General features: G+C 43.1%; 1 protein-coding gene across 1 annotated transcript; it reads right to left on the bottom strand.

Annotated features, from left to right (window-relative positions):
* Positions 1-37,822: 37,822 nt before the first annotated feature.
* On the bottom strand, positions 37,823-114,849 carry LOC144770636 (podocan-like). Its single transcript, XM_078655334.1, has 4 exons — positions 114,815-114,849; positions 114,652-114,725; positions 86,148-86,868; positions 37,823-38,909 (listed from the first exon to the last, which is right to left on the bottom strand). Exons 1-4 carry the CDS (start codon positions 114,847-114,849, stop codon positions 37,823-37,825), a joined length of 1,917 nt encoding a protein of 638 aa, XP_078511460.1.
* Positions 114,850-144,179: the final 29,330 nt, after the last annotated feature.

Raw genomic sequence — 144,179 nt, 5'->3', positions numbered from 1 at the left:
GGAAGGAACAAGGGTCCATGAGGCCTTTTTTTGCGAACTGAAAAGCCTTTTCGTTAAGCCTTGTATTAAAAAAGGCCCACGTATACCCGAGCCACCTCGTTGGTATTCGGGGGAATGCAGGCAGGCCCGTTTGGACCTGGGCAGAGCCATAAAAAGTGAGTCTAGCGAGAATATACGGATGGCCAGATCCATGTATAAAAACACTGTTTTTAGAGCTAAACGTAACTGGGACGAAACCAGGTGGAATGACTTAAAGGAGGCTGGTTCCAACAAAGACTCACAGAGATTTTGGAATGTGTATAGGTGGGGGGTCGAAGGAAACCCTGATAAGCCACAGAACTGGGTTTCCAAAGATAAATGGGTAGCCTATTTTCAGCCTGGGGTAAGGGCTCAGAATTAATCCTAGAGACTCCCCCCACTTTAATTGCTGAGGATATGTTTATGCTAAAAGATGTTAACTGTGCCTTAGATTTAGTGGTTCCTGGCAGAGCGCCAGGTATCGATGGCATCCCTGCGGACCTATTTTTACACGACAAAAACTCCGGGGTTCCTACATACTCCTTTTAGCTAACATGATTGCCAGGGGAGCCCCTATACCTTGCTCATGGGCCGAAATTATTCCTGTGTACAAAAAAGGGGACCAGTCGCAGCCAGGAAATTATCGTCCAATCAGCTTGATTGACACCTCCCCAAAATTTTTGGGCAGGCTGATTTTAAACAAAGTACTGGAGTGGGAGCGGGACAATAACATCTTGTCCCATCTACAGGCAGGCTTCAGGACCTCAGTTAGCACAGTCGACCAGGTGCTACATTTTACGATGTTGCACTGGAAGACCGTGCTGATCGGGCATGGTAGCCTGTACGTAGCGTTCATAGATTTAAGAGCGGCATTCGATCTGGTTCCGCGCGCTACCCTGTGGAAAGTCCTCAACGACATGGGTTTGCCTGGACCCCTTCTTATTCTTTTGAAAAAAACTCCATGAACAAAACTATGCACAGATTAGGTGGGGAGCTCCTGGTAGTGTTACGCCCTCGTTCCCACTGGAATCTGGAGTCCGCCAGGGCTGTGTCCTGGCGCCTATGTTATTCTCTTTATACATTAATGATGTGGCCAAAATGCTAATTGGTTCCAATATTGATGCCCATATCCTAGCTGGAGCAAAAGTTCCTATTTTAATGTTCGCCGATGATTGCCTTTTAGTAGCAAAAACGCCAAGCTGGTTGCAGAAGGCCTTGGTGCTTTTTGATGATTTCTGCTCAGCTCGGGGTTTAGAAGTTAATGTAGCAAAATCTAAATTTATGACTTTTAATGCCCCAAAATCCTATAAGGGTACTATGTCTATGAACAGGCGTCCCCTAGAAAGGGTTCAGGCTTTTAGCTATTTGGGCGTCTGTCTCCAGCATGACTTGAGATGGAAACAGCAGATTGAGTTGGCTACCCTGAAACACCAACAACTCTCTGGTGCCCTGAGACTGGAGCACTCCAGGTCCCTCACTAAACCGATAGCTCCCGTATTAGCGGTTTACAATGGAAAAGTGGTTAGTTCCACTCTATACGGGGTAGAACTTTGGGGACCTGAGAATCTACGGGGGATGACAGCTTCAGAAAATGTATTTCTTAGGAATTTGATAAAACTACCACAGAGTACCCCCCTGAATCCCCTTCTCTACGACCTGGGTTTGTCTCTAATAGCCCTTATTGCCTCTTTGCGTCCAATTTTATATCGGAGGCGGCTCTGGACAACCCCAGAATTAGAGACGTACAGAAGGGGAATGATAGATATAATTAGATGTGGTAATTCTCACAGAATTAAGTGGTTAGTACACATCAGGGATGTTCTGACTGATCTGGGTTTATGAGACCTGTGGGAAGACCCAACAAATGCAAGGTTCCCACCCAAGAAGTTTTTAAAGGCCCAGTATTGGAAACTTGTGGCTGTTAAGATCTTTAGGACCACAGCTCCTTGTTCATTGACCGGTGTGTTTATGGACTTTAAGGAGGGACCGTACCTGGAAGACTTCTGGGATGTTATCTCAAAACCCTTAGATCGCAAACTTTATTTCCAATTGAGGATTGGTAGCTTACCTGTGAGGGCTTTTACCAGCAAGTGGTCTAGGGGGGACAAAGCAGGCTGTCCAGCATGTCCGGCGCTTTCTGAAACTGTTGGTCACTTATTATTTGAATGCCCAGCGTATGCGGCCCCACGACGAACATGGCTACGCCCAATGTGCAGGTTGCTGGGCACGGACAGTGGTCTGGCTGCAGTGAGAATAATATGTACCTGTACAAATATGACTGTATATGTGGCTGTATTATTTAGGAGGGACAAGGGCACCCAAGGCGCAATAAGCTAAGGACCATGGGTAGGTACTATATTGTAAAGAACAGGGGTCCTTAGAGCAACAGAACAATGAAGAGAAAAATAAATATAGACCAAATGGAAATATATTGTTAGGGGAATTGTCCAGCCGGACGATTTATTTCCCTGATACAAAAGTAATTCTAAAACCAATAGAACACTGAGTGTGATAGAAGCGGGACACCGTCCGGAACCCAATAGTTGAGATTCAAAATTTAATTCGGCTAGTCACTAAGGAAGGCCTAGAGTTAGGCTTCTTGAGCAAAAAGGAATATCTTTTCCTCAATGCCAGATCTCCCCGTACTCCGGTTATTTACACACTACCGAAGGTTCACAAGAGTGTAGAACATCCTCCCGGCAGACCCATTGTCTCTGGTTGTGGGTCAGTTCTAGAGCCCTTGGGACTGTTTGTGGACTATTTTATCAAGGATTTAGTACCAGCTACTCAATGTTACATACGTGACAGTACCCATATGATCAATATGATAGAGGAACATCCATTTGACCCCACGTCCAATGTGCTCTGCACTCTGGACGTGGAGTCATTATACACAAATATTCCCCAAAATGACTCAATGTTAGTCATTGAAAAAGTTCTCAACAACCGCCCGAGACCACATTTCATACCTACACTTTTTATTCTCCAGCTTTTGGAAATCTGCCTCTCGAAGAATTATTTTTTGTTTGATGGCCAGTACTATGGCCAGATCAAAGGTACATCCATGGGGGCTGTCTTCGCACCGAACCTGGCAGTACTGTACATGGATAGCCTTGAATGCGAGCGCATATTGATCCCGTCTAACCCTTTCCATAGTGGCATTGCCCTATGGAAAAGGTATATAGATGATATTTTCATGATTTGGAATGAACAAATTTGTGCTCTTGTGGCTAATGGTGTCTGTTGACCAGGATCTACTCTGATTATCTTGTCTACCATGTCTATCAACTTACTCTCTCTGTGAATTTGGGCATTTTCTGTGTTGCCATGGTGTGTGATGTGCAAAGGGGATATAGGTGCAGGGGTGTAAGTGGTGGGGGTGGTGGTGATGTGTATGGTGTGTAATGTGCAGGGGGGTTAGTGGTGCAGATGTGGAAGTGGTGGTGCTGCTGTGTGTGGTGTGAGTAGTGATGGAGTGTTGATTTGCCTCTCCTTTGTGCTCTGATGATGGGCCCTTCTGTTGTGGAGTATTGCAAAGGATTCTGGTCAGGGATGGGGCTGGTTTTTTTACACAGCTTTGTGGGTCTGTCCAAATGGGATATTGCTGTCAGGTGTGTAGTGTGGGTTATCTTGGGCTTTATATTTTTGTAGTTGCCATGTGGGTGTGTCATTGGGGTGTGTTGGGTGTTTTTGGGGGCATGGCTAGTTTGCTGTGTGCACTTTGTGGCCTTTTTGTGAGTTTTTTCGGTCGACTGCCATATTTGTCACAGAGCGTCCGCAGAGGTGGCTATGCTACAGCTCTTCCGCCAGCTCTCCCATTCATCACTTTTTGCGACTGCGGCTGTCGGAAACATTGGAAGGTACCTCAGTCACATTAGGAACATCCGAATTTTCCATGCGGTGTCTCCGCTATGATGGCAGCGGATTGGCGATTTTCGCTGCGAATACGACCACCGCAGACGGATTTTGGCCTTCTCCGTCCGCTACGGGCAGGTTTTTGTTGCCTCGTTCCACTGCTGTCTGATTTTTTTGGTGGTTGATCATAATTGTACCTCTGGTTTTCCCGCGGTACCGGCTGGCGGTTGATTTCCGATACCATGGCGGTCGGGGTGGCTTTCCGACCGCCGTCCTAATGGGTCCCTAAGTGTCCCAAAGGTGGTTGTTACTCAGCACATATTTGCACATGTTTGCCACCTGTCCTAATTTCCAGGAATTCTGAGCAGGGGTAACCCAAAGCTTAACTTCTTATATTGGATATGATGAACAAGTTCTTTCCAAGGAGATTATGTTGGGTTAGAAAACAGAATTTTATATTGGCCTGAGATGTATGTTGTCCATAATAATTGTTTTGGCTAGGCTCTGTATTGCTTGAACATGGGTTTCCCCTCCACCCCTAGGGCAGATGAATAGGCTGTTATTTGGCAAATATATGAGTCAGAATTGACCTTGGCTAAAGTGATTTGAACAAATTTGGGCACAATTCAATTGGAATCCATAGACCAATGTTTATGTTTGAATTATTATTTTAGGATTTGATTGCCAATATTGTGTGGGTCTAATATCCAAATCTGTATAATTCATCCATCAGTTGTTTCAGCTCAATCAATCAATCAGGTTTTTTTTAAAGTGCACTACTCACCCTTGAGGGTCTCAAGGCGCTGGGGAAGGGGGTCAGCAGCTCTGTTTCAGTCGAATAGCCAGGACTTCATGAAGTTGTTCAGGGAGAGGACACGTCTAATGTCGGCGAAGAGCTCGTTCAAGGTCCACTGTGTGTCCGTGCCTGGAGCGCACGGTGAGGAGGATGCATCCTAGGGCATCGGGCGGTGTTGGCTGCCGGAGAGGTGGGGAAGGTCTGGCAGCAGTGGCTGCAGGAGAACCGATCATGGGTAGTGGTAGGCGTGGACAGCTGGCAGTTGTTGTGTCTTCCGGGCTTGAGTGCAAGGAGGGCGGTAGCGTCGTAGCAGTGGACAGTTGAGGATCTGGGGCCTCTGTCGCTGGTAGCGGTCGGGTCACGGACAGGTGCAGACGGGCTTGCCAGCGGCACACCCACAACGCGACCGCGCAGTGGCCGCCATTAAGTAGGGGAGGGACGATCAAGTGGGAGGCGGGAAACGTGCGTGTGCATCCGACCACAGGGGCAGCGCAGAGGAGAGCCATGTTATCTGCAATTTAATGTGCATCATTATTTTGGTTTTAGGTGTATCATACCTATGTTTTCCTTTTTATTTTTACTTCCTTATTTGTATATAATTATGTGTTTCCAGTTTGGGCGTTTTCCAGGTTGCTACATGTAAATTGTGTTTCTGTGTTGGTCATCTGACTTAAGAAAATAATAAAAGGAGTTAAAAAAAAGAATAATCCTAAAATACAACCCAGAAGACAATGTACACGTATAGTTTGCCATTTTTTAGGGCGAAATATAGTTTGGTACCTTTTCTAACGTGATAAATTATTAAAACATTTATACTACACGTCTTGTCCACCTCTTGTTTTAAAATGTTAAATGATTCACAAAATCAAACACAAGTTACAATAAAAAAACATACAAAATGATACAAATGAAATAGATGGAAATAAAATTTGATTTTCTAAATTGATACAAGTTAAGACTTCATACTAAGGAGCAACATATTTTATTATTCTTTAACACGTGCCATTTTAAAAGATCTTGTGCATTGAAGCTAGCAAAGGTCTTATAATAACTAATCCATCACGTAAATGGTACATTGCATCAGACCATAATTTGCGTTTTTCGTTAAAGGGGAACTGTCTGCCTGGCTTTTATTTGAAAGTCTAGAAGAAGCTTAATATTTTTTGTTGCAAGCATTCAATTATTATGTCCCACGTGTACAAAACTGTTAAAACATCTGTACTGAGACTAGTAAATGGCATGAAAACCCCGTCGACAGCAGAAATTGTAGCTTCCATCGAAACACATTTTGCAGGAAAACCGTCTGGGATTTATTTAAAAGCTATTGAACGCTTTACTTTTTTAGTTTTAATAAATCAATTATGATAGCCTACGTTATCAACTTTGTTGAAACATCTGCAAGTTTTCACGAGAGCTAACATGAATAACTCATCACTACCATCTGCTTTTACGAAGCTGTGTATTGTTTCTATACACATTATTTCTCCTTAAATGCTGAGAATGAGATTTTCAAATATTAAAATTAAGTCATTAATATAGAGAGACTGTTTCCTTACCCTCACAAAAACATATACACAGAAAGTGAAATATATGCTTTTCCAATGCTACAGAGTTTGGAAAATCTTGGTTTTAGTTAGAAACAATGACCTATCTTTTCTTTGAAACAGCAGCATCAGTTCGTCCGTTCATTTTGAAGTACTCCATGTAGTACTAAGCCATTCTATGTCAGATAAAAAACATAAAAAGGCCTGGATCTGAGCTGAGCTCTTCTGCTTAGATTCTAAATGAAGTCACACAAAGAATTAGAATACCAATTTAAAAGCATTGAAAATTTAAAAATTACTTCTCGAATTTTGCTTTATAAATGTTGTAAGCGACTGGAGTATTAGATGACGGGTTGAGTACCCAGTTCAAATAATAGTCACAATCATTGTCAGGGTGAACAACAAAAGTCACGAAATAAACTCGTGCTTATAACTCCAGTAGTCCGGTAACAAAGTAGTCAGGAGTAATTTAGAGGCAATGTGTAAAGTAATTAAGCAGAACTCAAATAGAAAAAAAAGTGCAAAACAAGAAAATCCCATGCCAATTTAGAAAAATAAAGTTAATTTTAATTAAATGGCAAAATTACGATACGTAGAACTAGAGTTATGAAGTTATGAAGTTTAGGGTTCCAAAAGTGTTACTCGCCAATTGCAGTCATCTGGTTGTACCTGACGAGGACAAGAGTGAGGTTTAAGGCCGACAATGATGAAGCTGGGGTCAGGTTCATCCAGCTGAAAAGTTTTACCTTCAATCTTAGGACTCGTCTAATAGCCGCTTGATGAGGTCTTAGTAAAGCAGTTGACTTTTTGGCAGAAAACCTTCGAGCAGAAGACATTTACATTTTGCGCCCAGAGAAAGTCCCTTGCCAGCCAGATACTTTTTGCGCCCTGTCGGTGAAGATTTCCACCTTCAGACGTTGTCACTTTTTTGGAGCTCACATTCCTCCAGTAGGGTCAAGGCTGCAGGCTCAACAAGTCTGGACACGTTCTCCATTAGATCCCACTGAATCGAGTTTGCTACTGCAGAGAAGAACGTGGCAGGAGTAACCTGAATCTTGGCCCAGCGCAATGCAGCTTGTCGGATCGACTTGGCAGGTTTGTGCAATCCCCTGTCGGTTCTCAGGGCAAAATGCTGGCAAAAAGTTTCTAAGTCCCAGGTTTCTGGAAACTTCAGGAGGAGTACACTTTGACACTAGCCAATGGTACATGACCTTGGGACAGCACTTGGGGGTCAAGTCTCACTGAAGCAAAGGCCTGCAGAAGGGTTTTGGGCAGGTCCAGGTGGAGGACTTGTCTGCTTGAAATGCGCAAAAAGGTCTTTTAGGGCCTTTTGTGTCTCTGTAGCCCATTTTTTTGTCTTGGTTACAAGAGGGATGCTGGGCCTGTCTTCAGGGTTCTTCTCAGGGTCACAGAAGTAGATCCAGACATTTTCTGTTCTTCCATAGGTCCTGAAGTGATCTAAAGAGAGGATATGGGATTCCCACTTTTATGCCCAGTACCAGTCCGTTACAAATTGGGTGTCTGGTTGGCAGAATCATGTAGCCTGTCCAAGCAGGAACAATAATCCTAGTCAATGTAAGTCAGATACACATCCTAAATAAACCTGTGCTCACCCTCTGGTAACTTGGCACAAATCAGTCAGGCTTAATTTAAGAAGAAATGCGTAAAGGATTTGTGCAATACTTCAACAGTAAAACAGTGAAAACCCCACACAAAAAGATAGCACACATGGTTAGAAAAATAGAGCTTCATTTATTGAACAACACAATACCAAAACAACACAAATTCAATAAGTATAACAGGAGTTATTCATTTTTTGAGAATAAACTGAAATGTAGTGCTTAAAAGCATAAAGCATCAACCTGGACTATCAGGCTGCGCTAAACCGTGTCAAATCCAAAAGTTCAGGCTGACCATAATGGATAGTGGGTCAGATACAGGGACCATCTTTGGCCCACTGAGACAGTACCTTGGTTTGCGGTTGTGTCGAGGATGAGATACATTGGCATCAATCATTAGGATCTAGGCAGTGCAACGGGTCCTGTTGAGAGTCTCTCACCTGAAAACTCCAGATGGTTCCCATTGGGCAAACATAGTCCCTGAATCCTTCTGAGGACTGCTGCAGGTAGCAGTAATATGGAAACACTGCACCAACAGTAGTTCCCAAAGGGAAGGGGGATTGGGTGAGAGAGACAAAAACAATACCGGAGATCCTACATCGGAGTCATAAAGAGCAATGTCCTGTATCACAGCTGGAATGATCAATGTCTCTGTACAAAGTTTGTGCGAGTAGCCACAAGCACTAAGGTTCCATTGGAAATACTGTGTATTTGCACGAGTGACTCAAGGAGTTGTTGTGCCTATGCACCTTGCCTTTGCAGTCTGTATCCTTAAATGAATTAGAACACCTTTACCCATTGTTTAGCTGTCTCTATATTGTACCACCATTTCTTAGTCCTTACTTACTGTTATTTTTCTCTCTTTCAAGAAGTCGTCATTACTGACATCACTGAAAGTTCAGGAGCAGGAAGCCAACATCGCAGGGAATGCAGGGATCTGTATGCCGATGTCACTGGGATACAGGAGAAAGGAAGTCATCAAAGTGTGAGGACACTGCAGCACCAGGTAAGTGTTGATTTGCAAGACTAAGCAGAAAGATGCAGTTCGGCATGGTTTAATTAGCCGCCGCTGCAAGTGGGGAACGCACATGACACTGTCCTGCAACAACAGTTTGAATCATGCAAGTTCTGAGGTTCTGACCATTTGCACGGATCCATGTGCAGCTTCTGTTCTGTGGATGGATTCACATGATGATTTACCTTATTTTACCATAACATCTGCTATTAAAAGCCATGTGAATGAGTTCTGATTGGCATCTACCACTGCTACCAGGTTTTTAACAACAAACAGATAGCAAAGAATAGAAAGACAGCGCTTACCACTGCCACCAGGGTTACAATTAGTATTTATACAGCTATTATGACACCTACTATTAAGCGCTATAACACCAGGGATCACAATATCTAAAGGCACCGGTACATGGGAAAAACAGTGATTACATGTTCATCATGAGACTTTGCACCTATTACCATCACCTGAAATTATGGTAACATGGCGCTGTTACACCAGTTTCAAATCGGCACACAAGTTTTAGAGATTTCATAAGTATGCTGCGGCACAGAGGATTTGGTGGGTTGTAGTGTTCATAATGTCTCAGAGCCGTGCAAAGTTGGAAATGCGTCAGGAATGGAGCCGATGCAATGTCCTCGATCCTTCCAGCAGTGTTGAGGCATCAATGGAGGTGCGCTGCACTCAATCCTCACAGCAGCGGCCTCATCATCGGAGCTTGCAGCAGCAGGGATGCATCTTTCTCAAAGGAGATGCACCAGTTCTGTACTGCACAATGACACAGATGCGTGGATTTTTACTGGCTCAGCCCTTTATACCCATTTCCAAAGATCCAGGACTGGATTGGCACCACTTGGCAGGGAAAGACTGTCAGATGGCAGAGTCCAGGTGCAGTAGCAGGTGAGTTGGAATTCTATTATGTCTCTGAGACTTCAATCAGGAGGCAAGCCAGAAAGCCCTTGGAGTCACTCTGGTTCTGGGTTGGCGAGATGCAGGTTCAGTCCTTCTCACTCACAGGCAAGGAGGGCAGTAGGCCAGCACAGCAGAGCTGGAGTTCAGCAGACTGGCAGTCCTTTCAGCAGCACAGCAGTCCTTCTTCTGGGCAGAGCACCCACAGGCCCAGAAGTGTCCTCATCAAAATATATTAATGTCTTGCATTCCTGGTGTGCTGAATCATTGTGGGTGTCTCTCTAAAATGTTTCAAGGTGAGTCCGTCCAAATGGTCGTCTCCCAAGTGAATCCAGGTCAGCCCCCACAAATAATCAATGGGCTTCTATCGTTCCTTTGTGTGCTCAGTCAATGCCCACATTGATCACATAATTTGCATATTGGGAAACTCCATATGTTTACAAAAATTCAACGCATTTCGGTCCTCCTACTTGGGGCTACCTCAGTACAATAGGCAAGATTGTATGCAGTACTGGAAATTCACTTTAAGATACAAACTTTATATAGATAGAGAAAACAAATGAATACACATTAAAAGTCCTCAAATCTTCACCAAAAGACTTATATGTGCGTGCGATCACATTGACATATTCAATACCACTGGGTGTTGCATACCACTGGGTGTTGTTTACAAGCAAAGTTTATCTCATGCAACAGGTTTGTTGTATAGGGTGCTTACAAAGAAAGGGGCTGTGAAGTCGACCGCTTGTAAATGATAGCGCTAGGCTGATTTGGTGTGTAAGTTATTTATTGGCAAAAAACAACAGGTTGCAGAGGAGCGCCGGCCGGCGCTTCCGATTCTCTCCGGGGCTTCGCGCGCACTGGGAGCTGCGCGCGCAGCTTCTAACATGGCCGTCGCACGTCACGGCTACGTGACGTGCAACAACTAGACTGCATACGCTACATATCTCCCCCTTTTTATTAAACAAGAAGAGTCACTTACAGTTCATTGTCCAATTCAAAATCCCGATATCTGGAAGGTCTTACCACCTGCCTTCCACTCCTTGTGACCCTGACTGGGTTCTCCATAGTCCCTTGACTCTGCGTCTCAGGGTTTACAGTCCCCTCATTCTCAACTCTTCCTTCATGCATGCTTCTCTCCAGCCTGTCCCATTCCACTCCTTGACTTCCACTTTCTCCTTCTTCTTCACTTTCCGTTCCAACTCTCACTCCAACTTGCTGTTCCTCAGCTGCTTGATTCCTCTCCACTTCCGAGCCTTCCTTGTCTTCCCAATCGGCGCTCTGTGGCTCCCAGTCCAAAACTTTATTACACCTGGCCATGCGGTCTTGGGACCACACGTTCCCGTCGCTTAGTAAGGCGGCCCGATCATACACTTCTACCACTTGCAACGGCTTGCTGTATTTGCTGTCTCCCTTCTTCTGCAGGGTGGCCAATCTTACTCTTACCCACTCTCCTTGCTCCAGGCCTGTGCCTTGGACATTCCTTCGTTTGTTGTAATGGTTGCTGTAAATTGTCTGTGCTTTTTTCCGGTTGGCCCGCACCACTGCAGGGGACCATTCACTGGTGATAAGCTTTTCTTTCCAAATCCTGTTGTCGTGGGTAAAAGGTTCACGTCCTCTCAGTATTTGAAATGGACTATACCCCGTACCAGTGGGGGTGATTCTGTAGGCCCATACCATGTTCTCTAGTGCCTTCTCCCAGTTTTGTTCACTTGATATGGCCGCTTGTATGGCTCCCATCACTACCCTGTTAAATCTCTCCACCAACCCGTTACCGGCCGGATGGTAGATTGCGGTGTGTTTGACAGTGATGCCATTCCTGTGCATGAACTTAGTCCATTTTTCTGACGTGAACTGGGGCCCATTATCACTCAAGATCGATTTAGGTATTCCTTCCCTCGTGAAAGTCTCAGACAGAAACTTAAGGATGTTCTCCGTGTCCATGGATTCATCTACTCTCAATTCTGGCCACTTTGAATAGCGGTCCATAAGCACACACACATATTTCTGTGTGCCTTGGTCGTCTAGGACCGGTCCTAAAATGTCTATGGAGAGTTCCTCCCACGGATTTGAAGGATGGTCAAACTTTCCTATCGCTGGCCTCAATGGTTTTAATGTCTTGTCTGCCCGTTGACATTGGGGACACTCTCTGACGTGCCTTTCAGCCTTTATGTCCATGCCTGGCCACCAGTAATTCTGTTTGGCACGTGCCTTGAGTTTCCCTATGCCCAGGTGTCCCTCGTGTAGCAAGTCCATCAGTTTTGAGGTGAGGGTCCTTGGGGGAATCACCTTCTCTCCTCTGTATATGAAGATCCCTCTGTCTCCTACCGACAATTCTTCCCGCACTTCGAAGTACGGCTTGAGGCCAGCTTTCATGCTTCTTTTGTCCGGCCATCCTTGTACGATGTACTCCTTCACTTCCTTTATGTCAGTGTCCTCTTCATATGACTTTGTCCATTCTTGCAGACTAATCAGTTTCTCTTGGTCCTCTATTAGAGCTACCAATTCCCCACTGCCAACAGGGTCTTCCTCTCCTGGCTCCATGGCAGCTGCCCTGCTCAGATAGTCCGCTACTCGGTTCCGGCTTCCGGGGATGTACTCAACATCATACCTGAACTCCAGCAACTTTAGAGACATCTTGGATATCCGAGGGGTGGCATTTGCATGTCCACTCGACGTCAGCACCTTCACCAACGGTTTGTGGTCTGTTCTGAGTAGGAAACGTGTTCCCCACAGAAATTGCCGGAATCTCATCATGGCCCACACGACCGCCAGCATTTCTTTCTCGATCACACTGTATTTGCTCTCCGTATCTGTCAGTGCTCTGGACGCAAAGCTGATGGTCTCCATCTCTCCTCTGCCTCTGTCTTGCATGAGTACCGCGCCCAGGCCTTTGTCGCTGGCATCTGTCGTCAGTACCGTGGTGCCTTGTGGGTCATACCCCTTGAGGGGAACAGCTCCAATGACATCCCTTTTGATCAATTCGAACTCTGCTTGGGCTTCTGGTGTCCACTGGAACACCGTGCTGTCTCTGGTCAATAGCCTCAAATTGTGTGTTTTGGAAGCGAAGTGTACTACAAACTTGCTGTAGTACTCCGCCATCCCCAGGAACGACCTGACCTCTTCCTTGTTCCTGGGCGGCGGTGCTTCAGCGATGGCTTTGACATTCTCCAATTTAGGGGTAACACCCTGTCGTCCGATCTCGTGACCTAGGTACGTCACTGACTGCAGTCCCAATTTACACTTCGACCACTCCGCCGTGAGGCCTTTGTTCTCTAGTGTTTTCAACACTTTTCCCAGCTTCTGATCGTGATCCTGCTGGTCTCGCCCCATCACCAAGATGTCATCCTGAAAATACTGGACATCCTTGCAGTCTCTGAACAGTTGATGCATCATTTTCTGGAAAACAGCAGCCGCTGAGGCCAACCCAAAAGGCATCCGACAAAATTGGTAACATCCAAACGGGGTGATGAAGGATGTGAGCCGTTTGCTGTCCGGGTGCAGTGCAATTTGGTGATAGGCCGAGGTCAAGTCGATAGTGGAGTACCACTGTACCCCTCTGGTCTTGGTCAACATTTCCTCAATTCTGGGGAGGGGAAATTTCTCCACAACGATATTCTTATTCAGTTCTCTCAGGTCCACGCAGAGCCGGACCTTCCCATTTGGCTTCATTACGACCACCAGGGGCGCCAACCATTCTGCACAGGTTATCGGCTCGATTATTCCTTTCTTTTCCAGCTCTTGGAGTTCCATTTGGACTGCCTCTCTCACCGCAATCGGTACATTCCTCACCTTGTGGGCCACCGGAATGGCCCCTTCCTTGAGTACAATCCTGTGTTGGAAGTTTTCCATCCGTCCCACTGTTCCACCAAATACTTTCGGGTAGTTCTCCTTCCATTTATTCAGGTCTGGCCATTCTTCCTGCTCAGTCAGTAATATTTGCTCTTTTCCTCCTGGATCCAGTTTGATCCCTAGGTCTCCCTGGTCTAGCCATCCCAGGACCGAGGGTCCCTTTTCTGCAATGTACAGCTTGCACCATGCTGACCGGCCCCTGAATTCGAACAGTAGGCGGCGGAACCCCAACATTGGAATGCGGTCCCCATTATAAGTGACCGGTCTGATGTCTAGCTTTTCCAACTCCGGTCCCAACTTGGGTCTGAATGTTTCTTCCCATACTGCCTGTTGGATGATGGTGAAGGGGGATCCTGTGTCCGCCACCACGGTGATGGTGATCCCTCCCATTGCCATGTCCAGGATGGGTTTTGTGGATTTCCTCCCCTCTATGCTCATTACCTGGTCGTATATGCACAGGACAGTGATCACCTCTTCTTCTGCTACTTCTTCCAAATCTTCTTCACTCTGCTCAACGCATTTCACCGTTTCCTTCGATTGTTTCTTCCTACACACCTTTTCGTAATGGCCCAGGATACCGCAGTGTAGGCACTTAGCTCTGAACGCGGGGCATCTTCTGTCACGGGCATCGTGGGACCAACTGCCACATCTGTAGCACGATTTCTTGCTGTCGCTCCCTGGTTGTCTCCCTTGCCACCTGCTAGTGCCTTTGGCTGCTGAGTCTTTTCCTCTCTGGTCCTTACGGTGGTCTCCTTCTTGTATCCTGTTCACCATTGTAGGGGTACCCACATCTTTCTTGGTTGCTGCCGCACACCTCCTAGCCAGCTCGGCCCTTTTTACGATGACCATTACTTCTTTGAGCGTGGTGTCGCCACTCGCCCACAACTTGTCTTGGACCTGTGTACTCGTGGTGTGCATCACGATCTGGTCCTTTATGAATTCATCCTCCCACAGTGCGTATTTACACGGGGCCGCTAGTTTTCTCAAGGCCCCTACATATTCCTCTATGGTTTCTCCAGCCCGTTGTTTCCTCTGCTGGAAGTTAAACCTATCCACAGACACACATATGGTAGGGCGGTACCTCTCATCTAGGTCTTCCACTGCATGGGCATAGACATCCGTGTCCGTGTCCTCTCTCTTCTTGGGCACCAGACTCTTGTAAATCCGGAGCCCTTCCGGTCCCAGGTTCAACAGCAGGATACGTTTTTTCCTTTGGGGGGTGAACTTCTCTTCATTTTCGTCCTCTAGGACCCCTATGAAATTATCGATATATTCCTTCCAATCCTCCCACTTCATCAGGGGTTCGCCCGGTTTTGGTAGGAACTGTACCGGCGCTATTGCATATCCTGCCGGTGTGCTCATCCTCACCTCCTTGACCTCTGTCGCCTTGCTGGTGGGGCTCCCTGGGGTACTGTCCTTCACTTCTGTAGGGGCGTCCTCCCGGGGACTCCTAGTTCTGGTCCCCTCTTCCTCCCCTTTAGTAGCCAGCGCTGTTCCTACCTTCCACGGTGTGCTGGGAAGGTATCTGCAGCAATATGTCTCCTGTTGTGTGCAGAGCCGCCTCTCTGGCCACTGCGCCGCCCCTCCGGTTGCTGTGGCACTGCCACGCTCCTCTGCCTGTCTTACTTGGTGGGCTCAGCTTTGCCCCCTTGTGCTCTCCACTCTCTCAGGCCCAGTAGCGCCGCTCTGCGCTATGTCTCGTGGTCAGGGGTCACCTGCTTTGCTGCAGCCCACGTGGTGGTGGGTTCGATTTTCCTTTTTTTTTTTCCCTTGGATCTGGTTGGTCTTCCCGTCCTCGTCGCCACTGTGAAGTCGACCGCTTGTAAATGATAGCGCTAGGCTGATTTGGTGTGTAAGTTATTTATTGGCAAAAAACAACAAGTTGCAGAGGAGCGCCGGCCGGCGCTTCCGATTCTCTCCGGGGCTTCGCGCGCACTGGGAGCTGCGCGCGCAGCTTCTAACATGGCCGTCGCACGTCACGGCTACGTGACGTGCAACAACTAGACTGCATACGCTACAGGGGCCAAGTATAACCTACACCTGTGTTCACCGATCGCTACAAAAAGGCTACGCTGGATGAAACATATAACAATTTGGAAAAAGGGGAAAGAGCACCCAGGAGCAAGTTATTTGCCGAGCCAGTTTACTAAATAAAATATTCATTGCCTTATTCAAAGGCGCACACTCAATTGAAGAAGTACAGTGAATTAGCCTGAGAGAATAATACCGGCCTCTACCCGAGCAGATGAAATCTCCCAGCACGGTGCTCTCCAATGCCCGACCACTGAGCCATGTCCCCCGCCAGATTTTAATACTGAAGTTCTGCGATGTGCAACCTGCTTCGGTTCCTTCCCCTCCCCACTACCTGTTTGGAAATGCATTAACTAAATTTACTGTAAATTAATGTGCTTTTATTGTTTTTACAATGAACTCGAATAAAGATGTTTATCTAGCCTACTGAATTCTGCTTCAGCAGCTCAGAAGAACGTTCACGATTGGACAGGCCACTCCAAACCTGATTAGGCTAGCAATTGCTGGTTTCTTACATATGTACAAGGATGATTGGCTGCACCATCTTGGATGTTTTAACTTAATTTCAAAGCACCCTTAATCCTTTGGGCAAGTCGAGTCAGTAACGACTAAATCATTTCTGGCCATATTGCAAACAACTCTAGAACATTCTGACTTTGCCTCATTGTGTAAATATTATGAGCCAACATTACATTGTTATTAAAATAAAATAATGACTCATCGAGCTAAACTGGAAAGTCTATCAATGATTAGACTTTTAGGCATCCAGGGATTAGATTCATACATCAACACAGAAGTATTTATTGGCAGCTCCTTAGGTTGCTTAACACTCATGTTGTTGCAATGGGCAGTCGTCTTCCAGGCCACCCGAGACTATCAGATCCCATGCTTGAGTCACATTAGGATTTTCCAATCCTCTTTCAGCATCTATATTTAAAACACACTCAAATTCAGCCCACGTCTGTGTATCTAGTTTCCATTTACTCAGTCATGGTCCCTTCTTCACCTTCCAGCTCATGCCTGTTTCGGCAAGGTTTGTAGGTCTATTAGTGGCCTTTTATGGAAACAGACCAAACAGGCAAGTCTATGGTAATCAATCATTCTATTTATTTGCAGCTTAGTTCAGGGTTTGGATTCAAACTTCGGTATGTTTCTAAACTGGGGTAGCCCCAGCTCATTTGGACCCCCCCTACATCCCAGTATCCAGAGCACCCCATGGCAGTACCTATATAGAGTATGTTAATTTTACTAGGTGCAATATATATCCTACCAGTGCTCTCTTTTAGCACTTGACTCTCTCATGGTCAGATAGCAGTGCAGTATAATTATGAAGGCAATGTAGGTTAGAGTACGTATAACACAAGTGTATCAATTTGAAAGGAGTACTCCTGGAAACCCCAGTGGTGGCACACATTATTCTGCCCCAGTCTCCATTCTCAGTGGGCTTACTAATATAAATTTCCCATTTGTCTCTTAGGACATCCAACGAGTATTTTGATTGGGCAAGAGTCTTCAGTATAATATTGTCACAGCTCTCGCTACTTCCCCACTGTACATATCAGCTACATTGCCTCTTGGATGAGAGGTTGTGTATTGTCTGCCCCCCCCCCCCCAAGTACCACTCATATTCCCTGCTAGGGATCCATGTAGGAACAGCTGTCCATCTGAGAGTTCATTGTCCTGCAAAAGTTCTCAAAAGCTTTTAAGACCCTCACTGTCATATAGGTCCCCCACTAAGGCTACACCTCTATACTTCCATATCTGTTGGTATCTAACCCCCCCTTTTGTGTAAGGACCTGGTATCCCCAGTAGTGGGATCTCTGGTGCATATGGTGTAAACATGCATGTGCATCTTAAGCACCATGTCCAGCAGTACCTGAGGACTCCTCCCTTTTGGAATATTGTGTCCTCCCCTCTCCTGGGTCTGATGAGGATTTGCGTTTCACCTTTAACTGTAGGTAGGATGTTCGCGCTGTTGTCAGTCATCTCCTTCTCCTGCAGCTAGTTGGCTGTTCAATGCAGGAGATCCAGAAAACAGTATAGCTGATAATCTGTCACACACAGACTTTCCTCTGTGAATAGCAGTCCGAGTTTACTCAGTGTCACCCTACATCTTCCTAAGTCATATATCAGGTCCAGTAGCACAGTATCCAGCTCTTGAAAGAACTACCATGCTGGCAAAATAGTACAGCATGCTTGGGAGAGTGACCATTTTTGACAAGGCCCATTTAACTTTCAAGCAAGATCAAAACAGTCCTGTTCAGATAGTTCAGACGTTGCAGTCTACCTGCTTTAATTTCCACAGTGTAAGAGGTCCTTGTTTGTGAGGAGGAGTTATTTTTGTTTATGGTTTCAACTTCTCTCTCTTTCTTAGGAGAAGTGGCTTTTCAATTAGAACATAGGAAAGTACTACTTTGTGGGCTTGTAGCCAGCTCAAGGGACATGTTAATTTTGAGGCCAGAGGATTCACCACGTGGCATCTTAACAAAGTTATAGCCCTTCCCAGGCAAAATCGGAGAAAGTATACTGAGGCCTTCCCAGACAGGTCCATCAATATGTGGCTACCACTATTTAATTCATATCCATTCAAAAATGTGATTTGTGCGTCAGAGTAAATTAAACTACATGCACATTACTCTGTTTAGTAATGTAAATCGTCAACTGATCTGCGTAGTAGGAGAGTTTGTAATTGCCCCCCCAAAGAGTAATCACGTCCTTTAATTATGCTTTCGTTGGTGGTTATGTACATGCTTCTTTAAGTGTACCTCCACAGCTTATGCTTGGAATGCTTGTGGTCTACAAGGAGAATGTTCCATTAGAGTCAGTTGGAGATTGAGACCTCACTGGCAGGCAGTATTGGTAGTGTTACTATAAGAAATAAAGAAGTGGCTGGAAAACCAGGATTTTGTCTTCTTTCAACACTGGCGACGAGCGAAGATGGCGTCGGGACGAGATAACTACCCCATCAATTCCCCTGTGGATATTCGACTATGCCCTTATCTGTTTTGCCTAAGGTTTCGATTTCAGACCATCAACTACTCCTGGGGTAACTTTATTTCATTTTTGACCTGGCTGAGTGATTTCTGATACATATGAATATATCCATATTCATAAAAAGGAAGAAGAGAGGAATCCAGGTTACCGCGATCTGGCTCGTACGCATCCCACTTCACGCACCGGGCTCACAAATATGAATAGTCTGAGCGTGCTCGGCTGTGAGCGAGACAGCTCCATAGCAACCGGAATCACAGGATTTTGTGGATCAGTGACGAACTGCGGTTGGGCTGTGTAGGGGAAAACCAACGACGGCAATGTTTGTGATGCACATGTCATTATGTCACGATGTGCAGACCCCAATTTCCAGCAGATCGCATCGGAAGCAAACCAGCGCACAAGTCATCACTAGAAGAAATCTACACTTTTTTCGAAGTGCAAGCGCATCTTCCAGTAAAATGGCATCGGAAGTAAATTGGATTCAGCTGTTGTAAAAGGTGAGCTGCAACACTGATTTATTGAGCTGCAATCGAGGGACAGCAGCCTGTGTGATCTGCCTTTTTCAGTATTCTATACTGTTCCTCACAGTATAGGTGTGTCGCGTTTCTTTGCTCACACAGTACACAACATGTTATAGTGCTGAATGCACCTATGTAATTTGATCAAGATATTCCAGGTATTTTCTTTTGTGCTTTTTGACATTTTCAACTATTCTTATTACTACCATTATATTAAGGTTTATATCTCACAACGTCAGAATCTAATATGTCACAGCCACCAGCCTTTCTCTCTGAAAAAGGGTGAACCATCGTTACATTGGAGGCATTGGAAGAAGATTTTTTAATCATATATTGTGGCTATTGGTGGAGAGAAGTTTTCAGCACACAGGACGCAGACAATTCTCTTACACAATCTTGGTATTGAAGGCAGACACATTTCTGAGATTTTAGACAAGTTACCTATTGGTAATGGTGCTGGTGAACCTTCTGATGCATTTGACATGCCTCTTCAAATGCTTGAACGGAATTTTGGACCTCGCATGAATTTACTATTAGAAAGGCACACATTTTTCATGAGAGCACAAGAACCAAATGAAAGAGTAGGTAACTACACTGTATCTTTAAAAGTGTTAGCATGCACCTGTGAATTTGGGGAGCTTACAGATTCCCTAATCCAGGGCCAACTAGTAAGAGATACGAACAGCAATAGAGTACAGGAAAAGCTGTTGGCCATGAATACCTCTCTCAACGAAGCAATTGCCATTGTAGAAGGAGTTAAAAATGCATCTGGCTGGGGGAAGGAGATGAGAAGTCATATTCTCACACCCAACAAGGAAGTGATTCCAGACAGGAAACCCGTGCAGAGTAGCATACATGACTTGATGAAGAGGGAGAAACAACAGGAAGCGGACAGTGTTTGCAAAGTTGCAGTGAAAGCCAAGTCTAAAACTTTTTCTGACAACAGCAAAGCCAAATGTTTTAGATGTGGGAGTTTCAATCATATGGCCAATAGTTCTAATTGTAATGCTAGACATTTAACATGTTGTAAATGTGATGTCAAAGGGCACTATGTCAAGGAGTGTAAAACCTCAAAGTAGGTGCGTCTAGTAGAGAAAGAGGGATTGCGTACTGTAGTACTAAATGTAAAAGGTGAAGATGAACAAGTGGATGCAGACGTGGTGATTATGCCCAAGTGTGTAGTTGAGACTGACCGACAAATCTTTATTGTACTGTTGAATTGTGGTTTGCCGTTCACCATGATTGGTAAACTGTGGGAAAGTAAGTTTCCTGAGGAACTGTTTCTTCTTCCATACATCAACCCAGTCAGCTATGGTGGCTCACGCATTGATGTGCTTGGCTTTATGGTGAAGAAAATTGAAATCAAAGGGAGAGAAACAATGTATAAAATGTACATAGCAAAAAGAGGAGACAATTTGCTCTGTTGGAGACACCAAAGAGATATGGTAATTATACGTAATCCAAATGCTAAGGACCAGGTAATATTGAGTGTGGTGATGGGAAAACATTTTTGAAGATTTCCCTGGTGTATTTCAGGAAGAGTTAGGTTCACTTAAAGGGTTTGACCACCGTGTTGATTTGAAAAGTAATGTTAATCTCAGTGTGCATAATATACGTAAAGTTCCTCACTTGATGCTCAAACCCATCAAAGAGGAATTAGACAGATTACTGGAAGCAAAGGTACGAGATTGAAGCATCAGAGTAGTTGTCTCCATCAGTATTAGCACCAAATGATGGGGTCAAGTTTGTTAGAATGTGTGTGGATTTGAGAAATCTCAACAAATGTATTTGGGTGGATAGCCAGCAACTCCCCAATATTTCAGAATCTCTCACCATGCTAAAGGGAGGGGAGTGTATTTTCTGTCCTTGATCTCTCCTCAGCATGCCATCAAATGCTACAGGGTATGCTCAGACGTGAGTCCCTTGCTCACTTTGCCACTGGATTCAAGCAAGCCTGGCTGAAGATGGCTGTAATGCCAGAAACCGGTCCTAGGAAGCTTGAATCCGGTCCAGGGAAGGCATGGCTTGGCAGTTCGGGCTGGACTGTTCCCATGAAGCACAGGGTCAGACTGATTTGCATATGGCCATGTCTAAACTGGGGTGGCAGAGTGGGCTAAAGAACGGTGATGGATTAAACCCAGATCTGTTGACTGGGTGTGAGTGTTTGATTGGTTCAGATGCTCTGTCCATCACCACCCCCTTTTGTACCGCTTTGTTCGTCATAAGTTGGCAGGGTATGCTCAGACGTGAGTCCCTTGCTCACTTTGCCACTGGATTCAAGCAAGCCTGGCTGAAGACGGCTGTAATGCCAGAAACCGGTCCTAGGAAGCTTGAATCCGGTCCAGGGAAGGCATGGCTTGGCAGTTCGGGCTGGACTGTTCCCATGAGGCACAGGGTTAGACTGATTTGCATATGGCCATGTCTGAACTGGGGTGGCAGAGTGGGCTAAAGAACGGTGATGAATTAAACCCAGATCTGTTGACTGGGTGTGAGTGTTTGATTGGTTCAGATGCTCCGTCCATCACCACCCCCTTTTGTACCGCGATCAAATGCTACTACATCAGGTCTCTGGGCATCGGACTTCCTCCTTTGTGACCCCATTGGGAGCCTATCGATTTGTTAGATTGCCATGTGGGTTGGCTTCCACTGCAGCCTGTTTCCAGAGAAAAATGAAGTTGGTTTTGAGGGAGATACCCAATATTTTGTTTTTTTCCAAGATACTATCCTTATATATGCCAAGGAGTGAGTGAGCATGCTATAACCTTGAGGAAAGTTTTGATGAGGCTAGAAGAGAAAGGCCTTATGTAAAAAAACAAAAGTCCAAGAATAGAGTGACATCAGTTACCTATTTAGGTCACGTTATATCTGGTGAAGGTATTCAGCCCAAATTGGAGTCAGCGGATAGCATTGTGGCTGCCCCTGTTGACAAAGAACTGGTTAGGGTCTTTTTAGAACCTGCTGAATTTTATTTATAAGAAACAAAAAAGAAGCTGGAAACTGGGATTTTGTCTTCTTTCAACAGCTCACTAATGGTAATAGGCAATTTGTACAGAAGAAATGGGAACACAGTGCGTCATTGTTAGTTGTCGGTTACCGTGAGGGAGGGATCATATAAATCACCTCATGTGTAAAAGTACTTCAACCCCATGAAGAGCCTGCACTGCTACGCAGGCGAATGTTGATCCTTTCTACATTAACCAACTCAATGCTTTAAGATGTAGTATTGAATGATTTGAACAAATGCACGTTCTGCTTTGTTGAAGTACACTTTGGGCCAGAATAGAGATACATTTAGCACTATGGTAATCATACACCATCCGTAGTTTATCACATTGATGACTTTTTATGAGGTTGGGTGTAAACACACTAAACATAATAGCTACAATTATGTGACTATTTAAGAATGTAGATTTCCTCAAAGATATCAGAGTGTGATTGTACTTGTTTATTTTTGTATCTTTTGCTGTTTTGTAAATGACCATGATAGCTGACATTTTACAGTACACTATGGTTAATATGCTGTGAATTATCAAATTGATACAGGTTTGAGGAAAAATACACTGAATAATTCTGTAGTGTTGTTTCTTGGAGGTTGATGAATTTGCCCAAATCTTCGTTCTTAGATTCAGTAACTTTTTCTATTTTGACTGACTAAACGTGTAAACTATACAATAGGGCATCACGATATGAGCACAACAGGGCACATTCTTCAGATGGAATAGCTTTTAAATGAAGAGAAAGATTTGATCCAAACCAATCCAGGGATCATTTGAGCCATTGCTCTTTCGATTTCTTTAAACAAAATGTGTTTAGGATAATGCCAAAGCAACAAAGATGTCTGCTGCAGTGCACACTAATGTTTGCTAAGGAAAGAAGCTTCATAGATGTATCGATAAATACTCTCTAGAGTTATTTATAAGCACTGATTTGATTACAGTTTAAGAAGCTCTTAATCAATCAAATATGAACGCTTGTGTTAGCATGCAGATGTAGTATTTATTCTATACAGTAGTTTATGCCTCATCTCACCCCTCCCCTTTAATCTCATGAGTTGAAATTGCCACCCATCTCTAATCTGTCCCCCAAACCATTAAACATGTCATACAGCTCTCGTTGCTCATCTGTCTCTAAAATTCAACTGTTTCTTGGTCAGTGTTTTTATTCTCTCTGTCAGGAGCAGGTTTGGAGCTCCCAAGGCTGCGTCCTTCTTCCAATGTTCCGCGTGGCAAGAAGCAATTTGTTGCGCCTGGGAAGCAAGGCTTCTGAGTCTAGTAGTTAGGACATCCTGGAAACCAAGGAAGCATGCATTGTAGAGAAAAGGCAGACACTCACAGCCAAACTCACAATGTTATGTTTTGTGAGGTGTTCCCACTGCTGTTATTGCTGCTGCAGACTGGTTGCCTCTACCTAAACATTTCATGAGTCTTTGCAGACGAGATAGGTCAGGCCATTGACGATTACTTTGAACTCAATGAGGGCACTGTGGACACTAAAGCCATGCTTCGAGAGGCATTTAAAGCATACATAAGGGGGATGTGTATCACGAAAGGGGCCGGAATTCTTAATGACCTGCCCAACACTCTATCCGGGATTGAGAGGCAATTAGTGGCTATTGACACAGAACAGGGAGCCGCCCAGATGACTTCCAGGTTGAGGCGATGGGCAGCCTTAGTTTGGGTGGATAACGCACATAGGGAATTTCTGGCAGAGCCATTCACAGTGGATGACATGGTTCAAGCTATAGAGGCAATGGATGGGTCCAAAGCTCCAGGTCTGTATGGCTTCTCCGGCAGTTTCTATAAAGTATAAACACATCTTATAGATGTTTATCTGGAAGCAACAGAAACAGGTGTGCTCCTCCCGACTCTCCACGACGCTGTCATTACACTAATACCCAAGGCAGGTAAAGACCCCAAGAGTTGTGGCTCATACAGGCCATTATCCCTATTGGATTCTGATTATAAGATTCTGACAAAAATGTTAGCTACCAGGTTGGCCCTGATAGTCGATCAGCGGATATCACCCGCACAGGCAGGGTTTATCCCACACAGATCCACTGCCTTGAACCTTCGTACTAAGTTTGCCACTTTGCAAAGGATTTCGCCCACACTACCAGCAGCTGCAGTACTTTGAGATGCCAAAAAGGCATTTGACTCTCTAGAGTTGCCCTTTCTTCGGGCTACACTGATAAGGTTTGGGATGCCACCCAGGTTCATAGCAGTGGTCTCGTTATTATATACGCTTCCATCGATACGAATCCAGGTGAACTGTTCATTGACGGCCTCCTTTACTCTGTCATGGGGAACACGCTAGGGGTGTCCACTTTCTCTGTTGTTATTTGTAACAGCGATGGACTCCCTGGTACGTCACCTCCAGGATAATCATTTTAATAGGGGCAGACCCGCTGTTGATTACACTATACGCTGATGATATCATTTTATATGTGCCGCACCCGGATGAAAACCTGGGGCCCCTTTTGCGGGAGATCAATCGCTTTAGTGCTCTATCTGAATTACATATTAACTGGGGTAAGTCTGAAATGTTTCCATTGATGGAGGCCCCTTGTAAGCGGGACACGGAATTGTCTTTAAGATGGTGCGATGACTCAGTAAAATATTTGGGGATATGTATACACAGGGAGCCGGCCCAAATACTTCAACTTAACTACGGTCTAGCCATGGAGAAACTGGATGGTAAAATCAAGAGGAGGCTTAAGCTTCCCCTTTGCCATGGCTGGCAGGATAGCATTGATTAAGATGGTTGTTTTGCTGCAGTTCCTGTACCTGTTCCAGAATATTCCGATAACACTATACAAGACCTTTTTTGCCACGCTTCACTCCTAATTAGTTCGATTGGTGTGGGCAGCAAACAGCCCAGGATTAGCTGGGACACCTTGACGCTCCCTTATGAGCGGAGGGGTTCAGAATTCCCAATTTTCGCAATTATTACCTGGTTGCGCAGTGCAGCTTTTCCAGGAATCAGTTTCATTTTGATTCATGGATTGCATATTTGCGCCCGAGACAGATTTATCTCACCCCACCCCTTTGTCTGAATTGGTCCCGACCGATTTAAAACTGGACCCGTTGGACATACAGACGCTGTCAACTACCAGCTGGGCCTGGATGCAATTAGCCCAAGCCACGGGAATACAGCTGTTGTACTCCCCGGAAATCCCTCTTTCTGGGAACATTTGGGTACCCATCACCAAGGAGGTCACGATGCAACAAACCTTAATCAAATTTAACTCGATCCCAATTGGGGATGTGTTTCCAGGTCGACACATTCTCTAGGGCAGAGGATGCAAGGTTCCAGGAAGCTAGGTTCCTCGACCAGTTTAATTTGTGTAGATTGCAGAGAGGTCCTTGGTTCCAAGCACCTCTTAGAACCACAGGAGTTTCCTCCACTGACATTGCTTATCAAGGATATAACCGGTGAATATCGCGTGGATAGGATGTATAGGGCGTTGATGGCAATGCTTCCAGTCAGGGATAGGGGATATGAGCAGCCTGAGAATGGGACCTTGATGCCCCTCTTACAGATGCACAGTAGCAGGCATGTTGCAAGAAAATACATAGGGGCAGATTTCCAAGTCCTGTGTGCCACTTTTGCGCCGATGTTGCGTCACTTCTATGACACAGCGGCGGCATAAAGCTAGCGCCATGCTGCGGGGGATTTACATTGTGGCGCATCTAGGGAGATGCGTCACATTGTAAAGCCCTGCGCCACATGATACCTGCGTCATGTGGGTGTTCCAGCGCAGGAACGCCTCGGAAAAGTGCCTGAGTGAAATCTACAAGATTTTACTCAAGCACTTTTCCGACCCGCTGCGTCAAAACCTTGCGCCTGCTTGAAGCAGGCGTAAGGTGTGACGCACAATGTGGAAGATAGGCCAGGTTGGCACAGTGCTGGAGTTGCGTCGCACCCCCGACACAACTCCAGCACTGCGCCAACCTTACGCCGGCAGATGCGACACGCATCTACCTATCCTTGTGCCATGGCGCGCAGCATTGTAAATGCGGCGTATCCGTGGTGGCGCAACAATGGCATTGCGCGTTGCACGTTTCTTGGCACATCCCTTCTGATTTGCAGGGATGCGCCAGGTAACGTAAATCTGCCCCATAAAGTTTCCTTTAACCACAAATAAAAGATATTACATTTTACATTTCAATTGCGAGCTTACGTTTCCCCTGCTAAGTTTCACCTATGGATCCATCTCGTCCGCACACCTGCTCCAGATGTCGTCCCCCAATGCCCAATTTTGCGCACATAGCTTGGACTTGTGTTAAAGTGGCACCATTTTGGTCCCAAGTATTTAATGAGCTGTTGAAAATGACTGGCTTGGGCCTTTCCCCGTCATCTATGCAGGCATTGCTAGGATATGTGCAAGAGATTGCTCAGCCATATACGTGTTTTAGTGCAATTGCATTATTATTAGCCAAAAGAGAGGTGACAATGCACCGGGGGAGTAAATACCCACCAACATTAAAGGGCTGGATGTTCAGCATGTCGAGCTGTAATACCACCAGTAAGCTGTACGGTCAATTTCAACACCTGGCGTCCAGGCCCCTTGATATCTGGCAAACCTACAGGTCCTTTTTTTTGGAGCAGACATCTGTCGGTTCTCAAATGGAACATGGTACCAGCACACAGAGTGGCCCGAGTAATTGAGCAATCCATTTGGAAAGGGGCAAATAGAGAGGAGTAATGAATGTGTCACTTTGTCACCAAACCGTGAACATGTAAATTGTATTACGCAGGAATACTATGTATAAAGATGGACCACTGACAGTTGCATGGGTCGAACATGTGTCTTGAAATTTACATTTTATATTTTAGGAAAACGTATAAATAAAGGTTTAAAAAAAAGAGGTGGGAGAAGGAGAAGGTGCGTCCTCCTAAGAGGCAGACGCAGATGCATGGACCAATTAAATAGTTACACACTTCTTTACCAATGTGTTTGATCCATGTGTTAACTATGTATGGATAGCTTTGATATGCTCTATTCCTAATTACTAGCATCCTTTTTGTTTCTGTCTGAATATTTTCCTTTTTTTGTTTAAATTGTTTATTTCCATTTCTGTTTTGTCTTTTATGTATTGGATACAGAGTGTATCCCACTGTATTCTTTGGCCCACAAAATTCCTTTATACCATTATACTAAATAAATACCGTGTCCGGCTGGACACCTTTCTTGCTCTATAGTACACATTATTGACTATACTTTACTAAATTGTTGTTCCTAAATGTGTTAAGGACCACTGTTATATTCATAAATTGCTACCCTTGGTCCTTAACTACCTAGAGGGTTCCCTTGTCTGATTATAACTCCACTCTACTCTATGCCACTGCACTCCATGCAATGCACTCTACAACTCTCTACTATACAGCACTGCACTCTACAACAATATACTCTGCAACACTGCACTCTCTGCCACTGTTTTCTGTGCCACTACGCTCTATGCCACTGCACTCTACTCTGCCCCACTCTACTCTGTGCCACTCTATGCCAATGCACTCTATGCCACTCCACTCAATGCCACTCCACTCTACTCTGCATCAGTCCACTCTAGGCCACTGCACTTTCCTCTGCTCCACTCAACTCTATGCCACTTTAATCTACAACACTGCACTTTCTGCCACTGAACAGTATGCCACTGTACTCCGCACAACTGTGCTCTATGCCACTGCACCCTACTCTGAGCCACTCTATACCAAAGTACTCTATGCCACTCCACTCTAAGCCACTCCACTCTACGCCAATCCACTCTACACTGTATCAGTACACTCTAGGCCACTGCACTCTACCCTGCACCACCACACTCTACACTGCACCACTCCACTCTATGCCACTTCACTCTACGCCATTCTACTCCACATAACTACACTCTATGCTACTGCACTCTACTCTGCAACACTCCACACTGATGCACTGTACATCACTAAGCTCTACACCAACCTACTCTGCAAGACTCCACTCTACGTCACTGCACTCCATGCCAGTCCATTCTAATCTACCCTGCACGACTGCACTCTATGACACTGTACTCTACATCACTGAACTGTATGCCACTTCAATCTATGGCACTCGATTCCACTAAACACCACTACATTCTATATTGGTCCACTCAACTCTACGCCTCTCTAGTCCGTGCCCTTGCACTCAATGTCAATGCACTCTACACCACTTTACTCAAAACCAATGCACTCTCTCACTGCACTCAATGCCAATCTAGTCTGCTCCACTGCCCTATATGCCACAAAAATCTAATCTAGGACACGTACGCTGCATGCATTTTCACTCTACTCTAGACCATTGCACTCTGTCGCTTTACAACATTGCACTCTACACCAATGCACACTAAGCCACTCTACACTGCACTCTATGACACAGTACTCTTCAGTATTGCACTTTCTGCCACTGAACTCTGTGCCGTTCTACTCTTCACCACTGCACTGTATGCTACTGCACTTTACTCTGCACCACTCTACTCTATGCCACTCTAAAACAATGCACTCTACACCACTACACTCTCCACCCCTACACTCTATGCAAATACACTCTGTCACTCTAATCTACTGGGTACCACAGCACTATAGAGCAGCAGTCCACACCACTTCACTCTACACCACACTACTCTGCTCTATGCCAATGCACTCTACCTCACTCCACTATGCAACCCTGCACTCTTCACCGCTACACTTTACACCACTCCAGTCAAAGCCACTCCACTCTGTGCTACTCCAATCTATGCCACTTGACTCTGCAACACAGCACTCATTACCACTGCACTGTACACCAATGCACCTTATGCCACTACTCTATGCCACTGCACTCTACCCTACACCACTCTACTCTGTCCTGCATCACTCCACTCTACGCCACTTCTCTCTACTAAAAAATAATCTACTCTTCTGTACTCTATACTACTCTACTCCACTCTATGCCTTTGCACTCCATGCTGCACCACTCTACTTTAGACCAGTGCAATCTACGCTTTACTCAAAACCAATGTACTCTACACAAACTACTCTACACCGCTGCACTCTACGCCACTATACTCTACTCTGCAACATTCTGCACCACTGTATTCTACTCCGCTGCACACTATGCCACTTTACACCATTGTGCTCTATACCACTGCACTCCATGCCACTCTATCATACCTGTCACCACTGTACTCCAAACTACTGCCCTTTACAACACTCTACTATGCACCAATCTACTTGGCATCAGTGTACTCTGCACCACTCAACTCTACTCCCATGCACCCTACGCAAACGCACTCTACACCAATGCTCTCTATGCAACTGCACTCTACAACATTGCACTACACAGCATTGCACTCTCTGACACTCTACTCTGCAAAAGGCAGTTTTGCTACTGAACACAACACCACTCTACATTGCACTACTGCACTCTATGCTCCTGCAGTCTACACCCACTCTGTCATTCCACTCTCCTACACTACTCTACTTTATGCTACTCCACTGTGTGGTAACCCACTCTGCTCTATGCCACTCTACTCTACAGCACTCAGCTCCACTCTATGTAATATCCTCTATGCCACTTCTCTGTTCTACACCACTCCACAACACTTTATGCCACTCCACGACACTCTACTCTACTCTGGCACTTTACTCTATGCCACTCAACTCTACACTACTCCATACCATTCTATGCCCTTCCACTCTATAGTATTCTACATCCTCCACCACAATTCACAACACTCTACACTACTCCACTCCACGCCACTCCATGGCACTTCACTCCACTTCACTTCACTCCACTCCATTCCACTCAACTCTTCTCCACTCTACACCGCTGCACGCCACTCCACATCACTCCATGATCCTGTATGACACTCCATATTATTCCACTGTACTCTATGATACTCCATTCCATGGCACTCTCATTTACCACACTAACGTTTAGCCATGCTGAACAGCACTCACACTGGTGTAAAACACCAGATGATGTGACAAATAACAGTAGTATCAAGTCAGTGTCTTTCAAAAGATACACTTCAAAGGGTAGAAGTTCTTTTTGCTGCACCTAGAGACAAAAATCGTTACTACATTTGACTTGCAGTGATTTGCTTTTATTTAATGGTAGAGGAATGTTGATAGGGTTTTGATGCACCTGCCAAGAAATCTTTCTGGGCACTACAAACTACTCTGCGATTTTCCCCTGCCCAAAGAATTACTCTGTCACCGCGGGGACTGATATCCCATCCGCCAAAATCTAAATCGCCTAGGATGTTATGGGATTTATATTTTGGCGGATGGAATATGCATCCCTGTTGTGATGGAGTAGACTGTCTGCCGATATTTAAATCACGCCCTCTGATCTACACATCCACAACAGTCCATTTACCTCCTTGTGATGCATTGGTGACCAAATGGTTACCGCAAAGGAATATTAAAATATTTTATTCAAAAAACATAAATTTGTACTGGTAAATGTATTTATTCACAAGCAAACTGAAACCAATCAAGTGTAACTTTAAGCTTTAGTAAATGTCCTCAAAGCCGGCAGGTTGAGGGAGAATCAGGGGGGATGCCTGTAAACATTGGTGTACACACACTAACTTGTATGCTTGTGGGTATTAACATACATTTTGCATGTAGATCGCCACCATGAAAACAGTAGAGATTTACTTCGGCTAAGAGCTATTTAAATCCATTTGCAGGGTAGAAAAGGTGGGATGTTGTGGAGGTCCTTTCTCCTTAAGGAATAATACTTTACCCATCGAAAAAATGTTAGCAATTGTATATAGACGTATGAACTCAATTTCCCAATTTCAAAGTGCGATGCATAAATGTTCACAAATGTGAATACTCCCAAGAAGTTGAAAGAGATACAGTTTCCGATAAATACTCTTTGAGCTCCTACTGAATTTCAAGAAAATCGGACATTTTCAAAGGAGTAAACATGTGGAACTCAAATTCCACATTTGTGAAATGAGAGTAAAAGGAGTATACATCTCACTTCATCCCCCCACTCAATTACTCCTGCCCAGTGATTGTCAGAAGTGTTGACTACACGGGGAACGGCGCACCACAGTGCACATTTTGGGCCCGATGTAGGTAATTCTAATTTACCGATTCATAAATACCGAATCATACCGATTCGGTATTTATGAATCTGTAAATTAGAAGGTGGGAGATGTAGGAAATTTTTCTTTTTGATTTACCGAATCGGTAATATTTGGTATTTACCAATTCGGTAAATACCGATTCGGTATTGCCCATTGATTCCTATGGGCCTTGAAGCCCATAGGAATCAATGGGCAATACCGAATCGGTATTTACCGATTTGGTAAATACCGAATATTGCAAGGGTGCAGGGGGTGTCACTTTGACACCCTCTAGCACCCCAAGTAAAGCCATGTGTGACATGTGGCACACATACATGCCCTTAGGGCATGTCTGTGTGTCACATTGCACAGTGTGCATGCACAGATGTGCATGCACACCTGGATTCGGTATTTGTCCACCCAATTGTATTGGGTGGTAAAATACCGAATTCTGAAGGCCTGTACCACTGTAAAGAGTGCTAAATACATCTGGGATTTACCGAATCGGTAAAATGACCGATTCGGTATTTTACAGAATCGGTAATTTTACCGATTTGGTAAATTTTCCAAATCTGTGTAATTATAGCCCCTACATCTCAATCACCAAATACCGGTCGGTAACGGCCGAATTCGGCCGTTACCGACCGGTATTTGGTGACTTACATCGGGCCCTATTTTATGTAACTTGCTCGACCCTCTTGTACTATCTCATTCGTCATTCTCTTACAATTTTTAAAGAAACGCTTAGCAAAAAGTAGATTATGGTTTGGCAACCACATTATTATTGGTAACATTTTTAAGTGTAAATACCTCGTTCTAAAAACAAATGGACTTTTGAGTTTTTGAGATTTAAGATAGGACCTTCACGAAGATAAATTAAAACATGAAAATATGTGCTCTATATCATCCAATGATTAATAGAGAAAATGAAAGATAGAAAACTTTGTAGCTTTTTAGGGAGGAATTAAACTATTGGGTGAAACCTATCAAATGATTGTGGGGGTTAAACTAGGACCATTCTCTTCCATGTGAACATTGTGTACACTCCCCTCAGACCGCATTCACACCTTTTTCTGGCTCTTAAATGTAAAAAATGTAACAGCTGTAACAGCTGTGCACACTCGTTTGCGAACATATTTGGAGATACGATTCCTTCAATACTTTTGGAAGAACACCACTCAGAACATTATAATTTTCATTTAGCTCTACTTATATTTGAAATTGAAGAATTAGCGAGCAGACGTTGCCATGAGTGATCTAAAATGGTGTTTTATTTGGACAGCATATTTGTTCTAATAAAGCAAGAACACCAAATCCTTTATTGAAAAAAACATCCAAAATGTCCAAGAGGAGGGATGTTTTAAGGATTTTGGGGGCTCTGGGCCAAATGGATTATAGGGGCCACTGTTCGGAACAGCTTTGAAATTATGATTCAATTTCAGCTCATTCATGCCCTCTATGGGCAGGTCACTGACAGTGAACTGGCACACCCGTCCAAATTCTAAATGTGTTTACATGTAATATTCAGAAATAGGGAGGGTGTTTTCAATATTGTTACACAGCAGCAGCTCACTGACATTACTCAAAATAATCTCTGTGACACCCTCCCATTATTCATATGTTAAGTGCTGTTTTGATCTAAAATAAACTTTTTTATGCATGTAACAGAAACACAACATTTCTCTGCAAAATGTCTATAATAGACTCACACATCACCTCGATTAAAATAAATGAGAGCAAAACGGTATTTGAAACACTCTTTTTGTTTAAGAATTATTCAAGGTCATCAGGGCAAGACTCTCAGTAGAAGCGATCTGGGTCTATCAGGGGCCCCTTGAAAGGCTGGGGCCCTGGGCCAGAGCCCACTTTGCCCATCCCTTAAATGTCTCTGTCCAAGAGCTGAAAGGCTTTGATGTTATTTAGCTTTTTAAAGTATCTTGGCACCTGTTAAGCGAATTTTAATTCACCTTTTGAAATTAAAATATTTCTCTCAACTGAGGATGTAATGTATGAAATAACAAAATAATAAATACCAATTTTAACTGGATGAGAAAGGTGCTAACCGTAGGCGTCATTTACGGGTGGCCAAGAATCACTGCGACCTCTAGCCTTTTCGACCCCTGGCCTCAGAGGCGGCAATCAGCCGCAAGAATACAGGAGCAGCTCAGCCTTACTTGTGTATTGCTAATTTTTTATTACAATAACAGTGAATAATTGTGTATTATTTACTAAGAGTAATAATAAAAGACTGGTGCATCAGGTGAGTACATTTTAAAAATATATATATTTTGTGTGTGCTTGCAGGTGAAAGTGTGTTTTTATGAGGGAGGAGGTGTTTATTTACAAGCGTGTGTGTATGTGAGCATGTGTATTTGAAAGTGGCAGTGTCAGTAAATGCTAGGAGCGGCAATAAATGCAAATAAATGTCAGCAGGTGAGTATGAGTGAGTCTGGGTGAGTAAGAGTATGAGTGAGTCTGGGTGAGTAAGAATAATGGAGTAAGGGAAAGAGTGAGTGCAAGTCAGTGTGAGTGAGTAGCTGTGAGTTAATCAGTGTGAGCAAGTATGGCAATGGTTGAGTGAGTGAAAGCGTTACTGCAAGAGAGTGAGAATGAATGAGTGCAAGTGGGTGACAATGGTTGAGTAAGAGTGAGTAGGTGAGAGTAAGTGAGAGTCAGTGAATCTAAATCAGCATGAGTGAGGATATGGTATTCTTGTGAGTCTGCTTTTGGCCCTAGCATACCAGAGATAGTACTTGATATATGGGACATCCAGGGTAAAATGCTGGTGGGCACATTCGGGAGGTGATTCTTGGCATAAAGGATGACAGCTGTGGCACATAGGAGGGGGCAAACATGACAAAATGATGCCCCTATCACACTAGAGGTAAAATTTGACTTGAGGGTCACCCTGGATACATGGATAACATTAAAAGCTAAATTCTAGAACTGGCACATAATACATAATTTTTGGCATAAGGGGCACCCGTAGCTAATGTGGGCACGCATGGCAAAATTCTGGCCCGGGCACAATGAAAGTTATTTTTGGCATATGATGACATCCTTAGCACATTTTGAAACAAATAGGGTGAACTCCTATAGTATGTCAGGTTTCATTGACTTGGCACACCGTGAAAGGCCTCATATATTTAACAAGTGCCCTTTCATAGCCCATGGCTTTTCAGCAGATTTATGTGAATATTTTACTTTAAAATGCACTATTTAAACCATTTTTTCAAACTTCACTTGTGAGATGAGCCCCCTGCTCCGCTATCCCCCAAACCAATTCAAAAGCGCTGTGGTTCATTTGGTTTGCTCAGTACAATTTAGGGCAAGTATTGTATTACATAAACCCCACCAGTTTCAAAGGTTACGTTAGCCCCAGGTTATGCTAGCACCCTAATATAGCTGTAGAAACATGTGTGTTATAGCTTTCTATTAATGACACAGATATACTGTAACTTCAGTGATGTCAATTATTGTGATGTCATCTGAGTTAAGGTCAAGTCAAATACCTTCCTATGAAGGTTCGCGATCAAAGGTCATATGATGTCACTACGTTTGATGTCAATAAGGTCAAAGGGTTTGTGATGTCACTTCCACTACCCTTGGCATTTTGGTGAATCAATGTCCATGGTGATAAGACAGGCACTACATTATTCAGTGTACGTTGACCGGAATGTAAGATTCATCTCTTAGGACAGATCTATTAGGAATAAACAAGTCTTCTCAGATAGAAACCTTTGGAACTGTAAATACTTTGTTTTCTGCAGGAAAACAATGTGTATCCTGTTTCTCAGTTCTACATAAAATAAATGTTGGGTCTGTTGAACAACAGGCATTTTATAGTTGAGCAATTTAGGTATCTTTAAATCAGATGTACAAAACAATATTGAGGCCGAAAACCCTTCCATTCACAAAAAATCCCTCATTCAATTAGGAAAAGCTTTCCAAATTCCAAAAGTGGTTATGCTTCTCAGAATGAGTCACCCTTAGGAGGGAGGGGGGAAGTGGAATCTCCTCCTATTTGCAATTCACAATGAGATGAATGAATAATTTCTGATCTGTTGAACAGCTCCCCTTTGAGAATGCTGCTAAAAGGCCTTAGGAGGGAGCAGGCAGTGGTCCCCTGTACCATTGTCTACTCCCAATATTTTCCCAAACAGGAAACCACCTTTTTTGAAGCAGTACCTGATTCTTTAAGGGCCATGAGCTTCTGCACATAAAAGGTTTCTCATTAGGGAATGCAAATATGTGGCTGGTGATCTGTTGTCCCTTGTAGCCACAATCTCTGTGTTTGTAGCCAATTACAGGGATTGCAGATAGTGGCCTACCTAATCAGTATTTATTAGGAAGGTCATTATTTTCTGCGATCCTTTGTGATTGCACAATTTCCAACACAACCTATAACAACATAGTTTCACTTCACAGAAAATAAAGGACGCTAGCAAAAAGTTTGCTCACAATTTGGACCCTCTATTTGCGACATGCCTGTTACTACATGTGGACCATAAAAAGTAACTTAAAGAATGTTCTTTTGAATAGGTGGGTTGAATCAAACCCTTGATATGGAAACATCCATAGTCCCTTCATTGTGCAGGTATGAGAGATACCAAGTTTTTTGATATGTTGATCGGGGGAGGGAATTTCAAAGAGTGTTTGCTTTTGAATTTCCAGAATTTGTGCCCATGTGATTTACTTCTTTAGCACAAAATGACCAAGACAGAGTTAAAAAACACTAAGACGATTTATTAAGTAACTTTGCACATAGCAAGTTATCCCTGGTGGGCTACAATAGGTTGTTTCTCAGACATAATGGTAATAGTTCAAAATAAATAATCTGCAATAAACCACATGCTTCTTCATAAACACTTACATGTACTCCTATTTTTGAGAAAGGATCCCTGTGAGTTAGATCATTAAACATTGCAACAGTAAACTAAAGTGTTGTTTTGTATTATCTGATTAAAGCAGCAGATGGGGAAAATGGGTTACAGATGTAAAACAGAATTAGATTTTGGTCCTTTGCTACCAAACAGCTCCCAGACATTCACCCTTAAAATCCTGAACACAAGTGTTTGTTGAAGAGAGAATGAGTACTCCCTCAGTTTCTCGAAGTCCTGCTTCAATGTGGATTTCACTTGCGGGGAGGCGTGCTTTCCCATTTCTTAATATGGTTTAGTGGGTCTCCACATCTTGGTCAGTGAGAAGACTCTATTATTACTCCCTGATAACATAAATACCATATCTGTAATTGATAGAAAAATATAGCTTGGCTATCTTATGACATCTATATGCAGGGACAGATAGTGTATCTTGAAACATCCGTCTTGAGAATGTTAGACTTCTGCTACATGGACAGCTGCATACCATGTGCCTTCAAATCAATCTGCACTAGTAAAGTGCCTCTCAAATGACTCTCATATGCCTAGGCTGACCATATGTGGAGTCCTCTTGAAAAAAATGAGAGGGATTGCCCTTTTAAACGTTACTCACACGTTTGGTAAAAGAAGATGTTGAGATATGTGGAGATCACTTGGTTCCAATGTTGAAGCATAGCTCTGAAAGCTCTTTTTGTCTCTCTCCATTAAATATCACCACAGACAAAAAAAACAAAAAGCCATTTTTATCACCCAGCCTTTGAATACTGCCTCAGTACAGGGCTTTAGTTTGCTTTATGCCTGTAGTTACTCTGCTCTGGAGAGATCCATAATATGGACCAGAAACTAATAAACAGGACTTTAATTCTGACCGACTCGCCTTATGCAGGCATGCATCGCTCCTTAATATCACATGTGTGCACGGTGTTCTAGTCTACCTGTCATGTTTACAGAGTCAATAATACACAATTAATAGTTCTAATATGCCAATTTGAAGACCTTCTTTATGACCATTAAGAGCATTATCTACATAATAATGCCCTTCTCCGTTTAATCCCTTATAAAACAACAGAGAGTCTTACACACTAATGTTCCCTCGTTGTTCTTTTCCTACCCAACCTGAAGTTCAGGCAAACGGTGACACATAAAATAGTCTGTGAGCTCAACTAATGTTGTTGCTTTCTAGAAAATAATATTCTGATGAAATTACCTCTGTCGAGGTCCTCACTCTTCATGCGTGCAATTCGGAACACACTCAGGAGAATAGGACACAAGAAAGCACTGTGTAAAACTCAGACACCTATCCCTCAGTGGTTAATACTATATCTCAGAAACAATAATTTGGTCAAGCACATGTTTCAAAGAAATGTTCTGAACTCCTGTTGAAAATCGTTCATGCCACATATCGAAGCAAGACATAGAACATCTGGTAGGAAGGGGGAATTGTGCAGAGAATATTGATTTTCACCTTTACGTTTTGGGGAACCTTTGGAAAAATGATAGACCTAGAAGGTATTTCTTTCTGAATCTAGGAATGGAAAATAGTGTTTAGCCTGCCTTGAATTGCATGGTCTTTTGGGCTATTGGCAATAGCCCAAATGGCCCTTATAGTTCCAGGATATTTGGCTGAACACTCGAAAGATGAACCAGATTGTACGATGAAACTTCACAGTGTCATGTGCAACCACCATTCAGTGAGAACTCATGCGAACGAATATGATGTTCAATAAAAGTGGACAATCTGAAAACCTCGCAGGCACCTGAGTGCATATGCATCAATATTGGTATGACTTATCTTGTTGTTCTCTAAACGCACAAGAATGAGACGACTTTCTAAATGCTGTCTGCCACAGAATGAATCTTTTGGGATACGTCGAATTTGATTATTGAACAAAAACAGAGTCAGGAGAGTAATTGGCAGTTTTCGAGGAACCTCCAATAGTTGATTGATGCTAACATCCAGATGCTCAAGACTTGACAGACCTTTAAAGGCACTAGCTTCGATTCTTAATATTTTGTTGCTTGAAAGAATTATTTGAGTTAAATTTTGTAATTTCAAGAAATCATCTTTCTTCACAGATGTTATGCTATTTCCACTGAGTATCAATTTTCTCAGTGATTTGGGTAAATGTTTGGGGACAGCCTTAAGTAAATTACTAGCCATGTTAAGTGTTTCGAGTTTAGTCATATTTCGAAAAGCCTTCTTCTTAATCCTCTTGTTTGTAATTTGATTGTTGTTCAGATGCATGCTTTCAAGCTCAGATGGTTCACTGAAAACATCATTTGGAATTGATGTTATTTTATTGTCTTCTAAATATAGTTCCTTTAGACTAGTAGTAAGATTGGAAGGAACAGCCTCCAGTTGGTTGAAATTCAGTCGCACAATTTGCAAATTCTTTAATGAATTAAATGTTCCACTTGGGATGGTTTGAGCCGTTATTCCATTTCTTTCAAGGCTGAGGATCTTAAGATTGGTGCAACTACTTATAGCACGGTCTGAAATGTGACTAATGTTATTGTCATTTAATCGAAGTTCCAGGAGAGATGGCGGAAGGTCTGCAGGGAAGCTGGAAAGATGATTTTCTTCCATGAAGAGACGTGTGAGCTTTGGCATACCTTCAAATGCTCCTTCTATGGCTCCATCCGTCAGTCTGTTGTTATTTAACACTAAGAACTCTAATGACAAATACTCCTCGAGCAAGTCCAACTGGATGAAATCTATCTTATTATTCATAAGCAATAAATATCTTGCATTAAATGGTGTTCCATATGGTATTTTAGATAATCCTTTGTCTGAACACTGTACTACTCTGAAAAAGAAACAGAAATTATGAGATTTCAACATTTAGTTATCCGTGTGCTATACAATCCTGCATCATTTAAAACAAATATTATAAGAGTTCTCATTCTAGGAGAGAGGCACGTTTTTAAAACTATGAGGAAACGTTTTCGAATAAAAGTGTTATTATATATTTATGCCTTCAATGAAAATGCATACCAATAAACCATGCAAAACTGCTCAGCTTTTACGTTCTTGATCATATAATGAACATCGCATAGCTCATAAAACTGTTAAATGCTTCATTTTGCTGCAAACTGAAAATATGAACATTTTTGCTCTATAATAAAACTGTAAATCGAGCACAGTTCTGCTCAGACAGTGTCTCATATGAGACAATCAAGTGAATGTTGCTTGCATGTGAATAGTCAGTGTGGTAGCAGCATTCTTTTTTTTTTACTAGACCGATTGTGGTGAGTGTACTTACCTATTGCGCTGAACAGTGCCTAATTGGAATGTTTTTCTGACATTCTTGCTGTTCTTCAGGTATGGAAAAGAGTTTCCAAATCTACATACTGTTCGTTCACCAGCCGCGGCCCGTGGATGGAGTTTCGGTGGGGCAGAGAGGCAGGATGGGGGAGGGGCAGGGTGGGGGGTGTTAAAAACCGGAGTATGGATAATTGAAGGTAAGTAAACAATTTAATAACAAAAATGAATTTCGTAGCGCGCCCTGCATCGCAAAATGTGATGCAGGGTGAACTACGAAATTCGTTTTATTTATTAAATTGTTTACTTACCTTCAATTATCCATACTCCGGTTTTTAGCACCCCCCACCCTCCCCCTCCCCCGCCCCGCCTCTCCTCCCCACCGAAACTCCCTCCACGGGCCGTGGCTGTCGTTCACATGCTGTCGTTCATGCATCATGACATAGACCATTATTCATACACTCCTACTCAGGCGATCCCAACATCTCCAGGTGTCAACTGAGCTCTTCCTCCTTCCAAATAGTATGCTTCAGGCCGTTGCCTAACAGACAATCTACAGGCATGGTAGGGCACGCAGCTACTATTCTTCTTTTAGAGAACTTGACACAACCCCTCGCCCACTCAAACGGGACCAGAGCTACGGGTAGATTACTCTCATGGCTGTCTGCGACTATGACTCGGTGGAATGTGTTAGGGAGGACCTGCTCTGACGACACCACTGACACCTTACAGAAGTCATGCTGGCTCCTGTTTCCCTAAGAGCCTTCAACCATTCACAGGGACTCACTGCCTATGATTGAAAGTACTTGCAGGCTTCTCGGATTTTGGCACTATGCCCTACCCTCCACCCCCCAGGGGCACTAGGATATTCCCTGTCTGCTCCTCAAAGCTAGCTGGGACCACCTCTTCCCCAAACGCTATGATCGCTAACTCAGGTGTCTGCCCACTGGTGGAGGGTTGTGCCTTCTTGGGACATTGAGTATCTCCCCTGGCGTGCCCATATGTGTACACTCAGTACATTAGGGGACAAACCGTCTTGTCTGTTTATCAAAGAACCCCTTCTTCTTTAGTACAGATTGTGACTGGCTACCACTGTTTCCATGGGATTTTTTTTTTTGTAGAACTTTTTGTTTTTAAGTTATTCTCCCCCCTCTTTCCTCCGGTGGGAAACCTGACTTCTCTTTTGGGAATCTCCCCCAGGTGACTTTTTTGGACACTCCGGTGCCATCCCAGAGGTCTGCATCCTCAGAAAGCTTCCTGGAGTCAGTGCTGGTGCAGCTCTGTAAAACAAATATTGACCATGTTATCCCTAGAGTAAAGTTGTACAGCCCATTGTTATCATTACCTTTGCTCTCCTTCACCCAGCCATTTAGTGCCTTTTTAGAGTAGTTCAAGACATCCACTCAAGACTGATTGGGGAGATTGTGGTTGTCCCTGAACCTGTTGTCATACTTTCATGGGTCAGCTAAAATGTAGCTAGAAGAATGGTTTTCATGGGGGTGTACCTGGTTTGGTCTTCTACTTCTAGGGTCAGAAGAGAGTCCCTCCCCACTGGAGGCATATGTTTCCACAGAACACCTGTTAGTCCTGGCATCCTTAGAATGATCTTCTCCCAATCTTTTTGCTTTGGACTTCCACATTTTGCTGCATCTTTTTGTTGGCCTTAGGACTCTGGGCACTTTACCAGTGCTAATCAATGCTAATGTGCATGTGTTTCTTCCCTAAACATGTGTGTAATTGGTGTATACCTGATTAGCATAGTTGATTTACTTGTAAGTCCCTTGTAAAGTGGTATACCATATACCCAGGACCTGAAAGTTAAATGCTGTTAGTGGGCTGCAGCACTGATTGTGCCATCGACAGAAGTAGCCTTTGAAACCTTGCTCAGGCCTGCCACTGCAGTGCAAATGTATGCAGTTTACTGTCACTTCGACCTATTTATTTATTTTTATTTAGAAAGTTTTATAAAGCGCGAACATGACCCTTGCAGGTATCAGAGCGCTGTACATACAGCGAAAACATAAATAAACTCCATACAATAGAAGTCAGTATAGTGACACCACAAGGAGTACACAAACAAGATCAGGGAACTGGTAGTGGGCCACACAAGATCCATTTCTCCTAGGGTGTAAAATATTTCATGTAACATTTAGTAAAACAAGCCACGTGAACTTAACACAACATAATACAATAATTGACACACCTGAAGGGTGAGGGCCCTCTGGTAAAATAACAATGAACAACCAAACCTAAAATAAATGCAGAACAAAAAGTTTGGAGAAATGTCAGGTCTGTCAGCAAGGGGACATGTAAAAGGTAACACGATGATGTAGTTAATGAACACTCAGGAAAATCGATTTGTCCTGTTTCTTAAAATAGGCAGTGGAAAGATTGGCTCTCTACTCTGAAGTAAGAGCGTTCCAAATTCTAGGTGCCAGACTGGAGAATTTGGGTGGTTTCAAGAGAAGTGTGGATGTACTTCTTAAGTTCCGATTAAAGCCAGAAAGAACGAGCTGGTTCGCAAGATAGGCCAGATTATTGTAATGCAAGGCTTTATGCATGAGGCAAGCTATTTTAAAGTGAATCCTCGCTTCAATAGATAGCCAATTAAGCTGCACAAGGTCAGGTGTAATGTGTTTGTGTTTTTTGGAGCCTGTGATGAGCCTGGCCGATGCGTTGAGAGTGGCTCTGAGAGGGGCCAAGCTGGATTTAGGAAGCCCCACAAGGGTCACCAGACCAAATTCAAGATGTGAGATCACCAAGGATTGTACTGCAGGTGGTAAGTCTTCGGTCTGAAGGGAAGGTTTGATTTTCTTGAGGGTGTTAAGATGAAAGTTGGCACCCCTAATAGTGGCATTGATGTGAGCTTGCATGTTAAGTAGCTTGTCTAAGGTAATGCCTCACGATTTAGGAGAATCAACCACGAGAGGGGTGCAGTTAAGGGCTGTGAGTTGCTTTAGCCAGTCCAGTGCAGAGTGATTGTGGGGGCAATCAGCAGGAATTCAGTGTTGAGGGTGTTCAACAACAGATGATTCTGGGCTAACCATTGTTCAGTTTGCGAAAGAGCTTCATTTAGAATGTTAATGTCATCTAGAGAGGAGATCTTCAAGTAAAGTTGTGTGTCATCCACATACATGTGGTAAAGAATGTTAGACTGGTTCAGAATGACAGTAAGAGGTTCCATAAAGAGGTTGAAGAGCAGGTGTGAGAGTGTGGATCCTTGCGGAACTCCAATCCTGACCTGGGTACTGGAAACAAGGGACTGGTTGAGCTTAATCCTTTGAGTGCAATTGTGTAAGAAAGAGGTAAACCACTATAGGACCGGTCCAGCTAAACCCATCCTCCGTTGTAGAAGATTAATCAAGGTTTTTTGTTTGATGGTGTCGAAAGCAGAAGACAGGTCCAAAAGGATTAGAAGACAAGGGACATTCTGAACCAGGGATTTCAGTGCGTCATCCACAATGTGGGTTAGAGCAGTTTCCATACTATGCCCTGCTCTGAAACCGGATTGATAGAGGTCCAGTAGGTGAAATTTCTCTATATAGTTGCAGAGCTGCCTGTTGACACATTTCTCGAGAAGTTTGGCTAACGTCATGATGCTAGTGATAGGTCTGAAGTTGTTGGGATCAGATAAATCTGAGTTAGGCTTCTTGGGGATGGGAGTGACTTGTCCAATTTTGAGGCAATCAGGGATGTTTCCCTGCAAAAGGGATTCATGAATAATCCGCGAACAAAGAGGTAGAATGGCCAAGTTGAGATCTTTAAATAATTTAGCAGGAAGTGGATCATTGAAGTGATTGGCGGTTTTAGAGTTGCCATCTCGTGGAGTAATTCTGTGTGATCTGACAGGATAAAGGAATTCCAAGAGGCGTAATTTTTGGGAGAACATCTGAAAGAACAGTAGACCACCTAGGGGACCACCCGCTTCTCTGGAGATGAGGTGAGGAGTAGGGGCGGCACCATGGGAATGCTACATAGGAGCTCCAGTTCGATTTTCCTACTTTTTTCTGAGAAGTGCACTGTGAATTCCTCCCCGCTAGGAAGTGGAGTTGCGGAGGACAGGTTTGGCTTGGAAATGTAGTTTGCTTGCTGTTTGATGATTTCAAAAAGCATCTTTGGTCTGTTTGTGGCGTAGTCCAGTTGTACTCTGAAATGGTCAGTTTTGGCAATGCAGATTTTTTTATTGTATGCACTTCTCATTTTCCTTAGCTGAGAGAGGCTGGTGGTAGAAGGTTCATTTCTCCAAGACCTCTCTAAAAGCCTAAGTTTACGTGGTTCATCATTTAGGGAACCATTAAACCAAGGCTTGGATTGTTTAAGGGGAATACTTTTAAGTTGTTTCGGCACAATAGAGTCAAAGTTATTAGTCATAATGCTAATAAAATGGTCAGAAAGATCATCCAGGTTAGTCATGTTAGGTGAAGGCCCACGACTATTCATGGTGATGGAAGTAAGAGCGTTGATGATTACGTCTCTCATGTTGTGAGTCAATTGTTTAGTTTAAGAGGTTGTCCCGTTCTGCTAGGTGACTTTTCCAGTATGTGGAAGGCAATTTGATGATGGTCCGACCAGTCACAATGTAGGATGTCCTTCATTTGAATGAGATTGTCTCTAGCAATAATGAGGTCCAGGGTGGCATCTTTGATGTGGGTGGGATCCTTACAGATCTGAGAGAAGTTGAGAGCAGAGAGGAAAGTCTTCAAGGAGCTGACTGAAAGATCATTGGTGTGATTTCAGTGGAGGTTAAAGTCTCCAAGGAAGAAATGGTATGGTTGATCAGAGCATGAGCTAATGAGCTTCATGATTTGCTCTAGGAAGATCAAATTGTCACCAGGAGGATTGTAAATTGTATGGAGTACACAGACAGTCTTGCCCTTATTCCAAATTTCTGTCATAAGTGGTTCACAGGAAGGTGGCGGAGCCTTCTGAGATTGCTTTACAGTCAGGCTGGAGTGATGAATGCAGGCAATGCCCCCCCCCCCCCCCGATTTTCCTGGGTGATCACCTCGGATAATGACATAATCAGGTGGTACTAAAATGTCCAGAACCGGGGAGGAGGTATTGTTGAGCCAAGTTTCGGTGAGAATCAATAAGTCCAAATCTTGTGCTAAGATGAGTGCTGAAATGTCGGCAGCATGTTTCACCGCAGAACTGCAGTTGAGCAGCAAAGCATTAATGTGGGGGAAGGTGTTAATCTCTTCAATATGAGTAGAATTTATTTGGAGTAGGTTTTCCTTATTAACTGATCTGGAGTTAACCCTGGGTTCCCTTTCAGGGATGATAGCGGGGATGTTAATAACGGAGTTAGAGGAGGCATCAGACCTCGAACTACTATATGAGAATACAAGAGCGTGGATGTCTTCCTACGACAGCTGAGGATGAAACCTACGAGGTCTGTAGTGATTGTTGGACAGAGGCCTAGAGATCCACCTTGAACTAATTGGTGATCGGGAAAAGGATTCTTCGTCCCCAACCCTGCATAGTCTAGGTGTGTTGCAATACACATTCGCAAGTGGAGGGTGTAGATTCCATATCTTCTCCATCTTCATGGAGAACTGTAGAACGGACTGAATGATCTCTTTGAAAATCAGGAGATCCTGCTTGAGGTCAGCGAACTTCTCCTCCGGGTAAGGCCCTTTTAAGTACTTCTCTGCAGCCCCAGTAAAAGACGAAGGGTGGAAACCTGAAGTTTGTAGGAAATTGGACGATAGAGTAGTACCCTTACAGCAGTTACTAGGTGGGCCAGAGTTCCGCTCAAGCGTGGATTTGTCAGCAACCAAGGATAGATTATCAGCAAGAGATGATGCCAGAGGGAGCTGCGCCAAAACTACTTGCCAAGACCTAGACCCCCTTTTATTACATATGTCATCCCTAAGGTAGGCCCTAGGTTGCCCTGAGGGCAGGGTGAAATGTAAGTAAAAGGAAGGACATGTACTGTTATGTTTTGCATGTCCTGGTAGTGACAAACAGCCTTTTTTGTTTTTTGCTACTGTGAGGCCTACCCTTCTCATAGGTTAGCATTGGGAATTCCCTTATATCTTTGTAAGTGGTCATTCCTCATCAGAGAGCAGTAGATTTTTGATGTTTCATATGTTTGGAATGGTGTTGATAAATCCTACTTACTGGTGATGTTGAATTTAACTTTAGTACTTTAGAAATCCCACCTTTAGAAAGTGGACAAATCTCTGCACTTACTGCTCTATAAGCAATACAAAAATAGGATGGACAGAATGCTGAACACTGTCAAACATTCACCCCCAGTCACAAATATGGGTTAAATCCATCTTTGTTTTGCTCACCATGCCACCCCAGTTTGGATCCAGCCATATGCAAACCAGTCTTGACCCTGCTCCCCATGGGAACAATCCAGCCCGAACTGCCAGGTTAGGTCCACTCTGAACCAGGTTACGGGTATCACCCCTCATCAGCCAGGCTAGCTTGAATCCAGTGGCATAGTGAGCACTGGACCCACGTCTGGGCATACACTTCCCACTTATAGTGACTATAGCAACACAATAAGAGGATGGACAGAATGCTGAACATTATCAAGCATTCACCCTCAGTCACAGATCTGGGTTAAATCCATTGCATATTTTGCTCACCATGCCACCTCACTTACTGTTCTATTTGCCTGATACACGTCTGGGATGGCCTGGGCTGGGTGACATTTGTGCATTCCCTCTAGACAGCCACAACACGGAGCACCCAACTGCATCTGTATTCATCTGCATTCTGATGAGTCTTCTTGTGCAGGGAGGAATGGGTGGGGTGGGCACGTACACTTCAATAGATTGAGTCCTTTCCACACACAAAGAGCGGATTACCCCACACCAGTAGTCTGGCAGACATAGCTGGATTAAAAAGGAGCTTTGTGAACTTTATATGGCTCCTTTAAAGTCTCCCCTATTTCAAAGACACTTTTGGGGATAAGTACTGGGGCTCTGACCCCTTGAAAACAGATACAGATTATTTCTAGACCTGTAACCAGACATTGTGGCTCTACATCTGCACATCCTAGCAGGACTGATGTGCCGCAAGGAGGGACTGCCACTCTACTAACTGCTTTGCTATGTTGGTCTGCTGCTTTCTGATTGCTGTGCTGTATTGCACTGGTTATACAGCTGTGTCTGCCCTTCCCAAGAAGACTGCAGCATTTTACATGCGCAAATGTCTGCGCTGGGTGCCAACTGAGATCGCCGTATTTCAAAGAGGTTTGCCATGTTTGCCGCTGTACGTTACACTCGCACACATCTGTGCTTTGTGCCAACTGAGATCGCAGTCTCAAGGAGGATTGCTGTGGGTGCTACTGTATTCTACATCTGCACACATCTGCACTGTGTGCCGATTGAGCCTGCTGAGTCTGTCCTGCCTGAATTAGAACGCTGTGGCTGCTGACTACACCACTGACAGGCCACTCATGGGCAGCCCAGTGTAGCTCATCCCCCCTTCCTTACAATTCCAAAAGGAGGGGCCAACAGCAGCACGCCTTTGGCCACACAACAGGCACTGTGAATTAGGGAGTGTAGGGCCAACCTGGGAATTCCGGTCTTGAATTGCGGGCCACAAGCTTGCTCAACACTAAGTGTTAAGGCACTACTTGATTAGCAATTCAATCATTACTTAGTCCCTATCGGGACGGTGAACATCCAATTAGGAGGAAAGCTGAGAGTATCTGCTATTTTTAAATGTGCACATCTTCAAGAGTATACATGTGATGTTTGTCGTTTTGGTCTTAATTTGGTCAGAATATGTTAAGCTATTTTTCTAAAACCTGTGTGGCGTCTTTTTGTGGTGTGTTCATTGTGTTACTATGTGTTGCACAAATATGTTAGACATTGACTCTCTTGATAAGCCTGCATGCTCTGCACCAAGCTGTCAGAGGGTGAGCACAGGTTATCTTAATTGTGTATCTTGCTTATCCTGACTACAGTGGTGGATTCTACCTGGGCTGGTTGTATACCTTAGCCAACCAGAAGCCGAATTTCTAGCCCCACCCTTCGCCCCATTGCTCCACTGCAGTTTTGTGCACTCTCACGGTCACCTCATAAGCTGTAACCCATTTATCAATGTTATTTCTCACCACATAACTGGGTATGGACCTTCTTGTATCCTTCAGAAACTGAGGGAATACTGCCACTAATGCTGCTGGAATCTGCTTGCTTTGCTTTCAGTTCCAGTCCTTAAGGCTCCCCTCATGTGCCAATCCTTTCTCTTCCAGAGCCAACTTCCTCTCCTCCATTTTGTGTAAGGCCATCTGTAATCTGAATTCCCTCTCTACCCTCTTGTACACCAGCTCCTCTGGGGACAAGCTATGCGAGAAGACACTGGTTCCTGCTCTGGTAGGGAGTTCTAACTCAGGCGTTGGTTTACCTCCTCCACTGAAGGTTGTGTTTCAGAGCTGATATCAGGATCCTGATCTTGTCCATCTAGATCATCCTCATCATCCTGCTCCTCTGTGGTTATTTGTGACTGGTGAATTTCCCACCAGACCCTCAGAGCTTTCTACATCTCCAACTTTTTGGTACAGTTTTGGGTTGGGAGTCCTCTTACCTTACAGAATTGCTTGAGCTCATCCACAGTCACACCTTTGAAGTAAATTAAGTTCCTGGGCACAGACCAAATTGTCATCCTGCCAGAGGAGCCAAAACACATCCCCACACCCAGGCTTTTAGGTCTGCTGTGGGAGCAGTTTTCACACCTCATTCAGGGCCATTCATTAGCTGGGTGAAATATGGAAGGCTCATATAAATTAGCCTTCAGGAATTTCAGGCAGGGAAAAGGTAATTTTCTAATAGTTACTTTTCCGTAATAGTTATAAAAAAATCTAAATTTACCATAGAGTTAAACTTTGAATAAATATTTAAAAGAGTTTTTAAATGATATCCTTAGCTGTTCCCTAACTAGAGATAGTAAAATTAATATTCCATATTGTTTCCCATTGTTGCTTTATGAGCCAGACAGACTGCCTGCAGCGAAAATAGCTTTTGGGTGCTAGTCACTACAGGGACATGTTTACATTAAAGTTATACATGTCCTATTGTTAAATAAAATGCATCACACCTTGTGGGCCTTCTTAGGGGTGACTTATTAATATATAAAAGGAAGGTTTAGACTTGTCCACAGGGTTTGTTTTAACCATTTGAAGTGCAATTTTTACACTGCTCCATTCAGGCTGCAATGATAGGGCTGAAGCCATGCTTGCACTGCCACTGTAGTGAATGGCACAATTGGTGCTGAAGTCCACTAGTACCATTTAATTTCCCACCTCTGGGCAAACATTGTACCATATACTGCATACTTAGAGCAAGATACATATGCCAAATAGGACTAAACTAATTGAACCATGTTAAAAGGAGAAGCACAGGCACTTAACTACTGGTTCTACAAACAGCAAAAACAGATAGTACAAACATCTGGGGTTACAGCACGCAAAGGACGATCATTTCCTGCACAAACATATTGTAAACCAAAACTTGACTTGCCATGTTCTCTGCCATGGTATTTGCTGTGCTTGTAATTTGGTGATAGTTACTGAACTTGTTGATATAAAGTGGTTCCACAAGGAAAGCACACTACCTGTCACAAGGATTTAGAAACTGGAATGTTTTCGTAACTTTCCTGAAAGATTAGTGACTGGGTAAAATATGGTGGGTATAGGGAAGGTATCAACTTGAGCAGAGAAGTATCTGACTCCTCTTCAATGTATTCAGTTGAAAGACAGAACGTTTTAAGAGAGTGACTGAGCAGATTGGCATTTTCATTCAGTTTGCAGGGATATTATTTTTAACCTTATGTGCGCTGTTTAGGCGTATTAGAACACATTTGAAATAATCCCTTTTTCTTAGGGCAGCTGCGAGTCTGATACATTCTTCATATTTCCAAAACGCCTAATAATGTGCAAGGCTGTTAAAAGATGGCTCTTTTTTTTTTTAGCATTGATTCTGAACAGGTAACCAATATCTCTTTTTTCTTTTAATTTTCTTCTCTCTATTATACCAGGAGACCCCACTAGGAATGTTAAAGAGATTGTCAAGGCACAAGGCAATTTGCACAATATAACTTACTGGTGGTGCTCCAACAAAGTTATGTTGGTGTGGGTAAGCTCACCTCTCCCTTCTTGAAACACTTTCACACAAACACAACTGTTCCTTCACAATCCACTAGTGTGATACAGAGCTTGGTAGTTGCCGCTGTGTACAAAATAGAAATGTTCACATTGAATCACATTGTATGGAGCAACAAATGTGAAACCTGGTATGATTAATTGCAACAAAGTCTTGGATTTAAAGGCAGGGTTCATACTTAAGGACCTGTGTGGCTCACTCAAAAAAGCCAAATAGCTTCTCACTGTGAGTAATCTCATGGGTCTCACAAATGTCAATATCTTATAGTTGCTGCTGGGCTATTAACTATCACTCAAGATTTCAGACCTGTAAAACTATCTTTTAAAGAACTTCCTTTTCTAACATAAGGGTAAATTTGACTAGAATTTAAAATGTCTCGGTTGGCTCTACGTCGGTATTTGCTTGTAGCATCTAGATTAAACAGCGGAAACGTTAGAACATAATTACCTTCTCAGATGTATATACCAAAACATACTCTCCCAAGCTGCATCAAATCAGCAGATGCTTTGGTGGCATTGGTGCATATTGGAATAAGGCACAATTTCCCTTCAAGAATTTCATGTCACAAGTATAACGTGAATTTCAGGAAATTACACGAATTAATCTTGCTTAATTTACATTATGCCCAGGCACACGAAACACCTGTCACTGCATGTAGTTATTCATTTAAATGTGGTAACCATAAAAAAAATATTTAAAATGTATATTTACCACCATTAAGTACCCAAAACTGTGCAAGTGACACCAAAGTCAATTTTATTCTGTAGGACACGGCAAGACCTTTGGAACCCACACGTGGGACTAAAATATAGGAAATGGACTAAAAAAGCTGACAAGGCACACTGTGTTCTGGGCATCTGTGTTGAAAGGTTAAACTAAAGTGCAGGTATTCAAAAGGTGCCTAACAAAATTAAAATGAACGTGTCCTCATGTAATGCAACTGGTGCTATGTAAAGCGCTCTGCTACCCGATACCGGTTCAAGTTCGCGCTATATACAACTTCGTGAAAAAAAATTACATTTTTTATGAAAAAAAATAAAAAAAGTTGTGCTGGGCAGATTCACACTCTTAGGCAATGGCATCTTTGGAGACTTGGTAAGCTCTGACAGAGGATCTCTCGCACTTTAGCAGTGGTATCTCTTACATGAGTCAGTCACCTAGGTAATAGACATAAAAGAGGGCATGCGGGGACAATGTCACAGGTGGTAAACATATTTTGGGAACCATTATGCCCAAGAGAGTGTGAACAGGAGGGTACCTTCTTCCACCTACTGTGGGAGTGCCCACCACTCCAACACTACTGGGCAACAATACAGACAACTATGAGGGACTTTTATAATGTGGAGGAGGATAAATCACAGAGATGGTGTCTATTAAACATTTCGGGAGACTCGAACCTTACAAACACTGAACGCCTATGGGTAACATTGAGATTCATAATTGCAAAACGTAATATTGCAAGGAAATGGAGGGCAGTAGATGCCCTGACTTTTAAGGATTCGAAAAAGGAGTTAGATTGCTCTAACCAGGCAGAAAGGGCGATCTATGAGAGCAGGCGATGCCCACAAAAATGGACAAAGGTTTGGAGGAAGTGGATCAGATATCGGGGAATGTTATGTAGCCCAATTACCAGACAGGATCAGGAGCAAGAGACAATATAACCGTAGGTGAATGGAGGCTTGGGTGGGGGGGAACCTAGAGCTATCAACTATTATAAGAAGATTGTTATTGATTTATCAGTCTGTTTGCGAATTGTCAGATTATATTAAGTGTATCCTCTAAAGAGATTGCATTGTGTTGCTTTAATAAAAAAAAAATCACATTTTGGGAACAGTTGTGAAAAGTGTTGGAAATCAGGTTTTTGTTGGGAGGGGTGAGGACTCTTCTCAAGCAATAACCACAATCCCTGTCAGGGTTAACTACAAAATCAATAAATGAATCTGTACTTCTCTGATAGCTTGGAACAAAAGCATTCAGGCTGAACTTAGAAGCAACATGTTAAGCAGTGGCGTCTAGAACCCCCGCTTTTGCAACTTAAGCAGGGGTGGTGTTGAAACTCACAGTTATTTATAAGCCATTCTTGCCAGAAACTCTGCATATAAAAGCTCTTAAAAATACAAAAAATACGGGACACTGATAAGAGAGGTCAAGCAAGGAAAGTTAATAACAACAAATAAATGAAGAGGAAAGGAGAGGGAATAAGAGAGAGAGGTTAAGTGAGAGGCCTGGAAGGAAGAGTGAAATGAAGGGCATATGAAAATTACGAAGAAACTGTGACAAGAAGGAAGGGTAAAAAGGATGAAAGGATAGATGCAAGGATGAATGGACTGATGAGTGTAAGGATAAAACAATATTTGCATGAGTGAGGGAAAGAAAGTGGCTGGAATGATAAAGGCTTGGATGAATAGGTGAATGGATAAGTGGTCGCCTGGAAGGAGGTGTGGAAGGATGGAATGCTGCATTGATAAAAAGATGGAGAATTGGTGGATGAATGAAGAAGAATGAATGGATGGATGGATAAAAAGGATGTATGAATGTTTGGCAGTGTGAGTGGAAGGATGGATGGATGAAAAACTAATAATGAAAGGGTGGATGGATGGAATGGTGAATGGATGGATGAAAGTATGAAAAAATTGAGAGATGGATGTATATGGGAAAAGCTTAAAGACGAACGGAAGGCATAAATATTGGACCTCCTATAGAGTGGGTAGGGCTTACTCGCTTCACTCACCTAATGACATTCGAGGTATGGATCAAATTGGGAGGAATTTTAATTTGCTGGCTACCAATTGGTGTTAAGTATTTCTGAAGCACTGAAACAGCAATAACGTAAAAACACAGCACAAGAAAAAATAAACAATTTAGAAAGATAGAGAAAATGTTAACAAGCAAAATTACACCACAACAAATTAAATCCCATCAGTAGAACTGAAGTTATGAATTTTTAAAGTTTTAATTGAAAAATAGCACCTAAAAGATCGAAGCGCCAACCGTGAACAACTAGTAAAGCGAGACCGTGGCAATGTTGAAAGTTATGGCCAACCGTGATGGAACTAAGTGGAAAAGGAAAGGGACAGGTCTCGGCTTACATTTTGACTTAGAAGATGTTTGAAGAAAATGTCTGAGAAGTTAAAGTTCAGCAGGAAAGGCAGGAAGCGGTGTCTGAAGAGGCGACGTCGTTGTCGGGAACCTGCTGGACGAAGTCGCAGTGAAGATTTCTGTGTTCGAACTAAAACACTTTTTTAGAAGACAAAAATCTCCAGCAGGTAGTCGACTAGTGCCCCTCGAGGCTGATACCCTTCCGAAGAGGAGGCACTGAAAAGGAATTGCTGTTTCTGAGAGGAACGTAACAGGGGCTACCGCAAAGTTCGGCTGACCAGCGATGCACCTTGGGCAGTTCGGCGAGCATGTAGGTCTCAGTCACCTGTGAGTTCTCAGACCAATGTTTCGTTGAAAATGTTTTAAGTCCCAAGTTTCTGTTTTTGGTTGTTTGACACCTTTAGCACCACTTTCAATGGTCCAGGACTGGGTGAGCACTACTTGGAGGCTATGACTCACTTCAGGCATGATCCATGTGCCAGGTTCACATATTGGAGCTTTTAATGTCCTAGTAGCTCAGAAAAGGAGGCAAGCCTACTAGTTCTTGGAGTCACTCGGGTAGTCCTGGGAACAAGCAGCAAGGGGGACCTCAAGCAGCAGGGCAGTCCTCTAAGGTGAAAAGCAGGCCTCAAGCAGCAGGGCAGTCCTCGGCAACCTTTATTTATGTATAAACAGCCCCATAACAAAAAAGACTACAGACAATCAGTTATATGAAAGGAACAGCCACACCTGGGCAGGTAAACAAGTAAATTCTCTGTTGGCAAATTGGCAAAGAGAAGTAGATTATGGCTGCCACAGGTCCATAGAGGCACGATCCAGTTCAGTCCACGTCAAGGCTGTCTATGCCAAGTCCTTAGTAAAGATTGCCGGTTGTAGTCAACAATATAAAAATACCAATGAGTGTGGTGGGTAGGGGGAAACAGGCAAGGGTATGAGGCCTACAGGACAAGGAGACATGCCCAGTAAGATATAGGTGGGAAAGAATATAGATCAAGCAACAAAGACATGGTTGCATCTCCCATCTATGATGCGATGTATCAAGCAGTACAAAGTACAACTATGAAAAAGAGCATTACTACAGAAAGTCTTCATGCTCAAAAACAACAAACATAAATCTAGAAGTAAGGACTCTATGTCATGGATCTATCGCATACTGTCCTAACTAGTCTCCCTTTCTAGAGGGCAGGGCAGACCTCTGAAGCACAGGCAGTCCTTCTGGGGGTCCTCCTCAGATCCAAGAGTGAACTGAAGAGTTGGTCTGAGGGTCCAATATTTATATCTGCTGCCAGCCTTTGAAGCGGGAGAAACATCTAGACTACCCTCAACATCTGGTTCTGGAATTTCCTTCCTCCCTGCCCAGGCTTCAAGAGGTTCAGGCTGACAATAGTTTAGTGTCAAGTTCTTTGTGAGTGTGCTGAAGCAGCCCCTTTGAAATGTAAGTGGGACATGGAACAGCTGTTCCCCATCCTGTTGATACTTAGTCCCCCTTTGTCTCACTATCTGGGAAGAATACACAAAGCCCGCCTGCCAATCTATTCACAGTCATGTGACCCAGGATAAAGGCTGCAGGCACCAAATGGGTAGGACAAGAAAATGTCAACTTTCTAGAAGTAGCATTTTCAGAATTGTGACGTAAAATCCAACTTTAGCATTAAAGATTGTAAATTACAATTCTTTTGAGACCACCCATGGCATTTCTACCTGTTTCCAAACAAAGGTTATCACTTATTAAATGAAATGATCTAACCCAATGTTGCCCTATGGGAGAGTGAGTCCTCACCGCAGTAAAAAGCAACTTTGGGAGTTTTTCACTACCAGAAAATATAAAACTTGAAAGTAGATGTCCAACTTTTTAAATACACTGCAACCTCCCCCATGGGCTGTTTAGAGCCTATCTTAGTGGTGACTTATATGTATTAAAAAGCCAAGTTTAGGCCTGGAAAAGTTTTTAAATGGCAGTTTAAAACTGCACACAGGTTGGAATGGCAGGCTTGAGACATTTTAAAAGGCTGCCTAAGTGGGTGGTTCAAGAAGTGCTGCAGGTACACTAGTAGCAGTGAAAATACAGACCCTGGGTACATGTTATACCACTTTTCTAGGGCCTTACAAGTACATTAAATGTACCAGTCAGGTGTAGGCCAATTTTATGATGTTTTAAGGAGTGAGCAAAATCACTTTAGCACTGGGTAGAAGTGGTAACATGCACAGAGTCCTAATGCAATCAAAGACAAATTTCAGCAAACAGGAGGTGAGTAGGCAAACTGTTTGGGGAAGATCACTCTGAGGGCTGTCAGGTCTAACATATGCCCCCCCAGTTGAAAGTAGGGAGAACTACCCACCCTCAAGGGAGCTCTCATCACTAGACCATCAGCATTGGAGTGGTCTGACCCAGAATGTTGTTCAGCCACAAAGTCCATTCCCTGTAGAAAGACGGACCACCTCAACAATTTGGCATTCTCATCCCCCATCTGAAGGGCCTGTGGTCTACCTTATTAAGATTATTATATTAATAAATAGGTATGGTCTCAGCGTCTTCAATGCACAGGCAACAGAATCAGCTTTTCTTTCAATAGCACTCCACCTATGTCCCCTGGGGGAGAGTAACTTCCTACTTAAGAAGGCTGCTAGGCACTCCTCATTTAACTCTGATAGTACCTCCCCTATACCATGCTCTGAAGCATCTGTCTGCACTATAAACTCCTTGGGGAAGTCAGGGGCCTTGAGTGCAAGTACTGTACACATGACCTCCTTGAGGGTATCAAAGCTTTCTGGCAGGCATCTGTCCATATCTCTTTCTTTGGCTGCTTTTTTGAAGTCAGCTCAGTTAAGGCAGCAACATTTCTGCCATAGCCCTTAACAAACCTCTAAAATTATCCAGTGAAGCCTAGGAAGGCCCTCACTTCAGTCTGAGTTTTGGGGGGGTAGGGGAGGGGGTGGGGTCCCTAGCCAGAATGGTCTCTTATCTTGTCCAGCAAGGGCAGCACCTGCCCCGGCCCATGAGGAGAGTGATATATACCATATGTAACATTTTATATTGAGAACTACTATTGTCTAACCAAATTACATAATTTATTTACTTTCTCTGGATTATGAATCCATTCATGACACTTGAGTTTCTGTCATTTTTTCCTGTTTTTAAATCGGTTTTCCTCAATTGACACATATCTCTGCACTATATCGTAAGTGCGGAACATTGGGATCATTATAGAGGTGAAGGATTAAGCATTTATTCTAATCAATACATTGTTGTTTAAAATAATTGATAGTGAACCATCACAATAGTTTTGAAACTCACTTAGTTTGATGTATTTATTTATTTATTTATTTCTGCATTTTTATATAGCGCGGTCTTTACCCGAAGGTGTCAGAGCGCTTCACAATAGGAACGTTAAGGATACATGAGGAGAAAATGACAAGTGAACAAATTACAAAAGCAAACGTTAAGATACATGAGGTAAAAGTGACAATTGTGAGCAAACAAAATACAAGAGGTAGCAAACAGTACATTACAGGAGGAGAAAAAAGTGACATGTGTGCAAGTTACATAGGCGTACAAAGTATAAGTAGAGGTATAGTACTGCAATAGATGGCAGACACTCAAGCACAAGAACAAACGTTACGTAGGCAATGGTGGCACTTGTGCATGTTTTTAAAGCTAACAAAATGTAGGAGGTAGAAAACAGTGTGTTACAAGAGAAAAGCGGTGTGTGCATGTTACAAAAGAGTACCAAACACAGGTAGAAGGATAATAGTTCAATAAATGGCAGACACTCAAACACAAGAACAGACGTTACTTAGGCAATGGTGGCACTTGTGCAAGTATCTAAAGCAAACAAAATGAAGGAGGTAGCAAACAGTGTGTTGCAAGAGAAAAGTGACGTGTGCATGTTACAAAAGAGTACCAGACACAGGTAGAAGTATAATACTTCAATAGATGGCAGACCAATCAACACCATTCAAACCACAAGAACACACTGGGAAGGCACTTCCATAGTCATGGAGAATAGAATTTCCTATAATGGAAGGTCCTCCTTCAGATAATAGAGAGGACGAGCATTATATTTGGAAGTGTCTTTGAAGGAGGAGAACCTTGAGGTCAGTTTTGAAGGCCCGTAAGGAGGTGGTGGTCCGGAGCTGAGGCGGGAGTGAGTTCCAGATTCTCACCGCGTTGCCTGAAAAGGATTGGGCCATCGATCTTTCCTTCTTGAAAGAGGGAGGTTCATGCAGTAGATTTTCCACATTACGTGATAGTCTAGAGCCTCCAAAGAGTTTCAGTTTATTCGCCAGGTAGCTAGGAGAGGAGGAGTGCAAGGCTTTGTGGGTGATACAGGCAGTCTTGTAGCTAGATCTTGCCTCGATGGGAAGCCTTCTTTTAGCCCCATAAATGAAACAAGCTGCTGAATGGAGAACACATTTAAGGGGAGACAGGTGGGATTTGGGGAGGCCAGTAAGAAGAGAATTACAGTAGTCCAGTCTGGAGAGGACCAGCGATTGGACTAGGGTTTTAAGGTCTTGCTCCGGGAAGAAGCGACAAATTCCCCAAAGAAGGCGCAGTTAGTATCGAGCAGACTTTGCAACAGAATTGATGTGGGAGATTAGATTGAGTTTTTTGTCGAGTATGACACCAAGGGATTTTGCGCTGTCGATAATGATGGGTTTATTGTTTAGTAGATTCATCTGATCTATCCATGATTGAACTGGGGGAGGAGAGAGTGAGGAGGAGAGGAGGAGGAATTCAGTTTTGGAGGGATTCAGAATCAGTTGATGAGTTGACATCCAGTTTTGAATGGAATCGAGAGTAGAGCTTAGGATAGAGAGATCGTGAGTGGAGGCAACCTTGAGATAGATTTGAGTGTTGTCTGCATAGAGATGATAGTGGATCCCGGATTTACTTAGGAGATTTCCCAGTGGTTCTAAGTAGAGGTTGAACAAAGTGGGTGCCAGTATGGAGCCTTGAGTAACACCATGACCTACCGCCAAAGGAGATGAAAGACTGTTCGCTATTTTGATCATTTGGGATCTATCAGAGAGGAAGGAAGCAAACCATTTAAGCACAGTGCCCTCCATCCCCATTCTCTGTTGAAGAGTGTTGAGGAGAGTGTTGTGATTGACAGTGTCAAAGGCTGCAGAAAGGTCAAGGAGGATTAGAAGACAAGACCCCCCCCGAGTCGAGTATCCGCAGCGCGTCATCAGTCACTTGCAGCTAGGCTGTTTCAGTGCTGCAAGTAAAGGCAGAAGTTTAGGGACAGTCAAAAGCTATGCCATCAGATCTGGGGAACTGTGTAGATTCCTTCTGCACGGTACTAGATGGTTGTGTGAAGGGTGGTGTAGTGAAATATTACCAGGAGCTGTACATTTTGGTGGAAAGAGAGCACATATTCAGTCTTTGCTTTGCAGGCTTGATTGATAGAAAGCTCAGTGACCCCAAACAGCGTGCTGAGGAGGCGAATTGCCTGCTCAGTGCCAGGTTCCACACGAAGGCATCTGGGGGAGGAGGGTCACAACAAGGGTGTGCAGGGTCCCTACCAGGAGAAGGAGGGGAGATACAAATGAAAACAAGGACTTCTCTAGTTACCCTGGGCAGGATTACTACTCCCCACCTGAACAGAAAAAGGGTAAGCTCCCTGACCAAAATTCCTCAGGGAAGTTCACCCCTTAGTGCTTAGCTGTGAACAGGTTGGACCAAGTATCCTAAAAGGGCACAGTCCCCCCACTGGTGGGCAGACATGCGGGGCTGTCTAAGGTAGCACTTGGGTAGGAGAATGCCCCAGTTAGTATTGAGGTCATATGCCTAGTAAAACAAAGATATACAAGCAGTTGGGCGCCATCAATGAGAAATGGGTGGAGGCTCTGAAAGTCACAAGAGCCAGCATGACAACTGTTAGGTGTCGAATGGTATCCATATAGCAGGTAGCCCCTAATGTAGTCCACAAGATTGGGTTAGCTGACAACCATGAGAGTCACTTTTCAGTGCCTCTGGTTCCCTTTGACTTGGGGTGGGTGGTATCAGATTCCTTGAGGTAGCTTTGAGTCCATCACTGCCTGTGGATTGCTTGCTTACCTGTTTGCTGACCTTGAGCATACCACCTGGAAAGAGGTGGAGCTTTGGTCCCACCTGTAGATGTTGAGGTTGCCTGAGTGGGTGTGCCTGAACATATGGTCTATGGCTATCTGAGAGAGTCGTCAAGCGAAGCTGGAGTTTGGATGAATGGCCCAGGTGCCTGTCAAAAAGAGAAAGAGCAAAGGGTGTGGGAAACCCCCTGCTGAAATGCCAACAGTCCGGGAGGAGACTAAGCCTCAGGTCAATGCCCCGGAGCCTAAAGGGGTGTACATTGCTGCAATGGGAGACCTGAACTGACCAATTAGCAGAAGGAAGAAGGTCCCACCAGGGCTACTGAGAGCAAAAGGAGTGCCCTCTTCTTGCCTACTAGGGCACTGATGAAGGTATTTACCCGCATGGGACTGCCCAAGAAGGTAGTGTCTAAATGTGGTACCAACTTGATGTCAGCGTATATGCAGTCCATCAGGGACGGGTGTGAGGTGACATACAAGATCTCCACACCCTACCATCTCCAAACAAGACCCTTAAAGGCATGATAATGGGCCTGTCAGAGCCCTTGAGGCAGAATTTGGATGTTCTTCTGCCTTGCCTGTTGCTTTCATACAGGGAGGTACCACAGAAGGAGGTTAGATTCAGCCCCTTTTAACTTTTGTATGGACACCCTGTCAAAGGGAATCTCAGTCTGGTGAAGGAGGGTTGGGAGCAAGATCCAAAGAAAGCCCCTGTGGTCAGCTACATACTAGCCCTCTGCACCCACATGAAGCACTTCTGGAAGAAGGAGACAGAGAATGTGGAAGCCAACCAGGATCTTATGAAACAGTGGTATGACCAGAAGGCCATCTGGTTGAGTTTCAGCATGGTGAAAGGTGTAGGTGATGGATCCTCTGGAGCCTAGGGCCCTGCAAGACCAATGGTCTGGGCCCCCTGAGTTCAAAGAACATAAGAGAGCTGTTACCTATCTGATGGACCTCAAGGCACCCAGGAACCCCTTAATGGTTTTGGCATGTCACCTGACTCTCCCGACCTCTTTCCTTCCAAGGAGCAGATTGGGTCAGTGGAGTGTGTCAACCTCTCCGCTACCCTGACCCTAGAGAAACAGAGGGGCTATCGGCAGGGGTTAGGGCAGTTCACCTATCTCTTCTCGCTAACCCCAGGGCTCAATACATGCTATACCCATGGTATTGTCTCTGGGGACAGTATGCATGTGGAGAAAAATATCTACAGGCTATCTGACAACGTGAGAGCCATCAGAAAGGAGAAAGTCACTAAAGTGCTGAAGGTAGAGGTAATTGAACCCTCAAAACAAACAGCTCCTGTCCCAGCCAAGTGGTGCTAGTCTCCAAAGGCTGCCCCTTCAGGTACCATCCCTGAACTCAGGGTCTGCGTGGATTATCGGGACTCAGTGCAATCACTAACACTGATGCACAACCAACCCCTAAGCTGACAAGCTCATTGATCGATTGCGAGTTACTAAGTTCCTCAGCACGTTTGATCTGAATACTGACAGATTGCCTTAACTGAGGAGACCAAAGAGAGGCTGACATTCTCTACCCCAGAAGGCCATTTCCAGTTTCAGGCAATGCCCTATGGGTTAAAGAATGCCCCAGACACATTCCAGAGGTTGGTCAATCAGGTCTTTTTTGGGTTGGAGAACTTCATGTCCGCCTACCTAGATGAAATTGTGGTCTTTAAGTTTAGGTGGTAGGACCATCTGTACCTCAGAGAAGTGCTTCAGTGTCTGCAGAGACTATCAAGGCCAGTAAGTGCAAGGTAGGGCAGTGGTCTACTTAGGACACCAAGTTGGAGGAGGTACAGTGCAGTCTCCCCAAGTCAAAATTCAGACCATACTGGCTTGGGAACCCCCAAGACCCAGGAAGAGGTGAGAGCCTTCCCGGGCCACACCCGGCACTACAGGAGATTTGTCAAGGGGTTTGGCATCATTTCTGCTCCTTCGACAGAGCTGACTTCTAAGAAGCAGCCCAAAGAGGTGATCCGAAGGGAGGCATGTCAGACTGCTTTTGACACCCTGAAAAAGGGCATGTGGATGGCACCCGTGCTCAAGTCTCCTGATTTCTCCCAGAATTTTCCGCCTCTTGTTTATGTTGCCTTTGTTATTGCTGGCTTTCGAACTCTGCACACCTTACTACTGCTAACTAGTGCTAAAGTGCTTCTGCTCTCTCCTTTAAACATCTTACCTTTGGCTTACACCCAATTGGTATATTTAATCTACATGTAAGTCCCTAGTAAAGTGGTAGTACATGTACCCATGGCCTGTAAATTAAAAGTTCCTAGTCGGCCTTCAGCACTGATTGTGCCAGCCACCTCAGTAGCGGCTTTAAACATGTTTCAAGCCTTCCATTGCAGTTTGTGTGTGCAGTTTTAAACTGCCATTTTGACCTGGCAAAATAAATGTTTTGCCAGGTCCAAACCTTCCTTTTTAATACATATAAGTCACCCAAGGGTAGCTCTAAAAAACCGAGATGGCAATGTCTGATAAATTGTAATTAAAGATCCTCTTTAATGTTAAAGTCAGATTTTAAGTTACGATTTTGAAAATGCCACTTTTAGAAAGCTAATAAACTAAATATCCAGCTGACAATTTATTGGGATGCCAACTATTTAAGCAGACTCAGACTAAAATCATGAATAAGATTGTCTACATCATTCAATTATTCGTTGTTTTCCATTATTATTCTTTTTAGGAGCTCACAAGACATGTATGGACTACACTTCACAATTACATATCATCAATACAAAACTAAAAAAATGAAAACATCAGAACAAATTGTGAATGACAATCAATATAAACTATTACCGGTCAGGTGAGAACAACAATAAGATAACCTACACTTCAACCAATAAGGAAAGAATATTTTTTTTTAATCACCTGCCCTCCTTATCTACTTAAAGTATAGTCTCTTAAGCAGAGACCGGAGAGTATGAAAAAGTTTATAAGTCTGAGATTCACTTCGTAGTTGTGGGTAGCCCGGTTTACTCACGTAGCTGACTGACAGGCCTGAAATATGAACGTGCAGAGCAGAGTTAAATGTAAAATATTATGAAGAGAATTGTTATAACTTTTAAGTACTGGCTATTTGACTTACTTGTAGATTCTTTAGATGTGGATAAAGCTAGAAGTTTAAAAAAAAAGGCTGGACTAGCCTGTTCTCTGTATCTGGCCCATGCTCCATCGCTGGCAGCCTGACTATGTGACTTTAACCAGGTCTGGAACCGGTTCTAATGATTGGATTATTTTTGTTTCAGTGTCAAATAATTTATTACACTTAACTCTATTTTCCTTAATTGGAGTGGGATTTTTCTTGTGTTGTAATTTCACTTTATTGCTGTTTGAAGTGCTCCATGAATACTTCGCACAGTGCCTCTAAGTTGAGGCTGACTGCTTTCATTTCAAGCTACCAGTGGGTTAAGCACAGTTATTTTGGGGTTCACTTGTGTTTCACCTTGACAGAGATTGTGGTAGCTGCTTAAGTAGTATTTCACCCCTCCCTCAACCAGTAACCCAATTTCCAACAGCCTTGCGCAAATATGTGTTTGTGCATCTTGATAATCTTCTTTGAGAAGCTGTGAAGTAGATAATGTACTACTTGAATCTATCACTGTAAGTGAGTTGGAGTATATTAAAACTATTAATCTTGGAGAGCGCGCGATGCGGCGAACAAGATGGCCGCGCCCCCTTGAGCTCTGCGATTTCGGCGGCGCATTTCAAACGAAGGACCCGCTTTCAGTCGGCGTTTCTTGGCGGAAACGGCCGTTTCTAGCGTCGGAACTGCCCCCCAACATGTGGGTATGTTTCAGTATGCTTTCCAGGTTTTTTTGAGGGTATAATTTGCATAAATGCATTCCCCTCAGAAACGGCCGCCATTTTGTTTTTTTTTCTTCACCGTTTTTTTTTTCTTTTTTCTTCTAAACCTTCTCTCTGGTGCCTTTTTGCTCTTCATTGCCCAATGGCTTTGTTTTTTCAACGTTGCAATGACTTTCATCAGCCATTTGAACTTTATTAAGGCTTTTTGAGTCGTTTCTGCCTTCTCCTTGTCGACGGACCTTCGTCTCCACTTTTCATCTCATCATTTGCCTCGATAGTGTTCGGCTGGAGTTCTGCACTACTTGGGTCCATTATAACTCCTTCTTTTCTGCGCTCTGTTGAATCTGTGTTGCTCCTTATTTTTGCGTGAGGTTTTCCTGATTCTTACTTTCATTGCCTTTGTTGGGATTTTGCAGCCCTCATTCCACACTCCGCTGCTAATCTTTTGCCTCACGCTCACGCTGCTCCTTTCTCTGGCTCTACCATCATGGAGCACGGGCATACCAGCAAAGCCCCCAATGCTGCTCCAGCCTCACGCAAGGACTCCATAACTGCAGGCAAACGCCTCAAGAAGGATCCACCATCTCCTTTCAAATCTCCGCCTCCTGTCACCCTGGAGGACCTCATGGAAGAACTTCGACTTATTCGCCCCTTTATTGCGGATACTTCTGCTACCTTGCAGAGACTGGATGATAAGTGGTCTAATCTCGACAAAAGGGTTACTGATGTTGAACAAACAATCAGTGACGTCCAAGATGTCGCTGCTAAACTGGACAGTCTCACCAAGGAGGTTCTTGTCCTCAAGAAAACGTCTGAAGATTTGGAAAATCGTAATAGACGTAACAATCTACGTATTTATGGTGTTCCGGAGAATTCTGAAGGGTCCGACATCATCCTATTTTTGAAGACACAGGTCCTACCAATTGTTGGCCTGCCAAAACATGTGGATGTCAATATTCAACGAGCGCACCGTCTTGGTCCAAAAAACTCCTCTACCTCCGCAAAACCTCGAGGCATTATTGCTTATTTTCTTCTCTACTCTGACCTCATGACTATTCTACATTCTGCCAAGCAACACAAGCAACTTTTTTGGTCAGGGAATAAACTTTTTTTCTCTCAGGATGTATCTAAACAGACTGCGACGCGTCGAAAGGAATTCTTGGATATGCGGCCTTCGCTTCGCTCCATGAACGCTAGATATGGTCTGATTCATCCTTGTTTCTTCAAGGTTACATACAAGGAACGGTCTTACAGCTTCGAGGATCCGGCTGATCTCCGCAGATTCATTCATTCCCACAGAGAAGATTCCATGGAACAAAGTGGCTCCTAGTTTTTATATTTTTTCATCTCTGTGTTTCTTTTATTGTCTACAATGTTGACTTGTTTTTTCTCCTTTCATTACCTCACTCTCTTGTTTTTCTTATCTCTTAGGTTCGTCTCCCGCTGTTTCGATTGTCTTCCTCTTCATTGTACTGTTTTATCATCCGTCTCCATCATCCCAGTACGCTGATATCCCTGCATACTTGTTTGGTAAGTCTCCTTCATTGGTTCTTAGTCGTGCTCGGTCCCTGGTTCTTTTTATATTTTCCCCTTCTCTTCTTGTCTTTTTTTTGTTCCTCGGACTGTGTTCTCGACTCCTTTTTTCCCTCTCGTGCGGTCGTCTTGTACTGCTGCTCCCGCTCTCACGTCATTGTTTTTTCTGTTACGTGTCTGTATGGCTAGAATCGTTTTGGTTCTTCTTGCCATCCTTCTGCTTGCTGTCTTCTTTAGGGTTGCTTTTGGCTCCCTTCTTCCTTCTATTTGCTCCCCTTTTTTTCTCTACCTCTCTCCTTCTTACTCACCTCAGCATTTTACTCCTTCCTTTTTTTGCCTTTTTCGGTTTTTTCTACTTTACCTACCTTACTCTTGCTCTTTTTTCCACCTCCCTTTTGGCACTGTGGTATTAGTTACTTCTTCTTTTTCTCCTCCATTTATATTTCTCCACTTCTTCTCATCTTACCTTCCCATGATGGCCTTGCTCCTTTTCCTTTCGCTCTCTCTACTTGGGTTTCTTTACTATTTCCATCGTTCCTCTTTTTATTATATTTGGCTTGTCTCCATCTCTCCTTGCCAATCTTTCTATATACTCTCTCTTTTTACCTGTATTACTCTTTCTTTCTACTTTTCCTTTAATCCCCTCATATAAAAGGTTTTCGACTCATTTCCTGGAATGTTAAGGGTCTTCGTAACCCTATCAAGAAACAACGTGTTTTGTCTCATCTTGCTCGTTTAAAATGTCAAATTGCCTTTTTACAAGAAACACATCTTTCTACACAGGAGTTATCGTTGTTACGTAGGCAATGGGTTGGAGATGTTTTCTGCTCTCCTGCTATTAATCACAAAAATGGTGTTGTTATTTTATTTCATAAAGCATTGTCCGTTCAAATTTTAAATGAAACTGTTGATACTAATGGCAGGTGGCTGTTCCTTGATTGTATTGTTAATGATGTTCATCTCTCTCTTTGTAATGTCTATGGTCCGAATGGCATTGATTCTTCCTTTTGGAATGATTTCTCCTCCCTTCTCTCTTCCAATGCTAATGAAGATTTGATTGTTGGGGGGGATTGTAATCAATTGATGGACCCCTTTTTGGACCGCAAATCACAAGCTCGTTACATTCCCAATAAAATGCAAAAGTCCTTTCATATATCCATTTCCTCCAGAGGCCTTATAGATTCATGGAGATTATCCCACCCCGACTCTCTCGAATTTTCCTTTTTTTCTCCTGTGCATAATTCCCTTTCCCGTATTGATTATATTTTTCTCTCCCACCATGCTTTTCAATTTATGTCCAACTCAGAAATTGGCTCTATCCTCATATCAGATCAGGCCCCAGTCATTTTAGATATGGACTACCCCTCTCCCTCGCCTCAGGCCCGCAGATGGCGCTTTAACAATTCCCTTTTACTTGATCCTGCATTCATTGAACATTTCACTCATTTCATGGACGACTTTTTCACTACTAACTCCAACTCTTCCTCTGACTTTCACTTTCTCTGGGATGCTTTTAAGGCCACTGCTCGGGGTTGTATTATTGATTTTGTGTCCCGTAAAAAAAAGAAAGCGCTTTCCCAGGCTTCTTCTTATCTTACTCGCATCAAAGAACTTGAGCATCTTTATTACACTTCCAACTCCCCGGATTCTTTATCCTCTCTCATTACTGCTAAAATGCAATTTAATAAACATTCTTGGGAATCGGCCTCCAATCAGCTTCTTCAATTTAATGCGAAGATATATGGTGGTCGCAATAAAGCTGGTAGAGCTTTGGCAAATTACCTCAAAATTAAGAAACAAAAATCGAAAATAGTCTCGATTAAAGATTCACAAGGCTCGCCCCAATCTTCTGATGCCAAAATTCTGGATTGCTTTGTTCAATTTTATTCTTCTCTTTATACCCCTGAGTCTTCCCCTTCAGTAGAGCAATTAGTTTCTTTCTTTAACTCTGTCCCTAAACCTCCTTCTCCTTTGGTGGATTTCTCTTTTCTTGATGCCCCGATTTCAGAAAAAGAAATTCTTGCTGCCCTCTCTCTTCTCCCCAAAGATATGACTCCTGTCCCCGACGGCTTTACTGTTAGTTTCTTTCTACAATTTAAATCTGTACTGATTCCTTATTTGCTCCAGTTAATTAACCACTTTCTCTCCTCTGGTGAATCCAAAGGCTCTTTCACGCAGGCTATGCTTGTTCTTCTCCCCAAAAAAGATAAGGACCCTTCCCTGTGTAAAAACTACCGACCCATCTCCCTAATTAATACTGATTGTAAATTATATGCGAAACTTCTGGCTCTACGGATTAATTCCATCATCCCTGATTTGGTTAACATTCATCAATCCGGTTTTGTTAAGGGAAGATCCATTACAGACAACTCTAGGACCCTTCTTAATATCATTCATCTCTCTGCTAAAATGGACAGTCCTTTGGCGGCCATTACTCTAGACGCCGAGAAGGCATTTGATCGTGTCAACTGGGATTTTATGTTTGGTGCCCTGCGCTGGCACGGTTTCAGTCCCACTTTTCTTAAATTCGTTCAATTGCTTTATTCCGCTCCTTCTACCTCTATATGGATTAACGGTATGCAATCTGATTATTTTCCCCTTCATAGAGGTACCAGACAAGGCTGTCCACTCGCCCCCCTCCTCTTTATTTTGGCTCTCGAACCTTTCCTTGAGAAAATTCGTCAATCCCCTTCTTATTCTGGCTTTCTTTATAAAGATGTGGAGATTAAGTTTACTGCTTACGCCGACGATATTCTGCTTTACATTTCCAACCCTGCTGTTGCTCTTCCTGCTTTCTTTTCTTTATTACATGATTACTCCTCAGTTTCTGGTTATAAATTAAACATTGATAAAACAGAAGTCCTTCCCCTCAATAAATTCTGTCTTCCTCACATGTTTCAGGGCTCCTGTTTCCAATGGAATTCTGGCTCTATTAAATGTCTTGGTGTTTTATATGCTAACACCATTAGAGAAACTATCAGAATTAATCATTCCGATATACTTAAAAAGCTCTCTTCTCTTATAGAACGTTGGTCCCCTCTTTTTCTTTCCTGGTGGGGTCGTCTTTCCACTATTAAAATGATGCTCCTTCCTATCGTGAACTTCTGTCTTTCCATGCTTCCTATCTCTCTCCCTCATTTCTTTTTTAAGTCCATCAATAGTCTTTTTTCCAAATTTTTGTGGAATAAGCGTAAGGCTAGAGTCTCTCTCCTCCGTCTTCAGCAACCTAAACATCTTGGTGGGGTTAACTTCCCCAACATCTCACGCTTTCACTCTGCTTTTTCTCTCAAGCAAATTTGGCCTTTCCTTCTCGAAACTTCATCTCCTCCTACTACGGCTTGGAGTTCTCTGGAATTGGCTCAACTTCACCCCTTCTCTTTTCTTCTTGCCTCCAATCTAACTCAACCACCTCCTAAGCTGCTTTCACCTACTTTTAAACACTCCAAAGCTTTAACACTTGCTCTTTTTAGTTCCTTCTCTGTTCCATCTACTCTTCATTTGAATACCCCACTTTGGTATAATAAATCTCTTAAATTACGCAATCGGGCGCTCTTTTGGAAGGAATGGATCGACAAAGGCATTCTCACTTATAGACACCTCATTTCTAACAATTCCTTATTAACCTTTCCAGCACTCCGTGACTCTTTTGGTATCTCTAACAAATACTGTGCACATTTTCACAAACTTCTACCTACACTATCCACTATTATCCTGCAACACATCCCTCCCCCTTCTTCACCTCCCCTCCTTGCCTCTCCACCAAACTTTCAGGTTCCCCTTAAGGCCTCTGCTATTTATAGACTACTTTCTCCCTCACCTATTGATAGGCCTAAGACTACCCTAGAACTTATCTGGGAATCGGACCTCAATCAAACTTTTCCCTCACTTACCTAGGATTCTATTTGGTCCAAGCTTCATTCCACCTCCCGGTCCGCTAGTACCACACAAACCCTTTACTTTTTTTATAATAGATTATTTTATACTCCCTGTGACTTGTTCAAATTTAAATTGTTAGATGCTAAGAAATGTTGGTCTTGTTCATGCACCTCTGGTGATTTGGTTCACATGTTCTTTCTTTGTCCTAAGGTCCAACTTATGTGGTCCCACATTTGGTCTACACTTAACAAGATTTTATCCACTAATGTTCCTTTTCTTATTTCTTCTGTATTTCTGGGTGGTTTGGCCCCAGTTTGGGATGTCCCGCTTCATACTCGTAAATTTATTGACCTTTGCATTGCTATTGCTTTTCAAATCATTACAACTAATTGGAAAGATACCAAAAATGTGGTTTATAGTGCCTGGTGGAATTTACTCTGCCATCATCACAGATTAGATCGTGCATGCGCTTCTTCGATTCCAATGTTGATTAAACGTGATTTACTTTGGTCCCCTTTAACAGACTTGTTATCTAAAAGTGCCTCATGATCACCTGTTATTGTTAGTATTGGTATTACTGTTTTTACTATTATTAGGTACTTTTGTTATCTTCTACCCCTCTACTCTGTTTACCATTTAGTTTTTTTTCTTACTGCTGTTCCCCTTCCCCCCTTTTTTCCCCTTCTTCTCTCTTTTTCTTTCTTTCTTCTCCCCACAAAATGAAAAGTTATAAAAGCATTTTTTTCATTTGTATAGTGTTTTCCCCCTTTGGGGCTTTTCTTGTTATGATGGCACATTATTCTTCATAATTCTTTTGATTCCTGATGCTCTTCATTTCTGCTGTTGTACTGATGTTTTACATTGTCTTTTTTAATTCAATAAAGCTTTTCAAACTTAAAAAAAAACTATTAATCTTAATCAAGCAGCCAATCTCTATGGTATAACTAGGACTTTTTTTGTGCCAGAATACTCAATGATATTAGGAACAGGTATGCCCTTTTAGAAGATATTAGACCAGACAGCTTTAGAGTAGTCTTCCCCCCAATATTTTGACTGAATGCCTCATTTTTTGTTGAATTCTTTTTGTTGTCCTTATGACTTTGAACACTTTACCACTGCCAACCAGTGCCAAAGTGCATGTATCTCTCCCCTAAAACATGGTTTGATTGACTTATTCACAACTGGCATATTTAATTTACCTATATATGTTTTTAGTAGAGTGCACTACATATGCCCAAGGCTACTATTGGGCCTGCAACACTGATTGTGCCACCCACACAAGTAGTACTTTAAAAATGTCTCAGGCCCCTGCCATTGTAGAGCCTGCGTGTGCAGTTTATACTGCTATGTCAACTTAGCATTAAAAACCTTTGTGAGCTGTAAAATGGACTTTTATTAGATACTAGCAGCCCGCCCCAGCGTTGCCTGGGGCAGAAAGGGGCTGGGGCAGTACACCCGCTCCCGTTCCGACCCCCTCCCGCCCCGACTCCCTCCCGCCCCGACTCCTCCCGCCTGTCCCTCTGTGCACACCAGCCCCCCTCCCGCCTCCCGCCCGACTCCCTCCCGCCCTGACTCCCTCCCGCCCTGAGCCTTTACTTTACCTGTGCTGCCGCTCCTTCCAGCGATGTACACTTCACCGCCGCTCCTCTTCACCATGACGCGCCCGCGCTCCTCACTTCACCGCAGCTCCATGTCCGCCGCTCCTCCTCGTCATCACGCACGCGCAACGTCGCGGCCAGAGCAGCGTCGCGGCCGGCGCTACTTTCAGGGCACTACTTTTTTTTTTAAGTTATTTTTTTAAATGTACGTTTATTTTTTATTTTTTATAGCCTATGTCCATCTGCACACCCTGACAATTTCTACAATGTATCGGGTGTGTGGATTGGCGCTGTGGTTCCCGAGTTTACCTGGCTCAAAGGTGCATGTTCTCCCTTTATAATAGTATTATAGATAGGTCACCCCTAAGGTAAGCCATAGGTAGGCTATAGGGCAGGGTGCTCTGTAATCAAAAGGCAGGACAGGGACATTTAAGTTTTTCATGTTGTTGTAGTGAAAAACACCCCAAATCATTTATCATTACTGTGAGGCCTACCCCTCTCATAGGTTACTATTGGAAATTTCTTATTGCACTTATAAGGTTTATTTTCTTATTGAGAAGGATTGGCACTGTCCTGTTTCTTATCATTTAAATGGTAATGATAAATCCTCTTTACTGGTAAAGGCAAATTTATCGCTACCCTTTAAAAAATGCCACGTTTACAAAGATGGCATTTTTCTGCTCTTATCCCTGTGTGCCTCCGGCCTGTCTTCAATTCACGTCTGAGGTAGGTGACCGTTGGATTTTGTGCATTCTCTCTAGACAGCCATACACAAATTGAGCTTAGGTGTGAATGAGTGGCCTTTCACATTGTGATGGGATAATGTAATACGCTTTACACTTTCTCAGTAAAACTGTGCGTTCATTGGACAACATAAGCATCAAAACTGTGCAAGACTGATTTTACGCACACCATCAGGATATGTTGCCTTAGTCCTGGTAGCTCACAGTGCACAACCTTAACCCCTAACCAGTTAAGGTAACAGGTGGAGTATGCAACCTCAAAACATGACAACCCTGATTCCCCAAGGAAATTGTGGTAACAGATCTAAAACCTTTCCATTGAGTTACTCATACATACCCAAAGAAACACACAACATGGCATTCAATATTTATTGAAGTATAATGAGTCCTGAATAAAATACTTGTGCTTCAATAATCAATAGAAGGACACAGAATAGCGTGATCTGCATTACTAGGTGGTGAGTAAGATAAACAATTCAACCATTGTGCTATAACAGAGAATATATACTTGCATATAAGTAGTGTTACATTTTTTTGTCTTCCTATCTAGCGCTACCTAAACTTGTGTGCCTAGGATGGACTAATCTGCCAGGGTCCCTGTAGAGTTGTCTAGCTCCCCCGTTACATGTGGATAAGTGTTATCAGGGAGCCCGTCTTGGTGGTGAGCTGGGCTTCCTCACTCACAATAGGTAGACAGGTATCATATGGGCTGGAATTTTGGCATGGGGCGACCTCACCAAGCCAGAGAAATTCTCCTCTAACTAAAAAAAGGAGTGATGTTGTTGATATAACAAACATCACCCAGGTTGCCATGCCTAAGTCCCAGTCATACTGCCATTATTGATTCTGCCTGATAATGCTGTCGCTGAGAGAACAAAAATAAACATTATTTTGTGCAGTGAAATTTAGGTTTAGTAGAGAATGTTCAAGAATCTGATAATGTGCTTTTGAAGAAGTGTAAATGTAAGCAGAGTTATTTCAAGGAACATTACCTGTACAAGCATGCAATCAAAAAGTGTGTCAAATATCAACGTTCAAAAAAATATGTCAAGTTTCAACATAGGCATGAAAAATGGTAGTTTTCCTGCCCGGGTCTAATGTGACCACATGACAGTGGGAGGGAGGAGCTGATACACCTGAATAGGCTGTGTCCTGTCCCCACACAAATGGCAGCATACACCCCTGTAATGAGTCTGGAGCCAGAGTTGGGAGGGATGACCTCTGTGAACTTCAAAGTCACTCTTTGAAGTCCTCTCCACTTCAAATGCACAATTGGGTATAAGTACTGGGTCTCTGACCCTACCAAGGTAGACAACGCTGGACTTGTGAAAAACTCTACTGAGGGAAGGACTGCTGTAATGCTATAAGGACTACCACTCTGCTGGACTGCTGCTCTGGAAGAACTGCATTTCTTCTGTGCTGCCCTGCTGCCTGCCACCTTCTTCCCTGCTGAGGAAGGACTGGACCCATCTCTCTTGAACCCAGTGTGACTCCAAGGGCTTGCTGGCTCGCCCCCTGTTCTAAGTCTCAGGGACATAAAAGACTTTTCATCACCTGCAACAGCACCTGACTTTGCTTGCTGCAAGTCTTGCCCTGCCAAGTGGTGCTAATCCAGTCCTGGACCCTTGGAAGTGGATATAAAGTGCTGCAACTGCAAAAAATCCATGCATCGACAATGTTGTGACGATCAAACTGCCGCATCTCCCTTGACCTTGAAACATTGCCACTGCTGGACAGACTGTGGACTTCGTATCCCCAACAGCCCGGCGCATCGCCTCCAGTTTACGATGCATTACTTACATCCTTCGCCTCAACGATGATGCATCTCTGATTTGCGTGGCTCAATGACAACGCATTGCCTTCAATCCAGCAGTTCGACGCCAATGCATCGCCTCTTTGCTTTACGCATCTCAACTCCATCGACAATGCAGCTCAGGTACTTTTGGGTGGGCCAAGATTGGCCCCTGTATCGGACCCGCTCTCGCAGTTGGCCTGAACGTTTGGATTTACCCTGGCCATGCTCACCAGATGCCCCCTATTTTAATGTATTCTTTAAAAATTCAGAATTCCAGATATACTTATTGGATTTTTGTCATTTTTATCTCATTTTGTTCATAAAAATATGTTATTTTTCTGAACTAGGTTGGAGTCTTTTGTGGTGTTATTACTGTGTTACTGTTTGAAGTGTTGCACAAATACTTTCCAAATTGCCTGTTAAAGTAAGTCTCCCTGCTCTGTGCCAAGCTACCAGAGGGTGAGCACAGGTTAATTTATGGTGTGTATTAGACTTATCCTCAATAGGATTGTAGTTTCTTCTTGAACGGGGTGCATACCTCTGCCAACTAGAAACTCCATTTCTGACACTGACAAAGAGGTTTTAGCTCTGTGGCAGAGGAGTAAAGGGGACTACATAAATATTCCATCACTACCATGTGGGAGGAGTTGATTTTCTCCTAAAAAGACTGTCAGAAGTATGACACTAGACCCTTTTAAATGGAAATTATTGTGCAAATGTATATGAGCATTGCATACACTACTCCACAGAGTCAAACCTTGCTCATGATTAGATATGTTCCTTGTTAGTTGCACTTCCCAGCTATTTATTGGTGGCTTTCTTCCCTATTTTGTGTTGTCCTTTCCCTGGAGCATAGCTGTTTTACCCGTGCATTTGATTAGCTATTGTTTAGCCTTCCACAACTGACACAATGGAACTACTTTTTGCGTTTTTGCTTTTTTTAAATTACATTACTCCATGGGAGTACATGTCTATCCAGAGCATGTTTACACTCTTTACTTTCATCCTTCTGACTCCACCATCTCTCCTCTCCTGCCCCCCACAACCCAAATGCTCGCCCTCCTTGGTTTAAAGTATTTCAGCCAGAGGGACCACTTGTTATCACAGCACTTCGGGATTAGTGGGATTAGTCCAGCCCGAACTGCCAAGCCATGCCTTCCCTGGACCGGAAACAAGCTTACGAGGACCGGTTTCTGGCATTTCAGTCGTCTTCAGCCCGGCTTGCTTGAATCCAGTGGCAAAGTGAGCAAGGGACTCACGTCTGAGCATACCCTGCCAACTTATGGCGAACAAAGTGGTACAAAAGGGGGTGGTGATGGACGGAGCATCTGAACCAATCAAACACTCACACCCAGTCAACAGATCTGGGTTTAATCCATCACCGTTCTTTAGCCCACTCTGCCACCCCAGTTCAGACATGGCCATGTGCAAATCAGTCTGACCCTGTGCCTCATGTTACTTCTCTTGGCTTTTATCGGTTCAGCCTGGGGGTATTTGGATCGGGTCGCACTGTTTTGTTTTGTCAGGGTGTTTGCGCTGGTAGATTGGGCGATTGACGTTTAATCCGTGCTTCATAGGGAGGGGCAATTCGCTTTGTCAAAGATGGCGGCCTACTGCATTGAGAATCGGTTTTGTTTTGCTCTGTTCACTGCGAGCTCTCTTCCACCGGCCCGGGGGTAAGTCGGAGGTTAGCCGCTTGGTGCCCTGATCTTTTCTGGTCTCCTGATCGTGTCCCCCGTCCCCTAATAAGTCGCACTGTGTCTTGGTCAGATGGTGCTCCCGGGGCCCACCTTTTCTGTGCGAGGTGCCACTTTTTGTTTCCCCTCCGAGGGGGACCGGGATGTTTGCCGGTGGTGTGATCCACTTGTCTGAGCCGCCGAGTTGACTTTTTGCCCCAACAGCACTCCCGCTGTTTTTTACGCCCTACCGATAGTCGGTATGCTCGCTCTGCACAGGGTCTCCTTTACCCTAAGATGGCGGCCCCCAGCGTAGACTATCGGTTTCGGTTTCCCTTGTTTATTGCGGGCAGCCCTGCAAGTTCGAAGGTGTAGGGGGAGAGGCAGTGGCAGTATGCGGGGGAAGTTCTTGTTTCTTTGGTGCACTAACCTTGACTGGCAGTGTTTCTGAATGCCTCGATCTTCCGATGCCTCACCCCGTGGGTAGTTAGTTGCTCCGGACCATCCTCTTCAAAGTGTGGGCGCCATCTTAGTTTTGCGGTCCTTCGGGGTGCCAGGAAGCTAACAGTATCTTTTCATTGCTTCTGCCTCCTCTGGTGGTGTCTATTCCCCGCTATTTCTTACACTGAGCATTCCGATTGGCAGACCGTGGTTTCCACGAGCATCAGGGTGGCGGTTGAAGGTTATTTCGTTTGGTTCCTCTCAGGGAGATGCGGAGCTCTGGATTCAGGCAAGCTGCCACATTGTTGTCCAAGCCACGCCCCCCTAGATGCAATCGTTCTGACCCCGGTGTTGACCATAGGACGCTTGATAACGTTCTGGTGAGGTGAAAGAAGACCGACTATATGTTAAGAGTGTTAGTATGGTAGTAAGTGTACGCGAAATGTTGGGCGGGTGAAAGTGAACAAATAAAGTAATCTGAACGGGTGTAAATACTTAACGCACAAGTTGTATAAACTCTCTTTGATTCAATATTAAACAGATAAATCAGAGCAATATTCAGGTAAGTACGTGGTACAATCATATAGAAAAGGGAATCAGTAGGATAAAGCTAATATACAGTGTTTACAGTATATGATACGAGTGACATGACATGTAAAGTCCGTGATGCAGCCAAGATGAAGTGGCTAAAATATTACCAGAAAGCGATTAAAAGAAATAAAAACAAATGTGAGCTGCTATACAAGCAAAACTGCAATACAATACTGCACTAAAAAAAGAAGGGAGTGCAGTGATAAGTGGGAAACTCTGTTGAAGGTGACAATGGAGAGGGTGTCAACTTTCTATTATGGGAGACTTAGAAACCAAAAATTTACTATAATATTAAAGGTGTCAGCGTATATATCAGGTCTGTAAAGAGTGTGAATGTCATGGTGGTATCCTAGCCTGCTGTGCAGCTAATTTAGTGTTTCGGAAGTTTGATAAAAGCAGTCACATCTGTCAGCTAGGAAGAAAAGTATATTGAAACATGCTAGAAGAATACAGAAGATCTCAGAGGAAAATACAAGTGTACCAAAGAAGAAAGGTGATAAATACATTACGTGAAAATGAATTAAGAAGAGAGAACATCAGTTACAGGACAGTGTATCCCATCAGTAAATGAAAACTCGAGAGTGATGAGACAATCTGTGGACTTAGATAGAAAATATGAAATAAAAGATAAATGCATATATCATAGGTAACACAGGAACTCCATCCGGTCATTGAGACCATGGGGTTTCATAGAGTTCAAAAAAGTGATCCAGTAATTCTCTCGTTGTAAAAGACGGTTGTTATTGTCTCTTCCTTCAAGTTTTTCTACGGTTTCTAAAATGGTGAATTTCAACTGGCTTATATTGTGATTTTGTTCCACAAAGTGGGCGGCCACTACAGATTGAACATTGTTTGTACGTATGTTGCTCTTGTATTTTTTGTATGCAAGTTTTAAACTTTCTTTCAGTTTTGCCCACGTATACTAGGCGGACCAGCGGCACTTGCACCACTCTGTACCCAACACCCACGGCCCGAGTCCAGGTGGACCACTGACCCTGTGAAGTCTCCCCAGCAATCCTAACCTTGGATCCAGCATTGGATGACCTCTCCTGACCTCCCCCTTGACGCCTGCAGTCTCAACCTGAAGAGTCTCCCTGACCGGAGCTGGTGAGAAATACCTGACACCTAAAGACATCCCTGCACCTGAAGCCCCTGGCCTAGTAGTGCCCAACTGGTGTCCCAGTATCCCCCACTATCCAACTTACCTCTCCAGTCATGGGATTCCTATAGCGCGCCTTCAGAACCGAGCCTGCAGTCGTTTTCCCCAACCAAGGATGTCCATTAATTTCAACAGAGCACCCGACGCCTCCTTTGCACTCTGCACCCAGCCGTCCCTGTGCCGCTGGTGGTGCAGTCTAAGTGCTGTCTGTTGGCCTCTCCAGTGTGGACCTCAACCCCCAGGGACTGTGTCTCTGACCTGCATGTACTTACCTGTAACCGGTGCTTCTTCGCGGTTTCTCCAGCCTCTGTAGGATAACATTGGGCCCAGTGACCTCTGCTCCCAGCAGCCCTAGTGCCGCTGGTGGTGTAGTACCTACCTTGGTCTGACCCTTGCCCAGTTTTGGCCAAATCCCCTAGAGACTGAATCTCAAAAACGGTTACTTACCTGTAATTTACTCACCTGTATCTCCTCCCATAGGATTACATTGGTCTCTCACTGTATTTTACTAAGTGTGATTCTGAATACAAAATATATTTTTCTGTACTGAAAATTATTTCATGCACATGTATAGTATTGTTTGATGATATACAAACCTCTTGAAAGTATTTAATAAAAATCTACATCCCTGTAACTGAGTTCAACTTGCTTCCTAGAAATAAAAGTAACTAAAGTAATATTTTCTTTCACAAACATTGACCTGGAGTCAGTAATTGAGTGTGTGTTCCTGCCTTGTATGAGTATGTACACCAAATGCATTCACACTATCCTCTGATAAGCCTAACTGCTCAGCCCAGCTACCAGTAAATTGAGAGTAAGGCATTATCTACTTTAACCTGTGTCACACCTTTGGGGATGCACTGGACTCTGTGCACACTATACCTCTTTTTGGTTTAGTATATGCAGAGCCAGCTTCCTACAAGGAGCACCAATGAAACAGGGAGTTCCCTGAGAGAGGGTGCCGTGGTAGTAGGTGTCAGTGGTAGAGCCCCGCATTTTTGCCAGTTTATTCAGTAATCTGAAAAAAAACAAAAATGTCTCTATCACGTTCATCAGTGCTGGCACTGATTCTAGAAGGCAAGGAAGGACCACCAAAATGCCATTCACATAATAAAATGCTTTTCGCTCCCCTACTGATGTTGGTATTCCATGGATATCCAGAGTGGCATTAATGGCACTTGCCAGTGGCGTCAATCCTTTAAGGATTAGTAGGGAGATAGGGGACACCCCTGTCAGGTTCTCCACCAGACAGCAAAGTAATCAGAGGAAAACCCCCTGCAAGACACAGTTGTTGTGAGGGAAGAGTATAGCTACCAAACCTTGTCTATGAATGCTTTCTCCAACCACTTTGCTCCCATCACTCGAAACAAACAGCCACTCCACATGATAAATGCATTTTGTCCATAAAGGGAAACAAGGAGTTTCTCGTCTTCACCTTTATGTACCTGCCACAGGAGGTGAGACAGCAAGTGCAAATGATTTGCTGTGAATCTGCCAAGCACAAACACTACATGTGAAGGCTGTAATAGGAGTGAATATATACTTTAAGTCTAGTGGCCAGTACTTTTGCCAATTTTTTCATATTGACCTTTATGAGTGAGATGGGGCGGTAACTAGGGCATTGTATGGAATCCTTACCTGGCTTGGGGATCAGCGATAATCGCTCCCTATTGATTTTGGGGAGGGGACTGTGCCAGTGGCAATTTCTTTACATAGTTTGCCCAACAAAGGCACAAATAGGGGTTTGATGGTCAAGAGTGAGTGTCCATAAGGTTAGGTTTCCCATGAGCACCTTCTCTGCCTGGGTTGTGTCACGTGGGTCATTCGGGGCAGTAAGAAGTGTATCATCCGTGGTTATAATAGCCAGTATTGTCTTGTGGGATTGCATTTGCTTCAGCTGTGCCACTAAAGGAACATCCCACATTTTTCCATGTTCATTGTGCCACTTCTTCAATCTGAATAGAGCAGATTCTGCTTGGGATACATATTGATAATGCAGGTCGAACTTGGCTTTTAGCCTATGACCAACTTGACAAAGCCGAAGGAATGGATGAGTTTGGAAAGTGTGGGCAAGAAGCCGGTTTTATCCCTTACTGGAGAGTACATGGAGCCTTTTATGGGACAAATCTATCCAAGGGGGTCCCTCTATGTCATTAATAGGTGGAACACCAAAGATGTGTGTAACAGAATGGCAACTCCACCCTTTCTGCAGAGGAGATGTATGTTTTTTTCTGCTAGACTAAAGCGATGTGCCCACTCAATTCCGCCATAACTTATCATGTTCAGAATCTGTTAGGTACATTTCTTGAAGCAGTGACATTTCTGGGCATTGGTGCTTCAAGTAAGGAAACACTTTCTGTCTCTTAATAATTAATAAAATGTGTCAACCCATTCATGTTCAGGGAAACCATCCGCAATGGGCCTTGGGCCCCATAGGATACACAGGACATCAAGATGATGTAAATCAACACCAGTAAATGGGTGCCAGGGAAGAAGCATAACATAAGAAGACAGATGGTGTACTAAAGATCCTGTGTAGATGGCCCTACTATAGAGATTGTAAAATGGCCAAAATTAAACTTGTGTTTGTATAAGCTCCATCACCTCTACCATGCCTGATAACTCGAGCAACTATCACTGGTGATCAGGGGAAGGGAAAGCAGATGACAGTGGCCGAGGGCCCTGGATACTGAGAGGCCTATGAGAAGCAGTACAATTGGGGATATAAGCATGACGAGACAACCCGCGTAAAAAATATGTCCAACCGGGTCCCATGCAACGCCACATGTTAACAACAGGCAATAGAAACAATAAGAACCATATACCACCCACATGGTAAAAAAATGTAACATGCAAAATTAGAAACAATAACGAAAAAGCACCAAGAAAATATGACCAAGGCCATATGGATGCACACTCCACCTCAGGCTGCAGATGGCTAGTAGGCAATTCTTCAGCTTGGCAGAGCCTCGGAGGGCCGGAGCAGCAGCTACGACCCAATGTGAACCCTCTGTTGAACCCTCACGGTGCAACATGTCCCTAAGGCACAAGAACCCACAGGCACCCATCATATCCTCGAAGTCCCAGTAGATGGATAGGCTCAGTGTCAGGCTGGGATCCAGTTTGTGAGACCTTAAGCTGTGATTTGCCTCTGGGGGCACAGCCCCTCTTCACAGTATTTTTCCCACTGCCTGAGGGCCATCATTGTTTAACTCTTTCCAATCTCCTCCGCTCATCTTGGTCCTTAGCTGATCGGTCTTCACTTGGTACAGTGGCAGGGCGTGGCTCACCAATTGTCTCCCTAATATCCTTGTAATTATTATCCAACATATCCAAGAAAAAAGCTCCAGCTCCTCTTGGTCATCATATTCCTGCGAAATTAGCATCACAGCAGGTTCCAGTACCCATAACGAATTTCACATTTCCGAAGATGTGGCCTCAGAGACAGGAGCTGCCATCTCAGAAAGTTGATTGGTTGCGAGAAGTCAGCTGAAATAAAAATTTGGTGGGTGTCATGTTGGTAGGGCCATGTTTCCGTGCCACTGATGTAATTTTCTGTACCTGTTGATGATTTAGAAGGCACACCAAGATAGACTTGGGGCGCTGCGAAGATGAAGAAGTGTGAGACCTAACACTGTGAGTCTGTGGTATCTCCAGCTGCGGTACAAACGACAGGTCAAGGAACTTTTGCAGGAAGTTACAGAAAAATGGAGTCATGGGTGACCCATCTTTCTTTTCCTGTACTCCGGTAATACGAATATTGTCATGCCTGCTCCTATTCTCCAAGTCAACCAACTTCCGTCGCAGTTCACAGATCTCCAAGGGCCAGTCTGAGATGGAGTCAATACGGGCTTCAACATCTGAGACTTAAACATCTGTCATGTCAAGGCAGTGCTGAAAGGAGGCAATAAATTAACCGAGTGATTGTACATCAATGGCTGTTTCTGAGACAGCTTCATTGATCAAACCTAAGGATACCTTAATTTTGGAGAGCTCCCGGAGTAAAGTGTCCATTGCTGATAGTGATATGGCTGCAGGATCCTGCACTATGGCTCCCATAGGGGAGGACACCGCCAATTTTGAGTTACAGACAGTCTTTGAAAAGATGACTTGGTGGGTAGACTTGGACTAAACTTGTGCAGGCGACCCACCAGCTGAAAAGCGGTAAGGACTTGTTAAGCAACCCAGAGGGAAACAGTTCCTGATCCAAACACTCCCCAAGATTGAAGAACACCCTCCAGAGTTCAACCAATGACAAGTGTTGCACCTCCTGACCACAGCAGATGCGGGAGAGGCCCCAGCGGGGCAAATGGCCAGATGGGAGGCTGACCGGGAAAATCCAGAAACAGTGTTGGCCGCAGGCAGCCACGAGATCCAAGTGTCCGCACACCCCTACTCACCAGATCAAGCTATGTGTGTACTATATGTGTGTCTGAAGTTAGGGCTATACTCCCCAGCGGCTGGGACACATACATGCAAATTAGAACAGTGAGGGCCTCACCTCACAGGTATCCAGTTACATCTGGGACATCAGGGACCATTGTAAGAGCCAAATGTCCACACACAAGTAGGCCAAACACTCCGTCAGCGCTAGTCCCAAGTCAAACTGTGAAAGGAGGAGCATTGTTAGCTACAGAAACGTCAACCAAAAGAAATCCCAGCCTTGGTGAGAAAGTGATCTCCTTCACGAAGAGCTATAAATCATCACAGCGACCTTCTGCACAAAGAAAAAGAGGATCAACATGAAGGTTATCCAGTGCTGTGCACCTACAAATGACAGCAAAGAAGAGGATAAAGAGCACTTATACAACAGACTTCACTCCAACCCTGTGAATGCCTTGAGAGAGATATCACCATACTGATGGGGTACCTCAAGGCCAAGATTGGAAGTGATAGCACTGAGTATACAGAAGTCATGGGCAACCATGGGATTGGAGTCCTGAGCAGTCTGGTAGTGTATTCCCACACAAAAGAATACACAGGGCAATATGGGTGTCACAAGGCCATTCAACAGAGAATCAAATTGACCATGTCTGAACTGCCAAGAAGTTATAGAGATCCCTGCAGAATGTGAGAGTGATGAGAGCAGCAGACATGTAGTCAGACCATCATTGACGTGGTCAGACTAAAGATGAAGACAGTATAGATGGAACCAACAAACCAATGCCAGTGATTTAACACGACCTTCCTCAAATATGCTCAGAAATTGAGTGAATGCTCAGTAACCTTTAGTCCTGCAAGACCTAGAGGACAACAGAGACCCATTAGAAAGTAAATGAAAAAAGATCAAACAATTAGTGAAATCAACCTGCCAGGAGGTACCGGGTCCCCAAGAAACACCAGCATAAAGACTGGATTTCCACCGGAACTAACCTCAAAATCCAAGAGAGATGGGAAGAGAAAGCTACCATCAACACCAGCCACACAAGAGCAGAAAAAGAAAAAGAAAAAGCAAAAGCTCAAGGCGAATACACCAAAACCAACATGGAAGCAAAGACAAGCTTAAGAGCAGACAAACAAAGATTAATCGATGGTCGTGCCACAAAAGCCCAGGAAGTAGCAAGCCATGGAAATATGAAAGAAATCTTCGACATAACAAGAAAACTCTATAGAACACATAGCAAGCCAGGCGGATTTGTTAAAGACAAAGTTGGGAAGACAATCATGGGTAATGAAGGCCAGCAATGAAGATTGGTGGAGCACTTTGAAGGATTGCTGAACCAGTTCATACCGCCAGACATAGACCAGCTGACAAGTACTTGCCAACTGACTTCAGCAGACCAACAAAGGAAGAAATATGGCAAACCATCAAACATCTGGGGAATGAGAAGGTAGCACGACCTGACAACATTCCTTCATTGAAGACAGACATTGAAACATCAGTAGACATGCATTACCCCATGTTTGGAAGGATCAAGGAAGAGAAAAAGGTGCCATCATACTGGAAGGGGGGATATCTTATCAAGAGCCCCTAGAAAGGTGACCTGAGTAACTGCGCAAACTACTGAGGGATAACTCTTCTATCAACCTCAGGCAAAATGTTCAAAAAGTAATTCTGAACAGAATAAATGAACAAGTCGAAGCTCAGTTGCAAGACCAGCAAACAGCATCCGCAAACAAAAGATCCTGCACAGACCAGATTGTAACACTGATCATCATGATTGAGCTGTCGATTGAATGGAACTCCCCCATCTATGTTAACTTCATCGACTATGAGAAACAGCATGGACAGAGAGATTCTTTGGAAACTCCTCTACCACTGCTGTGTGAGAGAAAAACTTGTAAAAGTCATCAGGAACTCTTACGAGGGAATGACATGCAAGATGGTTCATGGAGAATAACTCACAGAAGCCTTCCAAGTGAAAAGCGGAGTCCTCCAGGATTGCTTGCTCTTGCCTTTTCTTTTCCTGTTGGCCATAAAATGGATCAGCAAGACACCCACAGCAAGGAGATGAAATGGGATGCAATGGACACCTTGGACACAGCTCAACGACCTAAACTTTGGAAATGACTGGACCCTACTCTCTCATGCACATTTGCAGTTGTAAGAGAACACTGAAAATGTGGCAGCCAAATCAGCACAACTTGGCTTCAACATCCAAGGGAAAAACTAAGATTCTGAAAACTGGCGTGGTCAGCACAACTGCAGTCCCTCTTGGAGAAGATGCACTGGAAGAGGTTGAGGCCGTCACATACCTGGGCAGTGTCATAGATAAGCAGGGATGCACTGACACCGGCATCACGGTAAGAATCGGCAAAGCAAGGGCTGCCTTCATTCAGCTAAAGAAGATCTGGAGCTCCAAGTACCTAACAATGCAAACTGAGATCAGACTATTCAACACCAACTTAAAATCAGTCCTTTTAGTTTGCTGCGTGATTGATAGTTGCACCTGCTAAATGCAACTATCAATCATGCAGCATCCAATGGTCTAATCATCAACCTAGAGAAGTAGAAGGTTATGCGATTCAACCCGAAAAAGAACACAACTGGGTTTCCCTGGTACCTGGCAGGTGCGCCCATGGACGTCATGGCTGATTATAAGTACCTAGGGGTGATACTTGACGAGAAAGGTACTTTTAAACCACAAACAAGCCATAAAACGGAGAGATAACTCAATAGCGGTAGCTCTGAAATCCCTCAAATTTAAAACTGCCGGGCCAAGCTTTAACCCCCTACTACAGGTTCTACAAAAAAGTTAATTCCAGCTATCACTTACGGGAGTGAGTGCCTCAGGGGTAAAGATGAGGATAGTTTGGAGCAAACCGTGTCGAGATCAGTAAGAATAATCTTCAGTCGTCTAAATTATGTCTCTCCTGCACAAATCAGGCTAGGGTTTGGTCTACAATCCCAAAAAATAGCTTGAAATGCTGCCTATGTGAAATGCTGGTTTAGGATCAGAAGCTCTGATCAAAGCTCTCTGAATTTTCACCTATGGAAAGGGATAAACTAAAGCAAAGCCTACACAGCAAGAGACTACCTGACAGCATCTATAAATCGTCTAGGCTTGAAGGAGCTCTGGGCAACTTCGGGAGCACAGAACAGCTTCAAGACTTTGATAAATAAGACAGTGAAAAGGCTGTCAGTAGTAGAGGACAAAGAAGCGCTCAGGGGAAGGTCTCATGGTTGGTGTGTGCTGCAGAGTTATACAAGCCCCGGCCCGCAACACTATCTGTGTGCTGGCTTCCGCAGGAGATTAAAAGAGAAATATCTCCGGTTTCGAATGGGAATCCTTCCTGTCCTGCTGCACCTTCCACCATAGAAGCGATTCGCAGAAATAACTAAGTGCCGTCTTCGCTGGAAAGCAGAAGAGAGCATCACGCACCTACTATGCACCTGACGCAGACTGGAGCCTGAACGATGTTTACTTTTTAAAACAGTTTTCAACATTAAGAGGATAAGAACCCGGAGACAATCAGTGAAGACTTGCTTTGGAGGATGAGATCTACAGCTGGCCTGCCGGTTCGTACAATTCATGGGGGCGGTAGAAGAGAAAATGAAGAGATCCGGTGCACCATAAACAGCTTCGAACACGGGCTCATCATCCCCTGGATTTGGCACTCTTTTACTGGGAAAACGCCTGACACAAAAAGCTTTCCTTTCAATACATCGAAAATAATCTTTTGTTAACTACTGGGCACTTGACACGCTATGGACCTGTAGCATCTCCATTATAAAATCTGACTACAAGGCTGCTATAAGATGCTACTAATTTTGTTATTTTTAGGTATATATGTAATCCATTGGTTCTATTCTATTCATGTCTTTTATGTTACATGTTTTGAACTAAGGACCGTCCAAAGCTCATCAGATGAATAGATATTTCATCAGAGCACCGTACAAGCCAGCTGAACAGGAAACGCTGGGTTAAGCTAAACTGTCCAATTGCTCTTTTTATTGTTGGTCTGCATAAATGATGACATTGTAGTTTTATTTTGATGAATTTTCGCCTTGAGTAATTTCTTTTTGTAAAGGTTTTTATTAATTTATACAATAAAAATTTACTTACTTACTTGCTTACTTACAGTCTTTTTGTATGGAGTAGAAACTTGGATGACAAACAGTGACCACCACCAACAAAGTTGAGACCTTCATCAACACCTGTCTGAGAAAAATCCTCTGAATGGTCTGGCCAAACACCTTAACCAATAACAACCTTTGACAACAGAGTTTCCAACTCCCTTCTCATGAAGAAATCATGAAAAGACTTTGGGGCTGTATAGATCTCACCTTCCACAAGCTCACATCAAACACCAGCAGGCAAGCCCAGACCTGGAACTCTCGAGGGAAAAGTAAAAGAGAAAGGCCAAGAAACAATTGGCGCTGAGACCTAAAAGGATGACTACAAAGAAATGGGTTACACCTGGAGAGTACTGGTTGATAGCCCATACACCAACAGGGTTCGTAGTCATAAGTATGTAAGCTCCAACTGTTGAACAAGACTCCCCCCTCAGTGCCGGTGAGAAACTCAAAGCCATGCCAGGTGAACAATGTGACAAGGGCCATGTAATTTGAAATAGGACAGGAGAGTCTGACCCGTGTAGGAGAGCCAGGCCACCATGCGCCAGCTGGTTGTATCGGTTGGTTAAAATGAAGGCAGTCAGTCAGCCACATCCTATATGGCAGCACGCTGATCCCCGTCTAGCAGCCACGAGGTCCAGTGTCCCCGGAGTGGGGCTGCTTGTGACGGCAAGGTGGACCAGGGCCCTCAGGTCGGGTGCACCCCCCACAGCTGAAAGGGTGTCTCTGATCTCACGAGGTCTCTCACCACTCTTGCTCTGACAAAACCAGTAGTGAGGATGGTGCAGCCTAGAAATCGCCATTCAAGGGTCGCATGCTGCTTTCGCCAGCTCCTGCAGCACAGGTGGCCAGTTGCCCACCCCATCCACTAAGTCCTCCACTCACGGCCTAAAGATATGATGGGCATAGGCCCCAGCATCTGCGGCCTTGTGCCGGGGTATGGCAGTTGAACCCCCGTCGAAGCCCCTCCCTCCCACCTGGTTCTGTGCTCTGGATACGCTCAGTCAGACATGGCGCCGAGGGGCTTGGGTGAGAGCCTGGCAAATGTGAACTGCGGGGCATCCGTTAATCATGGACCAGGGTCCAATCGGCCTGGACCGCTAGACTGCTAACTCCATTCTCCTCTGTGGCAAGCTTCCCCTGCCCCCTCCCCACCCCCCACCAAACTAATCTTGCAGGCTTTCTTACTCCCTTCATAAAGAGATCCAGCATTACATTAATCAAAGATTTCCATTTCCATTTCCATTTAGATAACTTAATTCACTTTGACTGCTGCTGGTCTCACTCAGGCTGTTTCTTTATCTACCATTAGAATGGGCACTTACTTTTCCTGTTTTTTAGAAATGAACAAAAATGTTTTTACAGTTCAGGCAACAGAACTGGATGATATGAAGCACATATTCGAACCATAAAATGTTACATTATGTTTTGATGAAATCTGTTTTACAGATGTATGTAACGTTTTAAGCCATGTAAAATCCCATGCCCGTTGTTCTATGGAACTGTAATAATATTTTAGTTATTTGTGAGAATAAAACTTGTCCCAGGGGTGATTCCCCACTAGTATCCCACTGACACATTACGCTTATTTTATATATTCATCCTCTTGATTTTTTTCTTTTTTAGCTTTTATAATTTTTACAAGTTTAATGAATTACGAGTAACAATGTATTTTGTTTTGTTTTTGGTTTTAAAATACAGATTTTTACCGTTCAACAATGTATTTCTGCTTGTCAGATTTCTTACCTTCCATAGCAGGCACATTCTGGTGGACAATAATTATCTTCAAAGTATGGCACATATTCTTTCGACTTGGGTCCTTTTTTTTGCTTGCCATGTTTGCCTTCTTTCCTCATATTATTTATTGCTTTATTACCTTTATTGTGATTTTCGGGCATGTTTTCTCTCAAATATTTGGCCGCAGTTTTGTTTTTCTTTGTCAATATTTTCTTTTTCCTTTGGAGATCTTTCCTTTTAGCTTTTATAATTGAAAGCAATGCTTTCGTCTTCTTTTTCTCAGATTCGTCTTCAGACCCAGAGTTCCTAAATTGTACTTTTTTGAGATGTGAATTAGTCATAGTCTCGAGTACTTCGCCAGGAACATTGTTATCTTTTTCCATGCCAGGAAAGCTGACAACATTGTCATTGGGGAGCTGCTCCCTTTTTTGCATGTTCACATTAGTGTTGTTCATGCTAAGATCCGCTTGGTCTATTGTTTTTTGTGTGAATGGAAGAAGGCTATCATTCAATAAAATTTCCATGGAGGTTGTGTCTTCTTTAGAAATTGATTCTGGTGTGCTGTATGAAATAGATTCTATCTCTTGCATAGAATGTGCTGTGCTCAGGACTTCCTCAACTTCAAAAATAATACGTGATGTTGTTTTTTTTTCTTTATCCCAGGTCGGTAGCGCTGGAAAGGTCTCATTTACATTTGCCGTCACGTGTTCTGCTTCAGTAACTGGTTTGCCTGTTTAAAACAAATAGTCTCAATATGCCATAGGAGTCACAATAATAATTTAACAAAAAACACTTCGTATCATATTTATCGTCAATATATTTAATATATTTACTGTACAATGCTCACTAATTTGGGTCCTTGTAAATTCATTTTATAACTACAATTATTTTGTAAAAGAAATTCGTTCTGCACATATTTTCATGTTTGAAGTGTGGCAATGTGTCCATGCACAAAATACCTCTTTCATTTACTAATTTTACTGTCCAAGGAGTTTTTATATCGGACACCAGGGGTCGTTTTATGGAAGAAAAAGCATTTGCGCCCGGTTTGCGCCTCCCCGGGGCACTTTGGTATTACAGAAGGGGGCACAGACGCTTGTGCATCTCCTCCTGTAATACTGATAACACTGGTGCGCAGACAGTGCCAGTGCTCCCTCAAGAGGGCGTTCCCTCATTTGCTTGGGGGCCTGATCCCATACAAATGAAGGAATCCCTTTGCCTCTGCGCCTGCACTGTATTTCAGAAACAGGCAAAGAGGCAAAGAAGCTCCCAGGAGCACATTGTCTGTGTACCACCTAAAAGATGGTGCACTTTCAGATTGTGGCCCTCTGGAGGGGGCAAAGGGGGCCCCATTGACCATCCAAACATCCCCTTTCAGGTGAGTCTGCCTGCAAGGAGAGCGCTAATCCCCTTCAAAAGTGGAGGCGGGTTGCCCCCTGCACTGTAAAAACATGGAGCAGCTTTAAAGCAGCAGCTCTGTTTTTAACATGAATGTGCTGCCCCCAGGGTTGCGTGAGTTCATGGCTGCCTTGGGGGCAGCACATCCACCATAATGTGGCGCATTTTCCTGAATTGCTTTTGGCGCACATTTTAAAAGGTGTACGCAGCGCAATCCAAAAAAATGATCCTCCTCTATAATATGGCCCCATTTCTTCAATTTCTTCAGAGCTTCCATTATGAGGCAAATATAAGGTAAACATTAAGGGCATTCTGTAAATGCATCAAAATACATATTTTTCTGGATTGTTCAGGTGGAAGGCAGGAGTACCCCTCTTTGGTCTTCAAAGGGCTTCCAAGGGCTAGAATCATGCCATATTTTCTGATTAAGAAACTATTTACATTTTAGATCTAGATCAGGATTGGGCATCAAACTGTGGTTAGAGATCAAATGTGTCATGATTTCTGTATTTAACTCTAATCCGGTTGGACCTCTGTGATTTTCTGCGAACACCCACAAAATGTACTGTTTTTGACTGATCTTTATATTTAATACACTTTTTACCGCCATAAGGCAGACACAAAATTGTTTGTGATCACATATGATACAGGTAACTCTTTCAAGAGTTTCTGATGCCCACTCTTTGGACACCCTTAATTTGTGTTCAAAAAGGTTTATTGGCCAAGTATACTACCCCCACAATTTGGGATTCACAATTTCAGATCCAAATACCATTATTTCAGACCAAGGTCTTTGGTTTGGCCACACTTTCGGATAATGAACCACCGGAAAGTATATAAGTAGAGGCCTATCTATCTATCTATCTATCTATCTATCTATCTATCTATCTATCTATCTATCTATCTATCTATCTATCTATCTATCTATCTATCTATCTATCTATCTATCTATCTATCTATCTATCTATCTATCTATCTATCTATCTATCTATCTATCTATCTATCTATCTATCTATCTATCTATCTATCTATCTATCTATCTATCTATCCATCTATCTATCAGTCTGTCTGTTTGATCTGCAGATGCACAGTTTAATATGCTATTTAGTGTAATGTTGGAAGGGTCATTACTCATGAAAGACAAAGCCTTAAGATAGTCATTATGACCCTTGATCCCTCAACAATGCTATAAAAACATAATATATTCTTTGCATCTATATGAATGATTTATGCAATGGCATTGTTTCATGTGTATTTGTTTTAATACCAGCATTTAAGTAAAACCAGGATGCAAGCAGATAAATGTATGCAGCAAGGTAATATCACACTATCAGTGACTATTAAGAGAATTGCTTCTCTGAGTAAAGTACATGTAATTTATGAAGTTAGGTATGTCATAAGATCTTCGCTTATATAAAAATAAAACTAGAAATTCACTGAAAACAATAAAGGTGAAAGTGATGATTCAGTTAGGTGTTGAAATAATAAGGAATTAGTTAGGAAGGACTACAATATTCAAAGTCCAAACTTAAAAAATATACAGACTGTGTTTGACTCTAGACATAATATGTCTTTTTTGCTGCTTTTAAAATTTGTTCGGAATTTTTGGATAATATTGCTAGTCGACACATACTTTAATTAAGGTATGAGGTAGATTTGAGATATTTCTACAAATACGTATAAAATTGATGTATGTTAGATTCAGGATAAGCATTACTGAAGAATTGTGATTATTATTTTGTTTAAATTTGATGATATATTTTCATTCTGCTGAGTAGATAAATCAATAATGTTTGTTCTGCAAATGATAGTGTTTATGCAATTTGTCTCTTCCTAAACGCGCCATAGTGATAGTGTGTTCTCATATAAATCAGAGCGCTAGTTATGAAGTGAAAACATCATTTGGAGCATATACTTATAGAAGATATACAAATTGTGTTCTTTTATAGATACACTGAGCCTTCCACGCTGTTTTTTAAAAATGGTTTGAAAAGTCAATAACACCATCAGCAGATACAGATTGTTACTAATGTATGAGTTGGAGTGCAAATTCTGTCACACATGCATATATAATCTATGTATGCCTGATCTAGGATAGATAATATTGATAAATGATGGTGCCTTATAAATATGTCTAATATGGTACATTGAATCTATTGAGTAGATAAGAGAATGGAGTTTGATCTAATGATGACATTACTTATGTTAATTTTTCTTTCACTTACGTGATATAGTGCTAACATGCCTTTATACAGATCAAAGCTATGATGCGAGATTCACTGAAGGAGACTGTGTTCTTGTGATTTTCTGTTCCCTTCCTTTGCTAAAATGATTGTGTCATAAAGGTTAGGCGATATGCTGAGTGGCTTCCCGTTATTTTATAATTAACATGATTAGAATCATGTCTAACCATGAGGGCGACTACTAGCAGTACATTGTTAGCGTAATAATGAATGGTAATGAATTGTATAGTTTTTATGTATTGTATGTTTTCATTATGATTCCATTGTAAATACTGTTTTGTAATTGCTTTTAGCCCTGAAGAAGTCCCATGAGGGATGAAACGCGTTGGCAAGCAATTGTGTGGTGCTTTTAAAGAATAAAGTGTTTTCTCAATAAAAGGATTATACTGGCTACAATCAAGAGAAACTCTCATCTGTTATTTTCATCTGGGAAGCTATTCATCAATACATTGTTCTATTGTTCAGATATGATGTACTAGGATATCCTTACATAATAGTACTTGTTTTTCTCGGGTGCAGGGTCAACCTTGAGGTCTTGAAATAAGATAACTAACATTTAACAAGAACAAAAAACACTTACATTTACCATTAGTAGGTTAATTAGCTAATTTAATTATGCCTTGCACCCCACCAAACTCTGCTTATGACCTCACATATTACATCACTCATGGTATGTTAAATGATGAAAAATTGAAAACATCTCAAACAATATAACTGATGACCTCAGAATACCACAGTAGACATTCACTACATAGAGTTACTCTGTGTAACTCTATGTAGCGGTCCATAGCATGGAAATAGTATAAGCCCTTGGGGCAAGTGTGACTGTGCATGTTGAAAGTTATATGGTGCATTGTTTACCAATCACTAAAGTTTGGGTGCAAGTATTACTCCATGTTAAACAAAGTAAAGGCTGAGTATGCTTAATGTGGGTTGCAGAGGTGTGTTTGAAAGTAGGTTAAGGCTTAAAGGCAAATGTGAAATATCCTCACAATTACAGACAGCAACAAATGATTACATTTTTGTATGACGCAGGCTTGAAACTTCATATTAGCACACAACACGATTTTCGCAGGAAACCCTGCTTCTTCAAGGCTGTATATCTAGAAAAAGCTTATTAATCGTATTTCTCAAAAGTGACAGGTTTTTGCTAAATCTCCCTCTTATGTTTGAAATTATCTCAGGTTTTCTAACAAATTTATATATCCATTGATTGCATCCATCATAATAACAGCAGATTCAATTGACAGTTCATCTTCTATCTGATTGACAAACTCTACAACAATGTACGGTATAGATGTGCTAAGGAAACACTCCCTTCCCTATGTTAGAAGTAGGTTTATCGGATGTACAGATTGACATAGATTTTCAATATCCCAGTGCCCTCTTACTTCCCCTTTTTCTGCGTCGAACCATGATACTAGCTGTAATTACTTGAATCTAGATAGCCCTGCACCAATCCTAGCCCTCAGATATTCCCAGGCGTGAATCCCGTCTGAATCTGACAAGTCGGACCAGGTATTAATGCTTGCTCTCCTAATTGGTACTCCCAGGCTGTCTCTAAGGCAGCAAGGTGTTCCGGGGGAATCCCAAATAGGAGCCAGGTCTGAGTAAGTCAGTCAGTCAGTCAGTCAGTATGGTATAACCACCTATTAGAAGCCGAAGATTTGGAGATTCAATCTTTATCCACGGCCTGGAATCAAACCACCCTTGAACCCTCAATAGATGCCCTTTTCAAGCCTTCATTGAAAACACTATACAAATACATCAAACCTGCTAGTCTAAAAAAGAATCACTTTTTTGTCATCAATAGGCTTTACTACACTCCAGTAAAGAAAATGTACATGCCTGCAGATTACACAAAGGCCCTTAAAGAAGGGTCTTAATACTTATATACACACACCGGTGTAGACAGCTACGCAAAACATGATTATACAATAGTAAGGTGATTTAGACAAAATAGTTTTTCATTTTTATTTTCATATTATCAAAAAGACACTTTATCAGGTTTTAATAGAATAAATACATCATCAAGGTGATACTCAACAACACATTGTTGTAATTACCATGTCCCACATACCTCAATCAAATACACAATCATACTATCAAGCTATCATACATTCCAAGTAACACAGTCATTCATACAACACAGAACAATATTAATACGTCTTAAAAACACATCGAGATGTTTGAACTAACACACATGAGGATTAGATGACAAACGGAGTAGGAATAAAGACAATCCAACTCCCCACAACGGTTGGAACGCCAACGCGCATTTCAGTGTCTGGCCCCAGCCGGGGCTACACCTTCATCAGGGCGAGGATGGACAAGTAGTGCGGGACAACACACCTGTATGCAAAAATCAGGATCAAACTTCCCTCCGATTATAGTTAGACTCCGGGAGGGAACAATAGGCTCCGATATACCTTGGGTGATATCTAGATCCGCACTCGATAAGTTTCTCAACGATGGCCAGAAGCGGACGGGAGCATTCAAAGCAGTCAAGCCTGTGATTCGACCAACCGACAGTGTAGGGAGGCTCAAGCTGGATACAAGTCCCCACAGCACATAAAATGGATATCTTGGAGCTGAAGATGACTTCCCCAGAGCAAATATAGGTCGGGGTAACAGCAACACCGCTGTCTAGGAATGCTTACTACACTCTGTCTAGGAATGCTTACTACACTCCAGCCAAGGTAGCCAAGTTTGCCCCTACTCCAATACCAAAATGCCCCAGATGTAGATGCCTATTGCCAATGGCCTTCATATTTTTTTTGAGTGCCCGACCTAAAAACTTACTGGAAGGAGGTTGGTGATACTCTTGAAGATATTTTTAAAGTTAATATTGATGTTAATTTATCACTAGTCTTCTTTGGGGATGATGTTTTTTTTTTGTCAGACAGCACCGCAATCTCACCGTGGGTTACTATTATATCTGGTATTACTCGCACGGAGGGAGATTTGCAAAAAGTGGAAAGACCCTCCTTCTCCGAAGAGAGAGGACTGGCTTCCAGCCACATTTGCAATGGCTCGGCTGGAACATGATGGGGAAGGTCACAATTTGACAAACATCTGGCTGCCCCTTAAGAGGTGGGGTCGCAACTGAAGATTAATATAGCTGGTCCTATGATTACACCAAGTCCCCTCACAAATGGGACCGGTCGGGTGACCTAAGCAAGTGCGGTAAGCCGGGAGCCCTACAGAATAAAAACATCGGCTTCATAAGACCCGCCTAAGCTTATTGTTGAGATATGGACAATTCTTTTTTTTTTTTTCAAAGAAGTAGGTTTTTCCAGTCCAGCTTGTTTCTGCTAATTAATCTTGCCTTCACAAATCCAACAAGGATACTTCACCCTCAGTCCACCGTGATGTAGACACCAAAATGGGGATGCATAGTGAGTCTTGTTGCTCAGCCCTGTAGACAGCACACACTGAATAGTGGATGTTGGCCACTCATGGTGGGTTGGATACATGGACCACTGCAATCACAGGGAAGAAGAGCTAAATGAACTACTACAGTCCAAAAATGGTGAAGACCGTCAATTTTTCCAATCATGAGTTAGAAACAGTAGAATGATCTCTCTTACAATTAGTACTTCCTTTTAGTCCTCATGAAGACTTTAATGATACTCAAATTCACTTATTCCTATTGATTATAAAATTGAAACTTCTAAAAATGCACCAAAAATAGTGATTTTTCAATTGCCTTGAATGCTGCCTGCACTTTGAAGAGTGGAGAGAGATCCCCTAGAAGGCGGGTGCCGTGACTCAATCAGTGTGCCTCCTAAGGGCATGTTTCCCTTTGCACCCTAAAACGTTGAAGGGCAGAAGCAAAGTGATTCCCTCATTTGCATGGGTCCACACCCCCAGTCAAATGAGAGAACTCCCTCTCATGATAGTGCTGGTGCTACATGTGCATCGGTTCTATCAGTATTACAGAAGGGGATGCACAAGCGTCTATTGCCCCTTTTGTTAAACAGTTAAAACGATTATATCAAATTACAAAAATCACACCTTCTGAGTAAAGTTCTAACTTTTTGCCAGATTTGGTGTAATTTCATTCAGTCATTGTTTCAGTATCAAAGAGTTCCTATTTGAATGAACATGGGAAATCATGCTTTAGGCACCCCACCACCCATCTTTCTTGACTTGATGGACCAGGTGTCTTCCCATGGAACCACTAATCTACCAATAACTACACACCGTGATGATGATTTGTTACTTCTATGTGTGCTGCAGAATATATATATATATATATATATATATATATATATATATATATATATATATATATATATATATATATATATATATATATATATATATATATATATATATGTATGTATCTTGAAAAAAACAAAGGTTCCAGTTTCCTAAACTACAGGGAGTTGGTTAAATAAACAATAGATTTCAGCTATATCCATACACAGCTGTAACTATGTTTTGTTCTCCCAAAGTCTTATGATACCTCTTTTTTTGTAGGCACTCACTGAATTACATGGAGCTCTGACCATCTGAGTGACATAGCAGATGCACTGGATTCCTGAGTCTCTGTTTTCTTATCCCCTGGCTCTAGAATTGGCCCTCATATTTCTGTATATGTGATCAACGGTGGGAGTGGAGAGAGGCAGAACTAAGTATCATTCCAGTTGGATACCATGACTAAGGTCAGTGCCCTCTTGCAAAGGACTGTAGCTCAAACAGAAACTTCTCCATCTACAATTTGGAATGCAAGACAACTTTTATTACCTAGAGCAAACTGTGACAGAACAGCCCTCCCTTGCATGCTCACATATATAAAGCCTGTCACCTATGGGCTAAAACATGCATGTCTTCTGTTTTTTTAGGATGAGTTACAGGAAGATTGTCTTCCATTTATGTCAGGATTCAAAGATTCCCTATCCTTTGGCTGAGGTACTATAATGTTACCGTCTGTTTTTTATGGAATGAGGCAAGTAAAATTACTTTTATTTGCATGAGTAGATAAATAGAGAGAATGCTGACCACCTCACTTGATGTCATTATGGATACAATCACCAATCCTCAGATTTTGAGTATCAGCCTAAAGCAGTTTAGGCAGTGACGTCTTGGTTTGCTTCCATTGACTCATTTAGACTGACACACATGATAGCAATTTGTAGATGAAAAGTTCAGTACTGGAAAAAATATCTTCTGTGACATGGAGAAAAGTAGTCACCCTAATTACCCTAATCACCTTCTGTCACACCATTCATTCACAGGAGCACAAAGGACTTTAAATATTGCATGGCTAGTTGAACTTCAGTATCTGGTAATGTTTGCACTATTGCCCAATGATTCTATCTTGTGTTTAAACGATCATTCATCTCTAAGGGACATATGACCTGATGTAAGAAATCTCAATTTGCAAAAAGTGGTCACAAATGTTGCAAAAGAAGAGGAATTTGGCAACCTGACCATTGTACTAATAGTTTAGCCTGCAAAATTCTGAATCATAGTGGCTTGCAATCTGACCTACATCATCAATTTTCATGAGGTCGGTCGTAAATTGTGACTTACCACAACTGCATGCCATCACAAGGAGGGTGGCCTGCTGGAGTCAGCAGACCACCATGTTGCTGATCACATTTTAAATAAAGTTAACTTTTTTCTCATAAATTGACCCTGTTTTCCTTAGAAGAACTGGGTTACGTTTATAAAGATGTTTTGTTTGTTTGTAGTTTGCTAACTAAATAGCAAATGGATGAACACCTTCTTTGAGCTGTCAGTAAAATGTAAATGTTTTTCAATCGGATGCTGGTCGCAAAACATTGATACATACCTTTATGAATTGCTATTTTGAAGGCATGTCCTAAATGTGCCCCTTCCACACAGTGATTTGTTATGGGTTTCAAACTCATTTTGTGATTCAGTGACATACTACAACTAGCTATTTTGCAGTTACATACCGTCAGTGATTACAATGTTATGTATATATATATATATTACCTACTGGCGGTCGCCAGTAGGTAGTTACAGTTAGGACCTAGTTACCACGTGGAAAATGGCAACATTCTGTCCGCAATAACTTTGGTGCCGATTGATGAATCTTTATGAAATTTTCAAAACTAATTCTTTGTTGAGATCAGCTCCTATTTTAAAAGTTTGGGGGTAATTAGTCAAGGGGGAGCGCTGAGAAAAAAAGGGGTCCCAAAACGCACACTTTTGTTTATTTTGTGTAAATCCGTTCTGTAGTTTTTGGGAAATATTGAAATTCACAGATATCGATATTTGGGAATTCTACCATCTGATTGGCTGAGGCGTTATGAGCATGAGCTTGCTGCTGATTGGCTGCGAGCGCTGCGAGAGTTTGCGACTAGAAAGTGTTGGCCACCATTTTGTGATTCCGTTGAAGTAAGGGGGAAAAAGCGCAAAAAATGTGGGAAAGAGGATGGTAGTAGCACTGTAACCTTTGTGGGGTGTTTAGGGAGTGCTATAGAGGGGCTGCAAAGTGAACTAATCATACCTACCGGTGTGAAAGTGCTAGGCTACGAAAATTAAGTGAGGTATTGCCTAGTGTGTGATGTTTCTAAGGTGAGCTTGTGCGCTACTCGAGGATTAAAAAGTTAGCCCACACTGTGTCTTATGCTGTGAAGTCATGTGCCCTGGCCACTGTAGTACAGTTGTGGAAGTAGTGTCAGCATGTGTTTACATCTACTAGGATGAACTACTGACCCGTACTGGTGTGAAATTCCTGGGTACGGAAAATATGTGAAGTATTGTCTAGAGACTCATGGAAGGAGGAAGTGTTGGCCGCCATGTTGTGATTCATTTGTAGCGAGTAAGAGGAATAAAAGGTGAAAAAGTGGGAAAAAGGAGGGTAGGAGCACTGTTGCCTCTGTGGGGTATTTAGGGTGTGCTATAGAGGGGGTGCAAAGTGAACCAATCATTCCTATCGGTGTGAAACTGCTAGGCTACAAAAATTAAGTGAGGTATTGCCTAGAGTGTGATGCTGTTAAGGTGAGGTGGTGCGAGACTCGGGGATTAGAGTGTGAGCCGAAATTGTGTGTTTTATGCTGTGAACTCATGTGCTGTGGCCGCTGCAGTACAGCTGTGGAAGTAGTGTCAGCATGTGTTTATAACTACTAGGACGAACTACTGACCCGTACTGGTCTGAACATTTTGGGGTACGGAAAATATATGTGGTAGCGTGTAGAGACCATGCTGCTAAATTGAGCTGCTGCCGGACTCGGGGATGAAAGCGTGGGCCCAAACTGTGTGTCATATGCTGTGAAGTCATGTGCTCTGGACGGTGTGCCACATCTGTCCAAGTAGTGTCAGCATGTAGTTATAGCTACTCTGAGGAACTTTTGTTTCAAACATTGTAACTTGTGTATGGTGCTTATGGGGTGTTATATAGGGAGTGCGAAGGTAAATGTATGTGCATGAGAGGAATTTGGTATTTGGAAAGTGGAAAGCACTGACTCCTATTGGTCTGATGGCCCTGGGGGTGTGAGGTGAGGTGCTGCTGGAGTTGAGAAGAAAGCTGATGAACTACTGACCCCTATTGTGAACTTTTAACCTGCACATGCCGTTAAATGCTCGATAAAATGTTGCAAAAGTATATCGTTAGGTTAAAAAAAAAATTATGAACTTTTAACCTGCATGTGTCGTAGAAGGTTCCAGAAAGTGTGGTGATAAAATAGGTTGAACTTGTGACCTATATGTGGCGCGGAATATTAAGTAGCTTTTCAGAAGGAAAATTGAAAATTAACCAATGGAGGTAAGTTTTGGAATGTCGTTGAAGGACTGAAGTAATCTGATTTGTTCTTTACATGTATTTATTTGAGGTGATGTTTTTAATTTTGAAAGTATTTTTTATTTCAAAGTAATATAGTGTTAGTAAAATGTGATGTTTGATATTGAAATAAGAAATATGCTTAAAGTTTCAGCTGTTGTTATATAAGTACTTTATATATGTTTTGGAATTTTTCAGAAGAAGTGTAGTTTGTCATCTTTATAGGACTGTATGGTTTTGAAAATGAGGTACAGTGTTAATCTGAGTTTGTAATGTATTCGGGGAGATAAAGAAAATGTTGCATGTTTGCAACTGATTCTTTTTGTGGAAATAGTGAGGTGGGAGGGTGGTGGTAGGAGACGTTTGTGTTATTAAGTTAAAAGCGATAAAACAAAATGCAGAAATGTTATGTGGGCAGGTTGTGGTCTTATTTTTGACACTGAGAGGTAGGTTTGAATGTAAGTCAGGGTAGGTTGTTGTACAGTGGGGCCGTGAACAATGTTTGGAGATTACATGGAGAGGAGATGGAGATAAGAAAAGTGATATGTTCCTTTCATATGTACGCATAGTTTGAATTCATGTGATCCTAAGTTGAGATATAATATGAATATGGTATCTGGTTTGTATTTGGGTATAGTTAATAGTTTTTGTAGTTTCTGACTAGTGAATAATAAAAAGGTAGATATACTAAAATATATGGTAGTAAACGTATTAATTATTGTCTGTTCTTATAGCAGTAGAAGTAGTTGGGGAGTGCTTGTTTGGAAGAGATGTTTTATAAATGTGTCAGAGATTAAAAAAATGTAAATGTGAGGTATATTTTTTGTATGACTTTGTTGACATTAGAGAACTACATGTGATTATAAGTGATACTATTTGTCAGGCTGTGTCGCTGTGGCGGATATATGTAGTTGTTGAAGTGGTTCGTGTGTTACTGATGGTGAGCTTCACTATCTATTTTGAGACACTCGCCAATTTATTCACACCATTTAAGATCTTTAATATAGATACAGTAAAGAGACTGTATATCAAAAGTTTTGGAATTAAAACTTTGTTTACTCTCCCCATGCCTTGCTATACACTTTTACAGAGTGTTTAAACGGCTTTCGGAACATATAGATGTCTAGCTAGTAAAGGTGGTGTAGTTCGAGTGGGCCCATTTATAAACCGTGATATGGGATGGTTTCTGTTTTACCCGCCAATTTGGATGTTTGAATAGTTTTTGCTGATAAGTGTTCCAGCAGACACCTGTTAAAATTAAGCCTGTGTATGGGTATAGTGGCACTACTAAATTCAAATTCAAATATCTTTATTCGGCACTTAATAAGATACCATAAAAGTACATAAAAACATTTAAAAACCACATTAAAATGATTAAGAGAAAAGGAGGGGCATAAAATTCATGTCTAAAAATTTCTGTTATCAATCTCTAATTACAGGACGTTACAATCATTTACTTCTCTTGTATTCCTTAACCTTATAGCCACTTTGATCAAACTTATTATACAAAACAGTGTGTGAGCATCTGAGGCTTCCTGCAAAAACAGGAGAGCTGTTTTTGCCTGTTTGAATTTAGCTTTTTTGAGAATCCCCACCAGGAACTTACGTCTAGGGGCTGAATAAAATGAGCATAACAGTACAAAGTGAAGGGTATCCTACGGAGACCTACTGTCGCAGCCGCAGGTACCCTTCAGCTCCAGTGATAAAGTAAATCCAGAGGGGACAGACAATAAATGATGTAACATATTAAGTCTAAAACGGGTCATATAAAATCTGTCCTGTGCATTGTACATCACTGCTAAATATGGTTCCATTCCATGTTCCTTTTTCAGTAAACTGTAGGACAAAACTGTAGATTTGCGCTTTTCGGTGACAGCCCTTCTTGTAGATGTCCATTCACCGAACAGTTTTTTGACCAACGTCTTATTCTGGGCATTTAGGGTTTCTGGTGCGGTGTAAAAATGTATGCAACTGATTGCCTCCAAGGAATCTTTTACATACTTTATCCAGGGGATATGGCTCCCTCTGTCACGATTCAGACAGTCTTTAATGATTTGCCTACTGAGGCCAGCCTCTTGATTAGTCCAGATTTTGATCCAAGCCAGGAGCGGCCTGATCTTTATTCGGTCTTCAATGTAGGGTTCTCCCAGTTCTTCATGTATAATATAAGATGGGGTACTCTGTGGCACTTTCAGTATCCTTTTAAAGAACTTATTTTCCTCCACCTGAATCTGGTGCATATGCTTATTTGTAAAACCCCACACTTCTGACCCATAGGCTGCTTTAGCGCAGCAGATTGACCTGTACAGGTTGAGTACTTGCTCCGGCGACCATCTGCCCAGTCTTCTCCCATAACCCATTATGGCCCCTGACGACGCCACCAATTTTGCCGTGTGTTTATCAGTCAGGGATTTGAAGTCTAATCGCTCATCAAATAAAACGCCTAGGTAGGAGAAGCACTGGACCAGGCCTATTTTGTAGGAGCCTATCCTATAGACAAATTTCCTGTTTGATCTTACCCCCACTGACATAACATAAGACTTTTCTAGGTTAGCTGACAGGTCAAGTGTGGCCATGAAGTTGACAAATCCATCGATCAGCCTCTGGAGCCCCCGCGGTGTTCGAGCTAACAACACTGCGTCATCCGCGTAAAGCAGGACGGGCACCGGACGATGACCTATTTGAGGGGAATCCACACTCTATTTGTATAGTTCCTTGTCCAGATTGTTGAAATATAGGGAAAATAAAAATGGCGCTAAAATGCAGCCCTGCCGCACTCCGCTCGTACATAGGAATGGTTCGGTCTTACTTCCATCTTGGTTATAGCGGACCGTTGCTGATGTATTCCAGTGTAGGGCCTTAAGGGTGTCAACTAGCTCTTGCTCCACCCCTAGGCTTGTCATCAGTGCCCATAATTTGTCTCTATTTACGCGGTCGAAGGCCGCGGAAAGGTCCATAAACCCCAAGTGGATAGCCCCCTTACTGGCAATAGTGTACTTAGCAGTCAAAAGGTATAAGTTCAGACACTGGTCGGTGGTGGGATGAAGCATGTATAACTCCTAATCACCACATGATTCTTTGAATCTCTGCTTGTCCGGACGTGGCCACGCAGAATCTAGTAAATACCCACAAGACGGGGAGTACTTTACTGATGTGGTGATTAGGAGTTATACATGCTTCATCCGACCTCGATCTTTGCTCATTTGCAGCAGTTGTACCTCCATTATATGGCCCAATGTAAATTGTAAATGTAAATGTAAATTGATACTTGTATAGCGCACTACTGACCCGCAAGGGTCTCAAGGCGCTTTTACGAATACCGCTGTGGAACCCATCCTGGCTTTCCCTGTGAGGTGTCCACTCCTGGGCACCCCCAAGGTGGAGGCCAGGCATCCTTAGCATTGTGGGGGCCGTTGTGGAGATTAAGCAAGCTATTGCCCAGAGTTGCAGAGTGGGACTCCATGATTGGAATAGGCACCGAGGCGAGAATTATTAGGTTTGTGGAATTTTTTGAGCCCAAGACCCGCTGAGGCGGGGAATTGAACCCTGGTCCCTGGCTAGACCTCTGCATCAGGGTCTGCCGCTCTAACCATTGAGCCACACTTCTCCACCTCTAACCATTGAGCCCAATGATCAACCTACCTGCAGTCTTGATCCTATTACTAACTGCTTTGGAATAGTATTTCTTTTCGCTCACTTGGACTGTTACCACTTTTATGCATATTTGATGCATTTGTGATTTTCTGCTTCCTGACTGACCACGTCACTTTCAATAGTTAGAAGATTTAGAGGTGTATTTGCCCACAACGTGGATGGTCTTTTTGTGATCTGCCTTTCCTTGGTTACTTCATGGGAGACTGCTAAAAAATAATATAGCCCTGACGAAGTTCCTAGGGAACGAAACGCGTTGGCTGAGGCCTTTTAAAGATTTACAATAATAAAGGAACTTGTTCTAACTACTATAACTGCTGCGGATTTCTTATTTTGGTGCACCATCCATTTGATATACATCTTTTAATTGATGCATACATTCCTACTTATATACCTACATACATCTGTTCCTGCACTTATCTTAAGCATCTATGAGCCCATTTGCCTATTGTAAGCACTGTGTCATTCATGCAGGCATACGCCTATATATCCATAGATACATCTGTCCCATAACCATTCCTAAGCATCTATCAGTCCACTCGTCTATCTTAAGTACTGGTACCTGTATTCATTTATCCTTCCATTCATACATTGATACATCCATCTATGTATATATGCATTGATGCATCTGGCCATGCATCCACTCGCCTTTTATTCAACAATACGTTCTTATTTTCATGCATCGTCCGCCCCCAATCCTAAATACGATGTATTATACTCATCCATCCAGCCTCTTAAGGGGTCGAAAAGGTTTGCGAAAAGCATTGACAGGTAGATTATTTTATAAAGAATAACAAAGCTTTGAGTTGCTCTTTGTGGAGCATACTTCACGATTCTTCTCTGGCGGTGTTTTAAAGAAAGGTACATATAGCGAAAGAAATGTAAAGAAGCTTTAAAGTGTAAGACGTTAATTTAGAAACATAAAGTTTTGTCGAGCAGTATATAGGTACACTGTTTAAAAGTGACCGTGACTGACGGATACTGAATACCTGTATTTCTTACATTTGAGAAAGTATGCCAGAGAGGTAATTTGGGGTGGTGAGAACCTTGATTTCTATATTTCCATGTGAAGCACAGTATAGGAATATAAAAGTAATCGGAAAGCTTTTATGTTCATATTAAAGAGGGGGTGTGAGAACTAAGTGAGGCAGGCAAAGCGTGTGTTTTAGTAGCCCTAAAACAAGAGAATGTATAAGGTCAGAGCAGGTTCGTGCTGGAGTTGCTTGCTTGTGGTCGTTTCCAGAGGCGCAACCAGAGCGAAATTTCGGGGAGTCTTCTTTACCAAAATATGATCTTTTCAAGACCTGTGAAGTACTCGGGTGCGGCTGTGTTTGTGCGCTCAGGAAGCTGTTTGAGAGAGTCCGGGGCAATGGGCGATGCGCACCAGGTGGGGTGTTTGCTAATTATCCCACGATGATGTTGCTCCTGCGTTGCAAAAAGAGAAGGGAAATTCTGAGAGAAAAAGTGTCTTTTTAAAGGATTTCCCTTCTCCTACAATGCGAATCACCTGGCATGATGTCTGCACTTCTAAGTAGTGAGTAATGTGCATGCTCTCGCAGTCTCACTGCAGTGCAATAAAGAAAAAAAAACGGATGAGGTTTGCGAGGCCCGAAAGTAGACTCCCATAAAGACCTGTTTCGAGGCCACCTAAAATAATGTGCTGTTGCTCAGACATCCACAGACACCCCCCCCCCCCACACTTAAAACCGGGGGGGCAGTGTTATGTTTGGAAAGTTGTAGATAAAATTGTAGGCTAATAGTGGTAATTTTTGTGTGTGCTTTTTGGTTGATAATATCATCTTAAGTACATAGGTTACATTTTTTTAGATACTATCTATAAAGTTGTCTGTGGTGGGTTGCAGAGAGAGTGGTGTGGGGTGGTGGGGTGCAGCGGAGAGGTGAAAAGTATGAGGTAGTGCAGTTACATATAAATTGTAAAGGTGTTTGTAAATAATTAAATAAATACTTGTTGTATGTTCTATGGCACTAATTGTCCTGTTAGTGCTGCTCTGTCGTGTTCACTCACGTTGCAGCACTGGGTGTGGAAGGCGTTAGTAGAGGGCTTGTAATTGTATATTATAATTTTAACATAGTGAACAAATGTGAAAAATAATTGAATCTATTTTTTTCTGAAAATTATTTCATTTGGATTAAAATTTGGAAACGCCAAGAAGGAGTAAAAAAAAAGAAAAGAGAAGAAAAATATATATTTGTGCAAAAGGCAAAAGTTTGTATTTGGGAAAAATGGGAGTAGTACAGAAACACTTTGTTCTACTATCAGTACAAGATGAAAAAAAGATCACACAAGAGGAAAAATAGGAATTTTTCAAGTAAGGTGAAGCAGAGTTCAATTTCAAATACCAGGAAAAGGAAAGATGATAAAGAAATAGTATCTGTTACTCGGAGACAAAAGCAGTTCATGAAAATCATCAGAGTTTTTCGATCTAGAGTGGTTCAGAATTCAATGAAAGAATACTTCAAATATAAAACAAATGTTTTTGAATTGAAAGAGAAACATCGTATTGAAAATGTAGAGGATGGTACTTTCAATTTAAAACAGAAGTTATTCATTGTGATTTTGAAGAGAAAGCATTAAACAGAATGTTAAGTTGTTACAAGGACTAGATCTATGTCACGTAAGAAAATATACTGAGAAGTATGGGCATTCTCTGGCTTGTCTTTGAAGGAAAGTTTGTAAAAGTGTTTTTTATCAGTTGAGGATGTTAGCAGCATGTTATTCAGAAATGCGGAAGTTTGTGAGGAAAGTGTACTATGTAAAAAGTTCTGCATTATTTTTAAGTGAACTGAGTACAAGTTTTTTATATGCTTCTTTATTAGTTGTTCAAAAAAATTGTGATGATATTGAAATGCAATATTTTGGTTCAGAGGAGCAGTTCATAGAAAGTGAAAGTTTGAGAATTACAGGTATTGGAGGAGATGGGAAAGTGATTAGCACTGATCAGTTTGAAGAAGAAATTGGAAAGTTTAATGTAGTGTGGTGTGAAATACGAGACTATGTTTGTGTTTGTTGTCGAGGTACTGATTATAAAAGTCAAAGTAGGAATGTTGATTTGTATTTGAAAAGTGAAAAGGAGAACAATGGTAAGTGGGTAGAATTTTCAATTTTCTTGTTGGTGGAAGGTCAATTTGAGTTAGGTAGTAATCAACGTATATGTAAATATCATTTTAACAAATTAGAAGAGAACAAAATGCCTTTTAGAGCAGTACATAATAAGTTAGATTTAGTAGCTATTCTGGAGGAACTGGCAGAATTGAATACATATGAGTCTGTTCTAATTCAATGTGATAATTATTTTCAAATTATAATTTGGATGGAGCCTAAAACATGTAAACTATCACCAACAGACTTGCAAAGAGGTTTGAAGGAAGACTGGTGTACTTACCTTTGGATTTTAAGAAAAATATTGAAACTATTGCTGGAGTGAAAGAGGAAAATTAGGCAGTAGTCATTCTAGTAAATGGTGTAGTAACAAAAAGTCGGAAAATATGGAAAGATTTTGTGGGTGTTAATAAAGTTGAAAAGGCTACCTTATATCTTATAGAGAGCAATATTTATTACAAAACTGGAAATGTGGGTGAAAAGGTAATAAGTTTAGAAGATGAATGTTGTTGATCGATATTCTGAAGCTGCAATCAGTACAGGTGGATCATTATACCGTCCAGCTTCTCCTGTAGGAAACAGCGTTGGATAATAATGACCTTCTAAGGTTTACTCCCATACATTCATTGGAGTTCACTGTGCTTTTTTCATTTCAAATAACTCACTGCTGCTTCCTATTACTTCTTTTGATTGCAAAGGATATATTGGGTAATGTTCATAAATATCTTCTGTCCTTGACTTGTCCACTTTCTCAATTTGATCACTTGAAATTTCAGATTATATTCTGAAGATCCTAGATTTCAACAGTGCATTTTTTACATATTTCACCTTTTGTTTGAAAGTGATCTGTCTTCTCTGTTGTATGCAGTGAACCACATACTTAAAACTAAAGTTCACCAATAAGTTCTTTCTGCAAAAGAATTTGTGGAGAAAGTTCAAGAAAGAGATGACAATTTAGAAGGATACTTAATCAATTTGATGGCATGTCAACGTGGAACAAATGAGTATTGGTATTGTCGTCATGAAGAACTCAAGTGTATGTTACGGAACGTAGGTACAAGAACATGGTTTGTAACACTTAGCTGTGCAGAGTATGCGTGGAAAGATTTGCTTGACTTTCTAAGACAAGCTAATTCCAATATAAAAAATGTAGAACTAAAGACTCGTGGTGAACTGTGTTCATTGGATCCTGTAAATGTTTGTAGATATTGTAATGATAGGTTTCAACGTATAATGTCTTTTGCCTGCAATAAAAACAATGCACCTCTTGGAGAGGTTACTGATTTCTTTTGGAGAAAGGAGTATAAAGCAAGAGGTGCACCTCATTTACATATGCTACTATGGTTCAAGGTTGAACCTAAATTTGGAAATGATTCTGGTGAAACAGTATTATCTTTCATTGAATAGTATGTAACATGTGAGATACCAAGAGAAGAAGGAGATAGAAGCTTGAGATAGCAGGTTTTATGTTTCCAAAGCCACAGTTGTTGAAAGTATTGCAGAATAAAATACAAGTTTAAAGGAAAAAATTACACCAGATGTCAGTTTGGTTTCTCCTGTCCAGTCATTTGTAAAGGAAGAGTAAACTTTTTTTTTCTTCTGTAAGGCACATAATGACTCGGAAATCTCAAAAGAATAACTACAAGTTAAAAAGAAGAGAAGTGTCAAAGTTATCAATGTTTCCAATCCAGTCATTTTAAAAAATGTGGAATGCGAACATGGACATTCAGTATGTTGCAGATAACTTAATTGCTGTTGCATTTTATGTTATATCGTACATAACAAAATGAGAAAAAATAGAGTAGAAAGAACTGTGGGAAGAAATTACACAAGAGAAAAGCCTTAGTGAAGAACTGTACAGATTTACTTTGAAAATGCTTTCCCACCGAGAAATTGGATTGTATGAATGTTCAGACTGATTGTGCTCTTCAAGTTTAAATTCAAAGTCACGAGGAATCATTTGGCTAAGTTTAGATCTTGCCTGAAAACAAAATGGAGTCTTGAAATCATTTGAAGAAATTGAAGAATTAGCAGTAAATGAAGCAGACCGTACAGACAATCTTAAAACTAATATGTTCGACATGAACTAACTGAAAAGGAGTGTACATCTGGAACAGCTATGTCTGTATGAAGTACTTCAACATTACAGCTTGATAAGAGAATGTAAAAGAAGGAAAATATGCAGTAGTTGGATGTCATGGTTGTTTAGTAAAACATGCAAAGAGTAATCTCATAAACCACAAGAAAGTTTGTTGGGAAACGTTAGATAAGGGAGAATATTACTATTTAGCACTTCTGCAACTGTTTAAGCCATGGTGAAGTGAAAGTGAATTATTTGGAGACTTTGACTGTTACGAAGTTACATGTAAAGGTAGCATTGCATGTACAATTTTTGCTATATATTTAAAAATTTTGAATGATGAAGTTGAACAGGAAAAGACTATTGCAGCTGAAATTAGTAATGAAAGTTCTCAAGATAGTGAGACTAGTGGTCCATGTAGTCACAATCTTCTTGGTCGACCAATACTGGAAAATGAAGCAGCCATTGCTATGCATGAAGTTGAAATTGCAATGCGGTACAGCAGGTCCGAGCAGTGAAACAGGGTCTTAATTCTATGATTGAGGATGTCAGAAGTTAAAGTGTGTGATCATTTCTGTGTACCCCCTCTGACGATCCTACAATGGACGATGTTAGAATGAATCTTAGAGTGGAGATGAAGGTACTCCTTTTGACCGGGTGCAACCAACTGTAGGTCCCAATAGTGGAACAGTGTCTTGATCCCACAATGGATGATGTCCGATATAACTTGCTCCTAGTTTTTCACAGAACTACCTCTGTTGAGGTGCATCACAGTGTGTGCTTACGTAGGTAACTGTTGTACAGGATTATTGGGTTTGGTTGACTGTAGTCGGTGGAGTAAACTGCGATGCAGCAGGTCCGAACACTGAAACGGAGTCTTGATTGTATGATTGAGGATGTCAGAAGTTAAAGTCTGTGATTATTTCTGTGTACGACCTCTGACCAGGTGCAAGCAACTTTAGGTCACAACGGTGGAACGGTGTCTTGATCTCACAATGGAAGATGGACGATATCACATGTTGTTTGGTTTTCATCGAACTCTCTCTGTTGAGGTGCATTACACTCTGTGCTTCCGTAGCTAACTGCTGTACAGGATTATTGGGCTTGGTTGAGTGTAGTTGCTGGACTACACCGCGGTACAGCAGGTCCGAATACTGAAACGGGGTCATGATTGTATGATTGAGGATGTCAGAAGTTAAAGTCTGTGTTTATTTCTGTGTACCACCTTCGACCAGGTGCAACCAGCTCTAGGTCCTAATAGTGGAACGGTGTCTTGATCCCAGAATGGAAGATATCCAATATAACTTGTTGCTTGGTTTTCATAGAACTTCCTCCGTTGAGGTGCATCAGACACTGTGCTTGCATAGCTAACTGTTGCACATGATTATTGTGCTTGGTTGACACCAGTCAGTGGAGTACAGCGCGATACAGCAAGTCCGAACAGTGAAACGGTGTCTTGATTCTGTGATTAAGAATGTCAGAAGTTAAAGTGTGTGATGATTTTTGTGTACCCCCTCTGATCAGTAGGTTCCAACAGTGGAATAGTGTCTTGATCCCACAATGGAGGATGTTAGAACTGCATGTGAGAGTGGAGATGAAGGAACTCCCATCCACCAGGTGCAACCAACTCTAGGTTATAACAGTGGAATGGTGTCTTGATCCCACAATGGACGATGTCTGACATAACGTACAGGTGAATTTGCAGAGGTGCTTCTGTTGAGGTTCATCAGAATTTGTGCTTCCGTAGTTAACTGCTGCACATGATTAATGGCCTTGGTTGACTGTAGTTGGTGGACTACACCACGGTACAGCAGGTCCGAACAGTGGAACTGGGTCTTGATTCTATGATTGAGGATGTCAGAAGTTACAGTTTGTGATGATTTGTGGTATCCCCTCCAATAAGGTGCATCAAACTCTAGGTCCCAACAGTGGAACGGTGTCTTGATCCGACAATGGAGGAGGTTAGAACTTCATCTGAGAGTGGAGATGAAGGTACTCCCTATGACGGATGTATGAAGGTACAACGTGTGCTTTAACAACGCGTACCGTTACCACGCAGGTTTTACAACGCAAGTCGTTACAACGACTTGCGTTGGGGGGCGCTGGATAATGAATAGTTTAATTTACTATTCCAACTCCAGTCCCCGTGGATAGTAGGGAAGGTGTTGGATAGTAAATTAAACTATTCCCTATCCTACAGCGCCCTCCAGCTTGCGTTGTAAAACCTGCGTGGTAATTGTACCACGTTATGAAAGTTTTGTTGTAAAGGATGTTTCCCCCTATGACGAGGTGCAAGCAACTGTAGGTCCCAACAGTGGAATGGTGATTGTATGATTGAGGATGTCAGAAGTTGAAGTTTGACATTATTTCTGTGTACACCCTCTGATCTGCTGCAACCAAGTCCATGCTTTCGAATTGAACTGTACATGGCTGTCAGGTGTTAATGAATAGTGAGTTTGGCCTACAATGCAGACAGAAGTGTTCAAAATTCAGATCGAGGGGTGATTGTTTAATTATATAATCCAGTAATCAAGTACCTACAACGTCCATTGGAATATACATAATATGTTTTTAGTATACTTGCTTGAAGACATTTTTTTAAATGACTTATAGGTTTACTACAATGACCAAATTTAATTTGTAAGTGCAAAGGAACACTGAATAGTCTACACAGTAGACAGCAGAAATGGTCTTTGAATTGTTTTGTTTTATTTATTGCATATTTTCTGCAATTTATGTTGTTGTCTTTTGTGAAGAGGAAGTGAGAGAAAGTATTCATGAATGTCTGTGTGAGTACTGTCTACAATTAACACTGCAGATAGCTGTGTTCACAATTCAGATCAAGTTGGTCTTGTAGATGACGCAGTTCTGTAGGAAAAGACATTGCTCCAGTGTGCTCTGTCTACACCATGAATATGTATTATTACAGGCTCCAGACACGCTTTGTGTTGCTTCACGTATGACAAACTGTGTAGCTGAATTCCAACTGACGTAGCTGTGGGCCCTTGCTGACCACTTTCTCTGGCCTACACTGTAGACAGCAGTGTTCACAATTTAGATTGAGTTTCTATTGCTGATGATGTTCTGTTGATGGCAACAGATATTACTCAAAGTACGGCCTGCCCGTCTACAGCACACATCATCGCTTGTTGTTGACATGCTGAATGATTTTGATGTGGCTATCTAAGTGCACTAGAACTGATGGACCCTTTATGATACAATCTTTTTGTGTATTATTTCTGATCTATTAATTGTGTCTCAGTATACCATAAGTTGTGTTTCTTTTACAATAAAATATGTTTCTGTATTATTTCACATCTACTGTCCCTGTCCCTACCTTACTGCAGTACAAACTATTGATTAATTTATTATTGAATGTCTGTGTGTGATCCAATGATTACTGTTGTAGTAGATTATAGCAACAACTATTCCTTGAGGAATGGTTTACACTGACTCCACATGCATCCACCACAGACGTCACTGGATATGTGACCCTGGTAATAAAAAGGTGTTGAGTGCACGTGCCCATACCCACTTCCACTATATATGTGTCTGTATGTTCATTAACTATGCATGATACTGCCCCTGGGCCGTATTACATAACATTGTGCTCTGGGCAGTGTATGTAACTATGTTACCTCTGGTAGTGGGGAAAACCTCAGTTATGTAACTTTTAGGTGTATGGCTATCACAGGTGGAAGGCTATTTTACAGACCATGAGTATTGATGAAGATGATGGTTGCATGTTGTGTAAAATATGTGTACATTACAAAAAGTTTAGAAAAATGCTCTCTAAGCAGAAGAGGCGTGTCTCATCAAATGCAGTACAGAGATTGACTAAAATGGGAATTGTTATGAACTATTGAAATGTTTTTTTTATGGTCACATGGCAATCGCGCACCTAGTGTGCAAGGAGACCGCACCCGACGTGATTTTGAGAAAATATATTTGCTAAAATATAAGTTTAAAACAGTTAGAAATATATAAATATTTAAAATATGTTAGATTATCGCTTGCTCTCATATACACTTTGAAGTTATTTAGATATAGTTTTGAGACAAAAACAAATGAGGGATAGGCATACGTGGCGCAACACTGTATGTCTATGATGTAACACAGGGTGTGGTAGTCTGCACTCATCGCATTCCTAAAGCGCAGCGGGCACGACCCCATACATACATGACGTAACGCGTGGCTTGATAGTGCGTATCCATCACATACCAAAGTAGCAGCTGGCGCGACCTCATATGTATATGTTGTTATGAGAGACGCGGTGCCACAAACACGTTGGATACAGAATGCACATCATTTAAATGTGGTGGATTGGATTCACGTGCTGATTGAGCTTAGTAGACTAGCGGTACAGGACTGTAGTTTTCTCCCCCCCAAAAAAAAGATATACATATTTTTGGGGGAAGATAAAATACATTACATAATTTTTAAAGTTTAAAAAAAAGATAATTGAGTTGCAAAATATTTAAAAAACAATTAAAAAAATATAGGTTTTATAAATATTAAAATATGAAATTAACATATAAAAAACCTTTGCAATTCACTGAAAAAACCATAGGTTTTACAGACGTTATAGTTAGTTATTAGCATTTAAAACACCTTAGAAATTCACTGAATAAACCATAGGTTTCCGGGACGTTATAGTTAGTTGGACATTTGACTCATCTAAAACCAGAGAAGTTTTTCAGTTATAGTTAGTTGAGCTAACTATGACTTGCGAGCCTGCAATGCCCTGCTGATGATGTCACATATTACATCACTCATGACATGGTCAGTCACATCACTGATGACATCTCTGGTGATATCTCAAATTACATCACTGATGACATCACTGATGACATCATCCACGTGATACTCTGATGCACACACTATTGCCCTAATATGAACTTTGATACAACCATTCTAAAATGCAGACTACTATTTGTGAAACCATACACACGAGAATGCCATATACTACATACCACTCTCTATTTCCTAGGTCTACACGCACATTCAGTCCCTTATACATGTAGTTACTCATCAATACAGGACTATAATATACACTCATACATCTATACATGCAATCACACTCTGCCACTCATCCATAGAGTTACTCACACACCTAGTCAGTAATGCAAATAATCAATCACATACACATTTACTCATGTATACAGTTATACACACCAACTCCGTTATTTATAGACATACCACATCACTTATTTATATAGATACTAACACATATTTACTGTATCCAATCACTGATAGAAGCAGGCACTTATTTATACACCCACTCTTCAAATAAGTTAGTCTCACGTATACTCATTTATATACTCCAACACTCACATATAGTGCTTTAAACATATGTAGTTAGTTACAGATATACCACTGAGACATTCATTCACTCACCAATACACCCATACACACACTAACTCACCCATACCGCCCTTCCCAGATACACTTTTTAATCCATACAACCAGTGAATCACCCACTCAGACATCTATGCACAGACTCATACACCCCCCCACTCACCCACACAGACACTCAGGGGCCCATACAGATACTCAGACAACAAATCAATAACCCATACAGACACTCATGTAGCTATTCAGCAACCCATGCAGATGCTTACACACCAACTGAGAGACTAATACAGACTGTCACACAGTTTAGTCACTAACCCATGCATTCAGTAAGACATGTTCAATCACTCACTTATACATTCAGTCACGCACCTACTAAATAATTCCTTTAGGCACTTGTAAATGCATTCATTCTTCAATACACCTTGGTATAGACTTATATGAAAACACACATTCTCTGGATGATGTCATCAGTGATGTCATCAGTGATGTCACTGACCATGTCATGAGTGATGTAATATGTGACGTAATCAGCACTGCATTGCGGGCGCGCAAGTTATAGTTAGCTCAACTAACTATAACTGAAAAACTTCTCTGGTTTTAGATGAGTCAAATGTCCAACTAACTATAACGTCCCGGAAACCTATGGTTTATTCAGTGAATTTCTAAGGTGTTTTAAATGCTAATAACTAACTATAACGTCTGTAAAACCTATGGTTTTTCAGAGAATATATATATACAAAGGATCAGCCGTGGTCCGTGCAGGTAACAGCGGTGGGGCAGTAGGGCTGTGAAAGGGGGGATTTCAAGGGACAATATAGAGGGAAAATTAAATACCTGCCCGTCCCGCAGCTGTAAAGGATACACCTTTGTTGTGAGATAATCACATAAATAGGGCATGGGTGGACAAGGAGGGAAGTTAGGTTAGAGGCAATTAAGCAATGCACTCCCACAGGGTGCAAGCAGATAAAAAAAGTGTTCACTCATGTCAGCACTGGAAGCAGTGGAAGGATAACACTCATCCAATCAGAAACCATGGAAAACAAATACTCCTGAGCCTGGACTAACAAAATAATAGGGAGGCATGCCATCGAATAGGGAGCAGGGAACGGAAATAGACATGAAAGCTGTTCTTTCATGAACAAGGGGGGCTGACCCAAAGCTTACTTTGTTAATGTTAAAGTTTAATGTTATTTGAAACGGACAGCTGCCTATAACAATACCACAAATATATGTTGTAGGCAAAAAGATTCTGAATAGTGGGAAGTTCATAACATTATTATTATTATAATATTATATTATGTATAGATAAAAAAATAACTGAAAGGATTATGTTCAAATATATCCCTGGGAACGACTCAGCTAACTACTGTACATTATTTTAAACTAGCCCCTGCATCAGTGAGCTGCCCTATACAGATTCCTGCTCCAGGTATGCAGGAGGTCTGAACACTGGAGTCATGGATTACATTTGCATCTAGATTCAGTTTTGTTCCACACAAAACGGGTGTCTTCTCATGCTTTATCATCTTCTCAAAGTCGATTTCATTTTTGTTTTTATTTAGCTATAGCTTTTTTTTATAGTGCACGTATCTCACTTGTTGCTGTCTCAGATCTGTTGATACAATCCCTCACTTAGACAAATCTTACATAGTAATAAGCACAAGCAATATTCAGCTAACCGCTAAAGCACTGTCCGAACTATTTCCCAGTGAGATTGACCTGTTCTCAATTTATTGAAGTTCAAAGTACGGAAGCCTCAGTCTATCCCCTGAGATTCTAGCCGGGGACCCGTAGGCTGCACAGGGATCCATACAGCAGATGCTCGGCCAAATGGCCTATCTTAACCCCACTTCAAGTCATTTACCATCCAATCGATTGACTGTTCTCAGGTTTATATGATGATGACGGAAAGTGTACAGTGCAACAGCTAACCTGAGGGGTTCCCTGGCATTAAAGCTGAACATCTGTTGAAGACATCTAGTGAAATGCTCTAAGAGTAGATGAGTTTTTAAAGTTTCATCTGAACAGCATTAGGCCAGGCTGGAGCCTGAAATGGGCGTGGCAGGCGAGAAAGGCAGGACAAATTTTACCAGCCCAGACTCAGTTCATGAATGGCTGGTACAAGCCATAATTTAGAAAGAGAGTTCAAAGAGTTTAATGGGGAGAAAACTATTGAATATAAATTGCCTGTGGAGTTGGATTAATCAAATAGAGTGGCAACACCAGCAGTTCCCACCCTGCACATGACCAGACCGTGGCTGGCTGAAGACAGGCTTGCTTTAGGCACAACAGAGGTCTATGGAGAAGATAAAAAATTTACATATTGCAAGTTAAACTGCAAATAGTAAAAAATAAATAATGTGTATAAATTACATTCTGGCTAATAAAAAAGCTAAGATGCAGAAATAATGCTGCTAAACCTGTAAGCTCAAATATTCGTGTCTCTGCCACTAAGGCTCCTTGTTTCTTGATGAAGTACAGTTCTATGATCAGAGATAATTGAGTCAGTGTGCACTTGATAGTTTTAGGACAGATAGCCGCCTGTTAACCCGGTCACATGATCTTTCATTGTAATTTATTACATTTCTGTGGCAAACCTCACCACCAACCTCACCGCCCACATGGGTATATAATTACCTTTGAAGAAGAACAGAACGTTCTTCTAGAAAAGCAAAATGAACAAAAGTTGCATCTCCTAATTTCTGTATATGAACCATATAGCACTCATGTTTTGTAGAAATGTACATCTCTCACCTAATTCCGTTGATGTATACCTTTCAAAGACGTTTAACTTGCTTTTAAATGTAACATGCAGATATTTTACCGTAAAATAGCACAACCACATAATTCTATGTATTTAGTAAGACCGTAATTACTAAAATACAGCGGATAATCGGAGAACTTACTGGTCTGCTGTTCACGTGATAATGCTGCAAAAAAGGAGGCCCAGATTAGAAATGTCCTCGCGCAGGTCTTCATGCTGGAAAAGAGAAAGCGCCCTATGAGAATACTGCTTTGACCCACCTGCTATGTTCTTGCATCGATCTTAGAATCCTTCGGCTATACTACCTGAAAGGGGCTCTTCCTAACTTCATGGAAGCCATGGCTAATCAGGGGGCCGCTCTGTAATACACCGATGCCACTCTGTGCACTGATGCTTGCTCCTTACGACATTCTCCTCCTGTTCATCTCTGTCCCTTAGGAGGACAGGTCTGTCCCTTAAGTGAGCGTGCCGTAGTCACGTTTTCATTTACTGGGTCGAATGTTGACTTGGGATTTTCACACACAAATACTGAGGAAGGAAAAATGTCACTAGTTTTAGACGGAGAGTAGAGGGCAGTAAACAGCAATAAACGACTGTCCCTGCTGACATTAATGACTACACTGTCTTATGAAAATTCCCACACACTCAGCCCTTAATTGATGCCGAGCTGCCTGGTAACTTTTAGAGCTCTCCTGTACCCATTCTAGATTAATATATTGCATTCTTTTATTTCCAAACATTTTATTAGCCAGCTTCTATTAACTTCACAATGCTTCTCACTCTGTCACGACAATAGAAATAAATTGCACAGAAATACTCATAAAAACGTAAATAAAATACATCTTAAACGTGTATTCAGGCTCTTACGTTGGGTTCCATTTTATTTCAAAGTATTGCAAATTTCAATGTTAATAAATTCTAAAAATCTCCCATGTCCAACCGAATTGAAGAAGAGATAATATTTGGGGTCACAACCTAAACGAGTGCAAAGATATTTAACAGAGAGCTTAAAAAGGAGTTGAACTTTGCCACTGAAATAACAAGGGCACTTAAAGTGGGACACTGTTCTGTAGATTCCACCGAGAAACCCAGAGATGTCTTAGTTAAGCTGTCTGACTCAAGACAAATAGAGAGGATTGTGTGGTGGACCAGACAAGCAATGCCCTTCCTGTAAGGTAACAGTTGTATAACCCGCTTCCAGTATCTTTCAAGACCCACACTTCAAAGATGGAGGAAGCGTGATCCAATAATGCAGGTATTGCACATGAAGTAAATCAAAGAATTATGCCTATTTCCAAGGCGCTGTAGTTTACATGGAATGGCTGGGAGAGAAAACGGTTTGCCTTGCCAGAAGGTGAAAGGCTCATGCACCTAGAAAAGAGCTCTGCACATTTAGATACTTCTTCTACAGCAGCAGAGTGTCATTGACCAAAAACAGATAGTGTGCAACATATAATGCCACAGAGAAGACAGAGAGGCAATTCTAATAAGAGTAGAAGGAGTCATACTCTGAGTCTGCTGCACAACCATGTATGTCGGGGGATTAGAACGAGGGGACTTGGTGTTGGAAGAGCAGCAAAGTTCTGTTTTTTAAATTAGGTACAACTAAATGGCTATTTTCAAGGACTCTACTTTTTTTGACAGGAGAGTAGATAGGATTTTGTCAGCTCTTTAGGGGTATGCTAGATTGTTTAGGGTATTGTTGTGGCCCAGGTGACCTTAATTATTTTGAAAGTTGAGATAGAGGTTTTTGAGGAGCTTCCTTATGCAACAGTGATAACAGTAATCTGAAATATATTCAACCTACTCACACAGTGTAAAAAACCCTAACTTCTCATCAAAGCACAGGAATTATGTAGTTACACTAGATTGAATAATGTTCTTTCAGGAAACTCATCTACAGTAAAGATACCAGTTTCTGATGCAATGTAGGACAAATCTGAATCAATTTTGGACCTTAGTTGAGTCCAAGATAGTAGGAGCCTCAATCCTCTCCAAGCAATTTATTCTGAGCAAGAGGGTTGTAGTAAAGAGGGAGTGGCCTGTCATGGACACTGAGACGAAATAGTTATTCGTGGACCAGGTAGTAGTCTGGTACTCCCCATGGGACCCAGCATGATTGAATAAAACGCAACTCCCCACAATGCATATTTAGCCTTACTAGTGAAGATGGTATTGGAAGTGTGGCATCAGATAGAGATGAAAAGGAAATCAAACCACCTATTTTGCTAAGGCTCCAATACATTATAACTCTGACTTTACAACTGATCAATGTGCTTCACTTTGATAGATGGAAGTAGGGGAAGTGTAGGATTTTTTCAGATTTCTTTGAAAAGAAATGAAATAAGACATTTGAGTGCGAGCTTCTGAGCAGTAAGTGGAGAATCCGGGGCATAAGCTCTTGTAGGGTGGCCGTGCTCGCTTGTTTTAAACCATTATCAATTTGAACTGTGCCATGAATAAATTCCTACGGAGATTTGAAAAGAAGACCGGGAGTAAGGATTTAGCTGCCGACGGAGAGACAGGAACTACTTGAGAAGTTATCACATCAGTACTTATATTCTCGCAACTGCCGGCAACCGTGCCAAAAAAACAATCTGGTGTAATCCCAAATAGAGGAATAAATTGCACCTTAACTTCACCCTGACCGCATTTATACCTACCCTAACCGGCTTAGTCAAGGTTTCTAAGCATTGTAATTAGTGCTTGTCTCAAAATTTAATTTTTACAAATCGACACCATGCACTTCAATGTTCTTACTGCTTATTAATGTTTGCATTGTTTCGAGATTTTACATTCATTATGTTTAGTAATGCAAATATCTTTATAAATGAGTTATATCTGACCTCATTGAAAAAAAAAGGGGTCATCTTATGTGTTTTTGTAGAGGTATCTTATTATGTATCATATTGTAAAGGTTTTTATTAATTATGCAAAAAAGATTTATTGCATACATACTCTGTCAAAGTTAGAGCCTACCTGAAAATGTGTCCTTTGTTCCAGTGGAATTATGCATAATGGTACCTGCAGTCAATGACTTCATATACGAAGAAGCGTTGTGATTCAGACAACAGGCAGGTAAACCTATTATCCTCTAGGTATTCCTTTTTCCACTTCAGCAAGGCATTGGAGAGAAGACATACTTAAAGCATGAAAAAGTTTTCAATTCACTGACCCAGAAGCCACCATGCATGCAGGCCAGCATCAGTCACTCTTTGTTATAAGCATGCCTGTGAGCACAATGCATTCCAAGTGATATGTTCCATGCTCTTAGGTTGCAATTCAACATAGGACAGCATGTGTGATTTAGGATTCTAGACCTAGGCTGCCTTTGTTATGCGTTCAATGAGATGTATTCCAAGGCCTTGAGGTTGCACTTCAGTTTGGCTGTGCATGCATGAGAGATGACTAAGCACGCTGGTGTCGGTTTATGTTCCAGGGCCTAGCAAGTCTGGGTTGCCAGGCCGGCCTTTTAAGCACCTCGGCATGCCTAGTATTCTGATGAGCTCCGCACAACTGTGACTCACCTGGGCTTTCAAGTGTAGAGTGCATTGTTATAAAAAGCAGGAATAATATAAAATATGTTTTATATGCCCGGGTAATGAAAAACAGCCTAAGTTGTTTTTTCCTATAGGCTAATATGGGAAGGTTTTAATAAACTTAATAAAGTCTAACTTTTGATTAGCACTATCTAGCACTATCATTCAAAGTATCAAATTAATGGTCACATTACATCCAACAACTTGCTAAAGTTGGATTTAATGTAGCTTTTACAGGAAAGTAGTTTTAGATCTTACTATCCTGTAATTACCTAAAAGAGCACTGCAGTAGCCTCTTCCGATTGATCAGCCTTTGACAGCCTGAGCCAAGCTGCTCCCTGAGTAGATGAGAAGAGGCTGGGGCTGAAACATTACATCCATTTGGTGGGAGAAGATTTCCTTCCTGGTGATGCCAGGGAGAAGAAGAGGGCTGGGGGATAAGCAGGACTTGAAAGAAAGGAGAACAGATGGTGCAGGTCCCAGGCCAGCCCCCCACTTCCGAGTTGCCCAAGCACACACACCAAGGAGTGCTTTTTTTCATTTTTAGTTTTGGCACGACTGTGAATTCTGGGTAAAAAAATGGCATACTTTGCAGCAAGTGGTCATAGCACAGGGAGGTAACTTTACCCCTATTGGTTGTAGTGACCCCCCTCTTGTCAAATTAGAACAGAGGATACATATGGGAGAGCTGCCGGAGCTCCTCTGAACACTGCCTTGAATAAAAGAGGAAGATGGACTGCCCTGCTGGACCCTTGGACTGGATCACAGAAAGCTTGCACTCAAAAGGGCTGCACCTGCTGTACTCTAAAGGCTCTACAAAGAAAGTACTGTGCCTGCCTATAAAATAAAAAGGAGTGGACTCCCTGATCATCAACAGGTACAACATAGCTGGAAGAAGTCACCAACAAGCCCTAAGAGAGGTTCACCCAGCTGTCCAGTTAAAATTGAATTTTTCCTTGACTGTGCAGGTGAATTGTGGGAAATTGAGTCGAAGTTCCCAAGAGGCAATCCAGAGACTCTGAAGCCTTGGACTGAGGTAGTGGACACTTATTTACCCAAATAAACCAATAAATTACAAGATCTGCAAAGAAAGAAACTTTGTGCAATGTTTTGCAGAAAAGTTCCAGGAGGAGACTGGCGCGACATCAAGAGTCAATACGCCACCGTCAACTCGCAAATAGGCTTGACTGTGCTGGTTTGTCCCGTTGAAAGCTTCGGAGCTCTTCTCCTTCAAAGACAAAGACTTCCAGAGACTCATGACATTGTGCTGCGGCATAGTTGAATCGAAATTCGGGGCCAGCAAAGCTCCAGGACCCGCTGATGAGCCCATCAATAAGAGAAAAGCACTAAGAAAAATACTAAGTCCGAAGGCAAACTTTTGACTGTGACCTAGTACATGGCCTATCAGAGCCACACTCCATTGCAGTCAGCCTAAAAGTTTGACTTTGTCCTGGTTCAGTGTGACCAGATAGCCGTAAGCCGTAAGCTTTTTGACGCTAGAATGCATGATTTTTTATTCAATATTTAGAAAATCACATCTCCGTTTCCCTACATTGGATTTTTGTTGTCTTGGTGTAATTTTAAAGATACAAATATTCTCTTTCTTATAAATTGGTGTTTATTGTATTGTGTATTTTACTTATTTACTGTTTTGTGATATTAAATGCTTTACACGTACCTGTTTCCTGAGTTAAGCCTGACAGCTCGTTTGCAAGCAACCAAGGGTTGAGCAAGGATTAACTTATTGAGATTTGACTGGACCTATGAGTGATTGTGGTATAATTACTAGCTGGAGGTGAATTCCCCAACCTACTAACAATCCACTTTCCTACACCAAGCAACTCACTAGAAGACTACAAAACATCCAGAACTCAGCAGCCAGACATCTTCCACATCCTAAACAGACATCACACCAAACACCAGGGAGCGCCACTGGCTCCCAATACACAAATGTGCTCATTTAAAACTACTCTCACACACACATGTAAGGTACTACGCAACTTAGGCCCCACCTACCTGAACATTTGCATCTCCGTCCACTAACTACACAGATGCCCCCACACAGCAGGACTCCTACTCGTGCACATCCCATGCATACACAGAACCAGATCAGGAATACAGGTGTTCACGTAAATCGCTCCTAAAGCATTGTACAGCCTCCCTCACCATAGCAGAGCCTCCTACTGTCTTATTGAAGTCTGCAAGAAGCTGAAGACCTTGCTTTTCAATTGACTAACCTACCATAAGCAGGACTAGGCACGCACACCTGCTCAGTGCAAAGATACCCTTCTGGGTGAAAGTGCACTTTACAAATACACATAGCATAAAATAAGACCGCTGGAGCATGTCATAGGAAATGGCAGAGCTGGTGCCGAATGCTCCTTTGAGCATTTGCCAGAGCGCCTAAGTGCTCCGGGGAGCATGTCAACCAGTAGAAACCACTCCTCAGCCACTGCAATTGAACACAAAGTAGGTAATGCTCTTGTAGATAAAGTTACAGTTAACATAATGGCCACAGGAACTACAACAACAATGACAGACACATAGCTGTAGTATTGAACGCAATTAAATATCACATTCCTGAATATGACTGTTTCATCATTATTCTGGGGGAGAAGAGCAAATTGTATTAAAATGCAACAAAATATAAGATCACAGGGATAACTTTACTGTAATACTGATGCCAGGGATGATTGCTAAAAGTATTTCTTTCATTTGGATTTCATGCGTAGTATTTAGTTGGAGTCTTGATTAAAGTATTTTTTTCAACTAAAAGCACTGTTTGGACAATGATTTAATAACTGATGTTATATGCTTCATTTAGTTTTGAGTTTCTCCCTGACACTCTCACCCTGAATACACGTTGGATATGCACAACAAATTCAATCAATGCCGTGGGCACCCAGAAATCATTGACTTGAACCTTACATCAAAATGATGTTCTTAGATACTCACTAAAATGCAAGACTGAAGTCTGCTGATGACAATCAATGGAAACTAACAGCAAAAGCCCAATCAAATATGAGTATTTCCATCTATCAGTCCAACAGGTGGGTGGCCCATCTATCTAGCCCCATGTGTTTCGTGCTAAAATCAGATGTTCTCAGGATTAGATGTGGCATTATATCCATAAAAGCCTATAAATATGGACCATTGAAAGGGACAGAGGCCTTGAACTGTAGACTGTGTAATTATAAACTTGAATCACTTTTTCATGTAGTTTGTATCTGTAATACATTGAAGGATTTAAGTAACGTTTGGCTAACTCCAGTATTTTGCCACCTAGGAAATAGGCAATACCAACATGTGATAGAAACATATTTAAATGGGTCCCACGTTCAGTTAATCACTCAACTTTTCAAATTCCTGGAGGACTCATAAAGTTATGAACAAGAATGCCCTGTCTGTATAGAATTCTGAACATATGGGAGAGAGTGATTTAAGTAATTTGTCTTCACTGTATTTTAAGCTCAACACTTAACTGTCAGGGTTCGCCCATATAGCTCATTGTACTTTTTTTTATACCATTGCACCTTAAACAGTCTTTAGCAAGTCACCAAGGGCTACACGACAAGCAAAATAAGGGTTAACGTTTAATGTGATAACCCCAGCCAGCACTATGCACTTTACACTTTTATAATATGATCAACTATTGGGCCATATTTGCACAATGAATTAATTATTAATGAAATGTTTATTATGTCTTATTTTTTTTATAAATGATGTTTGTGAATATTTTGTTTTTATATCAATCAAAATAGCTATGGTTTTAAATAACTAAAAACAATAAAATGTATTACTTACTTACTAGGACGTCTCAACAGCACTGCCCTGAGGGTAAAGTTGTAAAGGGGTGCTCAGTTTTGTACTATTACTGGTTACTAGATGAGAGTCCACACAGCTCCATATTGGCTTTATGATGTCAGCACAGACCTTTGATGTGAGAGCATTCCTGATTTGGGCACCTGGAAAGAGGCGTTGGAAGGGTGAAGAGGAGAGGAGCTTGAATTGTGCATTTGTGCCTATTCTTAAAATAAAGATAATCCAAGCACCTAATTCATGGATATTATTTTACGAGAAGTGCTGATGAGCTGACCTGGCATGAGGATCTGAATGCCTTACTTACTGCTCTTGGAACTTTGCTGGTTTAAGGAGTCTGTGTTACCGACTGCACGCTGTGTGAATACCTTTGACTTCAGTCTGTTTAGTTAGATTGTAGTCGGTGTGGAACTGTAACTGGACTACTGGTAAGCCAGTTTTAATTTCTACGTCTTCGCTGTTTTCCTGGTCATGAGGGGGTCAGACGCTATCGTGCAACCAATATGTATAAGTGCATGTCGCGTGAACCTGGATCTACATTAGCACGCATTATCGTCTTCTCCCTCCCAATCGACCACCATTTTGAACTGTGCTCCAAAGGGCTGCGTGTTTACACTGGTCGTGATGTGCTGCCTTTTTACACTGTAATTATTTCGATCCAATCACTATTTATGCCTCTTAATTATTCACCACTCAGGGCACTCTACCTATTACGTGATGATTTCTTTGAGTGGCAAGGATTGAATTGTGGTAAGTGTTCCTTGCAATTTTTTTGTAACTATTTCTATCTACTATCCCCTGCTGTTATTACAAAAGTTTTGGATAGGCATACATGCCATGGTTAATTTAAACCTATGGAATCTCACACCACCACAACCTTTCATTTCATCTTCTGTGGATGCATCAATTAAATGGGAAGAATGTCATGAATTCTTAGCAAATTATATATCCAAATGTGAGGAAGAAGAGGATTTTACTCTGGAAAAGAGGAAACAAATACTGTTACATTGTCTTGGTCCGGGAAGTTTGAAATGTTCAATAGCATTACAAAAAAAACCAAGATTGCTAGTGGAAGAAGATGTGTTAACTAATGCCTTGTAGTATTTAGATGCATATTTCAAGCTTTCAGTGTGCTTAGGGATAGACGGGTATACATTTTTTCTTCACAGAAAGCAGAATAATGATGAGCCAATTGAAGATTTTGATTCTGCTCTAAAAAACTTACAGTTGACTTGCCGGTTTGTCGATCTGCACGAGGAACTTATTCTGCATGATGAACTTATTTGTGACCAAATTGTCAACATTCAGAAAAGCCTTTGGAAGAAGCCGCTTTGGAAGAGGTTATAGATATGGACAAAAGAACAGAATTAACTGGGAGATGTGCAAAGGCAGTACTTTCAGAGGAAAACCAGAAGGAGTGAAAAGAACTATTGCCAAAATAAAAGCTGGATGTACTAAAGAATCCACGCTTCTACAAGAGACAAGGAAGACACAGGAGGAAACTAGAATATCTATTAATAAGAAAGTACCTAATAAAATACTGGAGGGGACATACCATAGGTGTGAGAATAGCGGTCATCTTGGCAATGATAAAAGATGTCTGGCCCGTAAACAGAAATGTTAAAGATGCAACTTTAGAGTCCATTTCTTTAAAGGGTGTAGGAGGAGGAAAGATAATAATGTACAGATCTTGAAACAGATTGTTGGTCTGTTTTAGATGGTTCGATGTGGACTGACACCAATGTATTGAATATTGAGGATGGAAAAGAGCATGGGCAATATATGTTGGGTTGTCAGACTATGAAGAAGAAAGCAGTCTGTGATGTGGATTTTGGTGTGGTGAAGTTGTAAATTGTTGCAGATTTGGGATCCTTATATACTTTTCTTAGCCAAGAGGTCTGGACCAGTAAGTTTGTTTCTACTTTGGGAGAACATCTACAAGCACTGGATATTTCACAAAAACATTTTACAGGTGACACTATTCATAAGGTGGGTTTCAGGAAACTGATCTTTAAATTCAAGAACAGGGAAGCAGATTGTCAATGATTCTTCTCTAAGGATAGACCATCAGTGCTGGTGGTGGAGAGATATTTCTGATCGAGGCATGATCTTAGATGCCAACTGTCTAGAACCAGTCATGATCGTACAGGCTAAGAAGGAAGCAAAAGCATTAATTGTAAGGTGTTTTCCTGAATCTTTTTCGGGTAGAATAGTCATGCTTAAAGGGTTTCCACACAGAATTCTGTTGAAGGATAATGTTGCACCATCAGTCCACAAGGCTAGGAATATACCTATGACTGTCAGGGAAGAGGATTCTATGGAACTTGAAAAGATAGAGTCAGCAGGATTAATATAACCTGTTGAATCCTCCATTAGTAGTGGTGAGGAGGTCCAATGGCAAGCTGAGATTATGTGTAGACTTGTAATATTTAAACAAGAACATCCTACTTGATCAATTTCCCCTACTGAGAATAAATGAGATGTTGTCCAAGACAAAGAGGGTAAAGTAGTTTAGCACCATCAATCTCACTGCAGTTTAGCACCAGGTTCAGTTACTCCCAAATAGTAGGAGACTAAAAGGATTTATTATCCCATTTGGTTGTTTTCAATTTATAAGACTGCACTATGGGCTCACTTCCGCTTCTGCAATGTTCCAAAGATTATTATTTTTTTTTTTAAAACCTTTATTAGCAAGAAAGGAATACAATTACAGGCCTACAACCGCCAGGTCCGGCCAGTCACACAAAATAACAGTAGCGCATTAGAACACAGCTCATCAGCCGACAACCGAAGGTCCGGCAGCGATATTGCATGACATTACTCAAAATGCTACGGATGAAAGGATGTTGAAAAGGTTTCACATTTTATACAAATAAACAAGAAAACGTAATCGAAAAAAGAGTCGAGGCTGTACCCTGCAATATGGTATCAGTTCCATATGGCGCGGGGAGAGGCGAACAAAGAACAGTGTTAAGAAACAGAAGAGATACCAGGAGAAGGGGGGGACACAGAGCAAGAAACAAATCGTAGAACACGGGAAATTAGGAAACCGAAACGTACAGTCAAGGAGAACAAGGAGTGTCGGGAGGTTCAATAAGGGGGGGGATCACATATCCCCCCTCGATAGGAGTTCCATTGGTCCCAAATCCTGCCCCACTTCTTGGGCCTGCCACGGGAGACATACACAATTTTTTCTCTGAACATGCACCAGTCCATGTGCTCTTCCCAGTTGCGATCTGATGGTGCCCTCTGAGATCCCCACAATTGAGCAATGTCTCTTTTCGCAACCATGTTCCCTAGCGTGACCCATTGAGTCTGAGCAGCAGTGCAGTCATTCGGCTCCCAGATGTTCAACAAACAGCGCCTGGCCTCAGGCAACAACTCAACGCCCGTCACCTCACCCATCACCGCATGCACTCTAGTCCAAAAAGACACCACTTCCGGACATTCCCATATGATGTGGAGGAAAGTAGCAAGCACACCACAGCCACGCCTACACAGCCCATCCGCAGAAAAACCCATATGCATCAATCGTGGACCCGTGACATAGACTCGGTGCAGAATCTTCAGCTGTACGAGTCGCAGACGCGCCGGGTTCGCGACCTCTTTAGGAGAGGATATCGCAGCCTGCCAGTCTTCATCATCCAACTCCAGCCCATGGTTAGTCCAAGCACTCCGAAGCTGAACAAGCAGGTCCGAACGATCATTGATGAGTTTTTTATAGATAAGGGAGATAGTGCTGTCCGGAACATGCCCGTCCAACACCCTGTCTTCCAGGGGAGAACACTCCGGGATAGTAGATCCGGCTGGAAAAACCGATTCAATGGCATGTCGAACCTGGAAGTAGCGAAAATACTCCGTGTCATTCAAATTATATTCCTGCTTCAATTCAGCAAAGGTCTTAACTCTATTTTTAGCCCAGAGATCGCCCACTTTACTAATGCCAATGGGATGTATGACTTTACAACTCATACTTTTACAACGCATGCCATTACAACAAATTTTTTACAACGCAAAAACTTTTACAACGCATGTATTTACAACGCATGTTTTTACAACGCAGGTACCTTTACAACGCATACCATTACAACGTAAGTATTGGTAAGTATATATTATTTTTTTTTAATTTAAAATAATTGAAAATAATATAATTTAATTTAATTTTATTTAATTTTATTTAATTTTATTTTATTTAATTGATTTAATTTAAATTTAATTTAATTTTATTTTTACCTTATACCCCTGTACCCCAAAAACCCAAAACTGACCCTGAACCCTAAAAATACCCCTGTACCCCAAAAACCCAAAACTGACCCTGAACCCTAAAAATACCCCTGTACCCCAAAAACCCAAAACTGACCCTGAACCCTAAAAATACCCTTTTACCCAAAAACCCAAAACTGACCCTGAACCCTAAAAATACCCCTGTACCCCAAAAACCCCAAACTGACCCTGAACCCTAAAAATACCCCTTTACCCAAAAACTGAAAACTGACCCTGAACAATAAAAATACCCCTTTACCCAAAAACTAAAAACTGACCCTGAACCCTAAAAATAGCCCTTTACCCAAAAACTGAAAACTGACCCTGAACCCTAAAAATACCCCTTTACCCAAAAACTGAAAACTGACCCTGAACCCTAAAAATACCCCTTTACCCAAAAACTAAAAACTGACCCTGAACCCTAAAAATGCCCCTTTACCCAAAAACTGAAAACTGACCCTGAACCCTAAAAATACCCCTTTACCCAAAAACTGAAAACTGACCCTGAACCCTAAAAATACCCCTTTACCCAAAAACTGAAAACTGACCCTGAACCCTAAAAATACCCCTTTACCCAAAAACTGAAAACTGACCCTGACCCCTAAAAATGCCCCTTTATCCAAAAACTGAAAACTGACCCTGAACCCTAAAAATACCCCTTAAAAAACCCAAACATATAAAATTTAAAATATAATTATATACTTACCAATACTTACGTTGTAATGGTATGCGTTGTAAAGGTACCTGCGTTGTAAAAACATGCGTTGTAAATACATGCGTTGTAATGGTTTTTGCGTTGTAAAAGTTTCGTTGTAATGGTAGTGCGTTGTAAAAGTTGCGTTGTAATGGTTGTTTCCCATGCCAATGAGGTCCCATCTATCAAAACCCTTCGACGTCCATAGCTCCCCCAGTCTCTCAGCGGCAAACAATGGGGTCGCTCTGGTCAGTTTATCCGCCCACCCCGTAGCCGTGGTCGCACTACCCCACACTCGCACTGCCACTCCAGTGGGACCCGTCAGGTTCCTCCTGGCGCCTCGAGAATAGAGCGCCCTATAATAATCACCCCCGGGCAACAGCCACCGATCCATCTCAAATGCAGGATTCAGAGCTTGACCGTACATGGCATGGTTCACAGCGCTCAGCTGAGATGCCCAGTAGTATCTTTTAATATCAGGCAATGCTATACCACCATTGTACCAGGGCAACGTCAACTTCGCCAACGCAATGCGGGGCCGTCCAGCCCACACTAGTCTCCTCTGGAGGCCCTCGATTTCACGAAAGTAACTGGCTGGCACCAGATCAAGCGTGTTTTGGACGGCATACAGAAAACGGGGAAGAGACATCATCTTAAACAGGGCAGCTCTTCCCAATGGGGACAAGGGTAAACTACACCATGCCGCAACGTCCGACCGAAGCCGGACAAGCGGAGGTAACAAATTCCGCTCGTAGCGCACCATGGGGTCCAGTGAAATATAGATCCCCAAATACTTAAAGCCCCCTCTAGAAACCGGTATCGGGCAAGTGCGGGGCAGAGAGGGCGAGTCTCCAGTCAGTGGGAAAATACAAGACTTGGCCCAATTGATGACTAAACCGGAGTTTCGTCCAAAGGAATTCAAAACGTCGAAGAGGACTCCTAGTGACTTACGGGGGGAGGTCAGGTACAGTAATATGTCGTCGGCATATAGTGATATGCGATCTTTGAAGTCAGGGGACCATCGAATACCCTTGAGTGAGGGCTCCCAGCGGAGCCACGCGGCAAGGGGCTCAAGCGCGAGCGCAAATAGAAGCGGAGACAGAGGACATCCCTGCCGCGTGCCTCGTCCGAGAACAAAGGGCTCCGAGGCTCTGCCGTTAACCACAGCCTGAGCCAACGGCTGCTCATACAGAAGCTTGACCCACGCGATGAACTTCGGGCCGAAACCAAATTTAGCAAGAGCAGCCCACAAATACGGCCACTCGACCGTGTCAAAGGCCATCGAGGCATCAAGGGAAACCAAGATGGGCGGTTCATTGAGAGACCCCGCCCTCGCAAGGACACCGTGAAGACGGCGGAGATTGAGTGCAGTATTCCGACGAGGAATAAAACCAGACTGGTCCGGGTGTATCAAATCGCTAATCACCGTGACCAATTGATTTGCCAAAAGCTTCGCCAATATCTTGGGTTCCGCATTCAAAAGTGATATCGGTCGATACGATGAGCAGCGCTCACGGGGCTTGCCATCTTTATGGATAACCACAATAGACGCCAGCCTCTGGTCCCTAGGAAGGGACCCAAGGTCTCGCGATGCCGCAAACATCCGACTAAGATAGCATGTATAATTCAACTGGTATACCGTTCGGACCCGAGGCCTTCCCCGAGCGAAGGGAGCGTATAGTAAGTGCAACCTCATCAGTGGAAAAGTCCGCCTCCATAAGCACCCTGTCCGACTCCGAGAGACTAGGCAGCACGAGATCACGAAGCAACAAGTGCGAGTCCTCTTCTGGCATATTCGAGACCGGCGCGTATACAACCCGAAAGTGCCGGGCAAACACCTCGACTATCTCAATCGGGTCCACCACTCGCGTACCGTCAACTTTCTCAACCACAGGCACCACTCAATTCAGTCTGTCTCGTTTGTCCAGCCAAGCAATCAGCTTTCCCGCTTTATCACCCACATCATACAAACGCCCCTGTTGCACACGGTTCATCGCCTCAGCCGCGTCAGTCACCAAAGCCCTGTATTCAGATTGCTTAAGAGCTAAAAAGTGCAATCGCTCGGGTGTAACCCCAGACTCCAACTGTTCCTCCAACCCAGCAATTTCAGTTTCCAAGCTCACCACCTCCTCATTTTTGCGCCTCCTCTCGCCAGCGATCAAAGACAGAGTCTGACCACGGATCACAGTTTTATAGGCCTCCCACAGGGAGACCGGGGAGGACACCGATCCCTCATTTTCAGCAAAGTAGAAGTCCATACACTTGACCACCTCCGATCTGATTTTGGGTTTCTGAAAATGCCATGGATTGATCGGGGCAATTCGACCCCCAGCCCCCAGCTGTACATCGATTTGAGCCAAAGCGGGGAGTGGTCGGAAATCCCCCTAGCCAAATGCTTGATTTCACGTACCGAGACCAACTGCACCACCGGCACGAGGATTTAATCGAGTCTCGAGAGACTCCCATGAGCTCCCGAGTGGAAGGTGTACTGGAGCTGTCCAGGGTGCAGCTGTCTCCAACAATCCGCCAGCCCAAAAGCATCCAAAAATGTCCCCAGCCATAACTGCGATGCGGGAAGAAGCCTGGGGGGGCTACGGTCACTCTCTCCATTAACCACAGAATTAAAATCGCCACCCAACACCAACAAACCATCAGGCAGCCCCAGAATCACCCCACCCAAATCAGTGAATGTAGTAGACTGCAGACCAGGCGGAACATAGACAGACAATATGGAGATCAACTTCCCCTCCCACCTCCCCGTAATAGCCGCGTAGCGGCCTTTGTCGTCCAACACCGTGCCATCTATCTCCAGGGGGAGGGAGTTCCTAACCAGGATACCTGCCCCCCTCGATCCAGTGGTAAAGCCGGAATGGGCCACCAAACGGTAACCTCGCCTATTTAATGCCCGACACGTATTACCCACCAAATGCGTCTCCTGGAGCAAAACCACATCTGGGGAGGATCGCTTCAAATACTGCAGTACTATCCCCCGCTTTATCCTGTCACCAAGACCGTTAACGTTCCAGCTCAACACCCTCAGCCCCCTACCCCCCATCCCAGAAGTAAACAGTCTGCCCCCCCCACCATGAAACAAGCACATAGCAGCAAATATGGAACAAAGCGCAGCCTCGATACAAACAAGAAAGAAATAACCCCCCACCACCCCCAGTGAACCCACAAAACACAAACCCCCCTCCCTGCACCCCTGCGGTAGACCGAAAAGCCACCCCAACTTGCAGTGTGCCTGTCGCCCCATTAAACTAACCTACAAAAAGAGAGAAAAAGTCCCCAGAGGAGGAAGATTCCCCATTCCCCCCCACCCCCGGGTATCCATATTATAAAAACACAGTCTCTGAGCCACTGCCGGAAAGTCAGGTTCGCCGATGCAGACTCACTACTCCTGTTCCGCCAAACCGCCTTCAGCACCCCTCGAGCTCTCCGGGCCATCATGGCGCGTCGGCAAAGTGTCTAACCAGTCACTGGCCACCTCAGGGCGATCGAAGAAAAACGCACGATCCTCATGCTCGATCCTCAGGCGGGCCGGGAAAAGCATAGCATATTTCAGACCCATATCTCTAAGGCTCCTTTTCACTCCCATGAAGCCCATTCGTTGTTTCTGCACCGCCTGAGTAAAGTCCGGGTAAAAACTGATCGATACATTCTCAAATTTGGTGGGTCCATTCATGCGGGAGGCTTGCAGGATAGCGTCTCTGTCCCGGAAATTAAAAATCCTGGCTATTATGGGCCGCGGAGCGGCTCCCAACTTCGGCTTCCCACCAGGGACTCGATGAGCCCGCTCCACAGCGAAAAGTTTACTGAGGCCCTTCGGTGCCAGGTGTTTCAACACGAGGTCCTCCACCAGGACGTCTACGGGCAGGTCCGCGGAGGTCTCCGGAACACCCACGATGCGAACGTTGTTGCGTCTGGCCCGGCCCTCGAAATCCTCCAGCCGACGGGCAAACAGATCATTAGTCGTCCGGAGATTGCGAACTGTGGTCTGAAGATCCGAGACATCTGTGGTCAGACTCGCAGTCTTGATATCAAGGGACTTGACCCGGTCATTAGTTTTCCCCAAGTCCGCCCTGATGAGGGTGACCTCGATCGCCACCGCGTCTATCTTAGCTGCCAAGGTTTCATATTGCTGGCCCATGGTGGTCCGGACACTTACAATGGCGCCCATAACGTCCTTCAAAGTTGGCTCCTCAATTTCAGGGGCACCGTCACCAGTTTCCTCGAGGGCCCCACTCGACCCGCCCGGGGATCCCTTAGGGCGAGTAAAGCGATCGATAGTCTGGGATTGGGCGACCCCTCCCCGGGACGGGCCTCTGGTGGTGCGCTTCTCAACAACCGCCCTGCCCGCCATGATGGGCAACAAACTCCGACGGGACCTTTAGGATCTGGCCAAAGTGATTACCGTCGTGGCAAGTTCATAAAGGCGAGAGGGCAGGGATCCAACGCTGACTGGAGGTTGGCCACAATAACAGAGCAGAGCTGGTGCGCCGATCGGCTGCAAGTCGCTGACCACAACGACCGAAAACGAAACCGAAAGTAACCCTGGGGTAGAGGGCGTGGCGTATCAGCCGTTGTTGTTCGAGTACCACCTGGGTACCTCGGGGACTCGAGCCCCCGGTTGGCATACGATGTGGGCCTCAAAATTCAAAGTGCAGTAAGTCCGGTATCCGGCGGCCAAATCGATTTTCGAAAAGAATGTGGGCATCAGCAGGGCATCAATAACAAGTACCCGTCGTCCAAATCAGGATTAATCACAGGATAGTTGCGGGAGGCGGAAAGGGTCTCGGGAGCCCTTAGCTCACACGTCCATCTTGGAAACGCGCGAAGCTCCTCCTCCAATGTTCCAAAGATTGAAGCACAAATTGTTTAGTGGTATGAAGAAAGTCATGCAGATCTTGGGGGTCTTAGGGAAAAATGGTTTCAGGGCTGAATTAAGTAAGTGTAAAATTGCTGAAAGAAGAGTGACATATTTAGGCCAAAAAGAGAGCGGTGAGGGAATAAAGCCTAACGTTGAATTGCTGGAAGCCATAACGAATTCACCATCACCCAGGAATAAGGATGAAGTGATAGCATTTTTAGGGTTGACTAAATTGTATTATAAATTTGTTTGCAATTTTTCTGATAGGAATTACCCAATATGGCAACTTCTGAAGAAAGATACTAAATTTGAATGGTTGGATACGTGCAAAAGTGTTTTCCAAACATTGAAAGATGATATATGCAGTGCACCACCGTTACAAGGTGCTGACAAGACCTTGAGGAGTATTGTCATGACGGATGTCAATGAAAGAGGATTGGGGGCAGTTTTTACACACGTTATTTGATTTTGCCTATTTGCTTCATCCTACTGAGGAGACATTTTCTGTTAGAATGGGAAGCACTTGCATGTGTATGGGGTTTGAAATATTTTACAGTAAATTTGGAGGACATTAAACAGTGGTCACTGACCCCTTACTGAAGTTTTGACAACAAAAGGCTTATTTAATGCTTCCTCTCGATTAGCACAGTTGTCACTGAGGCTGTTAGGTTTCAATTATGAGGTTTAGTATGTACCTAGAGTGAGGAGAACAGAATTGTAGATTTTCGGAATTGCCTTCCCTTGCCAATAAAGGATGCCACCAGGTGTGAAAGAGTGCTGAGTAGCTGAAGTTGGTGAAGTTGAAAGTAGTATTTACCAGGAAGAATGATTGTATGCTCAGGAAAAGGATCTTGTCCCGAAGGAAGTAATGAAGTGGATTGTTGAGAGATGGCCAGAGATAAGGATGGTAAGTAAAGACGTAGAAGTCTTTTGGGAGTTGGAACAGGAACTTTCCATTGTTGATGAAAATGTTCTAAGGCATGGTAAAGTGATACCCCCAGGGAATCTAGGAGAGAGGCTTTTGAAAAATTGTCATAAAGTCAATAGGTTTTCGTAAAAACGAAGTCTGGTGTAATCCTTTTGTATTGGTGGCCTAGCATTGCTAAAACCATGGAAGTCTTGGTGTGGTATTGTTTGTTGTGTAACGATGCTGACAAAACTCAAATTAAGAGGACACCTCCTTTGTACCGAGTGAGTGTGCCTAGCATGTCATGGGCGACTCTTGGAATAGATATTATGGGTCCAGTAAAGTAAAATGACATGCTGAAATATCTCATTGCTATGATAGATTACTTCTTTAAGTGTTTGTGAGAGAAGGGTTGCCAAAAATCGTTTTGATTGACAATGGACCGCAATTTATGTCTGATGCTTTCAAATCTTTTATAAGAAGGAAAAGGACGTTGATAGAACTACATCTGTGTACTAGCCAGCGGGTAATGATGTTGCGGTTTTCTTTAACTGTGTAATTAAAGGTACTTTGCCGCTTGCTGTGAGTGCAAATGTGAATTGCAAGAAAGCGGTAATGCATATGTTCTGGGCGTACAGGTTGACTCCCTGCAAAATTACAGGACATGGTCCATTTCTCTTGAGAGGGAGGGTGGAGGTTGCGAAGAATAATTTGGGCTTGATGCCAGAGTCCATGAGAGTGGAGTGGTTACTTGGGTAGTCAAAGGTAAAATAATGAAAGCTCAAAATGCATATGAGGACTATTTCAATAGCACACTCTGATTTAAGCGGCAAGTCATAAAGATTGATGACTGGGTCAAGATGGAAAAAAACAAGTATGATTGTGAAGGGAGAGAGTACATTCTCAAAGTCCCTACGAGCAGAGAAATTATATTTTTTGAGATTTGAATCTTTTGAGTAATGGCAAAGTGTGGCATTTGACTCGTGTTTCCATGTGTAAAGGTGGTATGTTGAAAGAGGAGTTGTCTGGAAGGCCAAGTTACGATTGGCAATTGCATGAGGACTCTAATGTGGGAATAAATGACCCTAAGAATGTACTGGATGGGGTGGAAGTGCCTTCGTCTGCCTCAGAACAGTCTGAGGTTGAGATGGATCAACAGTATAATGATCTTGCTAAAAGTGGAGTGCAAGAGCAAAGATGTGGTAGGTTTGGTAGATGTTTAAATAAACTGCTTAGATTCAAGGAATATGTATGTGATTGAGGTTCCCTGACACTACGCATGTATATTTTTCTTCAGTAACTCTCTCATTATAGGTAAAGAGTTATTTGTGTACTCTCTTCGCTTCCTTGTTTTCTAGCATTTATTTTCCTTACTTAGGTTATCTAAATGTTTGTGTTATTCTGAATAAAGATAAGTTGATTGTTATAAATGGAGGTCTCTAGCTGGCAGAGGTAGGTACCTTTGACCAAATAGGGACCCTTGCTTCTGGTCAGGGTAAGGGGGTTACACTTCTAAAATAACCCTTGCTCACCCCCTCGGTAGCTGAGCACAAGCAGATAGGCTTATCTCAGAGGCAGAGTGTAAGTCATACAGTAATACAGTGAAAACCCTACAAATGGACACCACACCAGTTTAGAAAAATAAGTGATCTTTATCTAAACCAAACAAGACCAAACGACAAAAACCAACAATACAGTAATATAAATATGACTTTCAGATGGTAGAAAAAATTCAGTTCAAAGCAAATTACAGATGCAATACTTTTGACACAAAGTATCTTGGCTGCGGCAATTTCTTCGACGATGCATCGGAAACAGGTACAGATACGTCACGCTTCTTGGTGTTGTGTTGATTTTCCAGCTCCTAGCGGAAAACAGTCTCTAGAGGTCCAAACCACAGCAGGTACCTCTTTGCAGGTCAGAACTCCCAGCAAGGCAGTTCAGGGGAGCTGCTGGTGAAGTCATTGTGTCCCTGAACCTTCAGAACAGGAGGCAAGCTCAGTTTCAATACCTTGGAGATCTTCTTCAAGCAGGGGACACAGCAAACAACAAAGTCCTTTTCTCCTTTCCTTGGCAGCAAGTAGCCACTACAGTCCAACCCCAGACAGCAAACAGCACAGGGGCAGTATTCTTCCTCAGCTTCTCCGGCTCATTTCTTTGGCAAAGGTTCCTCTTGATTCCCAGAAATGATCTAAAGTTCTGGGGTCTGGGCTCTATACTACAAAATCCTTTGTTCTCTGGTGGCAGAGTAGCCCCTGCTTGGTCAAAACTGGTTCTGTCCTCTCTGGTGCAGCTTCCTGACAGGGGGTGGAGACAGCATTGTCCTTGGTGGACCTTGCCCATTCAGATGAAAGGAAATCTCCTCCCCCTACTCTAAATGCAGCCCAGGTCTATTCATACCAGCCCTGCTTCATCAGGCTCTCCAGAGCCACTGCTCCTCTCCAGCCCCTGTCATCCAAAAGCCAGACATTCAATACACAAACACAGCAGAGGCACACTGGATGGCTAAGCAAGACAATACCTACTTTCTAAAAGAAAACATTGATGTTCTCATTTTCTTTGTTTATAAGGGGGAGAGTGGGTGTGTTGTGTTATTATTAGTTGCCAGGTGAACATCCAGATAGCTCCTTGTTGAGTTTATGATGTCAGCATTGAACTTTTATATGGGATCATTCCTGATGTGAACAGTTGGAAAAAGGCGTTGGAAGCACAGACGTTTTAAGGCATGGGGAAAGTCAAAGCTGGGCTCAGGGCCCCAGCCCTTCATTGAGCACCCTAATAGCTCCAGCTCTCTTCTGCTGAAAGCCTTGCCCTGATGATTCTTCAACAATTTATTTTAAATACCATTTTCCTTTAATTTTTTTTTAATGTTTCTGATCTGTGGGAGACTATAACGGACATTTTGCAGAGAAATATTGCGTTGGTGTGTCATGCAACATCTGTAAAAAACGTTTCTTTTCAAGCAAAATAGGACCTCGCATAGGAGAAATAGGAGGAAGTCACCAATATTATTTCCAATGATATTAGTGAGCCGCTGCTGTGATTCAGTACTGAAAACAAACATCACGATCCCCGAAAATGAGATGTAAAAACATTTAGAATTTAGACCAATGTGCCTCCTCACTGTCAGTGACCTGCCCAAAGAGGGCATGAAAGAGCTGAAATTGGATCATGAATTCAATGGTTTCCTAGAACAGGCGACCCCAAAATATGTTTTGGACAGGTCGCCCAAAATCCTTAAGGTCTCCCTGGTTGGAAGGGTGAGGAACAGGTGAGCTTTACCTGAACATTTATGCCAGTTCTTACAATAAAGATAATACAAGTACTTACTTCATTGATATTGTCTTACACTCAGTATTGGGTTTATTAGAATAGTAAAGCCTCGGGTCACCAGTGGTAAAAGGCTTTCGTTGTTGCAATCTGAGCACATAAACCCCTAATTGACCAGGAGCCTCTGAAAATGGTCCCATAGCACATTTTGCCCACTATATATTTTAGAAACCTCCCAGCCTCAACAAACTCCTTAAGGAACTGTTAGACCTGACATCATTGACGTGAGGATTGCCTCCTCTGTTTTGATATGTTTTGCTGGATTTATGCTTTGGTCACTGTGCCACTGCTAATCAGCGCCATAGTGCAAGTGCTCCATATGTTAAATTGATATACTGTTTGGATTCCTTGATTGGGTTATTTGATTTTTCTGTCAGCCCCTAGTACAGTGCACCATGTGTGCCCAGGGCTTATAAATCAAATGCTGCTGGTGGGCTTGCAGCACTGGTTGTGCCACCCACAGAAGAAGCTTGTAAAGTGTGTCTCAGGCCTGCCATTGCAAGGCCTTTGTGTAGTCTAGCACTGCCATGTCGACTTGGCCAACTGCACCCACTTCACTTGCCAGTCCCTAAACCTTCCCTTTGCTTCATATTAGACACCCCTATGGTAGGCCCAAGGGCATGGTGCATTGTAAGTATAAGGTGGGACATGCTCTGATGTGTGTAGCATGTTCTAATAGTGAATTACAGCCATTTTTGTTTTTCACTTTTGAAGGCTACCTGTTCTCATAGGCCAGAATGGGCAGCTTAGGTTATTACATTCTTATAATCCTAACTGACTCAGGAAACACCGTAGAAATTCGAGGTTAGTATGCCTGAACTCAGAATAATAAAATACATCTTTAAGTAAAGTTTATTTTAATATTCTGTGTTTGCAAATACAACTTTTAGAAAGTAGGTATTTGCTTGCCTAACCATTTGAGCCTGCCTCTGCTGGGTTGTGTATCCCTTGTCTGAGTTTGTGTGTGACAGGGCTGGGGGATTCCAGGACACAGGCTGGGGCAGCCCGGTGGTGAATAGAAAGATCTGCATCTAGATGGGAGGGAGGAGTTGCACCTGGGACCTGAATAGGGCTGGGCCTTCCCTCTACAGTGCTGGCTCCACCCCCTGTGGCTTGTCTGATGTCTCTGCTCTGCACTGTGAAAGGAGAGTAGGAATCATGTCAACAGAGTGCTCCAGAGCTGTATCTTCCCTCCCCTGTGCTGTGGGGCGGCTAATGTCTCTGCCCTGTACAGTGAAAGGAAGAAGTGAGGTTCTGTAATTCTCGAGCCTGACTCCATTTTGTGTCGCCCTCACGTAGGCCTGTGAAAGAGGCTCGGCGAACAAGTGGCCTGGCCTTCTGAGCTCATGTATACATTAACTAGGTTTCTTTAGACTCTGAATGAACTGCAGAGAAACTGACCTCTTCACCTGAAACTGACCTCGCAAAGCCAATTTCCCTTGGTTTGATCCTTGTCTAAGATTGCCACTTAATGTTCAGGACCTCGTTAACCTTTAGTTTCCTTGCACATGTTTTATCTTGTTCAGCATCTATTACTGTTTCCTTTATGTTCTGACATTACATGGGTTGTGCTTTTCAATTATAAATTTGTCCGGCTTGCAAAGATTGAATTCGGGACATTCCTAATAATTAACTTTTGGGTTGGGTTACTGTAAATTGGGTTTTTGTTAATGTGATACTCAGTTAGAAAATGTGCCCTATTGGTTAGAATTGTGCGCAGTGGGTGTACATTTATAATGAGAATATGGTGTATAAAAGGAGATGTCTTGCCTTAGTAATTTGAACAGTCTCCTAGGAATAGACATTGTGATGTATTGTTGGGATTTCTGTTACTAGTCTCAGCTAATAAACTTGGTCTCTGACGCCACCCAGAAGTATTCCGTGTCTCTGTATACCAAGACAGGTGGAACTCGAAGATTTCAGGTGTGTCCCTGGCACCGCTGGGTTCTGACCCGGTTCTTCAGACAAGAGTCATGACAACAAAGTGCTCAGGAACTGGTTTGAACTAGGCCTTCAGAGAACAAAAGGATTTTGGGGTATAAATATTAGGACCCTGATCCCAAGAAATTAGATCACTTCTGGAACAAGAAACCTTTCTGCCAAGGAGAAGAATCAAGGAAGCTGCAGGAGTTTGGACCGCCCCTCTGCCAGTGTGCTTTTTGCTGGGTTGGCCTGCAATGGTTGCTTCATTGCCAAGGGAAAGGAGAAGGAACTTTGTAAGGACTTTCGTCTACAGAATATTCTCCAAGGGCTTGAACTGTGCTTGCCTCCTGCTGAAGTCTCAGGGATAAAAGACTTCACCTCCAGCTCCCTCCTGAATTTCCTTACTTGGAATTCTGACTCCAGTCACTTGTGTGCCGCTGGGAGCTGGAAGCACGACGCATCGAGAGGAAGCGTGTCGCCGCTGTAACTGAAATCATTGCAACGCCAGAAAAGCGAGCCTTCGCCGCATCTCCCTGGAAGCGTGTGTTCATCGAAGCTGCCTGCTGTCGCATCACCAGAGAAGCGTGACGCCATCGAGAGAGTCGCCATCGCATCACCGGAGAAGCGTGTCGCCGGGCCTGTCAAAACTCCAAAGAACAGAGTCGTCACAAGGCTGCCATGGCGTCATCGCATCGTCATCGCATCATCATCGCATCGCCGCATCAAGGGCGCCATCTTCTCGCATGGCAACCAGAACTTCGCATCGCATCAAGGCACGATCTTGCGCACCGCAATGGGCCCGCAGGCCGAGAATCTACGCATCACCTCCGCACCGGTAAGGCTCACAATGAGTCCCCTACTCTGCGCAAGCATTGAGGAAGGACGCAACCGTTCCTCCGGGTCACGGAACCATCACACCTCCCCTTCTGCGAGCCTTTTGTTCACTTTGCGTTACGCATCCAGGTACTTTGTTGAGAACTTTGTCGCATTTACCAACAACTTGAATGGAGAGACTTTAATCATCTTTTACGCAATCTTAAGTGTAGTATTGTGGATCTTTATCATTTTTGATCTTGTGTTAAGTCTATATAAAGAATACTTATTTTTATAAAACCTGTTTTGGGTCCATCTGTAGTATTATCACTGTATTACTGTGTAGATTCACAAATGCTTAACACACTGCCTCTGAGATAAGCCTGTCTGCTCATGCCAAGCTACCAAGGGGGTGAGCAGGGGTTATTAAGGAGTGTAATCCCCTTATCCTGACTTAGAAGTAAGGGTCCCTATTTGAACAAAGGTGATAACCATTGCCAACTAGAGACCCCCAGATCTAACATTGGTGGCAGCGGTGGGATTTGGACTTTGCATTTGTGTTTCATATACAGTGATTGGTGTACACTACTAGTGATTGCAGACCAAACGTGACCACATACTTTTTTTTTAGAATCCTTTTTCCTTGGACTGTTAGTTTTTCCTGAAAACTCCCAATTTTTACTACCATGAGTAAACCAGCATCTGTTGCATCTATGGATCTTGATTTTGAGGAAGAGAGGTTGGAAACCTACATTGTGAAACAGCTCAAGTATCTCTGCAGGAAATTGAAAGTTGCTACACAAGGCATTTCTAAAAAGGAAGACTACCAAAAGGCACTGAGGGCCTGGGTAGAAGCCAGAAATGTCCGTGATCTTGTGGTGGAGCCAGTTGGGGATGCAAATGGGCAAATTGATGTGCCAGAATTTCCAGCCAGGGGAGGGGTGCCGTCCCCACCTGGCAGCAGCATCTCTCCGAAAGCCCGTTCCCCCAGAGACTTGGAAGACAGGGAGAGAAATAGGGCACACAAGCTGGAGATGGCTTAGCTTACGACGGAGAGTCAGAGGGAAACAGAGAATAACAGGTTGTCTTTGGAAAGGGAGAGAATGAGAATGGAGCATGAGAGAATGTTGAGGGAGTTAGAAATCAAGGAGAAGGGCTTAGAAATCAATCCATCTGGTGGCAGCACACTACCTGTGCCTTCGGTAGGCAGGGTACATATTTCCAAGGATGTCATCAAAGAGTGGGGTTTTGGGGGCACTTTCTGACTGAGGGGAGGGATACTTTGTTAGACCTACCCAGTGAGCATAGGATGTCTTATCACCACATGAAGGAAGCATTGATGACAAGGTATGGGTTAACTTCAGAGCTCTAGAGACAGAGTTTCAGAAATTGTAAGAAACTGGAGGGAACCACTTGGGTAGAATATGTGTCTTTCCTTTGCAGAGCTATGGATGGTTGGGTGAGGGGTAGCGATGTTGATAATTGTCAAGCGCTTTATGATTTGATTGCTAGGGAACACTTGTCTGCTAATTGTTTTCCAGAGCTACGCCAGCACCTTATTGATTGCAAGTTGACTAATCCTAGAAAGCTTGCTGAAGAGGCGGACCGCTGGTCAGTACCAGGGTCCACAAGGGTCTTGTGGGAGACTCCGCCAAAGGTGGGCAGGGTCCCCAGCAGAAGAGTGGGGGGGACAAGGGTAAACAGAGAGAGTTCCAAAAATGTCCCCAAAGTAATTCCTAAGGGAACCAAGGTAAGGGTTCCCAGCCTCCCCCTGAAAAGACGTCAGGTAAACCTGTTCATAGGAGGCCTGTTACCTGCTTTCAGTGTAAGCAGGTGGGACATCGTTGGTATGATCCCTAGTGTCCTCAGAAAGGACAGTATGCGCCACCCAGTGCACCACCCCATCAGATAGCCATTGTAGCCCTGGGTGGGGAGGAGATGGGTGCCCAAGGTGGGTGGGGTCCCGCAGAAATGTCCCTTGTTTCATTAGGAGACTTTGAGATGGTCCCTAAAACCCAGCTGCCTAAGAACACTAAAACATACAGGCAGTGGGTGACCATCAATGGCCATAGAGTGGAGGCTCTCATAGACACAGGAGCAAGTGTGACAGCTGTCAAGTGTCACTTGGTCTCTGAAGAGCAGGTAGTCCCTCATGCATTCTTCCAAGTTGTTGCCACTGACAACAAAGAGAGCCAGTGCAAAGTGGCTCAAGTTCCCTTTGAGTGGGGGAGTCTCTGGTACTCTTCAAGTAGCTGTGAGGCCATCCATGCCTGTTGATTATCTGTTAGGCAATGATTTAGAAAGCTTCCCTTGGGCTAAGGTGGAGAGGAAGGCGCATTTAGAGATGTTGGGTCTACCTGAGTGGGCATGTGTGACCACTCGGTCTGTGGCAGCTAAGGGTGTTCAGGAGACCCTGGAGCCTGAAAGTATGGCCCAGGGACCTGCTTTAAAGAGAAGAGATAGGGGGCACGGGAAACCAGCCCCCATTGTTCCCACGGTCCAGGTGGAGGCAGACATTGAGGGGGATGGCCTGGAACCTACAGGGAAGCAAGTTTCTGAACTGGGAAACCTACCTGAGCTGACCCATTGGCAGCAAGAAGGGGGTCCCTCCAGGGAGGAATTTTGTGAAGAGCAGAAGAAGTGCCCTTCTCTTGTGGGTTTGAGGCAACAGGCCATAAACCAGGCAGCAGGTGATCAGTCTAGATCACATTGGATCTACTGGGAGAATGGTCTCCTGTATAGCGAGCCTAAGGTTGCTGAGCCTGCATCAACCCGTGTGCTGGTGATACCCCAGCGATTCAGAGCCTTCCTACTGGGTTTGGCTCATGATGTTCCTTTAGCTGGTCATCTGGGGCAGAACAAGACCTTTGAAAGGCTTGTCACCCACTTGTATTGGCCCCAGATGTGAAAGAGTTCAGATACTCATTGTAGGACCTGTCAACCTTGCCAGGCAAGTGAAAGGAGGCACAAGGCCCCTCTCCAACCTTTCCCTGTAGTCAGTACCCCCTTTGAACGGGTGGGGATTGACATTGTGGGGCCACTGGACCCCAAGACAGCCATGGGCAACAGGTTTATCCTGGTCTTGGTGGACCATGCTACCCGGTACCCGGAAGCCATTCCACTCAGGACAGTGACGGCCCCCGTGGTGAGACGTGCACTGATGGGGATCTTCTCCCGTGTGGGGTTTGCCAGAGAGGTTGTGTCTGACTGAGGTACAAACTTCATTTCCAATTATATGAAGTTTCTGTGGAAGGAGTGTGGTGTTACCTACAAGTACACCACTCCTTACCACCCACAAGGAAATGGGCTGGTTGAAAAATTCAACCGGACCCTTAAAGGCCTGATCATGTGTCTTGAAGAACCAATGAGGCGTAAGTAGGATGTCCTCTTGCCAAGCCTTCTGTTTGCCTACCGTGAGGTGCCACAAAAGTCTCTAGGGTTCAGCCCCTTTGAGCTTTTGTATGGTCACCCGGTGAGAGGACCTTTGAGTTTGGTCAAAGAAGGCTGGGAGCAATCTCCCAGGAAACATCCCCATAATGTATATAGCTACATGCTGCCCTTCAGGAACCAGACTTGGCATTTCAGGGATCTCGCTCAGGCGTCTCTGGAAGCCAGCCAGGAGGAAATGAAGTGGTGGTACGATCAGAATGCCACTCTGATTGAGCTTCAGCCTGGACAGAAAGTTTGGGTCATGGCCCCTGTGGAGCCTTGTGCGCTCCAGGACAGGTGGACGGGTCCATGTGAGGTGGTGGAGCGCAAGAGTGATGTCACCTATCTGGTGAACTTGCAGACTCCCAGGAACCCCTTGCGGGTCCTGCATGTGAACCGCCTAAAGCCCTACTTAGAAAGGTCCGAAGTGGGCATGCTCCTAGCGACAGATGATGGAATGGAGGAGGAAACCGAGCCTCTTCCTGACCTCCTGTTTGCAACAGAGCAAGATGGGTCAGTGGATGGTGTCAGCCTATCTGCCACACAGACCCCTGGACAGCAGCAAGATAGTCGCCAACTGTTGGGGCAATTTTCTCATCTATTTTCCTTGGTTCCTGGTGTCACAGAGTGGTGCATCCATGATGTGGATACTGGCGACACTCCTCCTGTGAAGCACAAGGCTTACAGAGTGACTGACAAGGTTAAGGCTTACATTAAGAAGGAAATATCCAAGATGTTTGCTTTAGGGGTCATTGAGTCCTCAAATAGTCCTTGGGGCAGCCCAGTGGTCTTGGTCCCAAAGGCTGCCTCGCTGAGTGCCACACCCGAACTCCAGTTCTGTGTGGACTACAGAGGGCTCTATTCAGTCACCAGGACTGATGCACACCCCATCCCCAGAGCTGATGAGCTCATTGATCAGTTGGGGGCTACAAGGTACCTCAGTACGTTTGATTTGACGCCAGGGTACTGGCAGATCACCTTGACTGATGGGGCTAAGGAGAGGTCAGCATTCTCCACACCAGATGGGCACTACCAATTCTGGGTTATGCCCTTTGGGATGAAGAATGCACCTGCCACCTTTCAGAGGTTGGTCAACCAGGTGGGCTGGGCTGGAGGATTTCAGTGCCGCCTACTTGGATGACATTGCAGTGTTCAGCGCCAGTTGGGAAGAACACTTTCAGCACCTCTGGGAAGTGTTGATGGCGCTGCGCTAGGTAGGCCTCATGATCAAGGCAAGTAAGTGTCAGATCGGGCAGGGTTCCGTGGTGTACTTGGGTCACCAGGTAGGAAGCGGCCAGGTGACCCCCCTACAATCCAAGATTGATACCCCCTGGCATGGGAACCCCCAAAGAATCAGACACAGGTGAGATCCTTTTTAGGACTCACGGGGTACTACAGGAGGTTTGTCAAGGGGTATGGCAACATTGTTGCACCCTTGACTGAGCTGACTTCCAGGAAGCAGCCCAAGAAGGTGAACTGGACTGACACCTGTCAGAAGGCTTTTGATGCCCTGAAGACTGCCATGTGTATAGCACCTGTGCTTCAGGCACCCAACTTCTCAAAAGAATTCATTGTACAGACAGACGCTTCAGAGCATGGTGTGGGGGCTGTTCTATCACAGATTAATGAAGAGGGCCTAGACCAACCTGTAGCCTTCATCAGCAGGAGGTTACTTCCACGGGCACAGAGGTGGAGTGCCATTGAGCGTGAGGCATTTGCTGTGGTCTGGACACTGAAGGAGTTGAAACCATACTTGTTTGGGACTCACTTCCGAGTTCAGACCAACCACAGGCCCCTCAGATGGCTGATGCAGATGAGGGGTGAGAACCCAAAGTTGTTGAGGTGGTCCATTTCCCTATAGGGTATGGACGTTATGGTGGAACACCGCCCTGGTACAGAACACGCCAACGCTGACGGTCTGTCCTGATTTTTCCGCCTTAGTGAAGAGAACTACCAAGGGGAAGGGTAGTTCTCTCCACATTTCAGCTGGAGAGGACGCGTGTTAAAATTGACATCATTGGCGTGAGTCTCCCTTCCATTTTTTACATATTGCCTCCTCTGTTTTGATATGTTTTTGCTGGAT

Source organism: Lissotriton helveticus, chromosome 1_1 (genome assembly GCF_964261635.1).
Source record: "Lissotriton helveticus chromosome 1_1, aLisHel1.1, whole genome shotgun sequence".
Lineage (NCBI taxonomy): Eukaryota > Metazoa > Chordata > Amphibia > Caudata > Salamandridae > Lissotriton > Lissotriton helveticus.
The sequence above is the reverse complement of the archived record's forward strand: the minus strand, read 5'-3'. Positions and strand labels throughout refer to the sequence as shown.

Excerpts from the sequence above, each read along its gene's own strand:
- LOC144770636 (XM_078655334.1), bottom strand. The coding sequence starts at position 114,849 with ATGGCTTCCATGAAGTTAGGAAGAGCCCCTTTCAG. Across the intron at positions 86,869-114,651 it reads ATCACGTGAACAGCAGACCA|GCAAACCAGTTACTGAAGCA; the intron begins GTAAGTTCTCCG and ends TGTTTTAAACAG. Across the intron at positions 38,910-86,147 it reads GAATGTGCCTGCTATGGAAG|AGTAGTACAGTGTTCAGACA; the intron begins GTAAGAAATCTG and ends TTTCTTTTTCAG.